This window comes from Vitis riparia, chromosome 16 (assembly GCF_004353265.1).
Source record: "Vitis riparia cultivar Riparia Gloire de Montpellier isolate 1030 chromosome 16, EGFV_Vit.rip_1.0, whole genome shotgun sequence".
NCBI classification, from domain to species: domain Eukaryota; kingdom Viridiplantae; phylum Streptophyta; class Magnoliopsida; order Vitales; family Vitaceae; genus Vitis; species Vitis riparia.
The window spans coordinates 2,991,978-3,126,183 of NC_048446.1; the positions used below are offsets into that span (position 1 = coordinate 2,991,978).

Genomic DNA, 134,206 nt, shown 5'->3' on the forward strand with positions numbered 1-134,206 from the left:
TAGGATGGACTTATTATGTTAATAATTATTCTTATTTGATAAAAAAAAATAAAAAATAAGAGAAGTGGGTTCACCTAAGTTAATAGTGATGATCAAGTTAATAATGATTTAAAGTTTCAATAAGTTAAGCCTAGTCAAGATTTCAAGGATACAAATTAAACACTAATATATCAATTCTGAAATGGTTATAGAGAATGACTTATGGTGATACCAAAAATAGGTACATGGGGCTGGATTACCCATGGAAGGACATAACTTATTTCAACCTTATACTGAGAAAGAAGGCATCCCTCATGATTGTCGGTATAACTGCATTAATAGAATCGTATTTCCTAATTTGAAAATTAGTCGAAAAGCCTGCAAACACCGTCATGACCGACCTGAAAAGTTAACACACACTATCACCGTATAAAAGGCAAGCAAGCCTATTGTAACGATCAAGATGAAAATGCAATTTTAATAAAAAAAATCGCTTCCAATTTATTACTTATAAAATTTGTCAAATTCATTATCTTGAATATATTCAAGAAAAATTTACATAATAAGGAATTTGTAAATGTTATTTGGTCAAAATATTTGATGAGTTTCAAATCTTACTTATAGAGTTGTGATAAGTAAACACATATAGAATAAATAGACCAAATAATTCACAGTAAATGAAAATTTCTATGAGATCCCTTAGTATTATACATAATAATTGTATAAAAAATATGAAATTTATAGAAGAAAAATTAAAATTATTATCAAGATACAAACAAATAAGAACTTATCGGTTTTGGTAATCCAAAAATCTAATGAAAGAATTAATAGTCATTTCTAATTTTATAAATATTGAGAACATGGACCCTCATTGCCATCGAGTGAGAGTTGCATGAAGCTCAATTTGAAGTAGAAAACAATTTTCTAATGAAAATTCCAGTGGAATAGGAAGAGGACAAATCTTCTTCACAACAATTAACAAGCGCCCCAAGTTTGTTCTTCCGGAATGTCCCTATCTCAAAAAGTAGTAGAAATCTGTGGGCGGTAAGTGTAACGTAAGCCCATGTAAGGACACAAACTGCATGGCTCCTTTACACCAACCCCCAAGCAATTTTCTCCCCCAAGTTCAACATGAGTTCCTCTACCTCTTCCCACACTCCATCTCTATCTCTCTCTGGTCTTCTCTCTCATTGATTTCCTCATTGTCTTGAAAGAAAAAGAAGGAAAATCTTACTCCTTTTCTCTCCAAATAAGTACCAGCTGAAGTTTCACATAAGTTCAATTCAGAAACAGGGAGAGAGAGAGAGAGAGAGAGAGAGAGAGAGAGAGAGAGAGAGAGAGAAAGCCATCTTCATCTTCATTATCTGGTTTTGTTTCCAGGTACTTCTTTACAGTTTTGAACCCAAACCCACCTCAGAGAGAGAGAGAGACCCCACTTCATTGCTCTCCAAAATTCCAGCTAAAAATCTGACCAAAACCCACCTCAGAGAGAGAGGGAGAGAGGGGGGAAGAGAGTCACAAATTCCACCACAGAGAAACCAGGGAGAGAGAGATTCACAGAAGGCCACCTCATCAGAGACTTCAGAGAGAGGGTGAGGGATGACAATATCCATGGTTTTCAGAGCTAATTCCATCAACCACACCCCTTCCTTCCCCAATCCAACAAAAACCCACTTCCTCTCTCCCCAAAACCTCCTACATTTCTACAAGAAAACCCCACTCAAAAACCACATTGGAGAGTTCTCAAGCTCATCACCAGGCCCAGTAGTGGTGGGGTTGGCAGCAGACTCCGGGTGTGGGAAGACCACCTTCATGAAGAGACTCACAAGTGTCTTTGGAGGAGCACCAAAAGCTGATCATAATCATCAAAACCCAGACTCCAACACTCTCATCACCGACACCACAACCGTGATCTGCTTGGATGATTACCATTTGCTTGACAGAAAGGAGAGGAAAGCGAAGGGTGTGACTGCACTTCACCCAAGAGCCAACAACTTTGATCTCATGTTTGAACAGATCGAAGCTCTCAAACATGGTTTCCCTATTGAGAAGCCCATCTACAACCATGCCACTGGCCTCTTAGATCCTCCTGAACTCATTCATCCTCCTAAGATCCTAGTACTTGAGGGATTGCACCCACTGTAAGTGTAGTTAATTCTACAAAATAATTTCGGTTTTTGTTCTTGATTTGATGAAAATTTGGGGAACTCGTAGGTACGATTCTCGAATGAGAGACCTTTTGGACTTCAGCATATACTTGGACATCAGCAATGAAGTCAAATTTTCCTGGAAAATTCAGGTAATAAATGTACCAGCTAGAAAAGTACTGTTTGATTTCTTCATCTGATCATATCAGCTGGCTCTTGTCCATTTTCTTTGCTTTCATAACCTTTGAAGAGTCACAGAGAGACATGGCAGAACGTGGGCACAGCCTAGAAAGTGTTAGAGCTAGTATTCAAGCCCGTAAATCCGATTTTGATGCTTACATTGGTAAGTTTGTATTGTCCTTAATTTGTGGGATATCATCCTTCGAGTTCAGTTCACCCATTGCAAAATTTACTTGGAAAACTAATGCATGTTTATCAACCGATTTTCAAAATAAAACGTAAGATTAACGGTTTTTAAGAATAATTTTTTTATTTTCTAGAAAAAAAATAGAAAACGGGTTTTTTATATTTTTAATAGCATAAAATAGTTTTTTGTTCTTAAAAATAAAAAATAAAAAATGATATTTTTATTGTTTTTACTTGTTTTGGTAGGCTATTTTAAAAAATAATTATATAAATATAAAAAAATGATTAAAAATAAAGTATTACATATAAAATTTATTTTTAAAAATATAAAAAATAAGTCAAAAATATTTTAGTGTTGTTTGGTAACCATTTTACACTTTTGAAAAACAATTTTTAAGAATTATTTTTTAAAACTGTTTTTTGATATTTTATAGAACAAAAATCTGTTTGAAAATCTAAAAATTTTTAATGTGTTTTTAATATTTTAAAATATTAATTTTTATGTTTAGTATTTTATTTTTAATCATTTTTCGTATTTATATAATTATTTTTAAAACAATCCTGGAAAGTAAGTGAAAAGAAAAAAAAAAATTAAAAGATATTTTATAAAAACACTCCATTTTCTATTCTTAAGAATTAAAAACAAAAAATATTTTTTAGTTATTAAATATATTTTTTTATTTTTTTATTTTTTGTAATGAAAAAATATTATCAAAAATAATTATCAAACATGTGATTCCGTTTTCAAATAAATTTTTATTCAATGAAATATCAATAATAGTTTTTAAAAACTATTTCTAAAAATTGTTTTTTAATAACTGTTTTTAACCATACTTTCATAGAATGTATTTTAATTATTTCAAGTGTTTGAATTGTTTCAAAAAATAATTATATAGATATGAATAATTATTAAAAATATAAATTACTGTAAATAAAAATTATTTTAAAAATATAATTATTCTACACCATCTTACTCGATTACTGTTTTCCATTGTTCTTGGTTCCATGAATGCAGAACCCCAAAAGCAATATGCATCGGTAGTCATGGAAGTCCTTCCCACGCAGCTCATTCCCGACGACACCGAGAGGAAGGTCTTGAGGGTTCGACTGATAATGAAAGAATCCGGGGTCAAGAACTTCCAACCAATCTACATTTTCGACGAGGGCTCGACCATTTCTTGGGTGCCATGCGGAAGAAAACTCACCTGCTCGTATCCTGGCATCAAGTTCTTCTGTGGCCCCGAAGCTTACTTTGAAAACGAGGTAATTTTAAGCCAATATCCCAAATTTTCTTTTCCTTTCCACTGGTTTTTTCTAGGTAACCAAACGGCTGGTTTTAATTAGGTGACGGTGTTGGAGATGGATGGGGAATTCGACAAGCTGGAGGAGCTGGTGTATGTTGAAGGGCATCTGTGCAACGTCTCGACAAAGTTCTATGGAGAAGTTACGCAACAGATGTTGAAGAACTGTGATTTTGAGGGAAGTAACAATGGCACTGGTTTCTTCCAGACGTTGATCGCCTTAAAGATTCGAGATCTTTACGAGCAGGTCGCCATGAGTAATGGTGTTGGCGATGGTGTTGGAGTTGGCTCACTGGCATCGACTAAGTAATGGAGTCTCTCAATCTACTGTGTATTCGAATAAGAGCATTCCATCATTATAATTGCCTGCTTCTGTGACTGTAATTCTAAGTAATAAAATCAATCGTAGCCTATGTTTGATCCTCGGGGGAAAATGGGAGAAATAGGAAAACCGCAGGAAAAGAAGATAGAAGAATGGTTCTAAGAGTGATTTTAAAAAATAATTATATGAAAAATAATTTAAAATAAAGTATTATATATAAAAGGTTTTTTTTTTAAATATATTTAAAAATATAACAAAAACACGATTAAAATGTTCTAAGTCTCAAACGGATTTTTATTCCAAAAAATTTTAGGCTCCCTTTAGTAATTGTTTTCGAAAACAATTATAAAAACAGTTTTTGAGAATAATTTTGAAAATTATTCTCTAATATTTTATAAAATAAAAGTTTATTTGAAAACCTGAAATGATTTTAACTTGTTTTTACTAATTTTTAAAAATAATATATATATATATATATATATATATATATATATATATATATATATATATATATATATATTTGTATAATTATTGTTTAATGCATCCCCTTAAAATAAGTACAAACAACTAAAAGATGTTATTTGAAAACACCTTGTTTTCTGATCGTCAAACATATATTTCAATTTTTTGTTATAGAAAATAAAAAATTATTCTCAAAAATAGTTTTGAAAATAAGTATTTGAAAACTATTTTATAATGTTTTGTAAAATAAAAGTCTATTTGAAAACTTAAAATATTTTTCACATGTTTTTAATAGTTTGAAATGTGTTTTAAAAACAATTTTTATATGTGGTGGACTAGTTTTAATTATTTTTCGTATTTATATAATTATTTTTTAAAATAGTTCTTAGAAAACAAGTGAAAAAAATTAAAAACAATTTAAAAACGTTCTCTTAAAATTAATGTTTTCAGAATTAGACCGGTCATTGAATCGAAAAAATTACCAATTCACGGTTCATTGGTCGGACCGACAGTCCCACAGCGATCGAATCGGTGACATCATAAATAATTAAATATATAATTTATAAATTATTAAAATTTAAAATAATTATAAAAATAAAAATAATAATTTATATATTATTTAAAAATTAAAATTTTATTTGAAAAATCAGAAAATTAGTTTCAAATTATAAATAAATCAAAATTATAATAAAAAAATAACACATTAAATATAAAACATATAAAAATATTCTCCTTCCAGTTGAAGAGGGAGCTGTCGGTCGCGGGGGGAGCTTCCAACCGGTGCCGCCGGGGGAAGTTGGTGTCACGACAGGGGAGGTCCACATTCGATGTCAAGGCAGGGGGGGGGGGGGGGGGTGGGGGGGTGTTGGGGGTGGGGGGGGAGGCCTTACATAGGGCGTGGTTGCGGCGGGAGGAGGGAGATTTGCAATTGTCGGTCGTGGGGGAACTTCCAGTTGGTGTCGTCGGGGGGAGCTGGTGTCGCGGTGAAGAAGGCTCACAGCCGGTGTCAGGGTGCAAAGGAGGCCTTACACAGGGGGTAGTTGCGGCGAGAGGAGGGGGATGGGGGGGGAGGCCTTACATAGGGCGTGGTTGCGGCGGGAGGAGGGAGATTTGCAATTGTCGGTCGTGGGGGAACTTCCAGTTGGTGTCGTCGGGGGGAGCTGGTGTCGCGGTGAAGAAGGCTCACAGCCGGTGTCAGGGTGCAAAGGAGGCCTTACACAGGGGGTAGTTGCGGCGAGAGGAGGGGGATGGGGGGGGAGGCCTTACATAGGGCGTGGTTGCGGCGGGAGGAGGGAGATTTGCAATTGTCGGTCGTGGGGGAACTTCCAGTTGGTGTCGTCGGGGGGAGCTGGTGTCGCGGTGAAGAAGGCTCACAGCCGGTGTCAGGGTGCAAAGGAGGCCTTACACAGGGGGTAGTTGCGGCGAGAGGAGGGGGATTTACAATTGCTGGCCTCGGGGAGCTTCCAATTAGTGTCGTCGGAGGGGGAGCTAGTGTTGCGGCGGGGAAGGCTCACAGCCAATGTCGGGGTGCGAGGGGGCGCGCCGACGACTTCACGCTATAAGGGGTGGGTTGAAGACTTCACGCTATAAGGGGTGGATTGAAGGTTGAAGATGGGAGAAGCATCAAAACGGTGTCGTTTTGACACTTAAATAATAATAATAATAAATAAATAATAAAAATAAAAATTAAACCATCCAATTCAGAGGGAACCATCTGGTTTGTGGATTGGACCGTAACCGGTCCGATTCCGATTCAACCAATTTTTGGGCTAATTGATCGAATCGGACCAAAACTATGACTGATCAGTCTAGTCCGGTTTTTAAGACAATTCTGAAAACATCATATTTTCTATTTTTATAAACAAAAATATAAAATAATTTTTTATTATCATTTTTTTGTTCTAAATAATATAAAACTGTTCTTGAAAATAATTGCTACAACAATAGCTAGAAAATCAAAAAAAAAAAAAAAATCAAATTGTGCTTTAAAAATAACATTAGAATGAGATGAAAATACATAAATTTATTGAAAAACCTCTAACATGTTTTCTCTTTCCCGATATCTAACCTTTTTCTCAACTAATTTCTCTAAACAATATAAAATAGGAGGAAAATTATATTTTTCCTCTAAAAAATAAGGACTTTGGAAACATGGAGAAGAAGAAGAAGAAGAATACACCTACTTCCCAAAAGAGTTTTTTATTTTATTTTTTTATTAAAAAACAAAAAATATTTTCAAACACACCAACCAAAGAAGCCTTTTTTATTTCTTTGAGCCTCCATATGGCATTATTTAGAAGTTAGAAAACCATATAAAATAAGTAACGAAAATTTCTTGGCAATATGAACATTCTTACAAGTTACAACTAGTCCAAGGGGAAATAATCAAAGAAATTAATGTTAAATTAATCAATAAACAATCCCTGGGGTTCTAGAAGAAGGTAGAATCAATCTTCACACCATTTTTCTCCGAAACTTCCCATGCCGTGTTCTCTTACCATTCTACAACCTCCGCCCTAAGAAAGCCCGGTAAAACGACGTCGTTTTCAGCTCTCGTGCCTTGACCAATGACCCTTTCTCTCTCTCTGTCTGTATGTATATGTAATTATATATACATGGAGAGAGAGAGAGAGAGAGAGAGAGAGAGAGAGAGATTAATAGAGAGAGAGACCATGAAGAAGAAGGAGAAGGAGATGGAGATGGAGATGGAACCGAAGAGGGGTACAGAAAAAGTAGAAGAGATGAAGGCAAAGGTAGCGCAAGTTCAAGGAGTGATGAGGGAGAACATAGAGATGGTTATGGATAGAGGGGAGAAGATAGATATTTTGGTGGACAAGGCTCAGGATTTGCAGAAGGAAGCTGGATATTACCGAGACAATGGGAGGGCGATTAAGAGGAAAATGTGGTGTAAGAACATGAAGATCAAGCTGATTGTTATTACGGTTTTGATATTGATTCTGGTTTTGATCATCTGGAGTTCTATCTGCGGTGGATTCAACTGCAGCAACTAGTCTTTTGTTACTGTTAATTCTGTCTTCCCTCCTTCCTCTCTCTCTCTCTGTTGTTTCCTTTGTTTTGTGTGATATATGGATTACCGAATGATACCGAATCTTTGTTTCCTTTTTTTTTTTTTTTTTTATTCAATTAAATTAAAAATAAATACTTCTGTGATTTATTAATTTTAATTATATTTTATTTTATTTTTCAGTTTTTAAAGTAAATTAAACCAGACAAGAAAATCAATGTGAAAGCAATTTATTCCATTAACATTTTTCTTCGAATAATAAAAATGTCTTTTGAAATTATACATAGAGACTTGGTCTCCATTGACTCGATCAAATTGAATCAAATTCAATTATATATTAATTAATTATTTAGACTTGCAATACTCAAAAATCTAATTTAAAGTGTGTTTGACCATGTTTATACTTATTTGTTTTTTGACTTTCAATACTCGAATATCTAATTTAAAGTGTGTTTGATGATGTTTATCCTTAATATGTTTTTTGACTTTCAATACTCAAATATCTAATTTAAAGTGTGTTTGATGATGTTTATACTCAAAATGTTTTTGTCACGTCCCAAAACTCACTTCAAGGACACGATGGTTATTTCATACCTTAAATCCAAAGGCTCAAAGCGAAAATAACACAAACATTCGTATTGTAACTGTCTCATGTTCAATTCCTTTTGGGAAAATAGATACTTCAAACTCTTATGATCTATAAATATCTCACAAGTTTCACCAAAAAGAAAATGTCTCCAAATCTTAAGTGCAAAAACCACAACAACTAACTCCAAATCATGAGTAGGGTAGTTCCTTTCATAAGGCTTCAACTGTCTAGAAGCATAAGCTACAACTCTCCCATGTTGCATAAAAACACAACCCAAACCCTGATGAGAGGCATCACTATACACCACAAATCCTCCTGAACCTGAAGGGATAGTCAAAATAGGAGCTGACACTAATCTATTCTTCAACTCTTGGAAGCTACATTCACAATCATCAGACTACTCAAACTTAACTCCCTTCTGTGTCAACTTAGTTAAAGGTAGGGCAATCTTAGAGAACCCTTCTATAAACCGCCTATAGTAACCAGCAAGTCCCAAGAAACTTCGAATCTCAGTCACAGAACTAGGTCTTCTCCAATTAGCTACAGCATCAACCTTTCCAGGGTCAACTGAGATGCCATCATTGCTTACCACATGCCCAATGAAAGAAATTCGATCTAACCAAAACTCACACTTCTTCAGTTTAGCATACAACTGCTTATCTCTGAGGGTCTGTAATACAATACTCAAATGGCCCGCATGCTCCTCTCTACTTCTTGAGTATACCAAGATGTCATCTATAAAAACCACCACAAATTGATCTAGATAGGGCTTGAATACCCTATTCATTAAGTCCATAAAAGCAGCAGGTGCATTAGTCAAACTAAAAGGCATAACTAAAAACTCATAATGCCCGTATCTAGTTCGAAAAGCAGTCTTGGGTACATCTTCACTTCTAACCCTTAACTGATGATAACCAGACCGAAGATCAATCTTAGAGAACACACAAGCACCTTGTAGCTGATCAAACAAATCATCAATCCGAAGAAGGGGATACTTGTTCCTCACTGTCACCTTATTCAACTCCCTATAGTCAATGCAAAGTCTCATTGAGCCATCTTTCTTTTTCACAAATAGAACAGGAGCTCCCCAAGGTGAAACACTGGGCCTGATAAAACCCTTGTCTAATAACTCCTGAAGCTGAACTTTCAACTCCTTAAGCTCCACAGGTGCCATCCTATATGGGGCCTTAGACATAGGACCTGTTCCTGGTACCAGATCGATGGTGAACTCCACCTCTCTCTCTGGTGGCAAGCCAGACAAATCCTCTGGAAAGACATCAGGATACTCCCTTACTATGGGTATGTTTTCCAACTTCAAATCACTTTCATTACTCATCACACTAGCCAAAAATCCTTGGCAACCCTTCTTGAGCAAGCTACTAGCTCGCAAAGCTGAGATCATACGCAGTGGTCTGTCCACATGCTTCCCTTCAAAGCTAAACTTAGGCTGACCAGGAATACTAAACGTCACCCTTTTCTCAAAACAGTCAACAAAGGCATGGTAGGAAGCTAACCAATCCATCCCCAAAATCACATCAAAATCCTGAAGGTCAAGGAGTACTAAGTCAACTGGCATTTCCCTATAACCAATCATCACAATACAATTTCTAAGCATTCTACTGGCCACAATAGAATCTCCCACAGGAGTAGCAACAATCAAATCAAAGTTCATGCTAGCAACAGGCATACCCAACAAATCAGTAAAAGATACTGAAACAAAATAGTGTGTTGATCCAGGATCAATCAAGACTCTAGCAAATAAGGTGTGGATTCGGAGAGTACCTGTCACCACATCAGAAGTGGCTTGAGCATCTCGATGAGTCATAGCAAACACCCGTCCTTGGGCTTTGGGTTTTTTTTTTTTCCTCCTTATTTTCCTCTTTAGGCTTCCCAGTGATAAACTTCCTATTCTCTGGACAATCCCGAACCATATGTCCCTATTTTCCACAACCAAAGCAAGCCTTTGTCTTTCTATAGCATGGCCTACCCCCATGCTTCTTACCACAAGTAGGACAAATCCTATCTAAATTTGTCACTAAGAAGCCAAATAAGCAAATCAGAATTATAAGGAATAAAATAATCGGACTAGATGAAGTTGAAACTTAAACTAATGCGTCACTCATCTATTCCCAAAGGTAAACTAAACAAGTTCCCATCAAGATCACAACCTAAAGCTCTGATACCATTTGTAACGACCCGCATCCAACCGTGTAGATATTGTCCGCTTTGGGCCCAATGGGGCCCTCACGGCTTTAAAACGCGTCTACTTGGTTAAGAGGAGTCTCTACATATATAGCGCTAGGAACTTGCTCCCCTATCCGATGTGGGACATCACAAATACCCCCCCATGCAGACACAACGTCCTCGTTGTGTCCCATGGGATTGCGGGGCCAAACAGACAAACACCCCTTACGGAGCCAAACAAACCCCCACACCGGGGTCGGGGATCGGCTCTGATACCATTTGTAACGACCCGCACCCAACCATGTAGATATTGTCCGCTTTGGGCCCAAGGGAGCCCTCACGGCTTTAAAACGCGTCTACAGGGTTAAGAGGAGTCTTTACATATATAGCGCCAGGAACATTCTCCCCTATCCGATTCACGCCCCAAGACCCACTCCAAGGGCGTGATGGTCATTTCACACTTCAAACCCGAAGGCTTACAGTGTAACCTGACCCAAACACTTATCTTGTAATCGGAAGTTACCAATTACCAAGTACCTGTTCAGAGTAGCGGAAACAATCTAAAATCCTCAAAATTCAATTTCCAAATAACTTCCAAATACCAAATTATCCAAATGAACATAACTAACAGTTAAAACAAAATCCAACATAAAATCCTAAGTCAAATCCTAATGATGACCATTCCTCAGCCTAGCCATCACTCCTCACCCGAACTAAGAGTACCTGAAAAATTTTCAACAATTGGGAATGAGCTCACAGCCCAATAAGGAATATTAATGCAATTCATGGATCAAATATTTTCATTTCAAATAGGAGATATCATTTTTTTTTTCTCATCAAATATCAGAGTTTCAACAATACTAATATATTCAAAATTCAACCAACCATTTTCATATCAAATTCAAACACTTTCACATAAGATTCAATCAAATCCATTCAATTTTCATTACTCTGGTTATCAAATATCAAATGCCCAGTTAGGTGGGACTTTTCGAATGGGTGGCTAGCCTCAAATTGTTCCTGGTGGACGGAACCAAACACTACTAGTACTAGTAACCTCTAACCAAACCCCTAGAGGCTGGGGTCCAAATCAATTACATTCCCACCATGAAATGTAAAGGTCAACTATTATATCCCGTTGACAAGGCCGAATAGTCAACTATTATATCCCGTTGACAAGGGCCAAATAAACTAGAGTGATGTTTTTGTTCAAGTATTCAAATTTACACAACATAATATCTCCATATTTTGTGTCATAAATAAAACAAAATATTCCAACATAATAATTAGTGCAAAATAGTTTGATCCATGCATGGTAACAAAATATCATTTTCTTTTCCACAATTCAAAATAACATATGAAATAATTTAATTTTATAAATATTGCATTAACTTCCCTTACCTCAAAATATACAAAGACCTTGAAGGAAAAATAACCCTGAAAAGTTTACTCCTCACCTTGAAATATCTATTTTCCCAATTATCGAAATCCTGTCTAAAGCAGTAGAATAAAAATTCTAAAATCCTTATATAACAATTTTTTTCACTTAATACATCAAACCAAGTGTTATTGTCCAAGTAACTCCAAACTAAAATAATTCTAATGGAAAAATAAATTTTAACATCTAAAACAATACTAAAAAAAAAAATAAAGAGAGTTTTGACAAATGTCCTAACAAACCAATTTCCCCTCCTAACCGTCACTCCTCGCCCGAACTGAGGGTACCTGGAAAGTTATCAACAAAGGGGATGAGCTCAAAGCTTAATAAGGAATATTAACACAGTTTCATGGATCAACTATTTTTAATTATACTTACAAATGGGAGATATAACATATACTCTATTTATAAAACTTTTGAATTTAGCATGCTAATACATTTAAACAGTTCAACATACATTTTCATATATATAAAAATAATTTCATATCTATTTCAAATCAAATGCATTTCAATTGTTTTAACTCTAGTTATTAAATAACAAATAATGCTCATTTAAGTGAGACTTTATAAATAAGTAACTAGCCTCAAATTAATGTTCCCTTTAAGGTGAATAGAACCAAACACTATTAGTACTAAACACTATTAGTACTAGTAACCTCTAACCAAACCCCTAGAGGGTGGGGTTCAAATCAATTACATTTCCTACCACGAAAATGTAAAGGTTAACTATTATATCCCGTTGATAAGGGCCAAAAAGTCAACTATTATATCTCGTTGACAAAGGTCAAATAAACCAGAGTTAAATTCTTTATTTTATTTATTTCAACTTACAAAAGCATAAAATCCCTAAGTGTTTTGATATAAACAATATAAATATTATAACATATTTTTCCATACAAAAATATATTTAATCCATACTTAAAAGCAAAATTAACAATTACACATTTCAAACAACATATATATATATATATATATATATATCCCTTACCTTGAAGAAGCGTTAAAAAACTTGAAGTATTTAGTTTGACAAATTTACTTCGTAAAAATATTTTATTTAGTATTAAGGATCCTACTTGATTTCACATGCTAATATTATTACTACCCAATATTATTTTCAACTTACCAAATAATAATAAATTAATTCAGTGAGTTTCCAAATTATTGTAAAATTCATTTTCTTTCATAATCTTACCCTCACTATTTATTTCTTTAAATACTTAAATTAAATTAAAACCTACACAAAAAACTATTATTATTATTATTATTGTTCCCATAATCCAACTGTCACTTAACCACAATTCCATCTCCACACCCTATTATATATTATTATTATTATTATTATTATTATTACTTTCAATGACCCTCCAACACTATTACTCGAAGCCACCAATTACATCCATTATTATTATTGTAATTATAACACCTTTTTTTTTTTTTCCCTTCTTCTTCTTTTGTTTCTTCCTTTCTTGGATGTCCACACGCATCCTTGGTTTTTTTTCTTTTTTTTTTAAACCCTCTACTATACGACACAGATCTACATTATTATTATTATTTTCTTTTCTTCACCATTCCAAAAAATCATGCAATTCTTATTTTATTTATTTATTATTATTATTTCTAGATCTAGTAATCACAATTGTCGATCTCCATTAATAAATCAAACTATGTTCATAAATTTTTAATCTTTTTTACTTATAAATTAATTAAACGAATTCTAATCAAAATTGAGATATTATGAAGAATATCTAAAATGTTTAAAACTAATTAATGAATATAAAATATTAATTTAAGGATTAAAAATCTTACTTGAAAAATTGATATTCAAACCCCAAAACTCCAAATCTTTAGTCCTATGCTTTTTGATATTTATGATCTCTGTGTAAAAGGGTTTTCTGAATAAAGGAGATAAGAAAAAATCTAATTTATATCCAAGTGTTTTAAATATGAAAAGATATTTTTACCCTTATTAAATTACTTTAATTAATTATTGATTTATAAATTACGATTTTACCCCTAAATTGGGTTTAGGGCATTACAATTTTTTTTTAAAGCATTTTTTTTAGAGAATCACATATTATACATTTTCGCACAAAACATAATAAAACGATTTTTCAATATTATAAATGATCTTTCACATTTTAAAAAAATATTTTCTAAATTTTTTAATACTATAAGTCAGTTTTCTTATTTCTTAAATAATAAGAACAAAATTGATATTTTAGGATTTGTTTGGTAATTGTTTTTAAAAAACAATTCTGAAAAATAATTTTTGAAAATTGTTTTATAATTTTTGTAAAATAAAAGTCTTTTTGAAGCCTAAAATGTTTTAAATATGTTTTTAATATTTTTAAATATGTTTAAAAAATAACTTTTATATCAAGTATTTTATTTTTAATCATTTTTCATATTTATATATTATTTTTTAAAACAACCCTCGGAAAATAAATAAATAATATAAAACAATTAAAAGATGTTCTCTAAAAACACTTTATTTATATTCTTAAGAATTAAAAAAAATAAAATTTATCTGTCAAACGTGTTTTCTGTGTTCTTGTTTTGTTTTTTTAGAATAGAAAATTGTTTTCAAAAACAATTTCCAAACAAGCCCTTAATATTTGTGTTTTTTTTATAATTAATAATTATTGAATGAGTTTTCTTCATTCATTACTATATCTATATTACATAGACTCTATTAAAATAATTAATTGTTATTAGGTTATATATGGTCAAATTAATTTTTAAATCTATCTATTATATTTTGAACTTCAATAATTGTCAATTTAAATTTAAATTTTTTATTATATATTAATAAATAAAATTATTAAACAAAAAGATTTAATATATCTATATTTTAAGTAATGTTCAATGTAATTAAATATTAAATTGAAAATTTGAAAATAAATAAATAATTTTTTTTATAAATAGAATAAATCGTTAGACATAAAAAATAAAACGAGTCAACACCTAATCATATAGATATGATGCAGATAAGTTTTATAAAAATTTTAGTTTAATAACGTGGATTTAAATAATACCTAAATTAATATTTTTTATTTATTAAAATGTCGTAAATTGACAAATAACCTATTTGAGTGATTTTAGGAAACACTTATAATATTTTTAATATTTAAAAATTTTTATCATTTAAGTGTTAAAAATATTATAAATATTTTCTAGAATCACCGTGAAATTCACTCTAAGTTTTGTTTAGATTTTGGTGAGTTTGGTAGTTATTAATGCATTCAAATCAATGACATCCATTTGATTAGAATCAACAAGTAAAAAGGGGAAAAAAACGCGAATTTATGACTTTAATTTTAGTGAGAATGTAAAGTTGAAAGCCCAACCAAACACACCCTTAAAGTGATGAACACGCTAAGAAGTCAGAGCAACTCTTATTGACAGCTGAAAGGAGCCGTCGATGGCTGGTGCTACCGGCGGCGCCGGTTCTTCCAATCCCTCACCGGCGCCTGCGCCGAAAATCCTTCTAGCGAAGCCCGGTTTGGTCACTACCGGTTCTGTCTCTAGTAAACTCATCCGCAGCGGCGCTGCCGGTGGCGGCGGTGGCGGCGCAGAGGACGAGTCGGTTTCGCTCCGATCGCGGCTTCCGCCGATTGGTTCTCTCAATCTCCTCTCCGATTCTTGGGAGTTTCACACTGATCGGTTTCTCCCTGTAATTTTTTCTGTATATATTCTCTTCTGTTTTTGTTGTTTTGGTCTGTTTGGATGCTGAGAAAATAGAGGAAAAAGAAATTTAAAGTTAGGAATGTTGAACTTTTCATTGCACAAAGCTCCAGTTTTTTGGGATAATGCTGGAGAAATCCTTTTGTTTGCTATAATTTTCTCAGCAACCAAACGTGGGTTTTAATTTGTAAATTATATATAGGTAATTGTTCAGGTTTTGAAGCTGAGTTTGATGTTATTTTTATGTAGAAGTTGGCCGAAATTTTCTTATTTTACATGCTCTTTAAAAGTTTCGTGAAAGCAAGAAGCTCCATTTTCCCTAGAAAATGTAGGAAGACTCCTTTTCTAGCATTCCTCATCAACCAAAGCTGTAAAATCATGTTCTCTTTGTTTAGGTTTCTGAAAATTGAAACAGAAAAAAAAAAAAAAAAAACAAACAAACATAGCTAGTTGTCTTGTTCTGCAATTCATAATGTAAGATATGAAGCTATAAGCTATTTTCTACATAAACATTCTCGGCAGCCAAACAGAGTGGAAATCAGAAAAGAAATGAAATGAATCCTGACACATATGGAACATCTTCTTTGCAGTTTTTGACTGATAATACAGATTTTACAGTCGTTGGGGTGATTGGTCCGCCGGGGGTGGGGAAATCAACCATTATGAACGAGCTTTATGGCTTTGATGGAAGCTCACCTGGTGAGTAATCCGAGTATGTTACTGTATTTTGTTTTCCTTGAGTGAAGAAAATGGAGATTGCCTGGATCATACCACCTCTCATATTTTCCATTGAAATTCATTTAAATGCAATAGAGAAGCACACTGACTCATAGTTTCTTTTGCTCTCATGGTACAATAAGAAATGTAGGGAAAGAAAAGAAACCTTGTGTTGTAGATTTTTTATTGTTTTACACCAACTAGAAAAAAAGGTTTCATTTGTCGTATAATGGAACATTTTAGCTTAATTTATTTGAGTTTTTTAGGATTTATAGGGTTTTTTTTTTGGCCTTTTATTTCCTCCATTTTCTAAGCAAACAAATGGAGGATCTAGCCTTTTCTTTTAGGGCACATATAATTTGGGATTAAATGGATATGGGAAAACTGTAATAGAATTTATGATTATCAACAGGCTGAGAAACTTGAGTGAAGTTTTAAGTTGGGATTCTCATGAAACGGCAGCATTGGTGCCTATTTGGATTTTTATTATTACACACACACACACAAATAGAAGACATGATATGATGATGTACTTCACAATATCTGATGCTCAAAAAATTTTACTTTGTTTTCTGGTCAAGGAGGCTGGAACCTAAACTTTTTGAGAGACTTTAATGATTGGGAGTTGGATATGGTTAGGGATTTGCTATATATCTTGAGGGGTCATAGGCCTTCTTTGGAGGAAGATTCAGTTATGTGGAGGCGAGGAAGAAATGGTCAGTTCAGGGTCAAGGAAGCTTATAGTTTGCTGGCCAATCCTAATGCTAGTTTTTCCTTCAAGGTGCATTTGGGTGGATAGGGTGCCAACTAAGATTGCTTTTTTTGCTTGGGAGGCGACGTGGGGGAAGGTGCTCACTCTGGACAGGCTCCAAATAAGAGGGGTGCAACTTCCTAATTGTTGCTTTTTGTGTGGTTGTGAAGAAGAAAATGTAAATCATATTCTTATACACTGTATAGTGGTTAGAGCTTTGTGGGATATTATTCTTGGGTTAGTAGATGTTAAATGGGTCTTTCCAGAAACTGTAAAGGAGGTCTTAACTACCTGGAGGGGCCCCTTTGTGGGGAAGAAAAGGAAAAAGGTTTGGAAATCCATACCATTGTGTATTTTTTGGACTGTTTGGAAGAAGAGGAATAGACTAGCTTTTAGGAGGTGTGTATTAAATATCCAGAAATTAAAGAATTTGTTTGTTTGTAATTTATGGAGATGAGCCAAATTGTATTTAGGAGATGAGTCTCTCTCCCTTATAGGCTTTTTGGAGTGGGTAGCATCCACTTAAGGGGAGGTGAATCTTTTCTGGTCTTGTTGCTCTTTTTTGAGGCCTTAGCCGCCTTGTATACCCCCTGTATGTTTTGTGGCTCTTAGCCTCTTTTTAATGCATATCTTGTTTACTTATCAAAAAAAAAAAAAAAAAAAATTACTTTGTTTTTAGACAGGTTTCTTGGTTGCTAAAGGAGGCTGTCGTTTTGTTCAGTTGTCTAAAATTTAAAATACACTAACAACCTTTATCTTTTAATATGCGGAAGATACAGAATATATGTAAGAATGGGCTGGAACATGTGAATGATTTACTCATGCAGTGATTTCTTATTGTATCTCAATTTTGGGTTTGGTTTTTGTTTAGATTTTCAAGAGTATTGATAATCATGTTATGCCCTCGTGTTGGTAGAATTCAAGTGGATGGATGCTATTGCTTACCATCCATTCCATTGTGTTAGAAAAACCCATGTAACTTATAGAAAAAAGGAATTTGAATAAAACCTGCCTTGATGGGATGTTACACAGAAAATAATAATAGAATACAGAAAAATTGATATTCTTTGTTTCCCCTTGAAACATTATCTCCTCATTTTATATCTACATACTCAAGACTGCTTCTCTTTATGCATTTGATCTACTCTTGGTTTATTTTCAAATTCTCTTAATTTTTTTTCTTTACACTTGTTCATTGATTTGTACACTCAATAGTCCCTTCAGAATTATGATGATTTGAATCATATTTCAGTTTGATGTCAATGGATGATCCAGCTGCCACCATTAACTGAACTCTCTCTCTCCCTCCCTCCCTCCCTCCCTCCTTTCCCGATAAGATATTATTAATAAAAATGGGTGAACCTCAGTGCACGAGGAGTATACAAGTCTTGAGTGAAGTTCCTTGACAATCAGCAAGTAAAAGAGCCCCAAATGGGCTTGAAAAGGACCTATCTCTAAGGGGCTTGGAAAGAGCCTCTCTCTCTGTCTCTCTCTCTCTCTTTGAGGGTAAACCTTCGTGCAAAAGGAGTATACAAGCCTTGAGCAAAGTTCCTTGGCAATCACCTAATCACCAAGTGAAAAAGAGCCCCTAAGGGGCTTAGACAAGACTTTGGATAGTGGTACCATCAACAATTTTGACGTATGCAACTCTTATTTGCCTTTCAAGGATTCCCCCTCTTCTTAACATAGACTCATCCTTTGCTTGGTGATTTTGGTAATTAATGAGATTCTGACTAATGGTGGTTGCTGAGTCATCAGTGGGCATCAAATAACTAGTTTTTTTATTTCAACATATTTACAAGGTTAGGGGCAAATCAAGGTTATAAATCAATCTAAAGCTAGTAATGAGTGGAATTAAGAGAATGTCGAAGTAAATCAAGAGAAGATCAAGTACATCGAGGAAAGCGTGCTAGAAAAGGAAATTAGAGAATATAGACAAGCAAGAGAGTCTCTTGCAGAAAAATCAATAGTTTCATTATTTTTATTTTATTTTCTTATTTGTTTATGTACTTTTATATTATCTTCTGCATAACTTATAAAGGCTAGTTGTGTTCAAATGATTATTGATAAGATTCAATCTTTGTATAGTTCATGTGTGTTTTTCTAGCACATGGAAAAATACAGGCAACCATGGTCCCATAATTTAAGTGGCAAGACATGGATTAATGGAACAATTGTGTGTTTGACTTTTGTTATTCATTTATGGGTCAATTAGCAAGATGTTTATTTTTCTTCCATCACATACCCCAATGAAAAAAAACATACATTAAAGTTGAACTCCTACTTTTGGCATATATATTGATAGGCAAATAAAGTGAGCATATAATATAAGAAGTGCCAAAAGAAATAGTGCACCAAGTGCATGGTACATATGCAACGGGTTTCAGAAGGCACAGCCAAAAAAAGGAGAGAACACAAAAAACTACTCCTTGCCTCAGTGAGAACCAAATCAATCAACAAAATAAATTAAAAACATTGAACTTTCATCTATGTACGACTGAACCCATAAGAAAAGATTACTAAGAAAAGTGCCTTTCAGCCTTTGGTCAAACTGCTCCTCATTTTCAAACAATCTTCTATTTTCATTCCTTTAAGTTGTCCAAAAGATGCACAAAGGAGTGTGGGTCTCTACACTTTCTTTCATACTTTTCCTTCAAAGGAGCCATGCCAACCTAACTCTTACTTTTGGAATATCCACTCATTCATAGTTGATGAATTTTAGAAAAACCTTTTACAATCTCCCACTTAAGTAATATTCAAGGTGAAAAAAAAACTTTGAAAATGAAAATATTTTCTGGATTGGATTGTCTTCAATAGTCAGAAAATATTAACATGGTATACATCTTAGTATCATGACCCTACTAAACAATACCACTAACAAAACCAGAGAGGCCAGTGAACATTGTTCATGCCATGAACGTTCTATGGTTAATGAGAATACTATAACTTTAATATGTTTTATCACCAGCGATCATAGAGTGTGTAGCATGGAAGTAACATACCAAATACTTATTTATGCTGTATCCAATATCAGTCCAACAACATTTCTTCTCAAAAACCTTATGCTTCAAACAAATGGAAAAATAACGTTCCCCAATTATTTTCATGGTCCTGTGGGGCCTGTCACCCCGTGTTCCAAAATCATTTTATCTTGATTTTGGTTCTGTTGTTGAAGAAACTTCAGACTTTGAAGATCGTCATTTTAAAGAGATTCCATGATTGCATACCAGAACACATGCAAGTTGGCCATAGAAGAAATGGCCTTAGAGCTGATGGTGAAAGGGAATTCACATGCCTGACCTGAAGTTGGGATGTAAGTTTTATGCAGAAAAATGCCAATGTATAAAAATAACCTTCTGGTTTCTTGAGTGTGATGTTTACCTTGGTTCCACCTTAGTAAAGTGGCCAGCCAGAACCATAAGGCTATGAGCCTGAGCAATTCAAAAGTGGCATAAATTTCTAACTGCCTGAATGAATTATCAGGTCGTTTGGCATCCAAACTAGTTTTAGGATTTCTGTTCATCAATGAGAAAGTTGGTACGACTTGATTGTATGTTGACTTATGCGTTGTAGCTGTTGTACTCATATCACCTGTACACTTGTATTTCATGAGCAAACTAATTAGGTGGAGATCTGCTATCATACGGTTTGCAATTGCTATCATTCTTGTTTAGTTGCCCTTTTCCCTCCTATACCCTAAATCCCTCAAGGTTTCTTTTTCTGATTATTTCCTTAATTTATGTTTTAAGCTATCTTTCCTTTCCAGTCAAAAATTGATACCACCCAAAGGATAACTTTAGCTGTACTAGCTTGCAGGAATGCTACCACCTTTTGCAATCCAGTCGGAGGATATTAGAGCAATGGCAAGGCACTGTACAGTTGGCATTGAACCAAGAATTTCTGCTGAACGGCTTATACTTCTTGATACCCAGGTCCAATAATTTTTTTTTTTCAAATTTATTCTTGATCTTTTTGCAGAGAAATTTTTTGCATTAGATCATGTTGTGTACTGCCATTTTCTGGTCAGACGTTCTTCTGAAATGATTGATTGTAAGATTTATTACTCAATAGTACTTATTGAATCTTCCAAAGTCCTAATAAGGTCAGGAAGCGAGAATTAGAGAGATCTTCTGAAGTTAATATACAGCCTGGAAACCAGAATTAGAGAGGAATAAAAAAGAGGTCTTGTAACAAAGTAACCATTAGAATGGAAAGGTACCAAGGCATGATTAGAAGGGACTCAAAATGTTTGATCCAAGGTTTTTCTTTGTGATTCACATAAGAATTCCATTCTCGTTATATTTTTTATATGAAACATCATTCATGACTGGGGAAACAGGCTTGTTTTTGAGTTTTCGTTCTGTAAAAAAGTTAAAAAACCTATCCCATGGTATTGCCTCAATGTATGTTTCACCTTAAGCATATCTTACATATATAGTTTTATATTACGTGAAATTTATCACCATATTTTTAGTTTAAGCAATTCTTTATGGGGTATATACTAAAGAAGATGTTTCCATGGGAATTTTTTATTTTTTTTAATGAATGGGCAAAAATAAAAGACAAACACCATAAAAGGAACCCTGATTTTTTAAAGGTTGAAAGAATAAATTATGGCAAGATTTTCAACATTGAACCAAGTATATGTAGAATTCTGCAAGAACAAGGTAACCTTTATGAACTTTACCAATCCTGAAACAACCACAATTGACCATGAGTGTTTCATTCAGGGGAAATTATTACCAGGTGGTTACATGATTGCAGACATTGCAAAATGACATCAAATGCAGAGAGAGTTATTGAAATTTATGATTTTTTTTTTTTTCTTCTCCCTTATAATTTTTTTTTTGTTTTTTAAATTTTTGTTAGGCCTTCTTTTGTTTTTTCTAAAGTTAAATATAAGTTTGTTAACTGAATAATACTCAGTACTAGGTGAGTATAGTTTGTGTCAGGGTCACTGTCCAAGATACCTAAAAAGAAAGATTTAAGCACAATTGCACACGCAAGATACCATATTATGGCCTTGCCTATAAAAAAAGATACTATATTGTGGCCTTCGCCTAATGAACTATTGTTACCCAATTGCCAACCTCAGAGAGGTAGCTCCAGCACCTAGGTTAGATGCACTTATCCAGAGTGGTGTGAGTTGATGACCTTTTTCTTTTCTTGTTCTTTTAGATAACCAAAATTTATTAAAGATGCGAAATAGGGTGCAACACAAGTACATTTTCCTTTTCTATTCTTTTCTTCTTTTTTTTTTTTCCCCTTTCATTGACTGGGTTTTTAGGTCCTGCTGGGGGTTAGTTCTTTTTTCTCAGTAATGTTGGCATCTGTTGTGGTGGAAAAATGGACCTGGATACTCTTAAATGTTAGGAACTGTATCAATTTTGTGTCAGGTCATAATGTGAAATTTAAGGTTGTTAATGTTTACATAATGTATCCTATAAAAAAAAAAAAATGTTTACATAATGCAGTACCTTTTTTTATGATGTTTCTAAAGTTATACCACCCCCCTGGTTTCCTAAAATTATTGATCTTAGCATTTGTTGTTGCTGAATTTGAAACTGAGAAAGGTTTTTAACAATATGCAATACAGCTTAAAGGTTAATGTAATTTTGAAAATATCAGGAAGGGTTCTCTGTGATTGTCAAAAAACCAGAGAGGAAGTAAGTGTAATCCCTCCTTCCCTTTTCAAGTATTAGTTTTTCTCAATTATGTCACCATTTTAAGTGTGTGTTCCCTCTCCCCTTCCTTGCATATAGAAGCCTTGATGCTGTTTGCATTTGCGATATATTTTAACAATTTTTATGTTGTCTTGCAGCCTGTGTTTAGTCCTTCTGTTTTAGCTGAGATGATGAGGCCTGATGGCTCATCTACAATTTCTGTTTTAGGCGGAGAATCTCTATCGTCCGAGTTGGCTCATGAACTTATGGGTATACAGGTAATTCAAAGATTAAGATGTGGGATAATTTCATTCTTGTCAAGAAAAATGCCAAAACTTTGAACAAGTTTTGCAGTTCTTGATGTTAGCCATTTATTGTGACATTTAACAACTTTATTTTGAATGGTTCTTCATAAAGCAGGGCATGCATATTAGGTTTATTTTCATTTTCTTCAATTGTCATTTTTTTTATGGGGTCTATTTTGGTCAATCAAATGTTTTACGACTGTCCAGGCTTTTTATAGTAGTATAGATTTTTATTTTCTGGGGTGCAGCAACCACAATCTCACAATTTCTTTTAAGTGGAACACCTAATGATTTATCCTTTCTGGGTTGCTGCAAGGAATTCTTCTAGCTTGGTGTTCTCCTAGCATCCATTTGCCATATTTTGCTGGTGATATCAGATGGAGTACATGATATTAACATGTGGCGCTTGATGTTGACGGTATTTCTTTCTTCTTGATTACTGCATATTGTTCATTCCTCATATAAGAACTTTATTGATTATGATGTAAGCTATGAGCTGTTATGGCTTTCAATCCTGTAACTTACAGCTTCTTTATTATAAACCACTACAGGATTTCAAAATTTTCATCCGTTTAAGGAGATTATCTACTTCTGCCTCTTAAAGTACATCTTGGGTTTGGGAAGTATGAGTTAAGTCCATGTCATTTGGGTTTAATTCATGGACTAGAAATACGTGTACAATATTATAGCTTAAAAATAGGGTTTTTTCATAGAGATATGTATTAAGTTGAAGGTGTTACAGAGACGATTGAAATCAGGCAATGGATGTAGAGTGGTGTATTAGAAAAATTCCTGATAGCCTATGATTCAATAGAGAATATGGCCCTGGATTCTTTTTCTTGTCTTGTGAGTTTTGAACTTTCTATACTTGGTCATAGTTTACTTTCATATATTTTGCCAGATGTTTTATACATCTAATGGAAGGTTGCTCTGCTGTGTTTGTTTTAGACCATTTGGAGGGTGGGAAGTAGGTGAGCTTTTGAAAATTGTGAAAATATGGACCAAGCAATTAAACATTTCTTCTTGTATATATTTTTAGATTGGGTTGAGTGTCTATAGGGGATTGTTCCTTATTTATGTTGGATATTGTGGATTGACTAGGCTCTAGCTAGGGCATGGTTGTTGGTTTTTGTGTTTTTGCACCTTTTTTTTGGTCTATTGGCTTCTTTGTATGCATCATGTAGACATTCCTGCTTTTTCTTTCGCAAATACAAATTTTACTTACCTATAAAAAAAAAAAAAGAATAGAGGAATGAAATTTAGCTAGAGATTTAGGGGTAAATACAAAAACAACCTTTGGACTTCAACTCATGGCTTAATTTCACCCCTAAACTTGTTTTTGAAGCAATGTCAACCCCAAACCATGTCCAAATTTCAAATAAGCTCTACTATTGAAATTTTCCATCAAAAGATGGATGAACAAGCCTTTGTGGCAAGCGCATAGACATTGACATGGGTTTTGTATGATATGTTTGAATATGTCCAATTTGTTCTTGTACTTATCATAGGGGTTTCTCCATCCATTTTTTATGGAAAATATTTTAATAAAAAAACTTATTTGACATTTGTGCATAGCATAGGATTGATATTACTTAAAAAAAAAAAAAGGTTTAGGGCTAAATTGAGATGTGGGGTAAAAGTATAAGGGTTATTTTGTAATTTACTTGATAGTTAGTGTATTTCTTCTTCTTCTATTTTTTAAAATTTGAGTAGTCAAGCTGAATCACTTTAAACTGTAAATCTTCCTGAGCAGCAAGAGCTCCTGTTTTGTCCATGTGGTGATCGATTTGGAAGGAAGAATGGCTTCTTATCCATCAGTTTTATTATGTTTCTTGACTGTGATTCAAGGTTGTAGGATAGTGTGCATTGGTATCATATACTGCTGGGTGAAATAATCTTTGTTATCCATGCCACTAAAAATGCTCTTTTTATTTCTGTTGGATTTTCTTCAAATTAAGGAAATCTTTTGGGGGACTTTATGGCTTTTGTCATGTGTTTACCCCTCTCTTCCTGTTTCTTGTTTCGGAATTCAAAATGTTGATGTATGTAAATAATTTTACAATGCCATCTTTATATTCCTGCAGGTTGACTTGTTAAAACATGGTATACCTGACCTATCATCATTAACTCCTTCCCATTCACAAAACTCTAATTTGGGGTCTGACAAAGAAGGCAAAGACAAAGTTCTGGAAGGTGGAGAAGAATACTTGGCAGCTCCCATTTTTGTCCATACAAAGTGAGTAATCTGATATCAATATTCCATTAGAAAAAAAACCATTGCTGTATAAATGGAAAAAACTAAAAATAATCATTGATAACTTCAGGAAATGAAGTATTAACAACAACATGAAAGACATGGCAAGAGGAAACAAAATGATCAATTGGTGATTTGTGCATATATCATAGAACTTATATTATTTCTATATGTATCATCAATTTACTCATTGTAACATTTTCAAAGTTATTTCATAAGTAAAGAAACTAAATTAAAAAGTACCAAAAGGGGGCAATCCATGTTCAATATAATTGGAGTAAGCAGGATACAGAAAAAAGACAAGAAAAGATTCCACTCCTTTATTTGGGGTAGGCAACCCAAACTACTATTGAAGAGGGAGCCTCCTTCCCTTGGGGTACCCATGCAATAAGTGCAGCAAAACTTCTTTGAGCTTTTACAAGAGTAGGCCCACTCCCCTCAAAGGTCCTCCTTCCAAAAGCACTAGACCGCACAAAAAGCTATAGTCCTGCACACTATTATCGTATGGTTCATGTTAGGTCAACCATGCTCATGAGCACCTTTTTTGAAGTCCAAGGAAGCACCTGTAAAAGAAAATACCAAAGACTACAACTTACAAGCAACTAGGCTGTGGATCAAGCGATGATTATCTATTTCCTTGTCCCTCCTACATAGACAGTACTGACTAACCTTGATCCACTCTCTCACCTTGAGATGGTCCAGAGTCAGTTTTCTTTGCCACACTGCCGCCTACAAAAGGAAAGTCATCTTGGCGGCATTGCTGACATCCATAATCCTCCAGCTGGGAAAGCTGTTCTTGCTTGATGTATTGAAATGTGGTAGTATGATTCCATTGGGAACTCCCCTTTTATTGCAGCCTCCCATAATAAGGCATCTCCCTCTTTAGTCTTGCCATCTGGAATGCACTCTGTTAATCGCTTCTAAGAACTTCACCAAATCTAGTCCCACTTCTTGACATCTCTCACCTCCAAAATGCACAACCCCCTGAAAACCCTGGTAATGAGTGATAGCAACTCTGCCCTTAACCCATAAGAAATTAGCTTTGGGAATCCCAAATGTAGCAATGACTCTACAGCATGTCCAAACCTCACCCACACTTCACATCATGCTAAAACCTCATTTTTTTACACATTACCCAAGAGAAGGAAATGAACTCAAAAACTCATCCCCTCCTGTTATACTTCCTCAAGCCTTCCGTATTGGTGCCCTTCTCTAACTCAGAACCCCATTGCCTCTTTCAGTCCTATATTTGTCTTCAACCACCCTCCTAAACAAACTATCACCCTCTTTAACACTCTCTACCTTTTGCCTAGAAGAACCTGATTTAAGATAGTAAGCTTTCTGACCCCCTATCCTTTTCTCTCCAAGCCACTTTCCTTTTGGGAGGCATGAAACACTCGTGGATCTATAGCATCAATGTAGGCAACAGCCCTAGTCTCATTAATGTTTTTCTCCTTGTTATAAAACTGTGTATATACATGCACACTAAAGATCTGTATTCTGTCTGATTTACCAACTGACCTCTTGGGGGTTTAGGTGTTAAAGATATTATATGGTTTATAACCTCAAATTCATAATTTGATATGCCTGGCTAATTTTCTGTCCTTATTTTGTAAGAGATAGTCTTTTGCATTGATAGTTTCCTTAAATTGTACGTAGTTACTGTCACTGCTTCTTTCTGAAAGTAGTGGATAAAGTGTGTTTCTAAGTTTGCTTACCGATGGCTCCCGTTGGGACACAATAGTCATTTTCACATCATTATCTTAATTAATGTACTCTTATCAACTTGCATAATTTTCATTTGCAATTCTAGTTACTATTACTGTCTACATGGTAATATTAGGAGCTTAGTGTTTCCTTGAAGTCCTCTGATAGGGAGGGGGAAGTTACCACTAGGTAACAAATGGCCAGTGGCAAATGGTTCTCTTGTAATATTTTAAATTCAACAGTTCATTGATTGGCTTGCCCAAGGCTTGATTCATAACCAGTTGAAGGATGGTTATTTTGTTGTCTAGATTGATTTGTTAGTATAAAAGTTTGTAGCCTCTTCACTTCTATTTTGTTATGCATCATAGCTGAACAAAGGCAACTCATCTACACATTGTTACTGATTGTAGACTGCGAGATCAAGATATCACTCCGCGTAATTTTGTTCATCTGAGGAAGGCACTCGCACAATTTTTCAGCTCCTCCACATTTGTGAAAGAAAAATGTGGAAACACAACCAAGGAGCATCTCGTTTCTTCTGTGCCCCCTAATATGCCAAGTACTGATTTGGATTCAACACTGCCAAATTTATTTTTAGTCCCATGTAAGAGTAAAGTCGATTCCCCAAGAGCTCAGTATGAAAGCTATACCTCTATGTTGTGGAAATTACGGGATCAGGTCTCTCTCTAATATCCATACATACATAAATACATAATACACACACACCACCTTTCAATCTTCTGTTACTCTTATTCGTGTTACCTCATCAGGTTCTGTCCATGAACTGCCCATCCTTTGCAAGGACCATATCAGAACGTGACTGGCTGAGGAACTCTGCCAAGATATGGGAACTAGTGAAGAACTCTCCGATCATTGCTGAGTACTGCAAAACACTTCAGAGTTCTGGTATGTTCAGAAGGTAAAAACCCTTGCTTCTTTCCCCATTTGCTTATGCCAAAAGGAAACAAAAGATGATCTCGACGACTGTTCTATCTATGATAAGTTAGCTTGATTCTGTAAATTATTCACATTAGTGTCATGTATCATTTCTTTCCTTTTAGTCTTTTTTATCGGGCTGATCCCTTTTTCTTATTGAAGAAAATGATTGTTGTAATATATGATTGATAATTAACTATTCTCTATTTCTATTTTGTTGTTGGAATGACACCTCATTAAGAGAGATGGTTTTTGTAATAATCTCAAATGTGCTGCCCTTCTTTTTCCAGAAACAAGAGAGAACTAGGAAGGAATGCAAGGAAGGCATGAATGTTTAAAAGATCCTCTTTTTTTCGTTTTTCGGGTTGGGAGGAAAAAAAGGGGTAAAGAAGAGGTTCATTTGAATTACTTGTTCGTCATCTTTGTTTCTTTTGGTATATCATTCACTGCTAGAACTTCAGATTTCAAGGCTGATAGGCTGATAAATATTTCTTGTATTTTTTTCGGATTTAGTTTTTTTCCCAGTGTAGGTGAATGATGATAGTAATGTCTTCTTGCATACATGTGCCTGAATGGCTGTGTTTTTTCATTCTTTGGTTTGTATGTGCAGGCTTCTTCTTCTTCTTCTTCTTCTCTCTTTCTCTCTCTCTCTCTCTCTCTCTCTCTCTCTCTCTCTCTCTCTATCTGGATTCTGAGTCCTACTAACTGTAGTTTCCTGGAGAATAAATCGACACAACTATTTTTCAAATGATTCTGTCTTCCAGAATAATTTTATTTTTTATTCTACTTTTCAAGGATGTTTTTTTTTTGGCCCTAAATGGTAAGGACTTAGGCTAGTCAACGGGCCGGTTTTGGGCTTGAGGGATTTTTTTATTTTACAAGCTTCAATGGTTCAAATTTAAAAATTAGATTGGGCTTTAGCCCGAAATTGTCAAGAGGAGTCGAGCAAGATTTTATATCAGACTAAGATAGAAGTGTGCAAAAAACTGATTGAATCAACAAAATCGATCTAGTCATGGTGAAATTGTCATTTTCTGGAGTTTTATTTATTTACTATTATTTATTTTTAATTTTTAACAATTTTGACTTTTTAAATGAAAAACCGATTTAGATTGGTTGGGCCCATGATTTACTATTAAAAAAATTGATGATAAATTAAGTTGAATTGAGAGTTGTGTACATACAAATCTATAATATACAATATTTTTTTTGTCACATTATTTAGTGTATATTTTTCCCATTTGAAGGCAATCTTAAACTACAAGTATTTTTGTTTTTTGGTGATATTCTTTATTTTTTTAGTACATTTTTCACATTTGAAGGAATATCTTAAACTGCAAGTCTACGCAGACTTGTACAAATTTTCTTTTTCAAGGATAAAACTTTTGTAAAGATTTGTTAACTCTCAAACCCATCTTCAACTCATCAAAATCTCAAAGCTAATAGCTTCTCACACAAAATAAATAAATAAATAATAATTCCTATTTGAACATTAAAAAGAAAAAATTGATGATTTTTTTTTATAATATGGTACATGACAAAAATACTAATAGGCCTTAAAATATAAATACCTATTAATTTAGTGTTTTTTATTTTTTATTTTTTATTTTAAAAATAAAAAATAGTAATAACCTCCCTCTCGGAAACTTACATTAAAAAGATAAATAAATTTAAAAACTGCTTAAAAAAATTTAAGTACTGAAAAAATTTCTTACTCAAATTTTAAAATTTTTTACAATGATTTCTAAAGACATGAAAAATTTAAGGGTATTTTTTTATATTCAATAACATAAATTGGTTTTTTTGGTTAGTCTATTAAAAATATGCAAAGATATAGCTGGACTCGACCAGTGGAATTCATTAACTTTCCCATAGATTGAAGGGTGCATCATCATTGAGAAGAGAGACAAAAGAAAAACATTACATTGGACAAGCAAAATGAGAATGGAGTATCTTTGAAGTGATTTCCTACTTACCTTACCTAGATCAAATTTTACAGAACAAAACACAGTCCATCTTCCAACCATTTACTCTATCATGGCGTCCTCCACTGGAACTTCAGCTGCAGCTTGTTTGGAAGGTTTGATTTTGTTCTTACCTGTAAATTGAGAAGCATGTATACACATTAATCTGACCCGGAAATTGCAGAAAAGAAGGTGAAGATAATAAGAAAAGGAAGAGCTTGGCATGGGTGGGGGAAGGTTGCAGCATCATATGAGAAGGAAGAACTTGCCTCTGCTGCCTTTGCGTTTCAAATGTTTGAGCTTCACACTCTTCTTCAAGTGAAATTTTGTTGAGTTTTTGTCGGTTTCTTCAGATGTTCCTACAAAACCAAGTTCGGTCTTCATGTTTACTCAAGTTTCCTCGTGCGTGGGGTGGGCATGAAATAAACTAAATTCTCAATTTCACCGATAAAATCAAAATCATTTAACCAACAAAACAATCATGGTAGCTTATTTGTGGGGAAGAATTCTAATTCTGAATCAATTCAAAAGAAGGGGTTTGCATTTACTGAGCAAGTATTATTTGTGTAAAGGAGACGAAGAGTTCACAAATCATACCCACCTTTACTGCCCCAAGGAACCATGGTTTGGCAGCTAATTTTTGTTATGTTTGTGGTCCAGTGGGTGATGCTACCTTCAGTCAATGATGTCCTTGTTAGTTGGCATGGAGCTTTTGTAGGAAAGAAAAGGAAGAAGACAAGGAGAGCAGCTTCTTTGTGCTTATTTTGGACCCTCATAGAAGTTGAGAAAGCGGAAAGCCTTTGAAATTTCCAAAATGGTGGACCAAGCAATTATACAGTCCTTTATGTACATGTTCTTGGAAAAGGTTAGTGTGCATTTAGGAATTACCTCGTTATTTATTTGATTGTATAGTTTGATTGGGTTCTAAGTGAGATGAAGGTGGTGTTTTTTGTGTATCTCTTTTCTTTTAAGGCTTTAGGTGCATTGTATACATCATGTATACTTTTGTGTGCCATTTGTTAGGTGCTTTTAATATAGCTGCTTTTACCTATTAAAAATAAGCAAAACAATCATGGTACTGGGGACTGATAAATATCAAGAAGTATTGAGCTTAACTATAAACGGGGAAAAAAGGACAACAGACCTAATACCAAAATGAGCAGCAGGGCTGGCCGCCTTCGATCTAATAGCTGTGATCATATTAGATTCCAATAACATGAATCATACAGCCCTTTGAAATTATTGGCCATGTAAGAATGCTACATTGCGTTTTACTGAATTTTGCCACCAAATGAGGCCACCATCTGATTCTACCGAAAGCCCAATCCAATCACTGAGAGAATGTCATGAATTTGCCACCCCCATCACCAAACTCTGAAACCTCCCAAAGAGTAACCTTGACCCAAGTTTAATTAATTGAAATAGGCTACATAGTTAACTTGTGTGCTAAAAAATTTAATGGAAGCCATTTCTTTTTGGCATATTTATGCTATGTTAGGTTCCAAGAAAGTACAAACAAATTTTCACAGAAATTCAAGCAATAAGGTAATCTTCTGAATTAGGGAAGCTGTTAGGTTCACAACTTGTCCATCTAAATGAACAGTTAACTTTTTAATGTTTCTTCACAGGGACTAATCCTGTTTCCTTAAGATTTCTAATTGTATTGAGATGTATCAGAGAGATTTCCTCCTGCTCTGGCTTCTGATAGAAGAAGAAAGAACATTATGTCTGTTATCTTGGGATTGGCAATATGATTGTTGCAAAGTGGCCCTGGAGACCACCAGAGATCTGAGTTTCCAGTGGCATGAATTGTTGGAGAAAATAAAATAGGCATCTTAATGGGTAGAACTCAACATGATCAGGAGAGAACAACAATTGCCTATGTGAGTTTGTCATCTAATTTTCTTTTCCTCATGTATATCCAGAGTGAGCCATTAGCTTGGATTCCATTGTCAAAATTAAATCCCACCACTTAAAATGAGGATTTTGTTTGGGAATCGTGTTATTTCCCCTATTCCTAGGATTTCATCATCTTCCTCAACCTACCCAGCAAAGGTACCCAGCAAAGGCAGGAGTTCTCTTCTAACTTCCACCTTCTAATTTCCTTGCCAATTGAGCCTTTGGGTTTTAATTTGAGGTGCAATCTCAAGAATCTTGACTCACTAAGAACCTATTTGGAAGAGATTCTAAGAAGTTAGAAGCATTCCTAATGCTTAAAAGCACTTATAAAAATCAAGGGTTTGACAGAATTTTAAAAATCATTTTTCAAAATTTAGAGAATCAATGTTCTTGGACTATCATTAGGTAGATGCTTTTTCCAAAAATTACTTTTTGGATATATAACATGTTATTAAAAACACTATCAAGAGCATTTTTTTGGTTTATATCCAAACACCAACTTTCTCCATAAAAGAATTTCTATTAGAAGTGCTACTAACAAATGCGCTACATGCTAAAAGTGCTTTTGCTATAATCACTCCCAATCAGACCCTAAATTTATTTCTCTCTCTAAGTTGGATGAAAGGGCATCCCAAAGGTATCATCTCTTGCAATTCTTTCTTCCTCCATAACAATCACACTAATTCAACCCCTCCTTTTTCCTTTTATATTTTCAATTGTTTCATAGAATTCTCTAAGAAAAACCAACTGAAAACACCTCAAATTTGTTCCAAAGAACCTGCTTTCAGAACAGATTCTCCAAACACCGTTTCAGCATGTTTTTAAAATTAGAGAACTGTTTTTTATCAACGGTTCCTAACTTCTTTTTCTTTTCAGGGAAAAAAAAAAAAAAAAAAAACCCTAGCATTACTCACAAAGAAAGCACCATAGATCAATTAACAAAAAGAAAAAGGAGAGAGAGGAACCTTGGGAAACAGCCATCTCCACATCCTCCATACTCACAATACCCTTCTCCAAAGCCTCCTTCTGCTCCTGCAATCATCACCAACCAAAAAGGGCCATTTCAAACACTAAAGATCCTACGATATCGAAAACCTTCTTTAATCCGAGCTCAATTTCATATATTAAAAAAAAAAAAAAAAAAACAAAACAAAAAAACTGAATTAAAGCGAGTACAGACTCGGCGCCATCTCTTGAAGAGCTTGCGCTTGCGCTTGCCGGAGAGGGAGAGCGGCTGCGGCTTGTTCTTGAGCTTGGCACTGACCGGATCGCCGTGAATCGCTCGCTTTCTCTGTGCCTTCTCGGCTCTCCTCCTCTTCTGTACCACGTTGAACTTCGCCATCTCTCTCTCACTATCTACCTCAAAACCCTAACCCTAGCTTTTGTTCAAAACCCTAGCTCTTGTTCAAAACCCTAGCTCTCTGATTTTTTTTATTTATTAACTTAATAAAATTTTGATTAAAAAAATCAACTATCATTTATTTTGCAGGTTTTAATTTGAATATTTTTTTAAAAATTTATATATTTATTAATGTGGAAAAGGTTCTATAAGTAATAATAATAATAATAATAATAATAATAATAACAACAACAACAACATTATAAAATATTTAAAAATAAATAATAATAATAATTATTATTATTATTATTATTATTATTTATAAAAAAAATATTCATTTTAATGAAAATAAATGAAAGGGATTGAAATATAATTTCATTTCAAAAAATGATAAATAAATAATATTTTTAATGTAACTTAAAATAATAAATCACCTATTAAATTTATAAACATTAAATTGATATTTTATTTGCCAAATCAACTCAAAATTAACGAAAACCAAACTATTTTTATTTTTATTTTTATAAAATATATTATAACTAATTGATATTTATTCATATTTAAAAAATTAATTTGGATTATTAATAGAATCAAAATAATTCTATTTTAGTATATTATTTTTTAATTATAAATTATTTTTTTAATGATTGTCATTTTCATTACCTTATATGTTTTATTTATGAACTTCAAGAAATGAGCATCAAATATGAAAATACTATCATTCAAGCCACAAAGTTACAAGATTTCCCCTTGGATGATTATATTGGTTAAAAAAATATGCAAAATTAAAACATTCCAAATAAAACCTAACAAGAATTTTTTAAAAAAAATAGTGAAAAAAGTTCAATATTTTACGAAATAATCTTAGATTGCTAAATCGTCTCTATAAAAACCTAACTAGTAAAATCCAATGGAATAAAATCTAGGCATAGGAAAATGGAATACAATAGAATGACGTTTCTTCACATCTCCCCATTATGATGGCATGATTATGCTTTCTTCACTTTTGTTGCATGAGAGATCTTTGATATGAACATTCCAATATTGTACATTAACTTCTTTTATGTAACAATAGTTAATGTTTTTGTGAAAAGATCAACAAGCTTATCACTTAATCGTATCTGCTAACATTGATTTCACCACTCCTTAAAAAACTTAAGAGAAATATACTTAGCTATATTGCCTTTAAGATATTCTCATTTGGTTTATAATATCGTTCATTTGTCTTTGTTTTACCCACATGATTCTTGGATATATGGAATCATTGGCCTCGACTATATGCATTTTCGACAACCATTTTTTTTTGCTTTGTTAATTGTCATGCTACTATAGTATGATAGCATGTGAACACATCTTGTTTGAAAATGAGCATTACGAGGATATGAAAGATAACCAACCTTTGTATATTCAAACAACAATGATATTGATCTTTTTAAATAAAACAAATCCACATTAGTTATCTTGTAAAGATAACATAATGCTTTGATTCCACTATAATGTTTTTGTGTTAGTATAAAACCATATCTTGCTAGCAGATTGACAAGAATAGTTGTTTTCGATCATATACAATTTGCAACCTATATTAAAGCACTAGTTGTACTAAGATATCCTCTGTGCAAACTAATTTATAATAATATCATTTAAACAGATACAAGTCTTTTTGTCACTTCAAGTAAATGTGCAACTATAGAAAATGTTCATATGAAAGCGTTTTAAGACTTTCTTTATATATGTTGATTGGTGAACTAATATTCCATTAAAAATTATTTTATCTCCAAATTGAGAAAGGGACAAAATTTCATTTCACCAAAAATTTTCATTTCAAACCCCTTCTTCAATTAAGTTATATCAAAGTCATTAAATCGATTTATCGAACACCCTAAAAGAACTTAATTTGAAAGTTAGAAAATTTTGTTTGTAAAAAAACTTTATTTTATTTGTATTTAATAAATTTTTTCACAATAATAATATCACCCTTTAAAGCATTCATGATAGGAGATCCAACATTCCTTGCTCCCATACCCCTAAAAATGGACCAAAAAAAGGAAAAAAAAAACTTGGATGCCTTGAATTCTTGGATTAACATATCCACTACATTCCATAAAAATGTAAAGTTCATGTCAAATCATATAGGATTTGGGAGAAGAAATAGATAGTCATTTGGAAGTAGGTTGAAAACAATTGGCAAAGGGATATTTGGGTGAACAGAAAAAACCACTATTAAAACTATTCTCTCCATTTTAATACCATCTTCCCTACTCAAAAGATATAATGCTAAAATCTTCTCCCTAAGGTGGGATATCACAATTACTATGAGATCACTCATTTTCGAAAAAGTTCCTAATATAGTGAATTTTTTTAATTGAGTAGATACATTTTTTTAAAGTTATGTGAACTTTTAGTTTAGAGCAAACAATATATACATGAGATGAAACGAGTTATTATAAATAGTATCAGAATCGATCCTCAAACCTGATGTGAGAGTATTCATGTCCTCATAAGAGTCGTGCTAAGGACATGCTTGTATGAACAAAGGTGATCATATAACCCAACATTATATCAATTAGTGGACTTCTTTTAACTGTGTAGATAATTTATAAAAACAGACAATATCAATATACATGAAGAAATAGTTTAGTACATTTTTTTTAATCTATTTTTTAACAAAATAAAAATAAAAATCCTAAAATATCATAAATTATTAGATATTAGAGAGTAAATTGAGACATGAGTAAAAGATCTAACAATGATTTTGATTATTAAAAAAAGAAAGAAAGAAAGAGGAGATTGGTAAAAGTCAAAACACACTATTCTACCACAATTCTGAAGTCCACCTTAGAACAATGAGATTAACCCAAATGAAGTATTCAAGAGTGTCCGTACAAATTATTCTTGAGCTGCCATTCATCTCATCTGCAACTATAAAATAAAAACAAGAAGAAGAAGAAGAGAATCCCAGAATCGTAATGGTAATCTGGACATCAACTCATTATTCATCCTAAGGACTCTTATCACACCTCTCCATCTGAAGATGCCATGCCACAGCTCTGACTCCACAGGAGCTGCATCTACCACTGCTTCAAACCATCGTCATACATTGATTACCCCAAATTTCTCTCATCAACTCAACATCCCAAAAACCCCAGAAAAAGAAAAAGATTTTTCCAGTTGGAGAAGAAGCATATACATTGATTACCCAGAAGGGAAACAATGATATCTATGGAGGCATGTGTGTTTCTACTATGTTGTGAATATAACCAAAACTACCAGTTCAACTCATGCTTATTTTTCTCCATTTGGTAGCCTACTACCTGAAAGATATAGATATGGATAAATAGAAAGCTAAATACACGATACCAAGTTCGCTGTCCTGCTAATTGGAAAAGGAGAAGTAGGTGAATATTGTTTTGGTATGGGAAATTGTTGGAGGGATGATACCTTAGAGGAGTTTGGCTTCAATTTCTTCAAGACTGAGTCCCTTTGTTTCAGGTATAAAGAAGAATATGAAAAGAAGAGACAACACAGCTATGACTCCAAATCCATAAAACAAAACTCCAGCTCCCAGCAGTGCCTGCAACCAAAAGTGAAAACATTGTAACTGAATCTATTTGGTAACTACCACGGGGATTTATCATTGTAATTGAAGTGTAATATACGGGTCATGAGTCATGACAGTTAAGTAATTGATACAAAAGAAAACCAGATGTTGAATCAACATATTCCGGAGAAAAATATCATAGTTGGATGTATTTATAAAGAAGTAAACTAACAGTACAATTCAACTAATCAAAGCCTTCACTCGCTACCTCATGTTGGCTACACTATGACATCGTTTTTTTCTATTTTTCTCTATCTGATTATTGAAGATGGTGAAGTAGATACTCCACAAAGAAGTGATTTGATTTGAGTTGAAGGTGTTTAAAGGATGACAAAAGGAACAAAAAGAACCTGATTGATGTAGTGAGAAACACAAGATAGTCTTCCGTTAACAAAGGACATAGCCATAGACAGAGCTGAAGGCATGTGGTCATTCATGGAGCCAATCATGAATGGTTGGAATTAGTTCCAAATGGGCCAACTAATAGATGATACATCAGGGGCACATCGAAACACAGTTTTCTTTCAATGGGAAGCATATGATTCTAAGTACTCTGGAATAAGGATACTATAAAAATTATCATAGGCATTGTCTCTCATGTCAGTCTCAATGTAATATAGGTATTCCTCTCTTGATATGTGAGAACAACCAGTTGCTACAATTACATGATATCCCTAATAAAACATGGAAAGGATGTGGACTAGAAACAAAATCATATTTGTTATCATATGCCGATTAGCCAAAAAAATCTCCAACCTAAATATAATCTCAACAACAATGCCACAAACAGAGTGATGATTACCTGTTCTGGGAAAGTTAAGTTACTGTCTTAGTGAACATAACATGTACATAACAGATGATAATAGCTCCACAGTTATAAAGAAAAGTTAATTGCAGAAAAAAAATGGTTGAAGTTAGGCACCTTCAGAGGGGAAAACGAAAATGTTACTATTGCATTTGCACCAAAGTTCACGAGCACTGCAATGCTTAGTCCTCGCCCTCTCACACGTAAGGGGAAAATTTCGGAAATCATCAACCAACCAATAGGACCGAAGGATAACTGTAAAACCATTCATGAATTTTATTGCCATGTAATACAAAAATAAGACATACATGAAGCACGACGTTGGGCCAATGAAGTTCATATACCCTGAAAAAATTTCTTAAGTCTAATTTTTCAAAATTCTTTAAACTAGTTATAATCATCCCAACCATATGCCTTTCTTGACCTTTTGGCTAAGATTTTATTAAAAGAAAATTGCCAATTGAATTTTTCAAAATTTCTAAGCTTCCTTTTATTTTTAGCTGCTATTGCTCAAGTATTGATTTAGGCGTTGATAAGTTTCCACGTATTTTTAGCATACTTGAATTTTTAGAGTCCACCAATACAGATTCGTCTATTTGAATCTAAGACAAAATCAGGAAAAAAAATTTCAAAGCTGCTTATCTTTGCACTCTACTTTTGTCAACTTGCAAAATTGAGATGAAAAATAAAAATAAATCTACACATTATCAAATTCAATGGAAGTGAAAAATATTATAAGATTTTCTATATTATTCTCATGCAGCAAATGCAGTGACTTAGGGGGGCTTTCCACTACTTTCTACAGGGTAGCATATGCAGTCCCTAATAATCAATAATATTTCTGACCCTTATCCTGCTGTAGAACTCAAACTCATAATGTAAGCAATGGTTCATATAAAAATCATCATTTCAAAGCATAAAATTCCAAGATGAGAATCTATATAACAATAAAACAAAATCCAAATACCTGATAGCACCCAACATACAACAGCAGAGCAATCACCGCCACAGCAGGCACATCACCTAAGTAAATATAATATGATCCCAGAAGGAATAATGAGATTACCTGTCAAACAAATAAAATATACAATGCTTAGAAACAGTTGAAGTCCTTTGATTCATATACTTGGAACTTAAATCCCTTATTCTTTGAGTAATCACAAGTTTTAGCAAGAAAACTAAATCAAGAATTAATTTTAAAGCATGGCCTGACAATTTCGATATTTTGTAAGTCTCAAGATTTCAGTGTTAAAACAGAAAGCAGATGCCCTTGAAAGAGGATGGAGACTTACGATGCCAGAAACACCTCCAAGTAGTAAAGGTCTTCTTCCAACTTTATCAACAACAAGGACGGCCACTGCAGTCATAATCAACTAAAAACCAAAAAAAGAAAAAAAAAATGAAAAAAGGGAAAAATAAAAGAAAAGGCAAAGGTCAGAGTCGTCAGACATTTTGGAAAAAAGGAGTCTTGAAGTGCAGCTTCTGTTATATTTGTGGGGAAAATCAGCTCACACATTCCCTTCACTGCTAGAACTTGTGTCATGTTCCAGTTATAGCACATTGTAGATAGTGACATGAGTGTGACAACAAATGGATGTAAGAAACAACTTCCACTAATTTCTAATCATTTATAGAGACCAAATATTAAGGTATAAAAAGTAACTTTATAAGATTTTCTTTTAAAAGCACCCAAGTGTTGAATTTGAGCAGCAAGGAAAAAATCTACCTTCAATAAACCAACTAATATCGATACACGTGTTGCATCAGATGCTCCTGAGAATCCTGCACTCTATCAGATTGTGTAGGGTTTAAATGGAAGCAAACTTTTGTCTTGATATATTCATTGATGATAACTAGAAATCTGGATCTAAATCTTCATGTACCTCAAGGATTGATGCCGCATAATATAGCACACTTGGTTGCCCTGTAATCTGCCATACAAATTGATGGTACATATATAAGTCAAATTGTTGGGAACTTATATCATCTTCTTTTTTTTTTTTTTTCATGTTATATAACCTCTACACATGAAAACAAACCTGCTGAAATAAGACTAATCCTCCACCAATGATAAGGGCTTTCAAGCATTTTCCATGGAACATTTCCCCAAGTGAAGCTTCTTTTGTTTCCTCGCTGGATGAAAGCTCATCTAGAATCCCATCTACTTGAGCAGGAGCTGAATCCCCAATAGCTGGACCCCTCAACCGACACAAGCAAAATATGGCATTCTCTTTTAAATCCTGCATATTGCCTTTTCCCTGTATAGCACGTAAAAGTAACCATCTAGGCGATGCTGGAAGCCACCACATTCCGATTCCCATAATCACTGATAAAGGACTACTAACTCCATACATATAGCGCCAACCGGAAACCATGTCAACTAAAAGGCTACCAACTGTATAGCCTACCTGCAAGAGAGAAAAGTAATCACTATAGGCAAGCCACGATAATGGATTATGGAGCACTATAGATATGAACAAAAAATAACCACCGATGAGCAGGTATCTGTGACCACAGAGTGTGTGTGTGTGTGTATTTGGTTCTTGTTGGTCCAAATTATATACTAAACACAGTAAAACAAAATCAAAGTCCTCAGAGCAAGATTGAAGCACTTACAACCATCCCCAAAACTATAAAAAACTCTTTGAGAGAGATTAGTCGACCTCGTATTTGAGTTGGAGCAGTCTCAGCAATGTACATCGGGGCCGCATGCATTGACTATAAAGCAAAGAACTGAAAATTATATGTCTTTCATGTAAATAAGGCACCTTTTTTTAAATGTCAAATTTTGCAGGCAAACAAAAAACCATGGATGGACAACTAAACGTTCATCCAAGAAAATTTTAAAATATCAGGATGGTTAAGTGAATTTGCATTTAGCATCTTTTACTTGAACTCTACATACTATTTTGGTTGCTTCCTGAATAAGAAAAACAAAAATGCATTTGGAAATGAGAAAAGGATAACAGATAAAAAGACAAAACAGACATGAAACATGAATCCTTTCAAAATCAAGTACATCATGAAAAAAAAAAATCCTATAACGGACATTTCATTTGTTCAAATGGACTTCTATATGTGATTCCGCACATGTGGGTTTGGATGTCTACCAATGTATGTACTTGGTGTCTGAATTTTATACAAAGATATGCATACCAATATCACATGGGTGAACACATGTTTACATGGACATAAAAATACATAAGAAAATTCAGGAAGAGCTCAAATGTCATATAAAAGTGAAAATAGCATAATTAGTTACCAGTCCAATTCCTATACCAAATACAAAACGCCCAATCACCATAATAACGAAGCTAGGTGCCACTGCTGTTACTAGAGCTCCAACAAGATACAGTAAAGCAGCAAGAATCAACTCCCTCCTTCTTCCTTTAATTCAAATACATGATTTAGACTTCATAGAGAAAATCATAATATTATTATTTCAACTTCAATGCCACATTTAGAAGAACTGACCAAAGAAGTCGGCAATATTAAAAGCCAAGACAGAGCCAATCAAGGCACCATATAATGAGCCACTAGTCTGCAAAAAGCAATATCCACTAAATGAGGGGAAAAAAAGCAAGTATATAAAATATAAAAGAAACAAATCTAAAAACATGATTAAGCAATCACAACAAGCAATTTATAATACTTACTGTGAGACCAATTTGCACAGAAGACAAGTCGTACCATGAGATTCCACTTAATGAAGATGACTGTAGAAAGAAACACGACAGTCAAAGTTAGTAGAGCCAAAGACCAAACGAACACCCATGAGACAAGAGTTAAAGTTAGATCATACTGCAAAGCAAGATATGTTTTATTTTGTTGATTTGCTAATAAGACCATTGGTGAATTTGAAAAATAAATTGGGAAGAGGGTTGTTTCAGTAAATAAACAAGTTCTTGAATCTCGTTATCAATTTACAAACAGATGCTCAAGAAACTTGAAGATATCAACAACATTTTTGTTAAGAGTGCATGACATACATTGTGGGCCCAAATCCTACAAGCGTAAGCTTTTAGGAAAATTAGTTGTTCAACATGGTATCATAGCCTTAATTGTTGGGAGGTCAAGAGTTTGAATCTCACCACCATATGTTTTATTTACCTACTTTATTAAGTTCATGTAAGCCCAAAAATGGATGCTACATGTGAGGGACGTTGTTAGAGTGTATGATATACATTATGGGCCCCAAATCCTACAAGGTTAAGCTTTTAAGAAAATTGGTTGTCCAACAATTTTGATAAATATTGACTTGGAAAAATAACTGAAATTAGTAGCACAATCTGGGAGAGGTTAATATAGACAGGAATTTTCAATTAAATTGAAAACATTATGAATTAAATGCATGCAGGATAAATAAATTGTATGTCAAGTGCAAAGAAGTAGATGCCATTCAGCATGTGTTTTTGTTACACTACCAAATATAATCTTCTAAGCATGATATCATGTTCAAATCCAACCTAATTACATAGTACAAGTTTAATACAATCAGAATAGTATATCATGGAATCCCTATGATCAAAATTATCATTGCAATATCCATCGACAGAACGACAAAATGAGACCTGTCGTTAAGAGAGATGTAGATGGAAACCTTAAAAACTTTTAGGAGGTTTAAAATGTTGCATATAGCCTATTGATGGATCATAAGAAATCCAATTGATCATAGTTGATTATCAATTGTCATCTTCATAGTGACGAAACAGAACTAAAAATCAACAGTGAAATAGAAAATACAAAGGATGAACATGGAGCTATACAATAGAAAATAGAATTAGCCTACTATAGTTCAGACTTCCAGTAAAAAGATACCTCTATAGAAATTAGAGCACAAGATGTGGCACCAATGTCATAGCCGTATAGTAGTCCTCCAAGGGCTGGGAATAGAAATCTGAAACCACCCAATAACACCTTACTCTATCAGTACAAATGCAAAACTGTGGGAAAATGTTTCTATTTTAATAACAGCTATTATGAATCTCTGATCATTTCATCACAAAAAACCCACAAGCAGCTTATAATATAGATGATTTCAACCATTTTTAGAATGTGGGAATCAAATGAAAAATCGAAATGACAAAAGGATAACAAAGAGACCCATAAGACAGAATTTTAGTTCATAAGACAGCAAAAAACTTAGAATCCAATCAAACTGTCTACTATCTACATCTTAAAAGACAATCCAAGCAGGCTTTAGGCAGGGGCACTAGGTTCTTCAATGTTTTTTTTTTTTTTTTTTTGACAGATAAACTAGGTTCTTCAATGTTAAATGCTTGAAAACCAAATTATCAGCATCTCCCTTATGTTAATATAAACTAGAAAGTGTAGTAACACATAGCTATAAAAGTTCTTTAAAGAGGCATTGCAATTATGATGAAATGCTTATATTGAAAGATCACCATGTTGCAAATAACACGACTTTTTTTTTTTCCTTTTTTGGGGGCCGTTCAATTTAATAAGTCCAATGAGTAATTTGATAAGCACTCAATTACAAAGATCACCTCTTATGGTCCAATCAAGATAACTAATTGTTAGAATATAGTCCTTAAAAGCTAACATGATGCAACAAGAAATGGTTTTTTATATTTATAATATAAGTTCAGTTTATCACTTATCTATTTTATTCATGCATTATATTTTCCGAGCATTCAGGCCTAACATTACTTGCATTTACATAACTTAGATGCATTAGAGTTGCATAGAAGATTCAAGTCATGAGTTACTACAAGTGAATGAGTTGTTCACAACTAGCTAATGGACTTAGGAAATTCATTTGAGGTTGTAGTATACTACCTCCAAATTGGAAGGATAACTTGCCTTTTTCATCTAGATGAGGTTCACATGGTAAGCGCACAAGTGTGTATGGTTACACATTAGATAAAACCAATAATAAGTTATGATATTGTTATTGGATAGTCATGATTTCACCAAACTATTATGTTGTATGGAGTATCGAGCTTGAGAGAATACTCAGCTAGTGCTAAGGTCTTCAAGGACTTTGACCTACAAGTGAAACCTTGAAGTTGTCATATATTTCCTATAGATCAGGTTACTATTGATTGAGGTAAGCAACGATAGGTATTATCAAGATAGGGATCATGATATCTCATGGGTTTGAGACAGTGTGTCCCCTTGGATGATCCTAAAGACTTATGATCAAGAAATCTATGGTTGTAGTAATTCCTTAAGTGGAATGACATATGCTCTTAGAGAGTTAAAGTATGTTAATTGATCACAAAATAGCAGATTTGAGACTCAAGGATTATAAAGATAATCCTTTTTTTTGGTTAGTTATTTACTTTATATATGTCATGTATGCCTTGTTTCTTATAAATAAAATCCTTATTTACCTATAAAAAAAAAGGATTATAAAGATAATCTTAAGAAATTGATAGCATTCATCTCGTTAAACTATAGACACCAATTTATGGGAAGCTTGCATACCATGAAGTAGGTCATGAACTCGAATTTGGTATATCATTTTAATATCATAAGATATTAAAATGCAAGTGACTCTCTATAATAAGATGTTGAGTCAACTTCATAATTGGATTGTAAGAAAGCCGATATTTTCCTATGGATCCTAGTGGTCCTTACTCAAGCTCATATTCCTTGGCAACACATTATTTGAAGGATATTTAGATTCTTCATTCATATGTATGTATAAGGGTGTTTTGATAAATATGCAAAGTTGTAGAAAGGACAGGAATACATTTAAAGGCGAGAGAGAATGGTAAGGACCTTGAAGGTCTCTGTGGAGAGGAAGACCTTCTGGGTTAGGTTCGAGGGTGAGGTAGGAGGAAAATGGTGTTCGATAACACAGCACAGTAAAGGGTCTGTTTTCGTCTTAGGCTTTGAGAAGGAGGAGGTTAGTTGGTTGATAAAACAGTTGACAAAGGCCATTGAGATGAAGATTTTTATGGGTTTCAACAGAAAATTTAGAGAAAAGACTAGAGTACATCTACTGGAGGTTTGCTTCAATGTTCATGGCAGGTTTATAAGATTATCAAAGTTCGGCTCCAATAGGAAGTCAACTTTTCTGGTAATACCTGAGGGAGAGAATGGCAGGGGATGGGAACTTTTAAAGTCTGCATTGTATTCAATGTCGGTGGTCCCCTCCTCGAGTTTTGATGAAAAGGGAAGGCAGAGAAGGAAATGAAGGATTTTGCACAAAAATGCAGGTCCCTTGCAACAGTCCTTTGCGAATGTAGTCAGAAACGAAGGTCTGAGGAAAGGCGGCCTTGTTCCAGTTGGGAGATGGGTGAGGGTTGTGCTATGCGAATGTCAAGATGGTGCTGTTAACTAGGCTGAGGTCGGCTGGGCCATGGCGAGAAGGCTAGGGCACAAAGGCGTGGTGACAATCGTCCCATTCGCTGAAGGAAAACGATTGTTTTTCGTAGAAACCTTAGAGGAAGCTTTATCACTACACGATTCAAGATTCATCAGGATTAAAGGCGGAATTACAGTTTTGTTGAGAAGATGGTCGCCAAAGGAAAATTCAAAAGTAGAGGGGAAATTCAAGGAAGGTTGGATAGATTTAAGGGGTTTACCATTTCATTTATGGTCTAAGGTTCACTTGAAGAAAATTATGGAGCAGTGGGGGACGGTGACAAAGATCAATTGGCGAACATTGAAACTTTTTTATCTAAGCAAAGCAAGGGTGAAAGTGGTAATGAAAGAACGATTAGTTCTCCCGGCTTTGATTGAGGTGTTAGATGGGGGTTGGGACTTCACAGTTTCAATCGCAGTGGCCGAGAAGGAAGATGGTAGGCGGGTTAGAGAGATGGGTGAGTCAACTCGGCAATTGGCTGAAGCTCACACAGGGACATTTGGCAGAAAGAAGAAAGAGGAAGATAGATCAACGGCTAGAAAGGGGTCTTCGATTGGGGCAGTTAGCAGAACAATGGAGTGGAGAGGTGGTCAAAAGGCGGAGAACACTCCTGGGAGGACACGTGAAAGAACAGGACGTAAGTGGGAAACAGCCGGTCCCAACCTCCACTGCATTCGAATTCAAAAAGGCAGAGAGCTGGATCTGCTGGGCAAAGCAAGCTGGAGGGGTCAAAGCCTAGTCAACTCTCCAGGATGGGTTTCGGGCCTCGAAATATATGACAAGAGCCCATCCTTTTAGTAAGCCCAGCCCACGGTCTGAAATTGTCACGGACTGGAAGAGGGAAGTCCATGGGAAAGGCCCGATTCAGTTGTTGGGCCAAGAGATGGGAGACAATCAAGACAGATATTCGAAGGGCCCTTTACACAGAGCTATTCTTTCTGCAAAGGGGAAGGCGAAGATAGGCCACGAGGATCCTGAAAATCAACAGATGGGCTCCGCGATGAAGTGCGGTTCAAGGAAGCTGTGGAATGCTCTGTTTCCATCAAGCTTTGTATGCCGACAAGGGGATCGAAGTCGAAGCGAGCCAATCACGATTGAGAGATCGATGCCAGTTAGTGATAATCTTCCATTAGAAGACGTCGCCGAAGCGGGAACACAGTTGGTTCAAGGGTGTTCCGAGGAAGGAACGACGTCAACGAAGGAAAATACGGAGCGAAGGAATCTTCTTAGGGCTCCTTTTCAGTCAAAAGGGAAGGAGAAATGCGCAATACTGCTAAAGGAGGAGACGGAGCAGGTTTTAAGGGTTTTGTGGTTGTTCTCATAGTGGATCTTCAGTCACGGATCATCTTTCTTATCTCACAACCAGAGAAAAAGGGCTCAACTTTGAGGGGTAATGTGGAATGACGGAAGTGGAAATTTTCGAGGTATCTTCTCATCATTTTTCTCAGCCTTCTCTGCCTTTTCATTCTCCTTTCTCTAGCGTGGCTCCTCCACACCCGAGTTCTGCTGCTATCAATCTCTCCATTCCAGCCTTTCAATCCCAGTTTCCTACGAAAAATTGAGTGTTATCTGAATTTTTTTCAAAAAAATATGACGTTGGGCCTGATTGTCTAGGGTTTGTTGGCATTCCTAACCGTGATGATGCGGTGCCCCAATTGGCTAGATTGAATCTTTTGTCTGAAAGCTTTAATTATGATAAGACCAAACCCAGCTTGCCTCATGGGGCCCCTATTCTGGGTACAGTTAGCCAGGGAGACACTGAGTTCTCCCAGATGTGTGGGTTCCAAATTGAAGGTCTTTCCCCTAGAAAAATGACTAAAGTTTGTGAGGTCTTAAGCTCCTTGGATATTAAGGTGTATTCAAGGCGAAAGAACAGAATCGCCACAGACATTTGAGTTCTGTTGGCGTTGGTTAGGAGGTGTAAGGTCAGTGAGGTGTTTTATGAAGATCATAAGTTGGAATATCAGGGGGTTGGGATCTAGGAAAAAGAGAAGGGTGGTTAAGGATTTTTTGCAACTTCAGAATCCGGATGTAGTGATGTTTCAAGAAACAAAAAGAGAGGTGTGCGACAGAAGGTTTGTAGGAAGTGTCTGGTCGGTTAGGAATAAGGAGTGGGCTGCTCTCCCGGCTTGCTGGGCTTCAGGAGGGATTTTAATCACTTGGGACTCAAAGAAAATGAGCAGCGAGGACGTGGTAATTGGATCTTTTTCTATCTCAGTCAAGTTCTTGTTGGATGGATGTGGACCTTTGTGGTTGTCCGCAGTTTATGGTCCAAACAACCCCTTAACTAGGAAGGATTTATGGGTGGAGCTGTTAGATTTTTTTTTGCCTTACTTTTCCTTCATGGTGTGTGGGAGGTGACTTCAATGTTATAAGGAGAAGATCAAAAAAACTGGGTGGCTCTAGATTCACTAGGGATTTTGATGGCTTTATAAAAGAATGTGAGTTACATGATCCCCCATTACGAAATGCCTCTTTTACTTGGTCAAATATGCAGGAGTCACCGGTGTGTAAGAGATTGGATTGGTTTCTCTATTCAAATGAGTGGGAGCTTTCCTTCCCTCAAAGCCTTCAAGAAGTTCTTCCTAGATGGACATCGGATCATTTGCCGATTATATTGGATACCAATCCTTTCAAGTGGGGTCCAACACCTTTTAGGTTTGAGAATATGTGGTTGCAACATCATAGTTTCAAAGAGTGCTTTAGCAATTGGTGGAGAGAATTTGAAGGAAATGGTTGGGAAGGTCACAAGTTCATGAGGAAGTTACAATTTGTTAAGGCAAAATTAAAAGATTGGAATAAGAATACTTTTGGAATGCTTAAGGAAAGGAAAAAAACCATCTTGGATGAAATAGCTAACATTGATGCCAATGAACAAGAAGGGGCTCTCTCTTTTGATCTCGCTGTTCAAAGAGCTGTAAGAAAAGGGGAGCTAGAGGAAATAATTATGAGGGAAGAAATTCATTGGAGACAAAAAGCTAAGGTAAAATGGGTTAAAGACGAGGATTGCAACTCAAAACTGTTTCACAAAGTGGCTAACGGGAGACGAAACAGGAATTTCACCAAATTCTTGGAGAATGAAAGTGGTTTGGTGTTGGACAATTCCGAGAGCATCACAGAGGAGATATTACTTTATTTTAAAAAGCTTTACACAAGTCCTCCTGGTGAGTCTTGGAGAGTAGAAGGTATTGATTGGTCCCCTATATCAGAAGAGAGTGCTTCTAGGCTGGATTCCCCTTTCTTCGAATTAGAGTGTATAATGCCATCTTTCAGTTAGATAGGGATAAGGCGCCGGGGCCTGATGGTTTCACAATAGCGGTGTTTCAAGATTGTTGGGATGTGATCAAGGATGACTTAGTGAGGGTGTTTGCAGAGTTTCACAATAGCGGGATTATTAATCAAAACACCAATGCTTCCTTCATAGTTCTGTTGCCCAAAAAGAGTCAGTCAAAGAAGATTTCGGATTTTAAACCTATCAGCCTTATCACTTGTCTCTACAAGGTAATAGCAAAAGTCTTATCAGGGCAACTAAGAGGAGTACTACAGGAGACCATCCATTCCACTCAAGGTGCTTTTGTTAAAGAGAGACAAATTCTGGATGCAATTCTTATAGCCAATGAGATTGTGGATGAGCAAAGGCGATCAGGGGAGGAAGGAGTTGTATTCAAGATAGACTTTGAAAAGGCTTATGACCATGTTAAATGGGATTTTTTGGATCATGTGTTGGAGAAGAAGGGATTTAGTTCTAAATGGAGGAAATGGATGAGAGGTTGTCTATCGTCGGTCTCTTATGCTATTCTAGTGAATGGTAATGCTAAAGGGTGGGTCAAGGCATCTAGAGGTTTAAGGCAAGGTGACCCTATATCCCCTTTCTTGTTCACTATTGTTGCAGATGTGTTGAGTAGAATGTTGTTGAAAGCTGAGGAAAGAAGTTTGCTGGAGGGCTTCAAGGTAGGTAGAAATAGGTGTAGGGTGTCCCATCTGCAATTCGCAAACGATACCATCCTCTTTGTTCGCTCTAGTGAGGAAGAACTACAAACTCTTAAGAGTTTATTGTTAGTGTTTGGTCAAGTTTTTGGGCTTAAGGTCAATCTTGACAAGAGTAATCTTTTTGGCATCAACCTTGATCAAAATCATCTCTCTAGGTTAGCCTTGTTGCTTGACTGCAAGGCTTCAGATTGGCCTATACTTTATCTGGGTCTTCCTTTGTGAGGGAATCCAATTGCTTGTGGATTATGGGATCCAGTGATTGAGAGAATCTCTAGGAGATTAGACGGGTGGCAAAAAGTTTACTTATCTTTCGGTGGTAGGATAACTCTCCTACACTCATGCCTATCCCATATCCCTAGCTACTTTCTTTCTCTGTTTAAGATTCCTGTTTCAGTGGTTGTAAAAATTGAGAGGATGCAAAGGGACTTTCTTTGGTCAAGGGTTGGGGAAGGTAAAAGAGACCATCTTGTTAGTTAGGATGCAATGTGTAAGCCGAGCGTAAAAGGGGGTTTGGGGATTGGGAAGATTCCTTTAAGGAATCGTACTCTTTTAAGGAAATGGTTGTGGAGGTTCCCTAAGGAGAGTACAGCTCTGTGGCATCAGGTCATTATTAACATCTACAGGACACACTCAAATGGTTGGGATGCCAACACTCTAGTCAGGTGGTCACATTGTTGTCCTTGGAAGGCCATTGAATAAGTCTTTCAGGATTTTTTCAAGTATACTCGGTTTGTCGTAGGAGATGGGAAAAGAATTTGCTTTTAGGAAGATTTGTGGCAGGGGGACCAAATCTTCAAAGACCAATATCCAAGACTATTCAGAGTAGTAACGGATAAAAATATTCCTATATCTTCAATTCTTGGTTCAACTCGCCCTTTCTCATGGAATTTTAATTTCCGTCGTAATCTAACCGATTCTGAGATAGAAGATCTAGAACGCCACATGCGCTCTCTTGATTGTATGAATCTATCCACTTCCGCTTCAGATGCGAGATCTTGGTCCTTATTGTCTTCAGGATTGTTTACAGTCAAGTCTTTCTTTACAGCCTTGTCCCAAATGCCTAATCCATCTCCTTTTTTCCCCACTAAGTTTGTATGAAAATCTAAGTCCCCTTCAAAGTTAAGGCCTTTGTCTGGCTTGTGGCACACAAGAAGGAAAATACCAATGACTTGCTACAATTGAGGAGACCCCACAAAGCTCTTAGCCCCGACATTTGTAAGTTGTGTATGGAGCAAGGAGAATCAACAGATCATCTCTTCCTTCATTGTTCTGTGACGTTGGGGTTGTGGCACAGACTATTTCAGCTAGCCAAGATGGATTGGGTTCATCCGAAAAGCATTTCAGACGTGATGTTCATCAATTATAAAGGTTTTGGCAAGTCCAAGAGACGGTTGGTTTTGTGGCAAAACGCGTGCATAGCTTTAATTTGGGTTGTGTGGCGGGAAAGAAATGCTAGGATATTTGAGGACAAAGCTAGGAATTCAGAGAATCTTTGGGACTCCATTCATTTCCTCGCTTCGTTTTGGGTTTTTTGCTCAACGGGTTTTAAGGGCATTCCCCTTAACGTTTTACAACCAGATTGGCTAGCAGTGTGTAGTTCCAATGGGACGATATAATGTCGTGTTATTTTTTTGTGTTGTTTAGTTTTACCTTTGGCGGGAGGATTTCTCATCCTCCTTATGTACTATTTTTTTCTATCAATATATTCATGTGTGGTTTCCTATCAAAAATAAATAAATATGCAAAGTTACATAAGAGTTTATGAACAATTTTTTTAGACTGAGCTAATTAATTAATTAAGACCTAGGAGGCTAATTAAGTGACTCAAGCCCAAGATAGGTTCAAGTCACTTAAACCCACAAGGAAGCCTGCATAAAACCCCTAAGGGTTTTAGAGCTTGACAGTTTTGTTATTCAGTCTTCCAGAAAGAGGAACCCTAACCTCCATCCCCTTCAAAGAGAAATCCACCTTCCTTGTGTGCAGTGTTTTAAAAGGCTATTAAGGCTTACACCTCGAGGCTCACCTTAAGGTGAGACTCTACAAATTAGCCTTGTGGTTATAGCCTTAAGGTAATGGAGGCCTAAGCCTCACCCTATTAAGGTTTATAGCTTTGACACTACAGCCTCAAGGCTGTTAAGGCCTAAGCCTCAAATACTCAAAGGGTTTTTGGCCTTTATAGGCTTTTGGTATATATTTTATAAGAGGCTTAAGTCTCAATTTTAAATTAGGTTTAATGGGTTCTATCATCTATGCTTTAGTGGGCTTTTGATATTAGATTTCATGAGTTTTGTATTGGGTCCCTACTTTGTTAAACCTTTTACAAAATAAGGGCTTAGTTGACTTCCAAATAACCTTTCAAATGGAGAGGAAAAAGAGAGATTAAGTGAATAAGAGTATTGATGATTCTCCTAGTGGTTGATCTCATCTATAATCTAATTATTGATAGATGGAAAATGATCCCACTACAATTTTTGAACAAAGAAGAAGGGGTGGATATTTACACCAATGGGGAGGATAATATAGCAATTGGATATGATTATATTCCTTTAAGGATCTTATTTGTGATGGTAACTGTAAGGTTGATAAATATTAGATAAAACCATGAGAGAGTTAAATATTATGAGGAAAAAAAAAAACTAAATTATAACCGTTAACAATGAAAAATAATTAATTTTTTCATTGTGAAGTTTGTCTTTTTTTTTTCTTTTTTTTTTTTATCAATAAACAAAAGAATTGTATTACAAAGAGGCGCTAAAATAGCGACCCAGAGAAGTACAGTATAGAGACACTCACCCCCTTATAGTTGGACTCAAAACAACAAGGAAAGACAAAAAACCTTCTCCCTCATCGCGAACCCACCCAATCTATAAAATCTATTAAGGTCGAAGAACCACCTTTTATCCACAATTTGGTCTCCGACCAAAGTAAATACACAAAAGAAGCTTTCAGCCTTTGGATGGACAATACTCTATCTTCAAAGGCAATTTTATTCCTTGCCTTCCAAATGACCCAAAACACGCATAACAATCCCACTTGCCACACTGCCTTCCTCTTTTTACCCACAAAAGAACCCCTCCACCCTAAAAGGGTTTCCTTTACCTAATAAGGAAACACCCAAGACACTCCAAATAAAGAAAGGAACAACATCCACACTTCCCTTGTTTTTTCATAATGAAGAAGGAGGTGATCAATCGACTCCTCAACTATTTGGCACAGAAAGCATCTATTAGCCAAAACCCATCCCCTCTTTTGCAAACGGTCCAAGGTTAGAACTCTTCCCCATGAAGCCTCCCACGCAAAGAAACTTAATTTAGGTTGCACACAAGAGTTCCATATAATCTTCGAAGGGAAAGAAACAAGAGAAACCGGCTGCAAGGCTTTATACAAAGACTTCACCGACAACACGCCATCCTTCGAATCCATCCACCTCACCCTATCCTCCTCACCCACATTAACCTTCTTCCTATCCAAGCAACAAAACAACCTTTCCACCTCTTCCATCTCCCAATCATTGAAAGGTCGAGTGAAACAAGGGCTCCAACTTCCCCCACTTTCCCCTGCAGTTGTCCAAACTCCATTTACGCAAGCCTCTTTGGAAGTTGCTAGCGCAAATAAACAAGGGAAAGACTCACACAAAGGGGTGGTTCCACACCACTTGTCTTTCCAAAACCTCACCTTCTTTCAATCACCCACCATAAAGTCAAAAGAATGGGTCACTAGGTGTCCCAACTTTCTTATTGTTTTCCACAACCCAACTCCATAGGCCTCCCAAGAGCTCCACCCTCCTCTTTCCTCCCCATAATTTCCTTCTAATCACTTGGTTCCAAAGGGCCTTTCTTTCAATTGCAAAGCGCCAAGTCCCAAGACTCTTAACCTCCAGCCCTCCTTTTTTTTTTTCTAAATAAACAATTGGCCACCTTACTAAATGAGGTTTTTGCTCAAGAGCCCCACCACCCCACAAAAAATCCCTTTGAATTTGCTCCAATCTCATTCTAACCACCCTAGGTAGCTGGAAAATAAACATGAAATAGATCGGCAGATTAGACAAAGTACTTCGAATTAAGGTAATCCTCCTCCCCTTAGAAATGTATTGACATTTCCACATAGCCAATCTTTTGAGGAATCTTTCTTCTATTCCATCCCAAGCAGTAGCAGATTTAAAAGGAGCACCCGACGGCATTCCTAAGTAAGTGGAAGGCAATCTTCCCACCTTATTATCGAACTCTTCAACTAGCTCTTCCACATTCTCAACTCTGCCAAACGGAATCAACTCACTTTTTTCCAAATTCACTCTTAACCCTGAAATTGCCTCAAACCACATTAACAGCCAACACAAACACGTCAACTACTCCTCTTTCGCCTCACAAAAAATCAAAGTATCGTCAGCAAACAGCAAGTGAAAGACCTAGACCCCTTCACCCCTTCTTCCCCGAACCGAGCAACACGATAAAAAGCCTCCATAAATTGCTCTCTTCAGCAGACAGCTGAATGCCTCCATCACAATTATGAACAAGTAGGGCAAAAGGGGTCTCTTTGCCTTAAACCCCTTGAGCTCTGAAAATATCCCGTAGGGGTTCCATTCACCAAAACAAAGAATCTAGCAGTGGATAAACACCACTTTATCCATCTACGCCGCTTTTCCCCAAACCCCATCTTCTCCAACACCACTAAAAGAAAAGACCAGTCCACATGATCATAGGCTTTCTCAATGTCCAATTTGCAGAGAATCACCCCTTTATTGCTTTTCAAAATCGAGTCTATTGCTTCATTAGCAATCAGCACTGCATCCATAATTTGCCACCCCTCCACAAACGCATTTTGAGACGTTGAGATGACCTTAGCTAACACCACCTTCAGCCTATTAGCCAGCACCTTGGTTAACCACTTGTACAGCTCTCCCACCAAGCTAATTGACCTAAAATCCTTCAAGTCCTCAGCCTCCCCTTTCTTAGGAATCAGCACTAGAAAGGTTGCATTCAGACTCCTTACAAAGCTCCCAGACTCATGGAACTATCTGAAGAAATTCATCACCTCCACCTTTACAAAGTCCCAAGAATACTACTAGAAAGCCATTGAGAAACCGTTAGGGCCTAGCGCTTTCTCCCCGCAAAAACTTGACAACACACCAAAGACCTCTTCCTCAAAGAAAGGCTTCTCCAACCCTTCCACATCTAGCCTCTCAAAATTCAAACCATCTATATTGGGCTTCCAACCACCGGGATCTGACAACAGACCCTGGAAAGCTCGGCTCACTTCCTCTTTAATTTCAATTTCCTCAGTAAACCACCTCCCATTGACTTTTACTTTAGTCAACTAATTCCTCATTCTATGAGCATTAGCCATCTAATGAAAGAACCTTGTATTTTTATCCTCCTCCTTCAGCCAAATTTCTCTAGACTTTTGTCTCCATGACTCTTCTTCTAAAAGGACCCACTTTTTATAAGTCTCTCTTGCCTCCTTCCTAGCTTCCTCTTCTTCCATGGTCAGTGAACGAGCACTTTCTTCCTTGTCCCAAAAATCCACCAAATTCCAAGCACTCTGCTTCTTAGTTTCAACCTTACCAAATACCTCTTTATTCCAACTTCTCAAAATCAGTTTCAAGGCCTTCATCTTTTCAGCCATAATGAAGTTGGCCGACCTGCTAACCCAAATCCCCTCCCACCACTTTCTCAACACCTCCTTAAAACCACATGTTTTCAAATCTAAATCGCGTGGGCCCTCTCCTCATCCCTCCCCCATCAAGAAGAATCGAAGAGTGATCAGAAACCACCCTAGCCAAAACAACTTGAATGGCCCCCTAAAAATGAACATCCCAATCTTCAGAAATGAGAAACTGATCAATTTTTTACCTTAATTGATCATTAGAGCCTCCACTTCAAGTGAACAGCCCCCCCTGAAGAGGCAAGTCCCTTAACTCTAAGTCCTCAATCACCTCTGAGAATCTCCTCATTGTCGAGGACAGACGGCCTCCTCTACTATGCTCAGAGGGGAATTTTATCATGTTAAAATCTCCTGCTACGCACCAAGGCTCACTCCATAATCCTCTAATGGCCCTCAACTCACTCAAAAAATCTTCTCTAGCCAACTTCAGAGTGGGTCCATACACTCCTGTGAACATCCAGCAAAAACCGTCCTCACAATTCTTGAAACAACAAGAGACTGAAATTTTGCCCACCTCCATCTCCACCAACTGTAGCACCCCCCTCCCTTGAATTCATAGCCCCCCACTCCAAACATCTTCCTACCCCTAGACTTCTCACAATCCCACTACTCATCTCCTAAATTTTTGTTTCTTGGAGGCACACTAAATCCACCTTCTAAGTTTTACTAACATCCTTTATCAATTTTCTCGTCTCTATCATTTGCCTCCCTTACATTCCACGAAAGGATTCGAAGCTTCATCTAACACACTCCGATTGACCTCGATCCCCTATTGACCCACCGTAATTTATCGAACATTCAAGTTTCTTTAGCTCTCGGTCAAATCTAGAGGATCTCTATCCTTTCCTCTTTTTTCCACTTACCCTCTCAAATCGTTCTCTTCTTTCCTTCATTCTATTAAGAACCTTCAGAATCTCTCCTTCAAATCCCTCAGTGGGCATTCCCAAACAATGACAAAATTTTGCTAAGCAATTGTACCTCCACGACTCCACATCCCCTCCCTCTTCCTCAGTCCCCCCATCCCTTATTGGGGAAAACCCGCCATCGCCCTTCTCAAAATCCTTTTCTTCCGCCAACAGCACCTTCAGAGGATTTACAGACAGCTCCCTTTCATTTTCCTTCAAATTGACAACTGCATCATGGCCCTCTTCTACCTCGATCAAAGCCCTCCACCCCAGAGAAAGGAAAATAAGAAAAGTCTTGTTCCCCCCCACCCCAACTACAAACAAAAGAAGGCGAAAAGATGGAGTACTTAGAAGCTTCCTCCATAAGGCAGTTAGCTAGAGAAACCCTACCTGGAGCCCCTTCTACCTCTTCAAAACCCTTTCCGCCGACCAAATCTTCTTCTGCAATCCACCCCTTAGAGAGCATTTGAAATCCTAGTGCCCTACCCCTTTTTAAAAGCTCGCCCAAGAAAACCTGATCTAGATCCGAATCCTGCTCCGCTACCTTACTGGACTACCCCGCCTCCCAAAACGACTTGGGCCCGCACCTCTCATCTTCCCTTAAAGCACAGCCCAGCCCAAAACTTAAAAGGTTTGCGGGGCCTTCAAATAACAAGCCTGCATTCCCTTGGGCCCGAGCATCCGAACAAACAAGCCTACATCCATTAAACGTTGCTGACCCCCCGTCTTCTCTTAAGCCCACCCCTACACCCCCCTTCTCTCCATTCCCCTTCCCAAAGCCTGAAAAGCCATCAACGATTTTTGCAGTCCCATCTCCATCACCTTTCTCTTCACCCCTGGCCTTTCTGACTGAACATGCCCCATCATCCCCTGTTGCACACCAAATATCCTTTCCCATACCCCGCTACTCCCCGCGTGTGAACCCACTTCCCTATCTTCCCTAACCTTTTCCCCCTCACTCCCTTTCAATTTATTCATCGACACCACTACAGAAACCCATGACGGTACCTCCCATCACAACTAGACTGCATAACAATAAGAATTCACCACAAAATGCATCGTCCCCGGAAAATCTTCCCCCCACCCCCGACCCCCAGCTTCACCAAAATTCTGGCCTATTGGAGCTAAGAAAACCTTTTTGTTTCTTCATCCACCTCAACGAAACCTCCACAGCAGTCACCAAATTTTTTGAACACCTCCCCACTCCAACAGTGAGGCAGGAGACCCACCACCCTCACCCACACTTCTTTTGTTGAACTTCATAAGTGCAAGCATCCCACCTCCTCACTCCATCTCTCCAAATGCAACAATTTATCCTTGTAGCAACGCACCCCCTTCTTTAACACTCTCTCTGCCTCCTCTTCATCTTCAAACTCCAACAGAAGGAAAGCCCCTCCCAGCTTCATAACTTTCACGCCTTTCTTAAGATTCCAAAAGCGTTCCCCCCATTTCCTAAACGAGGCCAGCTCCGACTCCACCACCGACCCATTACCCCACCTACCAACTAAGCAACGACCTAGCATGTCCTCCCTACCCCTCAACTCTCTACCTCCAAACTATATCCACGACGCATCTCCTATCCTTCCAGTCGGCTCCCTAGCAACATCCACGAACTCCTTCTTCTCACCCTCCACCGAATTTCCAAGGCTCTTCTCGACCTTGCCGACTTTTGTCACCATTTTCGTCTTTGTTTCAGATTAGGTAGCCACCGCTTAAGTCTTTGCTTCAGCTCTAGTAACCACCCCCATAGGCCGTAGTTTCTCAACGAGAATGGCCAAACCCCCTAGCATTCCCTTTCCTTCAGGGTAAACTAAGCAAAATCTCTTCGTCTCCAAATCGACGACAAAAATAAGACGAATCTCCCCACCCCGTTTACACACCTATCCAACCTGAACTTTCTCCTCTCTTCCTCCCAGACTTTTACCAACCTTCCTTCCTTCTCCTCCCTGCAACATTCTTCAAATCCTTCCAATAGGTTTCTTAAACTCAAATCTCCAAACCAAATCCAAGAGGAGAGACCTCTACTCCCTCCACAATAGTACCTTTTAACTTCCCTCAGACTTCCTCTACCGAAACTTCAAACGACTTCGACTCAATCACAAACCAACACTTTCCCCCTCTCATTGCAGTTCATGAACCTATGATAAACACCTGGTCAAAGAGCATCACTCTGTTAAGTTTATGTCTTTTTTATAATTTAATTTTCTCGTAACTCTATGAGTATTTTTGTTATTTTTTGATAACTTATTATTATTTATTTGTTTAAGTTGAGGCTTACGCCTCATTTTGCCTTCAAGCTTATGCCTCACTTCATTTAGGCAAAATGCCTAAAGACCACCTTTAGCCTTTTAAAACATTGTTACTTCAAAGGTTTGAAATTCTAGTCAAGGTTGCAAACAAGATCAAGCAACTTCAAAGGGACTATCAACAATTGTGTCGGGATGAGAGGAATAATCACCTGGTTGTGTAGTTGAATGTTTCAAGAAGCAAATAAAGAAAAGAAGGAAAAAAAAAAAAAAAAAAAAAAAAACACCTCAAGAATGGGCATTTGATTTTGAAGAACAAAGCTCCTACCGTGAAATGGATTTGGAGATTACCTCAAAAGCCAAATTGACATCAGTAACAAGATATCTTAAAGAAACATGTATACAATAAACAGTGGGACTTTAACACTTCTTAAATGAAACTCTTTACTCCACATGGGAATTGGCACATGCATACTTCCTCTTCTTTCCTCAACCACAATTAATATGTTGCCGATTCAAATTCTGTCAACAAATTTAGGAAATACATGCAGTAAGGGGGACGGGGTCAATTTTTTTCCTTGTTCCGGTTAGACATGCATCAGACTCCAGCACTCTGGTACTAATGGAATGGAATGTCTACAGATACTTCTCATTATCAGCACATCAACTAATTAAGAGTTATCACAAGAACCAAACTACATTGCCAATTACACCAAGACCATGACTAAATTACCAAATGCACATTAAGCATAGTTAAGTGTTTCCTCAATAATATAGATGGAGTTAATAAAGCGTAAAGTATCTAATCCAGCCTTTCTATAATTTAAATGCACCCTTAAGCTTTATTTGACTATTTCAAACTAACTGTGAGTCCTCATCACATTGAACACCTATGATCCAGCACTTCATACCAATTACCAGACTCAGGAACCCCTATCCATATGGTTTTGACTTCATATGTAAGAAGTTGGAGGACCTTTTACCCCATTCCCTTTCTAGTAAATCGAGCTCGGTGGCAGCTACTTGAACTGTCTATTACACTGAATAATTATAGTCCATTTCATTACTCATAGCATCCTTTTTGTCATGCCAATGTTTTATGCATAAAAAATGAGTTAACCCATCAAAAAATGCATTAAAAAATGAATTAAAACCCATGTTTAAGATACTTGTGAAAATATGGTAATTGTAGAATTCCACAGGATAAATGAAAGTATCATTCACTTAATTCTCCATTTGTTTGCTGAGAAAACAATGGAAAAGGACAAAAGAAAGCATAACTCCAGTCTCATGTTTTACTTTGTTTTCATTTCCAAGAATGGGAAAAATTGAACTCAACTAAGCCATATAGTTAGTTGTACTAGAGTAGGGGCTCAGTGACAGCTTTTGTATAATTTTAAGATTTGATCAATTTTTCTTTCTTTTCCCACATTTTCTCAGCACCCAAACGGCACATTTATCCAAGGATTTTATCCCAATATCCAGCACAAAGAAACATTAAGAAGCACCAAAAAAATGGTGAAACAGAAGCAATCTCAATAGAGAAACTAACGGAAGGATAGCAGCAGCAACAGAATAGTTCTCCGATGAGCCAACCCCATCGATGAGAGGCTCCTGCATTCCATCTATTTCCCCGGATGATTTTCCCACCTGTTCAATAAAAATAAAAAATAAATTAGTATTTCCACAAGGAAACTCAAAGCACTAACCACAAACGTTAATACTATGTTTGGCAGCCAAGAGAATTTCTTGCTCTGCTTAGGCTCATTTGAGTGGCAACTCTTGTTTTCTCACCTCAGAGATAATGAAAATCATCAGACCTTTCCTCAGTAAAACTAGACACTGGATCCCTGTTTGGTTGCTCAGAAAACAAACAAAATGGTAGAAGATAGAATATCCACCCCACCCCAGAGGCCCAACAACTTTATTATTCTCAGTTCTTTTTCTTTCACCCACAAAACAAACAATGACCTCTGTTTGGTTTCCAAGAAGACCAATGGAAAATGGTAGAAATTAGAAATTTCAGTCCATCCCAAAAGCCAAACAGTTGTCTTGTATCCATTACTGTTCTTTCGCTGAGCAAAACCAAAAAAAAATAGGTCTGTCTGATTGCTGAGAAACAGAGGTAATAGAAAATAGAAAGTCACATCCATACAGAAGCCAAACAGTCGTTTATCAGTTGATGCCCAGAAAAAGGAGGGAGATGAAAGGAAATAGAAAACCAAACCCACTCCAGAAGTCACATGGTTTTATTATTCTCAAGTGATTTTTTTCCCATCACCAACAAGAAACAATTCTGTGTTTGATTCTCGAGAAAATAAGCAAAAATTACAAAATAAGACCACAATATAACCACCCCAGAACCCAAAATACTTGTAGGATCCTCAACTATTCTCTCTTCCCCACCAACCCAACCCATACGCTCTGTTTGGTTCGCAAGAGACTAGACAGGAAAATCAACAAAACACGCAACTTCGAATCTTTGTCAAACATCTTTTTTTCTGTTCTTTTCTTTTTAAATGAAAACAAAAAAAAAACAAAAAAACACCCATACCCAGAACCTAACCTACACCCCTATTTGGTTCCCAATAAATCGGACAGGAAAATCAACCAAGCACATAACTTTGAAGTTTTTTCAAGCACCCAAAACAAAACGCAGAAAACCCCAACAGTTGCATTATCCTCAATCACTCATTCCTCTCCACAACCCCAGCCCATCCCCCGTTTGGTTTCCGAGAAACCACGGAGGAAAATCAACAAAACACACAACCCCGAACCTTTTCCAAACATCCAGTACTTCAATTCCAACCCCATGATCATTTACTTAAAAAGTTTCCACTCTAAAATCAAACTAGGCAGTAAACCCCAATAGCAAAATCAACAAAATACACAACTTCAAATTTTCCTCAAACTGTTCGGTTCCCGAGAAACCGGACAGGAAAACACCCAGCACTCCGGTTCATATTTAATCATCAAAGAAATCACAAGAAAACCTTTCCAAGAGAGGTGAGGCTGGGCTGCTCAAGATCTGCCATGTTCACGCCTCAAGCAGAGAGAAGCAAAAGAATTAAAGCCGTTGAAGCGTACATATGATTGTAGTGAAGTTTGAGGTAGGTGTCAGTTCACATTCAATATTTTAAGTAGAAAAAGGTTGAAGGGAGGGTGAGGATTTTGAATGACGATTGCGTGTATGTATAGTGATAGGGATTGGGACCCGGAAAATCTATCTGGAAAAATTGTCTCAGGCTCTGATTTTTTCATACAGGAGAGGTGAGTAAAAAAGATAAGACAGAAACTTGGGACCTATAAATTGCAGTGATTTTTACCATCATATTATCATCTCTTCATTTTTTGAATTTTCTTTTTTTTTTTCCTATCCTTTTCCCTTTTGGGGGTTTGTTGTACTGATGGAGGTTGATCATTTGCAGCTATATGTCAGAAAATTGCTCTACCAAATGAGGAAATGGATCCGGATTTGGATATCAAAATGGTTTCTGAATTGGTTCAGTAGTTAGAATTGACAATTGAGGAATCAGAATGATTTCTAAAGTCCTTCATGAAATTTAGACTAAAGTATGAACCTGTGCCACCATATTGGTATTACCTTTTTCAAATTTTATGGAAAAAAAAATACATTTGGATGGTACTGGATCCTACTTTTGACAATATGATGGTTTAAAAAATATTTTTAAATCTTTATTTGTTTTTTTAGGGTGAATAGAAAAAGTTAATATAGTTATTTAGTTAAAAGTAAATAATTTTTTTGACTTTTTTGGTTTAGTTAAAAATAATTTATTATATCAACCATTATAATTAAAATAAATTTGTTATCAATAAGTTTAGTTTATTTATATCGGATTAATATCAACAGATATTTTAATTTTTTCTATTTAATCAAAAAACAAATACCACTTAAATTTTAAATATTGAAATTGTTTACAAAAAAAAATGACTTTAAAGTAAATTTAAAATTGTTTTCTCCAAACACAATTTCAAAATTCAATTATTAAATTAAAGTTATCTTTTCAAAAGATAAATTTCTATTAATATGAGATAGGTTTAGAAATAGTTTAAAAATATTTTTCGGAAGTGTCATATTTTTTATTTTATTTTAATCAAAACCCTGCAAAAAGACAAGCAAACCTACAAACCCAAAAATATCACATCAATTTCAATTCAATTTATGGATTATGTACATATTTAAGAAGTAATGAATAGATGGTTATAAGATTAAACATTTGGATTTTTTTAGAGAAATGCATAGTTACAAGCCTAACTTTGTCATAAATCAAATCAATCAATTGAATGGATGTTTCCAATTTAATTAAAATGAAAACGGACTTAAATCCAACTATGTCCAACCTTATATCGATTTTTGTTTTCATTATTATGATAATTTTAGATGAAATAACTATGAGTTCGTTTTACGATGATTTTTAGAAAATACTTTTAACTCATAAAGTGTTTTTAAAAAGGAAAATCACTTGTAATGTTTTTTTTTTTTTTTTTTTAAGAAACACGGTATAACACTCAAATTAATTTTGGAGGTAAAGTAGTAAAAAAAAAATTAAATTTCTTTGGATAAGGGTAGAAATGTCATTTTATAATTAATAAGTTATAGAAAAATAATTGAGGGAATCTTGGTTTGTTGGAATGAGAGAAAGGATAATATATATATAATGGAAAATTCTAGAGTGCCTCCGGATATATAACATGAAGTAGTTGTTGGGATTCCATAATGATAATGACAGATGTTAAGTTAATAATTAATATATATCTATATATATATATATATATATATAAACAAATAGAAAAAAAAAAAGAGTTTTTATATACATAAGGAATTTATTAATTTTATTTAAATAAGGAACTTACTAATTAAATTAGTTAAGATAATTAGAGATATTTTTTTAATGTTATATTAGGTGAAAAGTTGATTCTTCATTATTATTTTTGTTTAAGGTTTTCAAAAACCTCTTTTGAGATAAAGGAAAATTAATATTAACTTTATAAAATAAAATAATTTTTTATATATATATTATTTGAAAAGTGTAAATGTTATTTTTGTTTTTACACATGAATCAAATATATTTTTGTATGAAAAATAGATTAGAACTTTTATTTTGTTTAGAACAGAACATATAGGAAGATTATACTTTTGTAAGTTTGAATAAATAAATAAGAATTTGATTCTGATTTATTTGGCTATTGTCAGCGGGATATAATAGTTGACCTTTTAGTCCTTGTTACTAGGATATAATAATTAACCTTAACATATTTGTGATAGGGAATGTAATTGATTTAGATTCCAACCTCTAAGGGTTTGGTTAGAGGTTACTACTTACTAATATTAATAGTTTTTGGTTTCGTCCACCTTAAAAAGAATAAATTTAATGTTAGCTACTCATTTGTAAAGTCCCACTTAATTGGATATCATTTGTTATTTAATAAATATAGTGAAAATATTTTAAATGTATTTGATTTGAATTTGATGTGAAATGGTTTTGATATATATGAAAATGTTTGGTTGAACAGACTAAAATGTATTAACATATTTGAACTCAAACGTTTTTTATGAAAATGATTATACAATATATCTCATATTTGCAAGCATGATTGAGACTATTTGATCCACATAAAACTGTATTAGTGTTCCTTATTGCACTTTAAGTTCATCCCTTTTATTGATAATTTTTCAGATACTCTCAGTTCAGACAATGAGTGATGATTAAAATGAAAATTTGACTTTCTTAGGATATTTGTTTAAACTCTATTTTTGGGACTTTGTTTAAATATTAGAATTTGATTATTGTTAGCTATTGTTTAAGTTTAAAATCGTTTGGACAATAATACTTCAATTGATATGTAGGTTTAAACGTTGAAATTTGAATATTTTAAAATTTTTATTCTACTACTTCGAACAAAAATTTGGTAATTAGAAATCTCGGGTTCTCAAGAGCCTCCATTTCTATGGTTATTGCTTCTTTTTATTCTAGAATTTTAATAGCTTGATAGAAAATTTCGGGTTCCACTTTAGAGTCAATAGATACATGAAACTTATAACTATTAGATAAGTGATTATTAGAAATGACATTCGACAAAGGATGGAGTGGACTTGTACCATGAGAAGAGAAGACATTGGAGGCAAGCAAGTTGTAATGGTAGCTTAAAAAAAAATAGGACTTTGAAAACTAATATGGTGTTTTTGAAAAAATAAATAAAAACATAGAAAATAAATCAAAAATATTGTAATGTGATAACTACTTGAAAAATGATATTATGATATATATATATATATATATATATATATATATATATATATATATATATATATATATATATATATAAAAGAGTATGATCATAATATAAAAAAATATATAAAAATGAAAAGTCACATATAATTAAAATTATTTAATTTTTATGTAAAATATTTAAATATATGAAAAAAGTATAAAGTAATATATAAAAATAATTTATTGACTTTAAATCTATTTTTTATTTTATTTTATTTTATTTTTGTTATTTTTTCTCAAATTTGTCAAAAACCAAATATAGCGCGTGTGTATATGTTAAAAAAATAAAAATAAAATTCAATCATTCCCAATGTTAAAAAAATAAAAATAAAAATAAAAATAAAATTCAATCATTCCCAATGTAGGTATGGTTGCAATTCAACCAACAATGTCCACTTCACATGTGGTTGTACACAGTACTAAAGGTCTATTCTATAATAATTGTTGAATAAGAATCCTTCAATGACTTGTATGTTGTGTCTAACTCATGTGAAATAGTGGCACCACATGGGGGTTGTCATTTGTTACTTACCATTCTACCAGTACCCAATCTCCATCATGTTGTTTGGTTCCCAAGAAAATCACAAAAGAAGAAAGAGAAAAAAAAAAAAAAAACCAACCTACAAAATTTGACCCAACTAGGATTCTTTAATATGTCTTAAGAGTTTAGATTAGTGGGCCCTTATGTTGAATTTAATTAAGATAAATTTGTTGACCTAAAAGTTAAGAGCAATCTTAAAATTAAAACTTGACCTAATTAGGGTTTGTTGAGCCAAAAACTTCAGGTAATTGCTAAAGTGGTTGAATCATCTTCTTTTATAACATGGTTAAAAATAAGTAAATAAATATCCTATTTGGATATTCATTTTTCAAGTAAAGAAAATATTTTTATATCATCTGTTTAAAAATATTTTAAAATATATATACTTTTTCATAAATTATAAGTTAAAACAATTATTTTCTAAAATAACCCTTACTTGTCAGGTTAATAACATCAATTGATAATTTTTTTTTTAGGGTGAGAATTAATTTGAGATCAATAAAATAATAAATATTACAAAATTAAAAATACAATTAAAACTAAGAAAACTTGAAGGCTAAAAATATAAAAATAAAATATTAACTTTCACTTCATTAAAGCACATTAGTAGAAAATGGGAAAGAGTTGGAAATATAATGAGAGTCAATATTTTATTTTTCTAAAATTTTTAAGTTTTTTTTTTTAATTTTTAAGTATTTTATTTTTAATTGTATTTTTATTGTTTAAAATTTCTTATTTTATTGTTAATGTCAACAATCAAAAATTTTATTTAATTTTATACTTTATATATGAGAAGACTGGATATAAAATCACTATTAATTGAGGAATTAGAAAGATTTTATTTATTACTTGTGGATCTCGAAGAAGTTTTCTAAAATATTTTGTATCTCATATTATATAATAAAAAAATTTATAATATATTTATAATTCTATTTAATATTATCAAGTGAAAATGGTATTTCACGAAATAATTATTTGACTTATGAAAAAATTGGCATATGTTAAAATATTTTTAAATGGATAAAGATAAAATCGATTTATCTATATGTGCTTTCAAATTTATTTATTTTTTCAAAATAAAAATAAAAAGACAAATATATGATAGATTGGGGTTATTTTGAGAAGATAATTTATTTTTTAATGAAAAAAAAAATAACAAAAATGTATGGGTGGAGACATTGTGATTTGAAAAATTATGGAAGTATGTGATTTTATTTATGATTTCACCTTTTTACTTCACTTTGTTTCAACCTCTGCTGATCCTGTCACCTGTCGGTAGGTCATAGGACCAAACAAATTGGATAATTGAATGACAGAAAAGTGCTTTTCAGAAGTTGGAAGCACTACTTTTGGCTTTTGGCTTTTGGCTTATCGATTAAGTGGTCCCATTTCCTGCCATTATTTTTTTTTTTTTTTTAAGTTTAAACCATTCAATTTACGTATTCCTTAACTTGTAAAAATTAATTGGTTTATTGATCACCCTTTCCTGCTCAAAATCACACTTTTAAGCGCTTTTCTTATAAATAAAAAAGGAAAAAATATTAAGGGTAAATTTGTTAACTGTTTTCAAAAATAATTTTTTAAAATTCATTCTCTAACATTTTTTAGAACATATTTTGTTTAAACATATGAAATATTTTTTATTAAATTATGAAACCTAAATCAATTTTATGGTCGTAATTAAGAAGAGTTTTTTTAAAACTTTATCATTACAATCATTATTTTCTTTTGATTACTGCATTATTAATTATTAATGTATTTTATGAACGTAGGAATCATATTGATCGTTAAACCATATTAAAATTTTTGTATTTTTCTTTATTTTTTGCTTGTGTGCAATGGTTTAGATAACATTTTTAATATGTTTTTAATGGTTTGAAATATGTTTTAACAATATTTTTTATATGTGATGTTTTATTTTTAATTATTCTCTATGTTTATATAATTATTTTTTAAAATAACTTTTAGAAAACAATTGAAAATAATTAAAAGACGAAAAAAATCATGCCCTATTTAGTAACTGTTTTCGAAAACAGTTTTGAAATCTAATGTTTTATAGAACAAAAATCTATTTGAGAATTTAAAATGTTTTCTAACCTAATTTTAGTGTCTCTCTTTTTTAAAATATATTGTAAATAGTTTTTATATTTATGCTTTATTTTTAATCATTTTATGTGTTGGTATAATTATTTTTTAAAATCATCCTAAGAAAAATAAGTGAAAACAATTAAAGACAATTAAAAGGTGTGTTCTAAAAATACTTTATTTTTTATTCTTAATAATAGAAAATAAAAAATAGTCAAATATATTCTATTGTTTTCTTTGTTATGAAGAACAAAGAACAATTGCTAAATAGATCCCATGTTTCCTATTTTTAAGAATAAAAAATGAAAAACAGTTGTTCGATTGTCAAATATATATATATATATTCTTTTTTTTAGAACATAAAACTATTTTTGAAAACAGTTTCAAAACATGGATTTATATATAAGAAAAATTTTCAAAAAATTAGTTGAACTAGTAGTCCATAAATGATTTTTTCTAAGCATCACTTCTGTTTTTTAAAAAACTATGTATCTTATTATAAAAATACTTTCAAAGCACCTTTTTAATTTAAAGCTTATTTGCATGGTTTTGATAGAATTGTATTTAGTATTACTATTTTTGTCAATAACACTTTCATTACAAATATTTTTGAAAAGATTATTAAGCCATGTTTGGTTCCTAAAAAATTTAAGGAAAATTGTAAAAATAAAAAAATAAAAAGAAAAACAAAATAAATAAAAAATAAATTTAAAGTCTTATATATTATTCAAAGTGTATTCAAACAGATATAAAAGGTGAAAAATAAAACCTACATAGTCAATGTTTTTTTAGTATAATAGCAAAAGGTTGTTTTGTTATGTCTTCTTTTAATGACTATTTTTGTTTTTTTTTTTGTTTTGGCTTTTGTTACATTTTGTTTGTTTTTCCTACTTTGAAATTAAATTGGTATGAATGTAGTAAAAATATTAAAGAAAATATACCCTAAGTGATTTTACGTTACTTGGCTTTTAAATAAATTTAGAGACGTGATAAAAGAGTATGAAATATACACAATTATTAAATTTTTTGCTCTATAAAGAAACCACCCATTTATTTTATCATGTTTTTCTTTTTATAAAAATTATTTAAGAATTATATTATGAACATGAAAATTAACTGGAAAATAAGCTTTTAAGAAAAAAAAAATACAACAAAATTTTTAGAAAATTGCTTTGAAGTATAGCTTACAACTAGAAATTTAGGGATGGTTAGGTGTTGTACTATATGGTAAGTCTTCTCATAAGGAAAGATTCAACATTGTCCTCAATTATTGCTATGTGATATTGATAGGTCCCAGTCAAAGAATCGTGTACTACAACAATTGATTATAAGTATTCTCTTCGGGTGGGAACATACCTCACAAAGAAATTGGGTTAAAAAAATGTCATATCCTTTATTGAGGTCCATGAGCAAGTATGATAAATACCAACATATTAAATCCAAATTGTAAAGTATTATTTTATACGAGCTATATTTGATTCTCGAAAAGTTTAAAGGAAAATATAAGAAAAAGAAAATAGAAATAAATAAAAAATAAATTTTAATTCCATAAATTATTTAAATTATATAACTTCAAATTTATTTACCTTTTTTTATATAAAGATTAACTAATTTTAAAATGTAAATTTTTTTAAATTATTTTAATTATATTTAATTTTCTTTCTTATTTTTCATAACAAAACTAAATATAAGAAAATCATTTTTCTTAATATTTTTTTTTATTTCCCTAGTACTTTCTAGGGATCAATCAAACACAACCATAATATAAAATTTATATTATCATTGTATCAATAAAAGTATATTCTTTAGGAGTAGGTTTATAATGGAAAAAGTGTGTTTGCATGCATTCCCGTAAAAATAATTACAAAAGGAGAAAAACTCTAAAAAACAATTCAAATTTCATGTACTCATCAATCAAATATAATACTTAAGATGGTTAAAGATAGTATTACTATTAAAATGTAGTACTTGAATTATCAAATATAATACTTGACTTAAAAATGCATGAAATACTAATTGTTTTTAAATAATTGTTTAAAATTTTATATTTTATAAACTTTGATTCCTATTTTATCTCCATGAGTGTACCGTAATAAGGAAAGGAAAAAAAATGTTTAAAAAAAATGATTTTTTAATGTTTAGTTGTCCTATAAAAAATCCCAAAAAAAATTAAATATAATTAAAATTAGTTAAAATATTTTTAAATTATTTAATCTTTAGACTAATGAGCTGAAATAAATAAAATAAGTTTCTAATAATAAATAAAAATAATTTATCGAATTTAATTCTATTTTTTATTTTTCTTCACTTTTTCTTTTCTTCTAATTTTTCTCTCTATTTTCTTTCTCTTACATTTTTCCTCAAATTTTTCGAATATAGCCTAAATGAATTGAGAACCACTTACATTATCTTCATGAATAATAAGTCAAAAGACCATTTTTCACATTTGGATTTCCCCGACATAATTTTGTTTCTAAGAACAATTTAAAACTGTTTTCAAACACTATTATCAGAAACTCCTTTTTGATAACTGTTTTTAAAAAATGTTGCCAAACAAGCCCTTAAATATGTAGAGAGGCTTGAACTCAAACAAGACAAATGAAAGAGAACAAAAAACATGAAGCACAAATATTTCTGAGTTTCCCAAAAAAGGTTCCATTGATCAGAATACAAGGTTGATGGTTCATTGTTTTCCAGAGTGAACATATGCAAAGACCAGACAAGGTTCAAGCTGAATGCAAGACAATTTATTCAAGCAAAAGGACAACAATATCCAAATGACATGCAAGTTTTTTGGCGAGTTTGTGTTTTAAGGAAAAAAATTAGGTCTTGGTGGTGGGTTGCCAGGGTTGGTACCTGGTCCAGTCTCTCTGCCCGCGATTGAGAGCGTGTCCCTTGGAATGATAGATTAAATCTTCACCTTCACCAGAGAAATTTTCCCGGTGTTCGACACCATATCTCTTCGGCTTCAGCATCAGAAGCTGGCAATAGATACATTTTCCACTTTTTCAACTCAACATTTCTCATCAAATTATAGCTTTTGCATAAATTGGGGAAAATGGATTCTCACCTCATCTCCTGTGTGATCGGTTATGAAATGGAGCCAACCATGCCATTCTGCTGGCACCTGGGAAGCGTTGTAGCGGCTCTTTTGTGCATATTCAACCCACCTATGTCTTCCTACAAAATCCCACAAGAAGACATTACCTGTGTAACTACGTGATGCAATAGAATCAAAATTCAAGTTTGAAACTCATGTAATTAACCTCTTTTGGTTAACCCAAGAAAGTAAATGGATATGTCTATGAGAAATCTCATTCGATTAGATATGGTAGATTAAAAGGGGACACCAAAATAATTGACTGCTGAGCCGTATGAGCTAGGGAACTCTCAAGTACAGATATAAGGGAAGCAACCACCTATTCTGACTGGGGAGTGGCCATTCACCAGGGAGATTCTGAAATTTTGGAAACTTTACTCGATCAAGCTGCTGAGTATTGTAAACAAGCCATTCACAATCCTTGCAATTAATCTAAGCAACTAGAATTTCCTTACCATTGATTCTATTTACATTTTAGGTCTTAAAGATTGCAACAACTCTTCCTAGGAGTGTGAACATAAGCAGATATGGCAGAAAACCAATGTTAGAGTTGGAAATTGAATGGGTAAGGATATGATGGATGGTTGTATTGTTTCAACCAACTGAAGCAATGGTTTTCATTTGCGTTGTCTCACACACACAAAAAGGAACAAAAGAAGTGTACCTGAACACTATGGTAGCTTGGTAAGGTGCAAATTATCATAAGGTTGTTATGGAAAGAAAATATAATTAAGTGGTGAATAATATGAAACCCCTACCTGTCAAGACAAAAGATTAATGTATAACTCATTCTCTAATGCGAGAAATTAGTGATTTTCTTGAATCAATTTAATTCAGAAGCATCAATTACTTCAATTTGCTTGTGATCCTAAAATCAGAGCAACGGAATTCCCTAGATCGGTATCTTTTGCCTATGTTATTGAAATAACAAGCCCACCAAGTTAGGTTAACTTGCATTTTCAGAATCTAAATGCTCTTCCTAGAAAAGAATACCAACCCACATGCCCCTCCCTTCACACCAGAGAAGTGATGGTGGCTTCCACAAAAATTAAGCATGCACTTCATTTCTTCAGACAAAGATAGAGTTAGGGCATTTGGACAGCCAATAAAAATGAAATAATCCATTGTGTTCCTCGTAGCTATTAAACTCAGTTAAACTGTCTATTTGGTCACATGCATCAAAAGTCAATTCCAGGATACTGTCATATCATGTCATGCATTATTCAAGAGTATGAATTAGTGTTTTCATATACTACAGAAAAATAGGATGGAAGAATTCCATATTCATAACACAACCAAATGCACCATAATAAATTGTCAGATCATAAAAAGAGATTTTCTTCTTAAATTCATTAAAATATTCAAGAAAAGGGTGACTGGAAACAAAAGTTCCTGAATAAAGATTTGGAGGCAAGAAAATGAAAATATTTCACATACGAAGCAACAACCCAATAGATATGGTTGGCCATCAAAAAGATTAGCATCCAATAAAGCAGTTCCATATGGCTAGATGAAGAAAAGAGAGGAAATTGTAAGTCATTAGAGGAACATCCTAGTTTTTGCCATTTCCATTTGATATTGATAGTACATAAGATGAAAAGAGAGATAAAAACTAACCATTTTGAGTGTCTCCGAGTTTCTGATAATATTTGTTACCAAATTTATCTACACCCACCAATGTAGCTCCTATATTATGGATTTTGGTTTGCCTGAACCATGAAAGATACTCAGAGATGCAAAGATAACCATTCATGTCAAATTAGAAAAAAAAAAATGCTTTGAAATAGAGCACAAAAAGGAAGAAAAACACAACCATGTAAAGAAACTAAGACAGACTTATAAATTCCCTTCACATTCTTCATATCGAGGCTCATTCTTCATATGAAAAGAGAGAGAGAGGACATGCAAAACATGGTGACATATGCATCAAAACACCAATTTGGACACTAAAACATTTGTCACGTTTAATGCATTGTATGAATAATAAGACCCCTACTTTCCAGCTCAGACAGCAATCATATGGTGTATGTATGTCTTCTTTTTCATACAAATAGTGAGAAGAGAGCAGAGCCAGCCCTGCATACATATGAAGATGGAACATTCAACCCAGAACTGATGCATCAATTTCCTCTGTTGGGCATGCTTAACTTGCAGGCACCAGCTTGCTTTCCTTTGCTAGTTTATCTAAGTTTAAGTGATTGTATTTAGCCATATATTTAATTACAGGTGTCTCAAATTACTTTTATCCCTATGTACTGATGGGAAGAGCTTGGTAATGTAGATGACTACACAGTTTATTAAGTAATACCCTTAAACGGTATCCTCCATCATTACCTGAGCTCCACCTTTATGTGGAGCATTCTGGATTTTCATTCTAACCAGCCTAACTTTGTCGAGCATGTGAAAAGGAAGAATGAGAATAAGAAAACAAATGAAAGCTTCTTCTCAAACAATGCAAAGAAAACAAAGAAGATCTCAAATGCATCAACAAATTCAGGGATTATGAAAAGCTCAGACAGCCTACTATTATGTGTTGAAGAAAGCAGGCACCATGACAAGCCAGAAATGCCAAATGAGAGTTCTTCTGGTCCCTCTTGGGGCTGGAAAGAACACGGCTCTGTAGTATTCACGATGCTTTAGTGCATTGTCCCTTTTAGTTCATTAAATACAAATTGGAAACTATAACTGTAGGTTTCCACTTTAGGAGAGAACCAACTATTTGGAGAGTCTCTAGTGTGTCCCAGGACATTCAGTAGCATATATAGTCATACGTCCTTTTCCTGGTTATTTGATAAATTGCTTGCTTGCAATCATGTTACAACTTTTTTGTTAATAGAGATATAATTTCTAGAAGAATGTTTGCTTTCTCCAATTTCTGAATGAAGGAAATATAAACATTCTTTTCATATTTCTTTAATGGGTAATTTAGTGAGTTCAGGATTTTATTAAAGTAATTAAACTTAATTAGTGGCATTTAATGGAAATCCAAATTGAGAGTCAAATGCACTTCACCATCTCCTAGCCCTTTAATTCAGGTTCTCATCTCAGTTGGCGTAGCACAGCCTAAATGGTAAACTTAAAGCTTATCTTATTAAGCCAAGCCCGATCCCTCATCTACAAAAGCCTAACTGCCCATAGGCTCTTCAACCCAAATCAAAACCAAACCAAAAAGGCCCAAATACAAATTATACCTAAAAATTGTCACATCTGAATCAACAAATCAATAAAACTATCGACTCCAACAATCCAGTGATAGTAGAGGCTTCTGCAGTCTCTATGATTCTGGTAGCAACTTTTTGCATTTTTCCATTTTTCTGTGATATACAGATTTGCACTTTATTGCCAATATACTTACTCTATTAGATTAGAGTCCTTTTGTGCCTCAAGGAAATTGTGTATTCCATTGGGCATCAGGTATCACTTGAAATGAATCTAATGAGATCAAAAGAGGAGGGAGGACCACATAAATCCACCATTGACAAAGCTCCTTCACTAATCTCAGCATAATCAAACAAACCCAGAAAGGGAAAAGTTAAAACTCCAACAACAAAAGTACAGGTGCTACATGGAACTGATATCACCCAATTCTTATATATTGTCATAACCGTTTTCCTTCTCTCCAGAAACAGAAAATCTAATAACAAAAATATGTCTTTTTTGTATCATAGGCCCTAACAGAAATCAAAATATGAATAAAGCCAAAGAATAAGGCATCCTTCATGAATGGAGACAGAAAAAGCATTCCAAAACCCTAAGGGAAACATAAATAAATAAATAACAGTCCCGAACCCCCACAGCTTTTAGAAACAGCCTCAAAAAAATTTTCCCCACAGCTTCCGAACAAAATTAGTACCTTTGAAGGATCAAAACAACACAACATTCTTCACCATAAATTGTATTCAACTTTAGATGACATACAGCTGAAAGAAGGGCTCACCTAGAAAAATAAACCAGTTGGCCTTTCTTCAACATTATTGCATCCCCGTCATTATTGTCAACTCCCAGTCGTTAGAAGTCAAAATAAATGTGGGATTTCAGAACATGACCTCTCTAACCAACTATATAAACCCAGATCCCAGCCCCTTGATTACCATAATATCAAAGAACTCTAGATATTCTACTGTAAGAGGGATGCTCCTGAACGAAGCATCCTACCAAAAATCAGCCTTGCATCCCACACTAAAAAACCAATCCTTTTTGAAAGCTTGGCTCTTAAATAATAGCCATCCATAGTACAACACCATAACTACCCCAAACCTCATTGAACCACCAATATACTCCTCAGCCACCAACTCTTTCAGCAAACCATCTCCATTTGTTGAAAAGCTTCAACACCATTTACTCACAATGGCCTGATTGGTAAATCATAAGAGCAAGGTCCAGAGACACTCAACTTCTTTGTGAGAACAAATATAGCTCCTAAACTCGTAATAATAAAAATGATGCTTTTCAGCTTCCTAGTCCCTGCCTAGAGAAACGGCAGTTGTAGGTCCAAACTCTAAAGCAACAAAAGCTGGTATTTTAAAACAAATGTCAAAAAAAAAAAAAAAAGTGAAGAAAAAGAAGAAGAAGAAGAAGTTGGAAAATTATCCAGGGTACTTCAAATCAATGTCAACCTTTTCAAGTCACTTAACATCCTCTCCATCTTCCAGAGTCCTGAATCCCAATCCATCCTCACCTTAAAGAAGAAACCAGCAGCAATCCAGGATACCAATTTTACATCACAAAGTTAGAAACCATGTTGATTGGAGTTTTGTCCTTCTCAGTTGGAGAAAATGGGATATGGATCCAAGTATATTAATTGGATTAAATGGTGTATCTCTACAACACGCTTCTCAGTCTTGGTAAATGGATCCCCATCAGGTTTCTTCCAAAGCTCCAAGGGGTTAAGACAAGGAGACTCTCTCTCGCATTATGCTCAAGGCAAAAGAAGGGAGTTTTATTAATGGCTTTTTAGAAAGGGGTAGAAATGGTTTGGGGGTAGAGGTCTCCCACTTGTTATTTGCAGATAACACACTCATTCTTTGTGATGCTAGCAAGGAGGATTTAGAGTACATGAGCTGGATCTTTACGTGGTTTGAAGTGATATCAGGGCTAAAGATCAACCTAGAGAAAAGTGAGTTGATCCTTGTTGAAGATGTCTCTAACTTAGAGGAGCTTGCTGAGATTTTAGGTTGTGAGGTGGGTTCTCTTCCTACCACCTATTTAGGCCTGCTTTTGGGAGCCCCTCACAAGTCCTATAGGGTTAGGGAAGGAGTGGAAGAACATTTTCAGAAAAGGCTTGCTTTGTGGAAGAGACAAAATCTTTCAAAAAATGGAAGACAGACTTTGATAAAGAACACTTTATCTAGTTTACCAATTTATTTTATGTTCTTTCTTTCCAATCCCAAAGAGGGTAGTTGTGAGACCAAAAAAGATTCAGAGGGATTTTCTTTGGGGAGGGAAGGCTTTCACTTACAAGCTTCATTTGCTGAACTGCTCTATTTGTTGCATGGAAAAACAAAAAAAGGGTTTGGGCATCAAAAACTTACCATCCTTAATAAGACTCTATTTGGGAAAATGGTCCTGGATTTGTGAGTGAAAGGAACCCCCTTTAGAAACAGGTAACTGTAGGAAAGTACAGGCAGGTGAAAAAGGTGTGGTGCACTAAAAAAGTGACAAAGGGGTATGGTGTGAATGTATGGAAAATAATCAAAGGTGGATGGGAGGCGCTCAAGGATAGAATAGGGTTTAGGGTTGGATCCTACAATAGGGTAAAATTCTGGATAGATAAGTGGTGCAGGGACACACCTTTGAGGGAATCATTTTCGGATCTCTATTCTATATCATCTTTAAAAGATGCGTGGGTGATTGAAGTCTAGGATGGTGGTAGCTAAGGCCCTATGTTTGTTAGACAGTTACATGACTCGGAGCTTGAGGAGAAGGATGTATTTCTTGAGAGATTGTATGACCACTGCATTAAGGCGGGCTCTAAGTATACTATGGTGTGGTTGGGGTCAAAGAATGGTAATTTCTCAATTAAGTCTTTCTACTCCTATTTGGCTAGTATGAGAGTGGAGTCTTTCCCTCATGATATAGTTTTGAAATTCTTTGGTCCCAATGAGAGTTTTTTTGCTTGGGAAGCTACACAGGCTAGGATTTTAACTCTAAAGCAGCTCAAAAGGAAGGATTGGAGGATTTCTAATAGATGTTGCATGTGTAAAGAAGATGAATAAACAAGTGATCATTTTCTCCTTCACTGCACGAAAGCATGCAATTGTGGCAGTTGGTTTTTCTTTGTTTGGTGTACAGTGGGTGATGCATTCTTCAGTTAGGGGATATCTCTTAAGCTGGGGTGGTTCTTCTGTTAGGAAAAAAAAGGCTTGGAATGTTGTTCCATTATGTGTGTTTTGGACCATATGGAGGGAGAGAAATAGGAATCTTCGATAATTGTGAAAGCTTAGATCAAACAATTAAAAATTCTTTTTTGAACCTTTCTTGGGAATTGGGATTGGGTTAAATTGTATATCAGGGACGGTTTTTTGTCAATGTTAGATTTTGTGAATTGGTTAGACTCTATATAGGACGCGTATGCTGGGTTTTTATGTCTCCACGCTACTTTTTTTGGGTCTTTTGATTGCTTTGTATACATTGTATATACTTTCTTTTATCATTAATACATTTTTATGCCCCATACAGGGCACATATGCTCGTTTTTGTGTCTCCGGCTACCTTTTTGGGCCTTTTGGTTGCTCTGCATACATCATACATACCTTCTTTTATCATTAATACATTTTCTTTATCTATCCAAAAAAAAATGAACTGCCAACCTTCAACCAAAATCATCAGCATTGGCCATATTTAACTTTTGTTCCTGGTATTGCCTCAAAGCAAAGAAGAACACCAATGGAGTTTCTCCCTTCCCACCCAATAGAAGATAATTTATAACGACAGATAATAATTGCAAAAAATACTGGTGACAAGAAACAGCATTATCATACATAATCGTATCTCACAAACACAAGATTAAGGTTATCTCATACAAGTTGCATGGCAAGAGAGACCCAACCTTTTGTGTAATATAATTCCCAAATACTCCCAGCCCATATGGTGAAAAAGTCCCATTGTGACCATACTCAAGGATGCATGATACCATGTTTCTCATTCACTAAGAGGGTCTTTCTAATTGACTACAAGTCTATCTTCTTTAATTTCTTTCAAAAAGCACACCAAACCACTATTTTATTAACAAAAACACACCAAATCAGTAGTTTCTTTACATATGATGTATCTTGGCTTAAAGATTAATTAACAAAAACCATTTCTGAGTATGAGTAAAGAATTTACTTACAGAAGGTTTCCATCTGCAAGGCACCTCCTGTAACATTAAAAGCAAAACAATCAAATAAACAATATGTACAATCCAAATGTTAGAAAAGATGACAAAAAACTACAATTCAAATGCAAACTCTCTGGGATCTGAGGAAACATGGGAAAACAAAATTTTGCACCTCAGATTTTACATGATTTGGGATTTTAAATAATAATAATAATAATAATAATAATAATAATAATAATAATTATTATTATTATTATTATTATTATTATTATTATTATTATTATTATTTAAAAAAGGAGGCCTCCATCCAACCTAATCTAATACAACCTCTAGTTTAGCTCATATGAGGCAAATATTCTCTTTTTCCATTTTTCCCCCAGTCTTTTCAGTAGCCAAAGAGAAGGAAGACCAAAAACAGACAGAAAAACATGATAGCTACCCATAACACAAAAATCAAAAGAGGTTACAGTTCATCCTAGCATAGTCAGACTCAGATACAATAACCATGCTGACATTTCATGAGCTACTTTGGACGCTAAGAAAAAGTGGAAAACATAATTTTTTAATGTCAAGCGCATATAACAAATTCGCAGAGCGTTGCATTCAAGAACCAGAAACCACGTGAAACAGAAGATCCAAACAGGAAAAATAATAACAATAAATTTTCTCCTATTCTGGGTTTCCTCAGCAACCAAGCAGAGAGCAATAGGAAAAAAATGAGAGAACCTGCTGAGACAAAATACAAGATCCAAATTCTTCATTCATCCTTGTGCATTTTCCATGCTTTTCTGAACTAACAAACACTATATAACAAAAACTACAAAAAAACTAAAATTGGAATCTCAACTGCGCCACAAAAAAACTTGACTGAGTTCTCCATTTTCAAGAAACCAAATTATCATAAAACTAGAGATTCAAAAAACAATTCCTTTTCCTCAGCAATCAAACGGAAACTAATACAAAAATTGAGAGAAAATATGAAAATAAAACATGATATTCAAAATCTATTTCATTCCTTTTTGTGTTTTCCCTTATTCAAAATCAGAATGTCATCCGCGAATAATAATCTTACTAGAGTTCTCCATTTTCAATAAACCAAAACTTTATTAAACCTAAGATCCAAAACCTGATAAAAAAAATAAATAGGGTGATGCTTCAGATTTCCTCGGTTTTCCCAGGAACCAAACGGAGAGCTACAGAAAAAACGAGAGAACCTACGAAAATAAACATGAGATCCAAATTTTTCAGATTTCATTTGTTGAATTTCCCATGGTCTTCTCCGAAAATGAACACTACTTCCACGTTCTGCCTTGTTTGGTTACCAAGAAAATGGGAGAAAATAACAAAATTTTCTGAATGTAAACCGAACATATAACAGTTTTTATTTAAATATCTCATCCATAAGAACCCCTAAACCATAGAAAGCAAAACATCCAAAAATTAAAGTAATTTTCTCAGCTTTTCCGTGATTTTCTTGTTAAGCAAACACAGGGCTTCGAGGAATTACAAGTAGCCTTCCTCCTGGAGCATTCTACGGAAGCCTCCGAGGCCTCTCTCTCTGATCACCTGCAACGCGCTCTTCAGCACCGACGCCATTCCCCTCTCTTCTTCTCTGTCTCGGGGGTTTCTGGACCTTCTCCTTTAAACTGACGTTTGAAACGGTGTCGTTTCTTGTGATGTGTCGAAACTGGAAACGACGCCGTTTTTCTGGATAAATACGATTACCATTTTTTTTATTGTTTTATTTTTATTATATTTTGCATTTTCTAAGATATAAAAAATAAATAAATAAATTATTTAGGCATATCTTACACAATAGTTTTTAAGAACACTAGTTAAAAATATTTCACAATTATTTTCTATGAAGAAATTCTATTGGGAACTCAAATAGAAAAAAAAAAAAAAGTTTTTTTCACATATTTTCAAAGGAGGAAATGTAAATTTATATGGAAGGTTAAGATTCCATATTTTTAATTATTTCTTAAAATATTTTACAAACAAAATTAAAATTTTTCCAATTTGTTCTTAAAAACAACTATTTTTGAACCAAATTTATTTTTAATTAAAAATTTGGCAAATATATTTTTTAAGGTAGCAATTTATTTTCTATTCTAAGAAAATTCATTTTTAATAATACTTTTTAAACAAAGTTTTACACTACGTTTAGTAATTGTTTTTTAAAATAATTCCAAAAAATAATTTTTAATAATGGTTTTTAAAAAATTATTTTATAATATTTTATAAAACAAAAGTCTATTTGAAAACTTGTTTTTGATATTTTTAAATATATTTTAAGAATAAATTTTATATTTAAAGTTTTATTTTTAATCATTATACATGGTTGCACAGTTATTTTTTTAAAATAATTTTTAAAAAATAAGTGAAAACAATTAAAAGATATTATCTAAAAGCATTTTATTTTTTGTCCTAAAAAAACAGTTTTATGATGGTCAAACGTATTTTCCAAAATTTTTATTTTGAAAAAAAAAATCTATTTTCAAAAACATTGACAAACAGACCCTTAGGTTATGTTTGATTAAGGAAATAAAAAAAATGTTAAGAAAATTTATTTTCTCATGTTCGGTTCTCCTATAAAATATTTCAAATAAAATTAAATATAATTCAAATTAGTTATAAACTTATACATTTTAAAATTATTTAATATTTATATTGATGGGTTAAAATAAATAAAATGGGTTTGAAGTAGCAAATAAAAATAATTTATCATATTTAACTCTATTTTTTATTTTCCTTCACTTTTTCTTTTCTTTTACTTTTCCTCGCTATTTTATTTCCTTTACATTTTCCTTCAATTTTTTCGAGAACCAAACATAGCTTTAATATTTGTTGGCCTGACAGTTTTCTTAATCAAGTTTTAATAATTACAAAATATTTATAAATAAAAAAAATAAAAAAATAAAAACCAAACACATGCACATAAATTTTTTATTATTAGGGTCTTCTTGATTAGAATATTAACCGGATGTTTCTTGAGTTATTAATATTTGTTCATCGTCTTCTCATTCAAAATATTTTGTTGCATTTTTTTTTATTTGCTATTAATCATTAAACCATTCATTTTTTCTTTTACTTTGTCACTTATTTCTATAATTAATTTATTTTTATTTTTAATTAACAATTTTTTTAATAATGCCCTACTTTTCCGCATTTATAATACATTACTATTTTCTTCTATGGATTTGGTTTGCATGAAGGTTTGGTTTTTTATTTTGTGCATTTTTCTTTGGATTTTTTGTTTCATTTATTGGTTTATAATTTTCTTTTTATTAAATTTGTTTATAGTTTTTTTTTCTTTTCTTTTTGGGAGGGCTACTAGTGGATCATATCCTTAATATGAACAACATTTTTCTAATTTTTTTTTTTTTTTACTATATTGCCATATGTTTTCGGTTGACTTCTAAGTTTAAAATATATGCATAAGGCTAATTCTTATTATTGATAAAGGTAAAAGTAACTAATTCTCCGTATGTTAATAAATTATAAGAACCCTTAGACTATGTATATTTCTAATTCTTTGTTTAACATTTTTCTAAAAGTAATGCTAGGAATCTCAATAATTTGATCTTCTCACTACTTTGACTAAAATCCTACCTTTATAATCTTGAGGATTTGGACACTAAGGTTATTTAGGTTGTGTTTAGCAATTGTTTTCGAAAACAGATTTCTATTATTTAAAACAAAATAACATTAAAACACGTTTTTTATTTTTTGTTTGGTTTTTTTTTTTTTGTTTTTAAATATGGTGTTTTCATATAATATATTTTAATTGTTTTCAGTTGTTTTCACTTTTTTTAAGGGTTACTTTTAAAAATTAATTATACAAACATGTAGCGTGATTAAAAATAAAGTACTATAAATAAAAATTATTTTTAAAACATATTTTAAAATATTTCAAGTTTTCAAACAAACTTTTGTTCTATAAAACATGAGAAACATAATTTTCAAAAATTGTTTTTAATTTTTTTTTAAAATAGTTACCAAATAGGATCTTAATATTTTTTAAGTTATTTCCTAAAAATATACCAAATATCCTATAAAAATATTTGGTTATTATAAATATTAAAGTATTGACATCATCTTCTTCCAAAGTTTGAGTAGTCATTTCCTTATTTGATCACTACTTTTCCTTATTCTTTGGGTAATTATTAATCATGCTATTAATTATTGTGGTAGGAGTCATTTTGAATTGGTTTTCTAATTCGGCTATTTTTGTATCATCTTTTGTTATGGTCGTTTAGACTAAGTTTATCTAATTTAAGTTATATTTCTTGTAACATCATCAATGTTGTTTTGAAAGTTGTACTTTTATTTTTAGTGGCATTTATAGGGATAAAAAGAGGTTCACCTATTAATTTAGATATTGATGTAGATGGAATTGATGACCAAAAAAATTAATTGACCATAAAAATTATAAGTAACTGTAGACCCCTTTTATGGGGGCGGGGACGGGGGCGGGAAGAGAGTTTATTAGCTCTTCTTTGCATTTTCTTTTTTTGAAAGAAATGGGCCCCCTTTTCTCCGGAAGAACGGGCTGCATGGGCATGGCAGAGGCCATGCTGGTGGTGAGAAAAACCATACTTGCTGATGCATGAATAGGAAGGTGGGTGATGGTTGGCTGGGGGAGAAAAACAGAGAAGGAAGATAGAAAGGGGAGAGGTTTTTTTTTCTAAGAGGACTATGACCGAAAATTCTCTATTGTACCAAAATACTTTGCCTTTTTACGTAGTAACTCTGGTCAAGAAAAACTAGAGAAAGAGTCACTACGGCTTTTGTAGTATTCCGGGTATCGTTCTCAAGGACTGGCTTATGAAAATTGTCAATACTAGAATAAATGAATTGTTTTTGTTTAAATCCTTAAGTGAAAAACAATAAGTGAATAATGTGAAACCAAGTAAAAGAAATTCAATTAATAAGAGAAAATGAATATTGATTTTAAATTCAATTGATTCAAGTTTGGGGTTTTCCACAATCCAACCTAGGGTATAGAAATTATAGAAAACAAGGGTATTTTAAGTAATATGATCTTAGGTTTTTGGGATCCTTGGCCACTCGCGATCAAGTTGGGTTCTATAACTCAAAATTGCATCCGAAACCTAATTTTTCCTTTTTAAAACAGATTCCTAAAACCATCAAATAATGAGATTGATTATCAATTTAAGATTTGGCTTTTTAATCCTTCCTACTCCTTATAGCTTTGTTTAGGGGCAAATAATGGCTGGTAAGACGAGGAAAACAAATGATCAAGAATTACCAAGAATCACTAGTATCGAGTAATAACCTACCGTATTATTCCCTAAACGAACTCACAAGGATAGGATAAAAATAATAATAAATTGTCATCCAACCAATAATTAATCTCATTGTTATAGAAATTTACCCATTGTCCCTATAGATTTCCTAGCCCTTAGGTTTTCATGCTTCAAGCCCCAAGTTGGCTCTTAGCCTCTCATGGGGGTGATGTCACATTCACAATCCATAATAGGGTAAAAATCCATAATTTGAATCAAAAGAAACTAAAAACAATATATTCAATAGAGAAGAAAAAGAAAACAAACCAAAGTTCTCGTCTTCTTCCACCTTCAATGTCAAACTCTCCAGAAAAAATCCAAGATCCCTAAAACCTAGAATTGAGAGAGTTTATATAATATCCTTAATTACCTAACATGTGGCACACTCTCATTGGCCACTTATTACAAAATAAATTCCTAAAAATGATTAAAAAATAATAAAATGGTGATTCCTAGTCGTGTGGGGTCCACCTAGGGCGGATGGAGTGCTTTAGATGCAATTCCCGAGGTAGAGGAGGCGGAACATCAAAGTGGCAGTGGGTGAATTCGAAATTGGTGTCATTTCGAAGTGGAGGAGGTGGAACATCAAAGTGGCAGTGGGTGAATTCGAAATTGGTGTCATTTCGAAGTGGATTTCGAATTCACAAGTTGAATTTCGAAATCATAAGTTGAATTTCGAAATCATTTCGAAATGACCCTCAGCTTGGTGTAGTTGTCTTCAAATGGCCATAACTTCTTCATTTCAGCTCCGATTTGCAAACCGTTTGAAGCATTGGACTCTTGACTTCCCGAGCTTCGAAACGATATATAGTATGTATATAATGGACTCCAGAAAGTGCTCCAAATTTGTCCTCAAAGTCAGAGTATATAATGTCATCAGATTTTTGAGTTCTAAATTTCCATGCAGCTCAATCTTGCTTTATGCCTCATTTCCCATGCTTTCTTGCCTTCTTTCTTACTCCATAATGCTCATTTATCATCCTCCAACCTCATGATATCATTGTTTTGCCTTTCCTTACGTTCAATGAGTCTTGACTCACTTATTTCCTCATTTAGCCCTTCTTGATCTTTCAAAATCTAAAGTCATTCAATTTGCACAATTTTCTTCCCTTGAACCTGAGATAAATCTCCAAAGTATAGATTAAACTCATGGCTAGGGCCTTAGCATTGATTTAGGTCAAGTTGGGTGATTTGAATGTCCTTTGGTGCACAAATCATATCGAATATGTGCCATTAAAGCACATATTTTGGCTCCAATCATCCCCCTCAACCTAAACTTTGCTAGTCCCTAGCAAATGAAAAGAATAAAGAAGAATGAAAAATATGTAATGAGATTCATGAAACCATATTAACTCAACATAACATGTTTCACACACAAGATACCCAAATAGACAAATTTCCTAGAATTGAGCAAGATATGCAATTTCTTAGTTTTCCCACCTTATCTTCGTATACATAAATGTGCATCCATGTTTAGCATTCCTCTTAGTGTCTCTTGATTTTCCCTTGATTGGTTCTTTCCACCTAAACCTCATGTGCTTAATTTTGGTGTCCCCTCATAGTATTTTTCTTAAGACTTTTTCTTAAACTCAAATTTCATCATTCTTTAAGTTAAAGAGGAGGAAAATTATTTTGATTTTTCTTTCTTAGTTTAGGAAATCTCCTTCTATATGGCTTAATAGGGATCCACCGGCAACTCCCGAGTTTTCACCCAAGGTACCAGGTATTGAGGACCTTTATAGGCCACTTACCCCTCAGGTATCACCCTAGCTCAAGGTAGAACAAGGTCGAATTTCCCAAACATTTTTTTTTTTCATTTTTCATTTATTTTTTTTTTTTTTTTTTTTTTTTTTTTTTTTTTTTTTTTTTTAAACTGAGTTTAGCTTATGTAACGAGCAAGATACCGATGACTCCTAACCAGTTGGTTTTGGGCACCAGGGCTTGAAGACACAAGGCCATTACCCCCTCAGATAATTGCTCAAGCTTAAATCAGTCATTTTCAATTTTTTTTTTTTTTTTCATTTCCTCATTTTATTGCTTAAGAACAATTCTTTTTAAGCTAAAGAAATTATCTTAATCAAGATACCATAAGGGTACACGTGCTTTGTGTGTGCTTTGAGTCTTAAATAGAAAATAACCATCAAAGAAAAATTGAAGGTATTCCAAGAATTCAACCTAACTATTTTTGCACTTAAAGGTATATAAAGATAAGGTAAGTGAACTAATACTCTTGCTCTAACTGCATTTTTTTTCTCAAATTCTAAAGAAATAATACTACTTAAAGCATTCTCATGCCAAATAAACCATGAGTTACCAAGGCAAATCAAGAATCTCATTAGCTAACCAAAGATGACATGCAAACTTTTGAAAAAAATTAGGGCTAATAGGCTAATGAGCCTTTCCCCCTCAACCTAAATTACACATTGTCCCCAATGTGTAGGATAATGGGTCAAAAGAAAGGAAAATGAATATGTTACCTCAAGATCATCAAGTGAGAAGTTTGTTATGTGGACTTCATATAAACTGTAGGAGCTTTGTCACCTTGAACACATGTGAGGCTTACCTTTTCACTCCCTTGAAGTTCGCATTTACCTATATCACTCGGATGTTTGCAAGCTAAGTTGCTACAACTCATAAACTCATTAGTAAGTTAAAAACACTAAAATAAAATAAAATAAAATAAAAAATGCTAACCATATTGCTAATGACTAATTGAAAATGCAAAACTAAATAAAGGAAAATAAATAAATAAAATAAAACAAAATAAAAGTTTTACCTACTGGATTTTCAGAAAATGCTTCAACCCTTTTGAACATCCCCATCAAGAAAATGGAGATTCTCCTCTTGTGTCTCAAATCTTTCAATGAAATGCTTTAGGCGCTGACCATTAACTTTGAATTCATTACCTGTCCTCGGATTTTGAATGGTCACGGTGCCATAAGGGAAGACTTCCTTTACCACATAAGGGCCATTCCACCTTGACTTAAGCTTTCCTGGAAAAATGTGAAGCTTGGAGTCGTACAACAACACATTTTCACCTTGCTTGAACTCCCTTCGTAAAATAAGCTTGTCATGGTAGAATTTGTGTTTTTCCCTTGCATTACGTAAGCATTCATAGCTCTCATTTCGATATGCCTCAAGTTCATTCAAATCATATTTCCTTTTAGCTCCAGCTTGATCCGAATCAAAGTTCATCTTCTTTACAGCCCAATATGCACGATGTTCGAGTTCTACAGGCAAATGACATGCTTTACCATAAACAATTCGGTACGGTGACATGCCAAGGACAGTCTTATAGGCTGTCCTATATGCCCAAAGTGCATCACTCAACTTGGTAGACCAATCTTTTCTTGTAGTATTGACTACTTTGGTGAGGATCTCTTAATTTCCCGATTTGCTAGCTCAGCTTGCCCATTCGTTTGAGGGTGATATGGGGTGGACACTTTATGCCTCACTCCATATTTCTGCAAAAGAGTGGAAAAGGGTTTATTACAAAAGTGTGAACCTCCATCACTAATGATTGCTCTCGGAATGCCAAACCTAGAGAAAATATTCTCCTTTAAAAATTTGAGCACCACTTTGTGATCATTGCTCTTGCATGCCACTGCTTCTACCCATTTAGAGACATAATCCACTCCACCAAAATATAGAGATTGCCAAAAGAAGGGGGAATGGTCCCATAAAGTCCAGGCCCCAACAATCAAAGACCTCAACAACACAAATATGATTTTGAGGCATTTGATACCTTGTGTTGATTTTCCCCAGTTGTTGACATTGTGGACAACTTTTGCAATGAGTGTTACAATCCTTGAACATAGTTGGCCAATAGAATCCACTCTGTAGAATTTTTGCTGAAGTCTTCCTTGAAGCAAAATGACCTCCACAAGCTCCTTCATGGCACATTCGCAATATGTCTTGTTGTTCATTCTCTGGAACACATCTCCGCATAATTTGATCTGGGCAAAATTATACAAATATGGATCATCCCAAGCATAGTGTTTTGCCCGCGAAAGAAAATACTTCTTTGTTTCCATGTTCCATTCTGATGGAAGTTCTCCGGTTGCCAAGTAATTGACTATATTTGCGAACCAAGGCAACTTCTCCACTGCACAAAGTGCATCATCAGGAAACTCATCATTAATTTGTGCTTCCTCAAATGTGACTCTACTTTAACTCGGGAAAGATGATCAGCAACCACATTCTCTACCCCTTGCTTATCCTTGATTTGAATGTTAAATTCTTGAAGGAGAAGGATCCATCTGATAAGTCTTGCTTTGGCATCCTTTTTGTTGAGTAGATATTTCAAGGCCGAATGATCAGTAAAAATTACTATTGAAGTTCCCAAAAGGTAGTTCCTGAATTTATCAAGTGCGAACACCACTGCAAGGAGCTCCTTTTCAGTAGTTGTGTAGTTCTTCTGAGCATCATTGAGGGTTTTACTAGCATAGTACACCACATATGGTTTTCCATCCTCCCTTTGACCTAGTACGGCTCCCACTGCATAGTCACTAGCATCACACATCAACTCAAATGGGAGAGACCAATTTGGAGATCTCACAATTGGTGCAGTAGTGAGAAGTGACTTTAGCCTCTTGAAAGCTTCTTGGCATGCTTTAGTCCATACGAATTCTGCATCCTTAAGTAGTAAAGCACAAAGAGGTTGAGCGATTTTTGAGAAGTCTTGTATGAACCTTCTATAAAAACCTGCATGTCCCAAAAATTGTCTCACCTCTTTAACAGTAGTAGGCGAAGGTAGCTTTGAGATGAGCTCAATTTTTGCTGGATCTACCTGAATGCCCTCTTTAGAGATGATATGACCAAGTACTACCCCTGAGGTTGCCATGAAGTGACACTTCTCCCAATTTAGGACCAAATCCTTCTCAATGCACCTTTTCAAAACTTTCTTCAAATTTAAAAGACAATCATCAAAGGTCTTCCCATAAACAGTCAGATCATCCATGAAAACTTCCATGATTCTTTCTATCATGTCACTGAAAATACTAAGCATACACCTTTGAAATGTGGCCGGTGCATTACAAAGACCAAAAGGCATGCGCCTATAGGCATAGGTACCAAATGGGCATGTGAATGTGGTTTTCTCCTGATCCTCCAATGCAATGGCAATTTGAAAATAGCCTGAATAGCCATCCAAGAAACAATAATAGTCATGACCAGCTACCCTCTCCAAAACCTGATCTAAGAAAGGTAATGGAAAATGATCTTTCTTGGTGACTGCATTCAACTTCCTAAAATCAATGCATACTCGCCAACCTGTAGTCAACCTTGTAGGAATGAGCTCTCCTTCATCATTCTTCATCACAGTTATCCCGCTTTTCTTAGGTACTACTTGAGTGGGGCTCACCCAACTACTGTCAGAGATAGGATAAATAATACCTGCATCTAAAAGCTTCAATACCTCATTTCTGACTACATCTTGCATAAGGGGATTTAGCCTTCTTTGTGGCTGCCTTACTGGTTTTGCATTCTCTTCCAAATAAATATGATGTGTGCAAATCAAGGGATTTATCCCTTTCAAATCTGAAATGGACCAACCAATCGCTCCTTTATTCTCTTTAAGCACCTTCAAAAGTTTAATTTCTTGCTCTTCAGTTAATGTAGCTGAAATTACCACAGGTTTTTCTTCATTTGCCTCTAAATAACATACTTTAAACCATGTGGTAGGGGCTTTAACTCTGGTTTGCTGATCTCCACTCTTCCTTTTTGCTTTCTTCATCATCTCAACACTGTTAAAGATTGAATCGTATATTTTTCTTTCCATTCTGTAGCAACTTGAACACATTCTTCCTTAACGATTGTAGAGAAAAATTCATCTATATTTTCTTCCATTAACTTTTCTGTGTGTTCTTGCACCAAGGCCTCTATAAGGCATGCTTCCTCATTTTCCACATCATCATGGTCCATTGGTTGCTTGCATAAATTGAAGACATTCATTTCCACTGTCATGTTCCCAAAAGATAATTGCATCAATCCATTTCGACAGTTAATGAGAGCATTGGCTGTAGCAAGGAAAGGTCTCCAAGAATAATTGGAACAGAATTCATACCCTTTTTCAATGGTTCTGTATCTAACACCACAAAGTCCACTGGGTAGTAGAACTTTTCAACTTGCACCAAAACATCTTCGACTACTCCTCTGGGTACTTTAATCGAACGGTCTGCTAAAGAGAGTGTAATGGTAGTAGCCTTAAGCTCTCCCAATCCCAATTGCTTATAGATTGAATATGGAAGCAAATTCACACTAGCTCCCAAATCTAACAAAGCCTTTTCCACGAATGAATCTCCAATCTGGACTGAGATGGTAGGACAACCTGGATCTTTGTACTTTACCATTGCCTTATTCTCAATGATGGCACTGACTTGCTCGGTGAGGAATGCTTTCTTGCTTAATTTAATCCTTCTCTTCACAGTGCATAAGTCTTTGAGGAACTTTGCATAAGCAGGAACTTGCTTGATCATATCAAGGAGTGGAATGTTGATCTTCACTTGCTTCAAAACTTCCAAAATCTCTAAAGTCTTATCCCCCACTTTGTGTCTCTGCATAGCTGAAGGGAAAGGCAAATGATTGGAAACACTCATTTTATTTTTGCTCACAATGACTTCCTCATTTTCAGACGCTTTCTCATTTCTAACATTTTTCTCCACAGTTGGTTCATCTCTAGCAGGAATATCTTCACTTATAGGTAACTTGGGCCCTTCATATTCTTTCCCATTTCTGAGTGTGATAACTGCATTGCAATCTTCCTTTTGCACTTCAGAAACTTCATTTACTCCTCTCGGATTTTTCTGTGGTTGAGCTGGGAATTTTCCTTTCTCTTGAGATAAACTTACAGCAAGTTGGCTCAAAGTGGTTCGAATATCTACTAGTTCTTGAGATGTTTGAGCATTTATCCTACTTTGATCTTCATTACGCTTGTCTTGCTTCTGTATAAACTCTCTCATCATGTCTTCCAGGCTTGAGTTAGATGATGAGGTTTGATGTTGCTGTTGAAAATTCTGAGATGGCATACCTTGTGGTTGAAAACCTTGCTGCCCATTAGTCTGATTACCCTGAAATCGGTTTTCTTGCTGTTGAAACTGGCCATTGTTACCTCCCCTCCATGATAGATTTGGATGATTCCTCCAACCCGGATTATAAGTGTTGGAATATGGAGAATTGCTAGAATATTGCTTATATGTCCCTAAGGCATTGGCTTGCTCCGTAAACATATCTTGCACTGCAGGTAGAGTAGGACAAGATTGCACACCATGTTCCGTAGACTTACATATCAAGCACAGTTGAGTTACCCCCTCATTGACTATTTGTACCTCTTGAACTCCCTTGGATTCCAAATCATCCAACCTTCTCATAACGGTTGCTAACTTTGCTTGGACATCTAAACCCTCTGGTAAGGTATACACTCCACTAGCTCTTGCTCTGTTCATTGTTCTATCTCTAGATGGTTCCTTGACGATTGGTTCATCCCAACTTCTAGATACCTCAGCAACATAATCAAGGAATTGAAATGCTTCATCGGGGTTTTTATTCATGAAATCTCCTCCACACATAGTCTCGAGAAGTTGTTTCATTGGTGGTGCCATGCCTTCATAGAAATACGAAACTAGCATCCAATTGTCAAATCCGTGATGGGGGCATGCTGCAACAATCTCCCTGAATCTTTCCCAACATGCAAAAAATTTCTCATCCTCCACAGCCTTGAAATTCGAGATCTCCTTTTTCAATGCACTGGTTCTATGTGTTGGAAAGAATTTCTGCAAAAACACTGATTGTAGATCACCCCAATTTCTGATACTATAGGGTCTAAGACTATTTAACCAAGTCTTAGCTTTATCCTTCAATGACAAGGGGAATAACTTCATGCGAAAGATCTCCAAAGGAGTGTTGGCTTCTCGGAAAATTGAAACGATGTCCTCAAATTCCTTGATGTGAGAGTATGGATTTTCATTTTCTGTCCCCCTAAAAATGGGTAGTTGAGACACCACTTGAGGCCGAATGGTAACATGATCATGATTTTGAGGTAGCATAAAACATGATGGTGTGCTCAACCTAGGAGGATTTAGAAGCTCTCTCATAGTTCTTTGGCCCTGCACAGGTGGTCGTGGCCTGTTGTTATTACTGTTGAATTCTTCAGTGTCCTCCATATTTGGTCGAGATTCCTCAATCGTTCTTTGAAGTCTACCTGAAAGATCTCTTTCCCAACCAAGCATAAAATAGAAGAAAAATATGTATAAAGATAAAAAAAATAAAAGAACTAAAACAAAGTAATTCACTATATCCTAGTTATGACGATTGCCAGTCCCCGGCAACGGCGCCATTTTCTTGACCGAAAATTCTCTATTGTACCAAAATACTTTGCCTTTTTACGTAGTAACTCTGGTCAAGAAAAACTAGAGAAAGAGTCACTACGGCTTTTGTAGTATTCCGGGTATCGTTCTCAAGGACTGGCTTATGAAAATTGTCAATACTAGAATAAATGAATTGTTTTTGTTTAAATCCTTAAGTGAAAAACAATAAGTGAATAATGTGAAACCAAGTAAAAGAAATTCAATTAATAAGAGAAAATGAATATTGATTTTAAATTCAATTGATTCAAGTTTGGGGTTTTCCACAATCCAACCTAGGGTATAGAAATTATAGAAAACAAGGGTATTTTAAGTAATATGATCTTAGGTTTTTGGGATCCTTGGCCACTCGCGATCAAGTTGGGTTCTATAACTCAAAATTGCATCCGAAACCTAATTTTTCCTTTTTAAAACAGATTCCTAAAACCATCAAATAATGAGATTGATTATCAATTTAAGATTTGGCTTTTTAATCCTTCCTACTCCTTATAGCTTTGTTTAGGGGCAAATAACGGTTGGTAAGACGAGGATAACAAATGATCAAGAATTACCAAGAATCACTAGTATCGAGTAATAACCTACCGTATTATTCCCTAAACGAACTCACAAGGATAGGATAAAAATAATAATAAATTGTCATCCAACCAATAATTAATCTCATTGTTATAGAAATTTACCCATTGTCCCTATAGATTTCCTAGCCCTTAGGTTTTCATGCTTCAAGCCCCAAGTTGGCTCTTAGCCTCTCATGGGGGTGATGTCACATTCACAATCCATAATAGGGTAAAAATCCATAATTTGAATCAAAAGAAACTAAAAACAATATATTCAATAGAGAAGAAAAAGAAAACAAACCAAAGTTCTCGTCTTCTTCCACCTTCAATGTCAAACTCTCCAGAAAAAATCCAAGATCCCTAAAACCTAGAATTGAGAGAGTTTATATAATATCCTTAATTACCTAACATGTGGCACACTCTCATTGGCCACTTATTACAAAATAAATTCCTAAAAATGATTAAAAAATAATAAAATGGTGATTCCTAGTCGTGTGGGGTCCACCTAGGGCGGATGGAGTGCTTTAGATGCAATTCCCGAGGTAGAGGAGGCGGAACATCAAAGTGGCAGTGGGTGAATTCGAAATTGGTGTCATTTCGAAGTGGAGGAGGTGGAACATCAAAGTGGCAGTGGGTGAATTCGAAATTGGTGTCATTTCGAAGTGGATTTCGAATTCACAAGTTGAATTTCGAAATCATAAGTTGAATTTCGAAATCATTTCGAAATGACCCTCTAGCTTGGTGTAGTTGTCTTCAAATGGCCATAACTTCTTCATTTCAGCTCCGATTTGCAAACCGTTTGAAGCATTGGACTCTTGACTTCCCGAGCTTCGAAACGATATATAGTATGTATATAATGGACTCCAGAAAGTGCTCCAAATTTGTCCTCAAAGTCAGAGTATATAATGTCATCAGATTTTTGAGTTCTAAATTTCCATGCAGCTCAATCTTGCTTTATGCCTCATTTCCCATGCTTTCTTGCCTTCTTTCTTACTCCATAATGCTCATTTATCATCCTCCAACCTCATGATATCATTGTTTTGCCTTTCCTTACGTTCAATGAGTCTTGACTCACTTATTTCCTCATTTAGCCCTTCTTGATCTTTCAAAATCTAAAGTCATTCAATTTGCACAATTTTCTTCCCTTGAACCTGAGATAAATCTCCAAAGTATAGATTAAACTCATGGCTAGGGCCTTAGCATTGATTTAGGTCAAGTTGGGTGATTTGAATGTCCTTTGGTGCACAAATCATATCGAATATGTGCCATTAAAGCACATATTTTGGCTCCAATCAGACTACGAGTTACAGAGGAGGAGGACAGCAGGAGAGAAACGAGGTGAAGAGGGGGGATTTTTTTTTTTTTTTTCAGCTAGCTAGAGGAGACCTTGAAAGCTATTGGAGGAAAAACACAGGTATCATTTCTACAAGCTATGGATTTTCTTGTGTTCAGGGTACCTTATGATGTCTTATGGGTATTATGAGATGCTATTTTTAATGCTTGAATGTGCTTCTTTTTTTTTAGGGGATTCTCACGTATTTTTTATGGAATCTAAGCCTGCTTATACTCACTCGAAGCTTGATTTCCAACCTGTTCATGGTCTCTGTTTTGGTGGTTTATATGAGATGTTGGGCATTCACGTATTGATTTCTCTTTAGGAACTTAAAATGGAACAATAGATGACATGGATGTTTCAGCCAATGTAGTTGTTATAAGTTTCTCCATGCATGCCACCACCCTTCCAGCTCTCCACTCTTCCCCCCCCCCTCACCCCCATACCCGCGTCATGCCTATCCCCATTAAGACCCCGAAGTCACTCGCCTACATGCGTAGGAATCGTGCATGCGTGGAGCCATGGACGGCAGTAGCAAGCTGCCACCAGCTTGCTGTGGCGGTGGAGGCGGCACGTGGTGCCGCGTGATGGTGTGCAACTCCAGAAGGTGTCGCGGAGTGAAGGAAATGGTGTGGACGAAGTTGTGGCAACAAGGGAGCAGTCGGCTGTAGCAGGCTGCGAGGGTGTCCGCATGAAAAAAAGATGTGGAACGAACGAGAAAGAAAGGGGGAAGTGGCTACCAAGAAGCTGGCTGGTGAAGATGATGATGCCCAGGTGGAAATGGCTTTAGGCTTAAGTTTGGGAGCCCAGCCCAAGCTTGTTGATGGGGGTAGCATCTTCTCGAGTAATTGGGCTTGCCCTTGGTGGAAATTGCTTTGGGCTTAAGTTGAAGCACCCAGCCCAAGTTGATGCTGAGGATGGGGCCTTGGGCTTGCCCATGGCACGGGTTTGGGCTTAAGTTTGGAGCCCAGCCTAAGCTTGTTGATGGGGGGGCCTCATGGCTCCTTAAGCTAGCCACCCTCTGGCCCAAGCCCATGTTGAGCTAGCCCATTTGGTTACCTCAATTCCAAAAAGAAAATAAATCTCTCTATACCTCAAATCTTTCAAAAATCTCATGGCTTAATTTAATTTTTCAATAATTAGTTCAAATATCATTTTCATCCATTAGAATTATTTATCCCATATTATCTAGCTATTTAAAATCTAAATCTTTCAAAGGAATCATATGCCTTAATTTAATTCTTCAATAATTAGTTCACATCTCATTTTCATTCATTAGAATTATTTATCTCATATGCTCTTCTAGTTATTTAAAGTCTAACCCTCTCAAAAATCCCATGTCTTAATTTAATTTCTCCATAATTCGTTTAAATCTTATTTACGTCAATTAGAATTATTATCACATACTTATCTAGTTATTTAAAGTCCGATCTATCAAAAAAATCCCATGTCCTAATTTAATTTTTCAATCCTAGAAATTCCATTATTCGTCTAAATTTTATTTTTGTTAATTAGAATTCTTATTCCATATCTATTTATTTATATAAGGCCCAATTCTTCAAAAATCCAACTTCTGAATTAAATTTTCACTCCCAAAAATTCTACTATTCATCTTTATTCGCCTAAATATTATTCTCGTTAATTAGTGTTATAATCTCATACTTACCTATCTATTTAAAGTCTAATCCTTCAAAAATCCGACGTCCCAATTTAATCTTCAAACTCGAAAATCCTACTACACATTTTTATTTATTAAAACATCATTTTTGCTAATCGCTATTTCCACGTTTATTTGCTTCTTTCTTCTAAAAATTCTAATAATTAAAGTTCAATTATTCAAAAATCCGACTTTCAAACTTAATTTTCAAAATCCCACTACTCACTTTCATCCATCCAAATATCGTTTTTGATTAATTAGTAATATTATTCTATATTTATCCATTTGTTTCTTTTAAAAATCCCAATCTTTCAAACTTAATTTTCAATCTCAAATCTCACTATTCACTTTCATCCGTCCAAATGCCGTTTTTGATTAATTAGTAGCATTATTCTATATTTATCTGTTTGTTTCTTTTAAAAATCTCAATATTTCAAATTTAATTTTTAATCTCACAGATCTCACTATTCACTTTCATCCGTCCAAAATATCGTTTTTGATTAATTAGTAACATTATTCCATATTTATTTATTTGTTTCATTTAAAAATCTCAATATTTCAAATTTAATTTTTAATCTCACAGATCTCACTATTCACTTTCATCCGTTTCAATATCGTTTTGATTAATTAGCAGCATTATTCCATACTTATCTATTTACTTCTTTTAAAAATCTCAATCTATCTAGTCTAATCCTTCAAAATTTCCAAGTTTTAATTTAATTATTCAAATACTTGTTTAAATCTTATTTACATAAACTGAATCATTATCCCGTATTTATTAGTTATTTCAAAGTGTAATCCATCAAAAAATCTCATGTCTTAATTTAATTCTTCAAATATTCATTTAAATCTTATTTTCATCACTTAGAATTTCAACCCCATATTTATTTAGTTATTTAAAGTCCAATCTTTCAAAAATCTCAATTTAACTTCCAACCTTAGAAATTCTATTATTCACCTAAATGTTATGTTCGTTAACTAGAATTCTTATCCCCTATCTTTTTATTCATTTAAGGTCCAACTCTTAAAAAATTCAACGTCCTAACTTAATTTTCAATCTTAAAATTCCACTGCTCCTTTTTTATTCGTTTAAAATATTGTTTCTGTTAAGTAGCATTATTATTCCATATTATCTGTTTATTCTAATCGTTAAAGTTTAATTCATTAGAATCCGACTTCCAAATCTAATTTCCAATCTCAAAAACTCCACCGTCCATATATCGCCGTTTAATGATTATTCTCATTATTAATGTTATCCCATCCACTTACTTATTCAGTTATTCATATACCAAAGATCTTATCTCTAAATAAATTCTTATGTTTTCAATCTCTAAATTCACATCTTCAAATCCCTAAAATTCCATCTTTCGTAATTATTTACCTAAACTTTATTATTTCACCATCGTTATTTCATTCCTTTATTTATTCACTCATCCATTTATCCCCTCGTTTAAAATCCCGAACTCTCAAATCATTTTCAAGTTTCCAACCTCGTTCAAATTTAATTTCTAAAAATTCTCATTCTCACATTTAATTCCTGAAAGTCCGATCCTCAAATAAACTCTAAAATCCCAATTTTCTTTAAATAACCATCGAGACTCCAATTTTTCAAATGAATTTCAAAAATCCGATTTACTCTCAAATAGCTTTAATTTCATTATGGTCTTCAAACAATCTTCTGCTCCTCTTGATTTTAATAAGCATGAACGAATTTTCCGTAATTCCGAATAATGGAATTTATGGGATTAATTCATGTAAAATAAACGGGCTTTGGTGGGGGCCCCACATATGTGACTGATAGATCGATTTGATTATGATACATGATTGATTTATCCTGCTCTCTGACATGCATGCTAGGAATTATTCCTAAATTGTGCACTAACCCCTCTATTGATAGCGCATGGTGGCTCGTTGCCCAGGTATGTACCCATTTTCCCTCTAATCGTTGTCTATGCATGTCTCGTTTCTTATATGTGCATGATCATTCAGGATATTCATTGATTTACTCATCAATTGTCACGTTAGCTTCATTTATTAGTAGAGACCCGACCTTAGGGACTTAGAGGGGTGCTATGATCTTTACCGTACCTTCCCGATAAGTAACCTGACCCCCGAGTCCGATCCGGTTTTTCGTAAATCACATTTTTCCAAAATAAGGAGTCGCACTTAGGGTTTTCTTTCTTATTTTGTTTACCCTTTTAAAAACAAAACAAAAAAAAAATGGCGACTCCAGGTCATTTTCTTAATCAATAAAAATCATTTTTCAAATTAAAATTGAGTTCGCCATCGAGTGGGAAACGTATGAGCCGAAATGCGGGGTCCACAGTAACATAGAGTGAATAATTCTTAGATGATTTATCAAACTTGTTTGGTAACTGTTTTAAAAAACAATTATGAAAAATAGTTTTTGAAAACTATTATCTAATTTTTGTGGAATAAAAATCTGTTTAAAAACCTAAAATGTTTTTAGTCTGTTTTTAATTTTTTAAAACTTGTTTTAAAAATCATTTTTATGTCTAGTACTTTATTTTTAATCACTTTATATATTTTTATAATTATTTATTAAAACAGTCATAAAAAACATGTGAAAATAATATAAAACAACTAAAAATTGTTCTCTTAAAACATCTTGTTTTCTGTTTTTTAAAAACAAAAAATAAAAAACAGTTTTTGGTTGTCAAACACGTTTTTTGTATTTTTTATTTTTGAGAACAAAAAGTTAGATATAAAAAACAATCCCCACACAGGTTGTAAAATCTATAACAGATGTTTTATAACTCATCTTTATAATTAAATTAAAACTTTAAATTGACTAAATCATATTTTATTTTCTTAAAAGACATAATTTAGATGAATAATTTTAATGTGATTTTTATCAAAGATGATTCAAATATGTTTATTTTTCTCCTTCAAAATTAACCATCTTTTGTGCATATTCTTTGTTCCCTCCTACACATGATAACAATGCATTTTAAAAATTTATATAGAAAACAAAAATAAAGATGAAAAAAGCTATCCTTATAAAAGTAAATAAAAATTATATCATTTATTTAAATTTGTGAAACCTAAAATTAATTAAAACCTAATTAAATTGATTGTGAATTGAAAATCTTCAAAGTGAGATTAATTGGAACTTGAGTTAAAACTAAAAAGATGGATATTTTATCAATTAATTATAAAATTAATATATTAATGAATATAAGTTATATAAATTTAATTTATCAAAATGAAATCCCAATTAAATTAATAATTGACTAGTTAAATTTTATTTCAACTAAACTATAAGAATGTGTTTAATAATATTTCTTTTCGAAATGCTTTTAGGTGAATTTTTTTTAAACTATTTTTTGGAGAATCATCTTTCAGGTGTCTTTTCATAAATCCCGTGACTTTTTTTTTTCAACTTTTTAAAAGTATTTTATAAATTTTATCAAAATATAATTTAAAAAAAAGAGGCTAAAGTATTTTCTAAAAACATTATCAAATAAACTACAAGTAATTTTTTAACTTTTTAAAAATATTTTTTAAAATTTATCAAATGCATAATTAAAAAAAAACATTTTTTAAAGTACTTCTAACCTAAAAACTAAAACGCGCTTATGACCTAAAAAACTATTTTAAAAAAAAATATGTCTCGATAAAATTTAGAAAACACTTTAAAAAAATTGAAAAATCACGTAGTTCTCATAAAGTTAGAGAGAAAATATAGAGGAAATAAAATAAGAAGGAAAAGTATAACAAAATAAGAATTAAAGGAAAATAACAAATATATTTAAAATCAATAAATTATTTTCACATTCTACATGAAAATCATTTAACTTATTTAACTTTTCTATTCTAAGATTAAATAATTTAAATATATATAAGTTTCTTATAATTTCCTTTCACATATGAACAAATAATTTTTCTAAACATTTTTTTTCTTTTTCTTAATACTTTTCAATAAATAAGCATAATTGTTGGTGCACGAGCAACAATGAAATATCCGACTAGCCTCCATTCGACGTAGAGGGTGATCGCACCTGCACAAAAGAATGTCTGGATAGATTTTACAGGCACACCCCTCTAAGCTTAAGTTAGGAAATGAAGGCTTGAGTAAGAGATCATGGAAAAAATGGTGATGTATCTTCCTTTTGGCCAATAATTATTATTTATCCCTACTAAAAAATAACATGTTCTCGATGCTTTTATTATGCCTTTGATTACATTTTTACTGTTTTTAACATCAATGATTGCCGACTTGTAACGCCTTTTGAGCTTTGATGAAGCTTGAAGTTTAACATTTCATGTTTAGTAACGGTTGTGACATCCAATATACTTAATATTTATCATATTTAATACTTGATAGGCTGGAATGCATAATGCCCCGATAGTTTGTATCTGTCTGTACTCTAGGGTGGATGGATAATAATACGTGATAAGTATTACACTAGACGATGATAAGTATCCCATAATAACCCAAATATTTATTGAAGAAATATTTTATTTAAAAAAAATTGATAATTTTTATTATTAAAAGGACATTTTGGTCAGTTTATTAAACAACAATAATTTGGGTGAATTATTTAAAAATCATATTTCCAATTAATTTATTTGAAAATAATTTTTTCTAACAATTTTATTAAAAAAAAAAGTTCTACCTTGTTTTATAAAAAATTAATTATTTGGACAATTTTAAAAAAAAAATATTCTCTAGACTTCTATTAAAATAATTTTTTGGATTTTTTTATTAAATTTTTTTTTTATTAAGATAGTTTTCCCTTGGTGATACTCCTAAAAATGCTTCTAACGAATATATATATATATAATAAAAATACTATTAAACGCCCTTCAAAATGACGTAATACTTTTCTTAATTATGTATCAAATTTGTAAAATCGAAACCGAATTAAACCCGATTAAATTTTGGAAAAAAAAAAATGATTTATCAAATTTGTGAAATCCGAAACCGGTTTAAACCGGAGGCTAGGCCGGGCCCGGGCCCAGCTTATCATCGTTCATCACTTTACTGAACATTGGCTGTACACTGGTTTAGGGTTTTGCTTGCAGGCTGCAGCACAAATCTGATTAATAAATAGCATTCAATCCTTTCTTCTCCTAACGCTGCATTTCGATCTATATTTGAGTTCAAGGTACTGCTCTAATCTCCATTCATTCCCAATTCAATCAATCAATCAATCAATCGACTTATCGGTTAGACACAATTGTTTGGATGCTGAGAAAATAGTGGAAAACTAAAAGAAAATTTTGAATTGTATTTTTCCATCCAGGGCTCGAGAATAGGGAAATTTGTACTTTAACTAAACCTCATATGACTCTTTGGCTTAGTTGATCGGATTTGTTCTTTTAATTTTTTAAAATTTTTATTTGTTTGATTTGGATTTTTGGCAGAAAGGAGAGTGACTGAGATAAGATTGGAATTAAAATGTGGTTATTTATTTATTTATTTTTCTTCATTTTCTCGGTGACCAAACAGAGGGTTGGATTTCACCGAGAACGCTTTGTAACTTGGGAATGCTATTGCTGGAAGTTTTGAATTCCCGGTTTCTGTTTGAAATGGAATTATTGCCCGGTTTGGATTATTGCTCACAATGAAAATTTTGTCAGATGCAGAGAAGATATGAGACAGGATTTTAAAATTTTGAATTGTAAAATTTCCAGGGAATATGGAAAAACGCCATTTCACTTAGAAATCACTCCGACTGTTAGGCTTAGTTGACCTGAGGTTTTTCGAACTTTTAGGGAAAGCTAAAGATGAGAGATGACATAGGAATGAAAATGTTGTTTTCTTTTATTACTTTATTTTCTTGGAAATGGGCTAGGATTTCTCTTAACTTATCAATGCTATAGCTGAAAATTTTGAATTGTAGGATTTTACTTTAGACCACAACTGAAGCTATAATTTTTATAAAATTAACTATCTGAGAACATCATCTTGTTCAGTTATATATTAAAAAGATTTGGCTTGAATTAATTTGACCATGGAAACATAACTGGTACCTGCAATCTTGCCAATGAAAGTAAAAGGAAGAACTTTAAAGTGCAAAATAAGTAAATGGATTTAATTTTATCAATTATAACCAATAAATAAATAAAAAAAAGTGAATTCATTATGATCTTTAAGGTAAATTTATTATGATTGTTACAGTTAAATAATAGAGATGTAGAATATGAGGGAAAAACCCCAAATGGGTTTTTCTCGAATACTACATTTTTTCCCCTAGTATGAGCAAGTAAACCCTTGTTCCGTACCACTTATCTAATTGGGTTTGTTCTGTATATCATAATTTGTGCCTAGAATGTTGCATAGATTCTGGGTATTTAGTTTGAATGATTTTGTTCATGCTCCAATTTTAGTGGTGGTCTATTCCACATCTTAAGTTCAGTAAGAAATCTATGAATGGAAAATATGCTTTATTCACAAAAAAATCATTGAATTTGCAATTTGATGCGGTATTGTAAAAATGAGAAAATTCGTGATTATTCAGGTTTGAAATGAAAGAGGAGACCGACGTTCTTTTCATTCATTTTTGGGAATGGTGTGCTTGGTATTTGGTTTTAGCTTCAATGATGCAAGTTTTAAGAAGAAAAAAGCTAAGAATTTGAGGTGCTCTTGCAGCTTCCTTCTCTGTGTTTTTGATGGTTTATGTAGTTTATTTACCTATTTCTGATATTTTTGGTTTTGTTATTCATTTTGCAGGATCAGGACTTTTCTTTGTAATTCACTTGATTAATATACAGAATGGTTTGTAGATTTTCAACTAAGTTGTTAAATATATGCATAGCTTCTCTTTGTAAAGTTGGGCAATTGGAGAAAGCAGAAGCAGTTGTAATTGATGGTATAAGGTTAGGATTGCTACCAGATGTGGTGACTTATAATACATTGCTTTCTGCATATAGTCGGTTTGTTGGCATTGATGCCGCTTATTCTGTTATTCATAGAATGAAAGAAGCTGGAATAAGTCCGGACGTGATTACTTATAATTCTTTGATAGCTGCTGCCACCAAGCGTTGCCTACTATCACGATCCCTGGATCTGTTTGAAGAAATGCTTCGAACGGGTATCCGGCCAGATGTGTGGAGTTACAATTCTTTGATGCATTGTTTCTTTAAATTAGGAAAACCAGATGAAGCCAATAGAGTTTTTCAAGACATTATCTTGACCAACCTTTTACCTTCTTCAAGCACATTTAACATCATGATTAATGGCCTATGCAACAATGGCTACACTGGTTATGCCCTTAGTTTATACAGATATTTACAGCGTCAGGGATTTGTTCCTGAATTAGTAACATATAACATTCTTATTAATGGGCTTTGCAAGTCTCGTAAGTTGAATGCAGCAAGAAGGATCCTCAGGGAGCTTGGGGAATCAGGGAATGTGCCAGATGCCATTACCTACACTACAGTTATGAAATGCTGCTTTAGATCTAGGCAGTTTGAACAAGGGTTTGAGATCTTCTCAGAGATGAAGAGTAAAGGGTATGCTTTTGATGCCTTTTCATACTGTGCAGTCATTGCAGCATTAACTAAGACGGGTAGGTTAGAAGAGGCAAATGACATCATGGAGCAGATGGCGAGGAGTGACATTGATCTTGATATAGTGTCATACAACACTGTTATGAACCTGTATTGTAGGAATGGTAAGTTGGAAGCCACTTATAAATTACTGGATGAGATAGAGGAACATGGGTTGGAATGTGATGAGTATACACACACAATTCTGATTGATGGGTTGTGCAAGGCAGGTAATGTCGAAGGGGCTCTGCGTCATCTGAAGAATATGACCAAAATGGGCTTTGATTCAACCTTGGTTGCTCAGAACTGTGTGATTGATGGATTGTGTAAAGTTGGTCAGCTTGATCACGCAATCAAGATGTTTGCATCAATGGAGGTAAAGGATTCTTTTACCTACTCCTCCATGGTGCATAATCTTTGCAAGGCAAGAAGATACCGCCATGCATCCAGGCTCCTACTCGCTTGTTTAAGAGGTGGCATGAAAATACTAAGGGCTAACCAACGATCTGTTATTGATGGTCTGTGTTATTCAGGATATACAAGCGAAGCGAGGAGGCTCAAGTCAAAAATCCGATTGGCTAGGATATTACATTATTGATACGGTTTTTGTGCTTTCACTAGGTGCTGGAAGCGGAAATAGCTTAATGTTGAAATCAACTCATCTTTTATGGGCATTCTTTGGATTCAGTCTTGTTGAACACTTGTAAGTTTCACAATTGTTGTAAACATCGGTTGTTATGTGCTAATATCTCTCTTTGTACAATGATAAAAATTTAGAAATCTTGGATATGGGTTAGTGGAAAGGAACTGCTACTTTATATTGATGGGTGATTTAAATAATTGAGTGCACTGGTGCATATTCTTGGAAGACTGCACATATTGGACAAACTTTTGGGCATATTTATGGAAAATTCAACGGATTTGATAAGCTTTTATGGAGGTTAGATGTTGCAACCTTCCATGATGCCACTTACTTTAAGCTTGATTGACTAAAAAGTGGGTCTTTGCCCTTATCAAATCATAGTCTATTTAGTTCTTATGAATTGTCATATGAATAGAGCTCTTGTAAAACTCACATGATGGCACATGTGTCTTCACCTGACCACTGTTTGTTTGCATGTATTTATCTCATTGTTGAACAGATGTATCTTTTTCTATGATTATTCAATTTGATACTTGAAGCCTTTGTTTCCACATTTGGCAGGTCACTTGGTTGATATTCTTGAAACCAGCTCAGATGTCATCTCGGGGTTCCTCTCTGCTTCTCAGATGGAAATTTTCTAAATAAGAACATATCTTCATGTGAGTACTGCTTTGAATGATAAATTTTAAGTTAGTGAAAAATATTATCTTACTTAGAAAAAACTGATCAGAATTTGCATTCATTGCTGATAGCAGTATTAACTGAAAGCCCAGAGGCTTGGAAGAAAGATTCAAGATACATCATCAAGGATCTCACAGAATCCAAACATCCACTTCTAGGCAGCAAGAATCCATAAATAGAGCTAAGGTGAGTGATGTCAAGTTATATAATATTTTGGGTAGTGTTTATAAATAAAACTGTAGCCAACTTTGTTGAGGAACCTTCACATGCATTTCTTAACAGCCCTTAACAGCCAGAAGAAAAAATCAGCCTCCAACTCCCATTGACAACTTTGATTACTTTGTAGTTGACACACAAAGCACACATCTTACAAGTTTACTAGAAACCCCAAGCAGAGCATCATTTTTCTTAGAAATCCTCAACTTATCGAGTCATTACCCTTTGGGGTTCGTCTTTGTAAGACATCTATGGTTAGTCCTCTTGTGGTAGTTCCTCATGAGCTTTTGTGCTGGTAGGATATAATGTAATATCTTCCTCCTGAAAAGGAGTGGATTTGCTTTGGCCGCAAACTCATAAATCAGTATTTCAATCTTTTGGCTAAGATCTTGGAAATGCATCTTTAAAGCATATTAAACATTAGATTGATAAATAATTATATAATGAAGATGAGTGAAGGCCCTTTTGGACAAGGTATATAGCCATAGATTTCATCTTTATTAGGATCTTAGACGTTCTAAAGAAGTCAAAAATTGCTTCTACAACATAATTTCCCACAATCTCCCAATCCCTTTTGAATTCTAAAGAGGTATAACCATCAGGACCTGGGGATTTATCATCTCTCATTGAAAGCGTTGCTGATTTGGTTTCTCCATGAGAAACCATCTTTACATTCCAGCTTTATTTTCTTCCTATTAGCCAAGTTAAAAAAAATAGTGAAATCCTTTTACCTGTGGCTAAATCCTAGTATTCTTTGAAAATAATTCTCTCTTTTGATCCTTCTTCTTTGAAATCTTTTCTCTAGACATAAACCAAGGGCTTTGTTTCTAGCTCATCTTGCTTTTATTGCACAATACAAAATAATCCCACTTTTTCTGATTAAGTAACCTTTCTTTGCCCTGAAAAGATCTATCAGGCTGGTAATTTTCGTTCTCTTTTCTAGCCAAGACCAGATTCTAAGGATCTACCATCAGGAGTTTCTGAGTGTTCTCCAGATTCTTCTTGGCCTTATCCTTTCTCTTTCTGAAATCAGAGAAAGCATTGAGGTTCAGCTTCTCTAATTCCTTTTTAATTCTTCCAAGTTTGGACTCAAAGCAGAACATAAGATCGACTGCAACTTTTGCACCAGGTAAGCTTCTCCTCATAACAGAACATGGTGAGTTGACATCTTTTCTATTTCAGCTCATTGAAGTCGTAAAGTACCACCCAGGGTACTATCCTGGAAGTATCTTCTCTTTGGCTAATTAGTTGAGGCATGCCAAGAAGAAACATCAAAACAAATGAGAAGATCTCATACTTGGTTACTTGCCATTAGGTCGTGATATGATTATGGGAAACAAATAGATCTAACTAGATGTGTATAACAGTATAGTTCCGATTTGCTTAATTTGAATTTATGTTGTTTCTGATAAAGAAAGAAAAAGTGTTCTGTTATAGATGTGATTGTTAGTGTTATGAAATGCAAATAAATATGAGAATATTTAGTATATCAAACTATAAATTGATAAAATTTATCATATAATCCAGACCTTGCCCTATATTTTGAATTGGAAAAAAAAAAAAAGAAAGCAAAAAAAGCAAAGGAAATTATTATTAAAATTTTGAAATTAACATTAAAAAATATGATCAATTTATGGAATTTTAGATAAATTAGGCATTCATCCGATTACTGCTGTCCCTCTTTCCCTCCAAAAGGGACTTTGTCCTATGGCAATATTACACCATAGCTTCTTTTATTAGGTTTGACTTGCAGTGGGGTGATTGGGCTGGGGTTTTCCTCTGAGGAATTTGAGTTAATTCAGCCATTGTGGTCAGTCCTTGCTTCTATTCAAGGTTCCCTTTTTGTTGGGGGGGGTGGACCTGCTGTTGCTTTCGTCTCAATTTTTCTTTGCTTGGGCTATAGGTCATGGAAGACCTGGAGGGCCTCAAAGTCTCCTCCCTCCTTTTCCTTAGGGTCATGCTCAACCTCTAGGTTCAATCTTCTGTTGTTAGAATGTTGTTGTCACCAGTTCGTTTTCTAGACAAAATTCAATTACTTCAATTAGGGTGTTGAAGCAATTGGATGAAAAATAAAGGATGATGCTGACAACATCGTTCCTTAGAAAAGGCTCGGTTGCTTTGCTCACAGGAGGCTGCATCTGAGGCAAAATTGCTGTGCTGTCTAAATGGGAGAGTTATATTTTTTGGGTTAGAAATGGTATGCTTTAATGCTATGTTTGGTTCTTGGAAATTTTGTGGGAAAATGTGATAAAAAGAAAATAGAAGGTAAATGAAAAATATAATTAAATTTAATAAATTATTTTTTCATACTTCTTCAAACTTAATTTCCTTATTTTCTTCTTCTATATAAAGATTAAATAATTTGAAAATGTATGAGGCTATATTTGGTTCTCGTAAAATTTGAGGGAAAGAAAATATGGAAGAGAAGTAGAAGGAAAAAAAATGAGAAGAAAATAAAAAATGGATTTAAAGTTCATAAATTATTTTGATGTACTACTTCAAACTCATTTCACTTATTTTGACTATGAATTTTTCAACTGTTTTAGGATTATTTGACCATGAATTTTTGAAAATACGCTCCCTTCTGGATGGACTAAACGAAGATGGATCATGGAGCACGCTGATATCGGTTGTCTGTTCGCCATAGGTAACAACAACTCGACTTGTATTTCCCATCAATCTCATTCTTTCTTACCTTGTCTATTAATTTCAGGTTTAGGTTTGCAGCAGAAGGAGAATAAGCATTGCAGATTATTATACAGTTGGAGGTTTATGAGCAGTAGTGAGTTCCTCTCAGAATTAAAGCTTTGCATGTATTGAACCCAGGGAAGGTGACTGTTTATTTTAGAAAACTGAAATATTAACAGAAGAAAGTGAGTTTTTGCTCATCAACTAATTTTCCCAGCAACCAAACGGATGCATATTTGGAACATGTCTCTGTGAGTTGTTGAAGTAATCTTTGCATGTATTGAATCTAGGGAAGATGACCGTTTATTGTAGAGAAAAACAAAGGTGAGCTTTTGCTCATCAACAAATTTTCCCAGCAGCCAAACAGAATGTGGCTGCTTATATCTGATAGACTTGGAACATGTATGGATTTTCAGCTTATTTTCTTATTCAACTCCTTTTTGGGAGCAATTTTCCATAAATTCATCCAAATAACTTGATCTATATTTGGTTGTATTTTTGTTTTTAATTTTTGTTTTACCATTAAGAATTTGAAAATAATGTTTCATAATTTGTTTTTAAAATTTAATAGTAAATTTAAAAAATAATCATATAATTTCTTTAAAAAAAAATAAAAATTGAAGGATTTCTCTAGAAGAATGAACATATATAAACGTTAAATTAGATATATAATATATCAAGTGATACTTTTTATTGAGGTTATTAATGGGTTTAATAATTTTTAAAAATAATTTAGAATTCAAAAAAATAGATTTAATCATTAAAAAAAAAGATAATCCATCAAAATAGATATATCATGAGTCATGACATTAATGTTTCTTCTAATACACAAATATATTTTTTGAATTTAAGTAAATAAATTATAAATTAAATAAGACATAATTAATTATTTAAATTCTTTAATAAATTTAAAAATTTTTAAGAATAATTTTGAATTCAAAAAATCTATCTAATTAATTGCATATTAAATCAAAACATTCTAAAATACTATGTTGGTAATTTAGTACTAAAATGTGTATATAAAATGAAAAACTTGACTCATTTATATGTTAAAAATTATTATTATTTATTTTTAACAAAAAAAAAGAGAAGAAAATGTTGATATCCTTTTGTATATAAATTTATGATTTTGTTATAATATTATCATTCATGTTTTACTAAAAACTATTTATTTTTTTAATTTATTTGTAATTATAAATCTATTTTCATTTTTAATAAGATTTGAATTAAATTTAATTTATATTATACAAATTGAATTTTCAATGATTTTACAAAACTAAAATAAAAAATTATTTTTAAAAATAATTTATCTAAACAAGTTTTTTGTTTTTTTTTTTTAACTGTTTTTAAAAACAACTTATCAAACACTTTTATTTTTATTAAATACTAAAAAATTATTATTTGTTTTTTAATTTTTTTTAAAAAAAGTTTTTAAAAACAAGTTTAAAAAAATATAACTAAACATATCCTATTTTCTTTTTTCATTTTCCTTGGTTTTTTAAATAAATAAAAGTTTTTTTTTAAAGCAAGGGGTGGTAATTGTTTACAAAGAAAAGAAAATGAGGGAGAGTATAAAAATAAATCAAAATCTTAAATATTCAAGAAAAATAAAAACAATACCACCTCATCCACATATAAAATATGGATTAAATAAAATTGTTTTATAAAACAAGTACATCAATTTTATCCCAAAAATTACTTTTTTAGTTTATTAAATTTCTTTATATCAAACAAATTAAAGAAATTTAAGGTTCATTGATCTATATTTTTTGAAACTTGTTTTTAAAATTTATTTTTTATTTTTTAAGTTAAAAATAGATTTTTAAAAAATATGATTAAACGGGCCTATATTTTTCTTTTATTTTTAAAAATCGTGAAAATAACTCTTAATTGTTCTCTGAAAATTATTTTATATTTCACTTTATTTTTAAAAATTATTTTAAGATAATAATGACCAAACAATGTTAAAAAGAGTTTAAAATAATTTTTTGTTTTTAAAAACAAAAAAGGGCCAAACAACTCTTAATAAATTTAAAATATAAACTTGATCCCTCTTTGTTTTTATTTTTATTTAATGATAAATATATGTGAAATATTTTTGATAAATAAGTTAGGAGAGATGTATTTTAGAGGCCACGTGGCAATTTATGATTGGCCCAAATGACGCACCATATAAATATTGGAACAAAAGGAGAAGCCTTTGGAACTCAAAATCTCTGCAACAGAACGCGGAAAAAAGGTATGAATTTTCTCTCAAATTTTCCGGAAAAAGAAAATGGGTTCTTAGGTTCCCAACAGGAAAAGGGTTCGAGGGTTCTGGGTTTTTCTTGTTTTTTTTTTTGGTTGATCCATTTTGGAGTTGTTTGAAGTCGAATTTGGTGGGTGGTGGGTGTTGTTGCGATCATGTGGGTCTAGATTTGCAGTGTGTTTTGTCGGAAATTCGGGCTTTGTTAAGGTTTTGGAGGGATTTAATTTATGTGACTTGTTTTTATGAATGTTATGCCTTTGTTGTGTTGCTGAGAAACGGAAGGAAAGTGAAGGAAATGAGAGGAAAGACAGTTTTAGGTCTTGGAGAAAAATTAAGCAAAAAACTTGGCAGAATTTTGTTTTCTTGGGCTTGAATTATGGTTTGAAATTGTATGATATTTTATATTTTCTTTGAATTTCTCAGCAACTAAACAAAATCTAATCGAGTTTGTGAATGTTATGGCTTGTTTGGTGAAAACCCGAGGGAAAAGGAAGGTAAGGCGAAGCACTTTTGGGTTTTGGAGAAAAAATGTAGTAGCGAACGAGGCCGAATTTGTTTTTTTGGGGTTTGAATTATGGTTTGAAATGGTATTATATTTTATATATTTTCCTGGATTTTCTAGCAAACCATAAGAAGTGCAATGAAACTTGAATGGGAAAATTTGAATTTTATGGTACACAGAATTAGAGCATTTTTTAGGGTCTTGGAGGGCTGATTTGTATAATCTATTTTCATGAATGTTATGCCTTAATTTGGCTGCTGCGAAAAGAAGGGAAAAGAAAGGAAAGAAGAGAAAGATTTTGGGTTTCAGGGAACAATTAAACTCGCTGAACCAATTAGTTTGTGCTTAATTGAGTGCACTTTTTTGGTTCCTTGGTTGTTTAATTATGGTTTGGAATTTCTCTTCAGTTTTCTCAGTGACTAAATGTAGTTTCATCAAACTGGACTCCAGAATTTGTATTTTACAGTGTACCTAACATAGGCTATTTTTTAAGGGTTTTGGAATGGTTGATTTGTGTGACCCGTTTTTATGAATGCTGAACCTTTGTGTTTTTTTCTGAGAAATGGAGGGAGCTCAAAGGAAAGGAGAGACAATTTTGGATTTGAGGAAAAATTGAACTCAAGTAATCCAATTGGCCTTGTCAGCTCAATTGACTGAAAGATGTTTGTTTCTCTGTATTTCTATCAAAAGTCTAAATGGGTCTGAATTTATCTAAATTCTGAATAGAACTCCATAAAGTGTTATTCGGACTTAAGATTCTGGATAAAAGTTAAAAAAATTATTACTTTCTGTATTCAACCAAAATATCTAAAAAAAATGTATATGACTTAAGAAATAGAAATTATTGAAACATCTAAAATCTGTTTAGACTTAAGAGGAAAAAACGAAAGGGTCTTTTGTTTTATTGATTGCTTAATTATGTTTTGGCATTGTGTATTTTTTCTATTACCTTCTTTCAGTTTTCTCAGCAACGAAATATGTTATAATTAAACTTGACCTGTGAATTTGTGATTTATGGTATCATAAACTTTGGGCTATTGTTTAGGGTTTTGGAGCGGTTGGTTTGTGTGACCTGTTTTTCTGAATGTAATACCTTTGGATGGTTGTTCAGAAATAGAGGGAAAGGAAAGGAAAGAAAAGACAATTTTGGGTTTTGGGAAAAAAATGAAGTGGAGTAAGCAGAATTTGTTTCTTTCAGTTTGAAATTAGGATTTAGAATTGTGTAATAACATGATCAAACTAGACTTAAAATATTGGAATTATATAGGAGCATTAATTACTTTTTTTTTCATTGTTCTCTCATTTTGAAAGCTGGAATTTTGCTACTTTGTATCGTATTCTGAGAAAACTGGGGAAGAGTAAAGAGTATGAATTCAATATTCTGTGTGTGCACTCTATTGGTTTTTAAGCAGTGAAATTCTCACCTGAAGTAAGCCAAGTAGTTGTAAATTTGTGACAATTTTAAGTCAGGGGAGGCTTTTGTTTTTTGATGTCTCAAATAAATGAAGAAAACAATAAATATAGTTCACAACTCTACTTTCTTCACTATTTTCCTACTTTTTCCTCAATAATCAAACTATTATTTGTATTTTTTGGTTCCTGTTTATGAAATCACAAATAGAAAACAAAGAAGATTAACAAATTTGAGAACTCAAGCTGATTAGGATTTGGTGTTTTCTGGTGCATAATAGCAAGCTGAGGAAAATGATTAAGCTGCAAACATATGCGGGGCTTAGTTTAGTTGCTACTCTGGCTGTTATCTATCATGCGTTTAACAGTAGAGGCCAGTTCTACCCAGCTACAGTTTATCTATCAACGTCCAAAATCAGTTTGGTGCTCCTCCTCAACATGGGTCTAGTCATCATGTGCATTCTGTGGCAACTAACTAAGCGTGTTTTTCTTGGGACCCTACGAGAAGCTGAGGTTGAGAGACTGAATGAGCAATCATGGCGGGAAGTCATGGAAATACTTTTTGCAATAACTATTTTCCGACAGGACTTTTCAGTTACTTTTCTTGCTATGGTTACTGCTCTTCTGTTAATCAAAGCTTTACATTGGTTGGCCCAGAAGAGAGTTGAGTACATTGAGACAACCCCTTCGGTTCCTATGTTGTCTCATATCCGTATTGTATCATTTATGGGCTTCCTTCTTATCCTAGATAGTCTCTTTCTGTACAGTTCTTTAAAGTATTTGATACAAACACGGCAGGCTTCAGTTTCCCTCCTCTTTTCTTTTGAGTAAGTTATTTATGCTTATCCCTTTTCTAATTGAATCTTTTCAGTTGGGTTGATGATATGCTACATTACTGCTCACAACTGTATTTATATTATTACCTCATTGTGTGTGGTTCTTATCTTTGGGGTGCTTATATATGCAAATTGGTATAACATTTTCAGTAGAATGGAAAGGCATAGAGGATTCATCTGAATTGTGAACTGAACATTTTTATTTTCTTATGATAGGTATGGAGAGAGAAAAGTTCCTTCCTTTTTATGGTTATGACTCAAGAAATTATAGTAATAATACTCATTTCTTGTATCATAAAGTGGTTGTGAGGATAACATGTTGGGTTGAATCAAAAGAAAGAAAATAATAAATGGAGTAGAAAAAGCAGAAGAACAAAAGTTTAGAGTGAGGAGAGAAACCTTATAGGTTTGGTATAATTTGGAGATCTGCTAGACAAAAGAATTATTAAGGATTTGTTCTTGCAGGAAAATTAGTCTCCAGTGCCTCAATGTGATGACAATTAGTTTTAATTCCCCATTGAATATGCCTCTATAAGCCATCTAAAGGGCTAAACCATGTGTATGTAGCAGAAAAATCCAGGTTAGAATAGGCTTGAAAAGGATGCCCCTACGGTTATTAATAGCCACCCCTCCCCCCACCTCCTGTCTGCCTCCACTCAATGCTCATCTAACCTAGGTTACCTAGGGGATGTTTATCAAAATTTATACTGAGGCTTTAGAGGAGGGTTGTGCCAAAGAATAAGCTTCACTTTTCTCCAACTGCTTGGAAAATTGGGTTCTCAACTATTATGACAGTCCAAAACAGAATGTCAGTAATCAAAGCCATAGAGGAGTCAAAAAGCGGTCTCTGCCCCACATGTGATAGGAGCCCCTGCCCCCTGGTTGTTCTATCAAATTCATCAAAGGAAATTACCAGCATATCAAAAATCTACTTTGGAGCAAACCCATGCTGCCTAATTTTTTAGTAGTTTCTGCCGCAAATGATAGACGAGGGGGATGAAGTAACAAGTGATCTTCCATCTATCCACTTTCCCTGCACAGCATGGCTAAGGACATTGTGAAATCTCCTGCTTTGGAGAAAATTATTGATTTTAACCCTCTTATGAGCCACAAAGAGTACAAAGACTTTAATTTTAATGATAACTTAATGCTTCATTTTCTAAATAGTATTAAGTACTGAAGGTTGTAGATAATCACCCCCTTGATTCTCACTTCTCAAATGCCTATAGCATTGTGATACTACTGCAGTTTGACCATGGATGTTTTACTGTTCAGTGAAAAAGACAAAAATGTCTTTATTTTGATGCATGCATTAGCAAAGTTACATATTTCTCTCCTATTTTTATGTTACACCAAAGGTATAGCTTGACGTAGTTTCTCTAGTCATGCAGGGTGTTTCATTTTGCAATAATTTTTACAATTTTGTATCTCAGGTACATGATACTCGCAACAACAACTGTGTCAACATTCGTAAAATATGTTTTCTATGTCAGTGACATGCTTATGGAAGGACAATGGGAGAAAAAAGCTGTCTACACCTTTTACTTGGAACTTATACGAGACTTGCTTCACTTGTCTTTGTATCTGTGCTTCTTTCTTGTGATTTTCATGTAAGTAATTTATTCACCTCAGTTTTCTACTGGAGATGTGTCATGCACATTCACATGCATAGATATGGATGTTAAGAAATGCACATGGCATGTGCTTTGTTATATTTGCAGATATGTTTCTGTGTCTATATGCATGTAAGTGTCTATGTCTATATATATGTGTGTGTGTGTGTGTGTGTATGTATGTATGGATGTATTTATGTATATATGTATGTATGTCTAACGTGCTCTCTAACACATACGCATGTGTATATTTATAATGAACTAATGTATTATCTATTTCCAGTTATATGATCTGGATCTGGATCTTCTGAGGTCTGAGAATAAGTTTAAACAGGTACTAGTTATATGGTATGGGTCTTCTAAGGTCTGAAAATAAGTTTAAACAGGTACTTCAGCAACTAAATACGCTGAACTGCTAACGTATACATCTACTCAGTATTCAGATCCAATAATGTTTCCTGATTGCTTAAGCATGTGTAATCCTTAATATTCAAACAAGCTACACCCTGGAGCCAAACTAGAATATCCCAATCTAATTTGGAGTTAGTGGATGCTTGTATGGCTCTTTCATGAGCAACTGAGAGGTTGATGGGAAGCACAAAAGTAAAAGTACAAAATATGGTGTTTATATGAAGTTTTGATTGGATGAAATTTGATTTTTATTTCTTTCATGGTGCCTACCAATTATCTGCTGGCTGATGGTCCATACCATAGTCATTTTGCATTCCATAAAATGATACTATTTATCACAATGAGGATGGAAGATGAGTCTGGGTTGGTAACCTTTTGTGTTGTTCCTGGTAGCTAAATACCACCTTCTTGTTTATTTAAAAAAGGATCACTTTCTTCTATATAGTGAGGATTTTGACATGATTGCCACTCTTGATCATGACTAAAAGGTGTTCTTAAAATTCCAGTGTGTGTTTTAACTCTTAGTGCTGATTTAGTGTTCATGCTGTATGTGTCTATATGGAAAAGGTTAAAATAGATTCTATGTGGCAGGGAAAGCTTATTGCTTTCCATTCTTGTGCTTTTCATTGTCTTGGAGTTGATTGGTGATTTTTTTCTGTTCTGAGAATGAATTGTTGTCCTGTTTTCTATCATTAGTCACTTCTACTGATTCTTGTTGTCTTATATCATTTCATTTGCCAATTTTTTTGGTTTAACATTATTATCTTATATCAACTTTTGTTTGGTATCCTTAGGAATTATGGTGTGCCTTTGCACTTGATTCGGGAGCTCTATGAAACATTCCGTAACTTCAGGGTCCGTATTGCTGATTACATTCGTTATAGGAAGATGACTTCAAATATGAATGATCGTTTTCCAGATGCAACGCCTGAAGAACTTGATGCGTGAGTACTTGATCCATCTGTTGCTATGTTGTTTTATTTCTAAATATTTGGTTGTAATGTCATGTTTAATTGTTTCTGTTTGGTGTGCAGAAGTGATGCAACCTGCATCATTTGTCGTGAGGAGATGGTTACAGCCAAGAAACTAATTTGTGGACATCTTTTTCATATGCATTGTCTCCGTTCATGGTTAGAGCGACAGCATACTTGTCCTACTTGCAGAGCCCTAGTTGTACCCCCTGAAAATGGGACAACTACTGCTGGAGGGCAACATGGGCCACGGTCTGATTTTCATCAACAAGGTAATGGTGATCCTTTATTTTCCATTATGATAGCTAGCTGTTCTTGGTGTTTGTTATTTGTATTGGATTTCAGATCATTGTTGAAAACTGTGGGCTTTGGTATTTAGTCTTGAGATTATATTTCAAATATATTTACTTCCTCCAATTTGAAATTTAAACATCAGTCTCTTCTGCATATTATCTATTGTGAATTACTTGTAAGTGTGAAGTTCAGAAGCAATAAAATTGTAACATGCCAGGGCAGTTTCATACTCCCCTTTTAATAGACAAAGGAAACCACAAAAGGCCCCAAGAGGGATTGGCTTTGTTCCCTGAAGTAGTAACTTTCACTAAAATATTGATGCACCTTATATATCATTTTGGTGAGCATTCAAACTCATGGTTATTCATTTTTTCTACCAGTTGTGGAGTGCCAAAATGTTAACCTGTTAGTAGGACACCTGCATTAGACATAATATCAGTTATTTACCTTTGAATCATATGTGCATGTGTTTTTGGAAATTGAGTTGATAGAAATCTTTTTCTTTGCTTCCATCTGAATTTAATAACAGAAGATCGTGTGAAGTTATGCTGAGTTTAGGACTCAGGAAATTAGTTTTAGGAAATGAGTTTCTCGTTTTTCTTACGCTAATATGAAGAGATTCCTAATTTGACATGAATGAGGATGTATATTCAACTTGTTTCTAACAGAATTTCTTTTTTTAAAAATACAATTAAACAAAAGGTGAGAATTTGCATTTCTAGGTTGACTTGATACACTTAATAATATTGGCTAACCATTTTGATTGGCCACATGGACTTGCACAGCAAGTACATCCACACAGGGTTCGACTGGTGATGTAGCAGATGATAATTTGAATTGGCATCGGGCCAGACTCCAAGCTGCTGCTTCAGCTGCCGCAATATATGAAAAATCTCTTGTGTACCCTTCTCCAAATACACTAGTGTGGTATGCACTTTTTTTTGGCAGTTCAAATATATATTTCTCTGTTAATAGCATGGTCATGTTGTCTATTCAATTAGTTAGCATTATAACTTTAGTTAAAGGTGAGATTTGATCAGTGCAGGCCTAGTTCTGAGTGTGTAGATATTTGCCTTTTTTGGCAAGGGTGGTGACTTGCAAATATCTTTGTTTGCCACTTGGGGGTGCCCCCTTTTCACGTTGTTAGTTGAATTGCCTACTCATAGAAAAGAATATCTTTGTGTCCCACTGGCACATTGTTAGTTCGATTGCCTTCTTATGCTAAATCATCTACCCATATTTAGATAACCTCTTGGATAAATGCCGGCAGGAATGCTGGTGGTTTAGAGAGATGAACTGAGCAAAGTGGCAATTGAAAGAAATTTGAAATGCCATGTAAATACGACTTTGACAGTGTCTCTGACATGCAATAGTGTTGAACTGTCAATACTGTGAGTCATTGTATAAGATTGCAATAAAGCAAGAGTTTAACAAAGTATTCCTCTTATTTGCAGGTCCCCTGGATATGTATCACTCCCCCAGGTATATATGTACCTTTTGCTGTATTTATAATACAAATTCTAGGGGGAACGAGCTTCTAGTGGACTACCACAATATCAACAATTTTCATTTCCTTGTTATCTATCAAAAAAAAGAATAATTTTCATTTCCTTGTGAGCTTGCTTTGCCTTTTTCTTCAGCTTCAGCACTGTGCTTTTGTCCCTTTTCAGGCATCTGGTGCCACCATGAACTATGGAGATAGACTCAGTGGTGATCTAAACATACCGGGCTCTCAGATGGAAGCTCAGAAGAAATTTCTTGAATACCATATTGAGGTATAAGGATTTCATGTGCCACCATCTGGTATTATTGATTTATTTTCAAACCATAAGTACCATTACTTTTCTGATAAACAAATAAATAAATAAATAAAAGTACCGTTACTTTTATTACTATCATCATCACTCTGCATTGTAGAACATTATGAATGTACTTGCATGATCCCACCATTATTAATATTTATTAGGTCAGTATGTAGTTATTATGTACTCACTCACATGTGCAGATGTGTATTACTCTGTACTGCTACATATATCGTAGATTGGATACTTTTTTAGCTCTGCATTCTTTACAATATTCTTTGCACACACTATTTCTCCTGTCTTAGATACAATTCCCTCATGTTGCTCCCATGTCTTGAGTTTTGGAAAGCAGGTTCAGAAATATGTATGGATGTGAGAAATGATCTATAATTTCTGGTAGTTAAGTTATGTGAATTGCTGTGGAAAAGCTTCTAGGTCAGTTAGTTGAAAGGAAGAAACTGAAAAATAAATAAATAAAATCAACTGTCAAGTCACAAAGCACTCTACTGTAAGGAGATTACTTGGAATTTTGTTTTCCAATTTTTATTTGCTCTTTCTATTTTTGCGGGAGAGTAGGTGGTTATGGTTGATCAAGGCCAATTTAGTCATTGCTCTGAGGACAGTGTTGGGTATTGTTCAAATGCTCTTTCTTTAGGTGTGTGTGTGAGTTTTTGATACGTTTTTAGATAAGATGAATGATTTTTCGTTGTGTATGTCGTGTTTGCTTGCGGCTTTGTTGAAGACTCAGTCTACTGGTTAGTCTTTGTATTAAATGTGGATTCTGGGTTAGATTCTTGGGCTGATATTTATTTCCATTGGAAATGAAAATGTTGAAATATCTGCATTCAAGCAACCATCGCACTGCCTTGGATTTGAAACATGATTGAATATGCTTACCATGATACATATTTGGTTATTTATGTTTTTCTAACAATGTGAACCACCATTTTCAAAAATAAAAAATAAAAAAGTCCAAACATTGATGCTTTAGAGAAGAGGATTTCGTTCTTTGGTTCTAGATTATTATTTTCCGTTAAATTTATTCAACAGGTCCTGCAAAACCAGCTCCAACTTCTACAGAAACTATCGAAACCAGAGGAAGGCATGGGCATGGCCCCCACTGCATCATCAGCTGGCAAGGGAAAGGACGTTGCTTCTTCATCTTCTTCTGTTCCAGACTCGGGTCATCATGGAGAAATTGAAGAAACTGATACATAGGCCTCAACTCTCATTTAGAGATGTGTATCGCAAGGAGACTAGAGGCGGTGGATATAGAAGAAACACCGAAACAGGCATAGTGTTTTTCTCTGAAAGCTGTGTTAGTCACCCTTATACTTGAGGTCTGGTAATCTCTCTCAAGAGGCATTGTATGAATCAACTTTCCCTTATCGAGTCTTGCAAAGAACATTGCCCCAAGTACAATACCAGCTTGTGTCAAATTTTCTAGCTGACAGGGCTCAGTGTAAGATGTTCATATGCAGCGCTGGCCCATACATTATGTTTTTCTTTGATCTTTTCTTTCCTTTCACTTTCCCCAACCTTCCTTAAGGTTCTTTAGTTTTGTTAGTTGACAGGATTGAATTCTGCCAAATTTGTGCATTGTTTCTCCAGTTTATATTCTGGTTGGATTGTGAGAAAGTGGGGTTTCCCATTGGCATGGCAAGCCACTCTATGAATGGCTTTAGGGTTCTGAATATTAATTGTCTAATCTACACACCCCTGCATTTTGGCTTGAGGGTTCTTGAAACTTGTGCCTTGTTGCTCACTCTGCCTGGTTTGCCATGACCAAAGCTTTTGAGCATACGGTAGCAGTTGAGAGCTTATTAGCTTAGCCCTAGGGCACGAAACGATGCAGTCCATGCATCCAAATCCAGACTAGATTTTGTATCCAGGTCTTGTCAACAAAAAACTAACGATTTTGGTAGAATTCCAATTGATAATGCTGGATTTGGCAAAGATCAATCCAAAGCAAGCCCTATACATTTGGCATCAGTTTGATCCTAGGTCCAAACCCATTATCAGTTTGAGCAAAGATTACAACCTTGATAGGCATCCAAGCACAACTTTTCAAATATCTGGGTTCTTCACATGTTAAAACAGCAAGAACACGCATAGCCGCCCCAAACCCTGAAGATCAGTATTATCATTTCACCATTTTTATCCAAGATAGCATTGTCTAATCGTAATGCCATAAGGGTATGTAAGGATTTCAACTACAGCAAATATAACTGTTGGAGAGATGAACAGTAGAAAACAATGGCCATCCCTCACACATTCTGGTAACAAAAAGAAAATTTGGTATCTATGAAATCCAATGACATGTGGGTGCAGTAACCTCTGTCCTTTCGTTAGTGAAAATTTAAATGAAGAATGTCCAGTTTCAAGCAGGGAGCTGAAGCTTCTCCCGATTCTTCCAGCTGAGACAAAATCAAAAGTAATGTTAGCGAATATGCAAATATTCAGAATGTTGGCTCCCAGAAAAGAGATCCATGGAACAATTGGTTGCCTCTAAACAATCTAACTGTTGATATATAACATGGAAAATGTACCTCTTGAAGTAGTAGTAGAAAAAATCAGCATATAGAGCAGTCTGAACCAGGCCCGAAATCCAGGCTGTGTTTGGCATTTGATAGTAACATGTTAATGATGTTTTCATGCAAGATATAAAATTTAAAAATTGAGAATAAGATGAAATCAATGTGAAGCAAGACCCAGAACTTACGTATCCAATGATAATGGTGATTATCCTCCACAAGGAAACGATAAGCCCAGTTGAGGATATATAAAGCACGGTATGCCCTATATGGGAAACCATGAAAAGATGTTACAGCACAAACAATTGAATAGAATATAACTAACCACATAAAAAAGAATTGTTCAAGAGGCAAGTATACATCAGTGAAAATTGAATCGGTAAAGACCATCTTGCTTGACATGTTAGGTTCTAATAAGAATTCGGAAGGATCTAGGACTAGAAGAAACACAAGAGGCTCTCATCAGAGGTAAGAGTTAAAGGTTCAGATGTTGAGTCCTTATCTCCCCCATCCAGTAATGCTACAGAATGTAAACTATATTTCCAACCAATATCAAAAAGAGAAATCTTATCACAAGTTGACCCAAATGCCTTTTGTATTCGAGGGGAAGGTTCAGTGAGTCAGCATTAATCCTTTTGACCAATAGAATCCTGTGCAGAAACCCTCTCACAAGAATATAGCAATATGCTTTAACTTCAGATATTCAGTTCTTGCAGTTTCAAATATTTTGACAAAACCATTTTCATTTTTGATACCAAATAGAACAAGAACTGTCAACCTGAAAGACCATCATGCTGATCACTCTCCCCTTTCTAGATGTGGTAAAGTGGGAGGCCGTTGCAAACAATATCTACTATCTAAAGGACTGCCTCGCAGTTAATTTCTTATTTGGGGTCAAGTAAAGCCCGATACAAACTGCCAATGGCTTATATAATGTGAGAAGAAAATGCACACTAAAGATCAAGAGAGAACATTATATGCAAATACATCAAATAGAAGATATTCCAGAGGGAAAAGTAACTTGGTATACCCAAAAGCAATAAAACCAACCAGGTTAAGCATGACATACCCAAGGAGAAAAACATAGTTCCCGGTTAAGTTGTCAATAATTCTTGACCTTTGCAGTAACACCAATTGAGGGACGATAGCTACAGCTTCAAGATATATCGAAAATGTCCACAGAATCTAACACAAGAGGTAAAGTTTCCAGTAGAATCAGATCAAATTATTGAGAGAAAGGAAATGTACACTTCAAATATAATTCTATTGTCAGACATCAATAAATGGAAGCACAAGCAAACAAAGGAAATATTGTTAGCAATTGGTGAGGATGTGGAAAGTGCTTGAGAAGATTTTGCTTGGGTTGACTGCCAATCAAATTGACTTGCATATTTCTTAGCATAAAGGAACTTTCCTTTGAGACATTAAAACCATCTTCTAGAAAGGTCTAGAGTTTCTTTCCTTACAAGGTCATATCCAAAGGTCTATACCCCAAAAGTGTCCCTAGTTCATGGAGCTTAATGGCCCTAGGCCCTCTCAATGTAATTGACTACCCAAATTCATGATGGTATCAGGGATTTTAATCCAATTTCATCAACTGACAAAATACCTTCTCTGTTTTCATGATCATAGTCATGCTTTTGCTTTTTGCAAGGAAAATAAAGAGCAAGAGAAATAAAAGAGGAAGTGCTTCTTTTTGATAAATTCAGCCCCACAAGGTCTCACCTCTTTTCTTATCTATCCATACAGGAATTAACCCCGTGGTCAAAGAATATTTGTTGTGTGCTTAATTTTACTATATGTATTCAAAATTCTCAATTCCATTATGTAAATGAGAGGAAAAAAGAGCCATGCAAAGAGAGGATCAAAGACCCTTCAAAGAAAAAAAAAAGGAAAAAAGGAGAGAAAGAAACTGCATCAAAAGAAAAAAAAAAGGATGAGACACCAAGCAGACCCATAATAATTCCCTATAAGAACTTGTAGAAAAGAAAATGCCTCTATGCAAGCCCATCAACTTCCTGATTAGCTGATTCCGGTCTCCAACTCAAAGATGCATCCATGCTACCAAATATCCCAAATCTCTCTCCTCCAATGATAAGCAAGGCCAAGGGTGTCTGCTCAAAGCTGCTCAATTTAAAATGACCAAGTCATGATCAAAGAGACTGGTAAAATGCCTCAACATGGGCTTTCCTAAAGCCTCCCAGTACAATAAAATCTCCACTTCAACTGATCTTAAAAGGACTGGATTCACTTCTATGGGTTTGCAGTTGCCAGTAGTTCATCTTTGACCCATCAGACCCAGGATGTTCAGTGGGCGGATATTGAAGTCAAGATTAATGCAGACAAAGGAAGTTGACCAACATGAAAAATAGCTTTCTAATGTAATGGAGTAACTATATTAGTATTTCATCCATATCTCACAACTTGTGCTTATTTTTATCACATAATAACAGAATAGGTTCTGCTCCCTCAAGAATCTCCATAACCATTTATCAATAAGGGTTTTATTCATCAAGGCTCATACGACCCAAACTCAACTCCCCAGACCAACAAACTACATCCATCTAATTAAATGGTTTCTGACAGATTCTCCATACCCATAGAAAAGAAAATATATTTAGATTTTCACAAAAAGCAGCTGCATTGACTGGATTTCAGAAAGGGACATGAAGTAGGTGGGAATATTGGTAAGACAAGACTAGATCCAAGTAATTCCAACTGCCTGGTAACAGAAAGCTTTCTTGACCATCAAGCCACTTGGCCACCTTCACAACAACTGGATTCCAAAAGTTTAGAGCTCAATGATAACCCCCAAGAAGAAGACCAAGATATTAGAGTGGCAACTCATTAGTTTCATAACCTACTCCCACAGCTACCTAGAAGGTTCTTCATATTGCACATTGATCCTTATCAAGGAACTATTACAGGTGTTAATTTTGTGGCCTGAAACCATTCTGAAAGCCTGAAAAATAAGCTTAATATTGAACACCTTATTTTCTTCAGTAGAGTAAATTATTTTGTCATAAGAAAAATGGTGTGACAAATTTGAACGAGCTTCCCTTGCTTCGAAATCTTCCTTACACAAGACCTTTTTCCCTTTTCTTTTCTTTTCTTTTCTTTTCTGTGTGTGTGAGAGAGAGAGAGAGAGTGATAAACTTTTTTAGATAAAAACCTCCCATGACTCCACCCTAATCCCCTACCACTTGAGTTAGGCCTCAAGGATTCCTTCCACAAGGCTTAATTCCATTATGATTCTACCTTCATTTATACTGATTATAGTCTCTAGCTTCCAAAGTCCAACGCAGATTGGAAAAATTCAATACAAATTTAATCTCGGAAAGCCCACAGTATTCTTAATTATGAAAAGGAACAAAACTAAAAAAAAATGATCTTTTCAGCAGTTCTCCACAAGAACTGCCACACAATGAGTGCATGGATTATGAAATCAAGGATCTCTGCACATATATCACAGTTCATATTTGTTCAAGCTGGAGCATATACGTCATATGCACCAAGCTTGTTACAAATATATTTAATCCTAGGACCTCTGAGAGATTTAGTGAAGATGTCAGCTAGTTGATCATTTGAATTAACAAAACTTGTAGCAACACATCCTGATGCGATCTTCTCTCTAATGAAATGACAGTCAACTTCAATATGTTTGGTCCTTTCATGAAAGACTGGATTGGATGCAATATGTAATGCGGCCTGGTTATCACATATGAGTTTCATCTGTTCATCCTTTCCAAATCTCAACTCTCGAAGAAGATGTCTCAACCATATGAGTTCACATGTTGCCAAAGCCATAGCTCAATACTCGGCTTCAGCGCTAGATCTGGCCACTACATCTTGTTTCTTACTCTTCCAAGATATTAGATTACCTCCAATAAAAACACAGTACCCTGAAGTGGAACGTCTATCTGTGGGTGAGCCAGCCCAATCTGCATCTATGTAACCAACAACCTGAGTATGACCTCTGTTCTCGTACAACACACCTTGGCCTGGTGTACTTTTGATATATCGAAAAATGCGGATTACAGCATTCCAATGGCTATCACATGGTGACTGTAGGAATTGACTAACAACACTCACAGGAAAAGAAATGTCTGGACGAGTAATGGTGAGATAGTTCAATTTACCTACGAGCCGTCGATATCTCCCGGGGTTTCCTAAAGGCTCCCCCTGTCCTGGTACAAGTTTGACATTCGGATCCATAGGTGTGTCTACCGGTTTACAGTCTAACATACCGGTTTCTTCCAGGATGTCTAAAGCATACTTCCTTTGGGAAAGGACCACAGCAGAACTGGATTGAGCTATCTCAATTCCCAAGAAATACTTGAGTTTCCCCAAGTCTTTGGTCTGAAAGTGGGTAAAAAGGTGTTGCTTTAGTTTCTGAATACCATCCTGATCACTGCCTGTAATGACGATGTCGTCCACATAAACAACCAGATAAATACACTGCCCCAAAGAGTTATGATGATAGAAAACTGAATGGTCTGCTGTACTGCGAAGCATGCCAAACTCTTGAACAACAGAACTAAAACGGCCAAACCATGCTCGAGGAGATTGTTTCAAGCCATATAGAGAACGGCGTAACCTGCATACTAAACCAGACTCCCCCTGAGCAACAAAACCAGGAGGTTGCTCCATATAAACTTCCTCGGCAAGATCACCATAAAGGAAGGCATTTTTAATATCCAATTGATAAAGAGGCCAAGAACACATGGCAGCCATGGAGAGAAGCAGACGGACAGAAGCAATCTTGGCAACCGGAGAGAATGTGTCACCATAATCAGAACCATAAACCTGAGTATAGCCTTTAGCAACTAAGCGGGCCTTAAGGCGATCAACCTGACCATCAGGACCAACCTTAACTGCGTAGACCCAAAGACAGCCAACGGTAGATTTACCCGAGGGTAAAACAACAAGATCCCAAGTGCCATTAGAGTGCAGAGCAGCCATTTCATCCACCATTGCCTGTCGCCAGCCTGGATGGGAAAGAGCTTCATGGGTGCTCTTTGGAAGAGAAACAGAGGATATAGCAGAAACAAAAGCAGAATAGGGTGAAGATAATCGATGATAACTCAAAAAATTGTAAATAGGATGAGGATTACGAGTAGAGCGAGTACCTTTCCGAACAGCAATGGGTAAGTCATTAAGAGAAGGCAGAGCCGGGGTAGGTGAAGCCGAAGGGATAGGAAGTGAGTCAGCAGGTGCCTCAGCAAAAGGGAGAGGAGCAACGACACGAGGGCGACGATGATAAACCTGAAGTGGTCGAGGAGGCATAGGATCAGGTGGGGAGACAATGAGAATAGGCAAGACTTCAGAAACAGGAAGAGACTCAAAAGTGGTGGAAAAGAATGGTGAGTCCTCAAAGAAGGTGACATCAGCGGAGATAAAGTATCGATGAGTCTCAAGGGAATAACAACGATAACCCTTCTGAAGTCTGGAGTATCCCAAGAAGAGACACTTCATGGCTTTGGCGGAAAGCTTGTCCTGTCCAGGAGTGAGAATATGAACAAAGCAAGTACAACCAAAGACACGAGGAGGAAGGAAATAAAGTGGTTGGTCAGGGAAGAGAAGGGAGTGAGGAATCTGATCATGTAAGACAGAGGAGGGCATACGATTAATCAAATAACAAGCGGTAAGAACAGCGTCCCCCCAAAAACGAAAAGGAACATTACTATGGAGGAGGAGAGTACGAGCTGTCTCAACAAGATGTCGATTCTTGCGTTCAGCTACCCCATTTTGTTGAGGAGTATGAGGACAAGAAGACTGATGAAGAATCCCATGATGAGACATAAACGAAGTAAATGGGGCTGAAAAATATTCCCTGGCATTGTCACTGCGTAACACACGAATAGAAATATTGAACTGGGTTTGGATTTCAGCATAAAATTTCTGGAAAATAGAGAATAACTCAGCTCGATTTTTCATTAAAAATAACCAAGTACATCGAGAATAATCATCAATGAAAGTGACAAAATACTGAAATCCTAAAGTAGACGCAGTCCGACAAGGACCCCAAACATCAGTGTGGACAAGCTCAAAAGGAGACTTTGCCCGATTATTCAAACGCTTTGGGAACGAGACACGAGTATGTTTCCCAAGCTGACATGACTCACACGGAAGCGACGATAAAGTGGAAAAACGAGGGACCATCTTCTGGAACTTGGAGAGACTAGGGTGGCCCAGACGATTGTGAATGAGGAGAGGAGCATCAGTGGAAATGCAAACTGCAGGAGATGAATCCGAGGTGAGGTGATAGAGGCCTTGAGACTCACGTCCTATGCCAATCGTCTTCCCCGTACTCCGGTCCTGCAAGGTCACAAATTTATCAGAAAAGGTAATAGAGCAATTAAGAGTACGAGTGATTTTGCTGATGGAAATAAGATTAAAAGGACATTCAGGAGTATAAAGGACAGAAGTGAGAGGTAGAGAAGGCAGAGGAAGGGCCAAACCAATACCTTTAGCCACAGTTTGAGAACCATTAGCTAAGGTAACAGTAGGTAAAGCAGAGGTAGTAGTAATAGAGGAGAAAATATCCTTATTACCAGATAAGTGATCAGAAGTTCCAGAATCTAGAATCCAGGGTCCAAGAGAAGATGTGTGGGTAAGGCAGGCAGAGGCATTACCAGGCTGGGTAACAGAGGCAACAGAAGCCTGAGATGCGGAAGAGCTCGGAGGCTGAGGTAGCGGAGAATCAGAGGACTGGGCCACATGGGCAGTGCGAGGAGGTCGTCCATATAACTGATAGCAACGATCGCGAGTGTGGCCAAGTTTATTGCAATAGGTGCAATGAGGACGTTGACCTCTACCTCGGGTACCACTGCGGCCTCCTCGAGAGTTAGTTTGAGAAACTAACACAGAAGAATCTGAAGTGCTATCAAATGGCAAAGTCTGAGTGGAGGAGATACGGAGGAGGCGAGCAAACACATCATCCAAGGACGGAACTGATGAACTACCAAGAATCTGATCGCGGACAGGCTCAAGATCCGGACGGAGGCCAATAAGAGTAAGAACCATGAAGAACTTGTCAAGCTGTGTTTGTTGAGCCCCAACATCAGGAGTAAGCAAGGAAGAAAATATCGCCGAAATTAGGCGATATTTCGGCGAAATATCGGTGTGTCGGTGGGTGCCGACACGATATACAGCACAGATATATCGCCGGTCAACGCTCGGTCAACACAGGCGGTCAACGGTCAAAATGGAGCTTTTTTCTTCCTTCTGCTGTTGGGGGGATTCGAACCCCCAACAAAAGGTTTACACTCCAAGCCTAGCTCCACCAGGGCAGACATGCCCTTTGATAAATATTACACACTAAACAAATATATATCAAAACTTAGGATATAAATAAAATATTAAAAAAACACTTTAAATAACAAATTAATTATAACTATTTTATAATTAAATGAAAATTTTTCATTTAATTGATTAGTAAAAAATATCATAATTTTATTCATAGTGTTTTTAATATTATTAATATATTAATATTTTATATATTTATCATCATTTATTTTATAATATATCATAATTTTAATATTAAATAGATTTAAAAATTAAACATATTATAATCACAATATTATCATCAAATAATATTTTATATAATTCAATAATCAATATACACTTATCAAATTTTTATATATATATATATATATATATCAATTTATTCGAAAAAAATAACTTTAAAATGTCTATTATGTTTTTAATTTCATTTTTTTTTTATATTTTTATAAGTTTTAATCAATTTTAGGTTTACGGATATTTTGTGTTAAAATATCCATCGAAATATATTATAATCAAATATCACAATATAATGATCAAATAATATTTAATATAATTTAATAATCAATATACACTTATCAAATTTATATTTTTTATTGACACGTACAATATTATATATACATTAATTTATTTAATAAAATAACTTTAAAATATCTATTATACTTTAATTTCACTTCTAAAAATTTTATTTTATATTTTTATAAGTTTTGGTCAATTTTAGGACCAATATTTTATGTCAAAATATCCACCGATATATCTCCGATATATCCGATATATCCGTAAAATCGAAATACCGATATATCCGTAATTACCGATATTTTCATCCTTGGGAGTAAGAGGCATCACCGTCAAGAACTCCTCCTTAAGAGAGGCAATCTGGCCAATATAAGTAGATAGATCCAAGTCCTGCTGGCTGAGATGGACAATAGCAGAAGCCACCTTATAAAGACGCTGGATATCATTCGTATATAATCCTTTGGCCTGAATCCAAAATTTAAAACAAGTTTTGTAGGCCCGAAGATGAAGAAGAATCTTGGGATCAACCGATTGCCATAATACACTACATAACTGTGCATCTATCTTCCTCCACTGTACGCGGTCAACCTCAGGGATATCTGCCTCCTGTGTAGTCAAGTGATCCTCATATCCTTGACCCATAAACCAAAGTTCAACAGAAGCAGACCAGGAAAGATAATTGTCACTGCCAACCAATTTCTCCGAAGTAATCATAGGAGATCCAGATATAACAGTGGAAAAAATGGAATTTTTAGTAGTCATATCTACTTATCTGGAGAATGAAGTATGTTTGGATCGAAGAGAGCCCTAATACGGCTTCAGATTGCGGCGTGGCACCACCGAAAAAGGGAGACGGCCTCAGATCGCGGCGTGGTACCACCAGAAAGGTAGAAAAACACTTCCCAAGGCACGTGTAGGGATTGGAGTGGAGAAAAAGTAGTCGGAGCTTCGCCGGAAAGACTGTTTGGAGGGCAGACGGAGACAAAAATCCCCAAAAGAGGTACGTGCAAGGCTCGGATGGGAGAACCAGGGAGGTAGGGAGGCTGGTCGGCGTCAGGCGAAGCTGGAGGAGGAGGCGCATCGCCGGAAAAGGCCTCACGCGCCAGCGCGTGAGATTCAGCCGTCGGCCGGAAATTTGCGCGTGGGAGGCACGTGGATGAGATTTTGGTGCCGGTGTCTTCACAAAAGTTGTAGATCTCCTCCAGGCGCTCCTTCTGGTATGGTCGGTGTCGGAAAAATACGTCGTCGGAAAGTTCGCCAGAAAAGTTCGCCGGCAGTGAGTGGTTTCTGTCGACGATCCGACTGACCGGAAAGTATTGGGAGATGGGGAAGGTGACCGGAATGAAACACAGTCACCGGAAGGTTTTCCGGAGTTGATGACACGGGAAACAGGAAAGAATTAAGTTTTCTTCCTTGGCTCTGATACCATGTTGAGAGAGAGAGAAAGAAGAAAGACCTTAATTCTCATTAATGTAATGATCTACTTACAATTGAGAAATATATATATATACAAGGCTAGGAGTCCTAACTACCATACATGTATCCTATATTAACAAGGAAAGGTTATACACTATAAATACATTATATTCAACAATATTCTTTATATATACAAGATTTTATTCAGAAAACAAGAAACAACAATAAAAAAGGGGCAACCAATCCCCCCAACCATGACAGCATAAAAGGCAGGATCTAGAACATTCCAAAAAAGAATCAAACCAAGACCTCAATTAGTAAGACACAAATCAAATGCTTCTTCCTAGTAACAGTTTTCATTTCTCCCCTTCCATATTCCCCAAACCAGAGCAAAAGGAGTGAGCTGTCAAGTTATAAGGACTCTTTAGTCTTTTAAGGCCAAAAGGTGCAAACCCCGAAAAATATCACCCAACATACCTCAGAATGCTTAACAGACTCCAAACTGCAAGTGAATGGGACCAGGACGAAGCTGTTAACTGACAGCAGATTAGAAGTTAGAAAATTATTTCTTCTAAGCAAAGACAAAATGGATCAGGGAGACTGAAATCTCTTCTATTAAGCTAATCCAGTGGAAGAATCATATCCAACGTGGCTGTCCAAACAACCCAAACAATTTTGAAGGGTGCCTGAGGGAACGATATCCACCTGGGAGGAATATCTGCAGAATGATGAAAGAGAGGAACTATTTAATAGAACACATCCAATCAAGTGGCGGTTGTCGCCTCCAAAGTAGTTTTGGGTGAAAGGCAGTTTGGGATAAGATCCACATGAGTAGTTTGCACTTGGTTAATTTTGTGTAACTTGTGTGAAGAGAAGTAAGGAACAATCAGATCCTTGTCCATTGTCCAACAGCTAGAAAGCTTTGGTCTTTAATTTTTGTACTCTATGAGTGGTGTGGTCCTATCCATGTCGATCAAGGAAGCTGTTGCTAGTTGGCATAGAAGTTTGTGAAAAATAACAAGAGGAAAGAGTGGGGAGCAGCCCTTGCACTTCTTTTGGTGCCTGTGGAAGAACCACAATAAAAGAGTCTTTGAGGAGGGTTTTGAAATGAACAATGTCCTGATTAAATCCTGGCTCCTCTGACCTTAACCTCATTGGGAGTCCAAACATGCCTTTATGGATTTTATTGTTGGCTTGTGCTATGAAGAGACAGATTAGGCTAGTTTTTTTTCTGTCTTCTCCCTGATCTTCAGCGGCTACTCATTCCTTTCCTTGGTTTTCTTTTCTTTTACTACCCTTCGGGTTTCCTTGTATGCTTCTGTTGTATTAGGTTTCCCCTCAGTTGGTGCTTCTGATATGTTTTGGTTATCAAAAGAAAACATAATTATCAACCTAATGGAGTCCAAAAACCACCAATCTCTACCCACCTCCCTCTCCAGAAGGTAGAAAAAAGAGAGCCAATCCAGAAGATCAGAAACATTCACAATTTCTAAATTCTGAGATCTCTTTTGAATCTGTGGGACTAAGGTATAGAAGTCACCTCCATGTTGTATGCAATAGAAATGAATGGTTACTAGGAGCCAGATCACCAACCAATCCAACAGCACAGATAACAGCTATCAAATTCTTAAAGTCTCTCCACAAAGCGAACTCACAGCACAAAGAGGATCCCCCTCCAAGTCTCTGGCCATAAGAATGGAGTACCTCATTAACACTCCAGCACCAAAACTCTCATACTTAGCAAGGATGCATTGTTGAGTGCAAAATTCCCAATGCCACTCTGACAGACCATCACATAAATCTCCTCAAGAAAACACTAAGAATGCATCTAATTATGTGATCTACAAGTTTCCACACTAAATGTTATCTAGATTGGATTTTCTTGAAAAAGGAAGAACCAGATTGAACTTTGTTATGTGATAGCAACCTTTTAATTCTTTTACTGGTTGGGACTCTTTCAAGAAAATAGTCCATTATAAATCATAAGCCAGTTATCTTTTCAGTTTATTACACTATAAAGCATAAACAATTTGGGTAGGTCCTGATGCAGATCAGCCATATGCCTCCAAGAGATGCCCAACTGAAGCAACATGTCCAAACTACTAACAAACAATCTAAGTGTCAAGGTACTTCTAGTATTTATAGTTTTGTAGAATTTTGAGAGCACCTGCAAATTTCAATGTATATGTAATCTTTTCTGCTTCAAGTGTGGGTCAGTGACACATGAAAAAGCAAATTATATTTTACTTGGAACAAGGTCAACAAACACATCAAGTGTTGAAAATATGAAACTTCTGCTGATCCACCAATATGTATTAACACACAGTTGGTCAGCACTCAAACAAAATTCATTAAGGGCCTCAATTTTCAGTCAGCAGGACACTACTCCACACAACATACTGGGATAAAATTTTCTGCTTGAAAGACATTTTTAACCAGCAGGTTCAAGAAAAATCATAATTTAGTAATGAAAATCATTAATATTGAAGTTGCAGCAGTAAAATATTGAAGAGGTTTAAGGAGGTAACAAGTCAGTAGGCAATTTTTTACTTGATGATTCACGTTAAACATGGAAAAATATATTCATTGTTCAGAAATAAATCAGCAGACACCTTCTTCAGCCATATTTTCAGTGAATATGGAATCTCAGTGATTACTGGAACATGTTGTCACGCATGACACAATTTTGATCTTTGACCAAATTGGTTGCTTTCTGTCCAACTTTTTAACTGTATAATCATTGTAAAATGTGGTCAACTTTATAATTCTACAAATACTGAATAAAAGTTATAAAGTAACACTCTTGCAGACTCAGAAGTATTATCTTTTCACGGGAAGTTTTCTCTCTACATTCCTACTTCAGTTCATGTGTTTCTTTGAGCATTTCTTCATGTGATGTTACTGTTTTTTGCATTCCCAAAAATACAAGCACTTTAAAAATAGAAAGAAATCTCAAAACAAGCATGTATGTTGTCTTGGTTTTTTTAAATCAAAAACATTTTAGGAGAACAATTTTTTATTTTTGTTGTTACTATATGCCCAATTCTTCTCATGAATACAAGTGGTTCTAAATTTGTTTTATCTCCAAACAAGTAACACACTTTAACTGCAAATAGCAAAGTTTACACAGAAGGAAAACTGAACAGAAAGATATTAACTGATACCATTACAGGACTAAAGAATTCTGAACCCATCAAACATAGATAGGTTAGGATTATCTTGAACATGAAAAATGCTGTTAAAATGATAAAAGAAGGGAAGGAATACTCCATACCTCAGTTACACTGGAACTGCGGTGAATCAGGAGAGCCAACACAAAGCAGGGGAGAACCAAAAAGTAATGGCGGAAAGTATCTTCCTGTTTACTGTAAGTTTGCTTCACTACTTTATGGTATCTCATGTACCATACTATAGCAATTGAAGTTCCAAGAAACACCAGCTTCATTACAGAGTTGTAGAGGGAGATGTACCTTGTGAATAGATCAAGGTATCGAGTAACAAACACTATAACATACAGTTCTTGGGTTTTGAGTGAGATTCCTGGGGCAAGTAAAGGGAAATTTAAAACCTAAGAAAAGGAAGAATAGTCACAAAAATAGGGTGGAGATGTTGCACCCTATCATAACTGAAAATTAATCCAAAAAAGAAAAAGGAAAAATAATTATTCTCAACAAGGTTCTGATAGAAATCCTAGGTCTTATGGAACATAATTAATATTTTTTATGTGAATCCCCTGATTGTGAGCTATTTTGAAATATTCAAGTTGTGAGTACAAGGAAAATTCCAAGTCACATTTTGCAGGAAAAGGAAGTTCCAAGACTTGTTTGTAAAACATATCTCGCTCTGATTTCACATTTGCAGAAAATCTATGTTGGGAGGCCTATTAGGAATCTGACCATTTTTGGGCACAACTGAACCAGGTTATTCACTTCCCAAGCACTACCAAACAATGGAATCAAAGATTTGCAGAACACCAATTTTTCTTGGTTCATGAGCAAGAAATATTTACTATTGGAATGAAAAGAGATGGCTAAATCACCAAAACTTTCTAAGGATGATGATTGTTTAAACATTTCAGGGAAATGGGCTTCCAATCAAACTTTCCAATTATGAATCTTCCATATATTGTTCTGGTTTCAACCACAACTTCTTGGGCAGTTAGCCCAATGAAATAGTGGCTATTAAAAGATCTTTGCAACATGGGTTTTCAATAAAATTTTCCAAATTTAAATCTTCCAAACAAACAAATTTTGGGAAAAAATGAGTTTGCGAAGTTCCAAAAGTACTAGCAATTATTTCATTCTTCTAGCAAGCACTCACTAATTCTTCAATACCCACAAGAAAGAGCAAACAACAAAGGTAAAACAACAAAAGAAATGACCAAACAAAAGAGCATTGGCCACTTTTTTCATGAGTAATTAGGATTTTTGAAAATAGGTTTTCAATGAAAGTTCCAAAAGTACTCATCTTCCTAACTGATGACCAATTCCATTCTTTTAAGGCAAAATCCAAAAAGGAAAAAACAACAACAATAGAATTAACCATAAAATCTACAAAAAATACCAAAAAGAAGAAGAAAGAAAAACAGAAAGGAACACTAATACCCAAAAAATATTAGAGAAGAAATGGAAAATGAAAGAGAAACAGCCACTTTTAAAAGGGTGTCTGATTTTGAGATAATGGGTTTTCAACCAAAGACCCAAAACTAGTAAAGATTATTTCCCTATGCGCTAATTCTTCAATACCTGATAGCAATAAAAAAGGAAAACAACAAACAGAAAAACAACAAAATTTTGCCCACAAAAAGAGGTGGCGATTGAAATAACTAAAACTGAACACCCAGAAGAAAAATGAAATGAAATTAAAGCAGCAATAATATAAACAAAGAGAAGTGGCCATTTCTTGAGAATGTTGTTACAGATTTTGAGAAAATAGGCTCTCTTTTCAAAGTTCCAGAAGAACATGAAATCCCTTCCATTCTTCAATGAAGCACCAATTCTTAGATACATGCAAAAAGAGGCAAACAACAACAGCAAAGGTTACACACCCAAAAGAACCAGAAGGAAAACAAAATCAAATCAACAAAGATCTAGGGAAAGAAAATGTTCATGTTTTCAAAGGGTATTTGCAGATTTTGAGATATGGTTTCGGATTTCCAACCAGACTAACTTCAATTCTTCAACCAAGAATTAATTAACCAACACCAAACAACAAAAGTAAGGCTCTACAAATACAAGCAAAAAAAAAAAGTACCCAAAACAAAAGGACAAAATCTAAGCAATAATTGTAAAAGAAGAGGAACAATTTTTTGAAAGAACTTTCATTCTTCAAAGAAGCATTAATTCTTAAACACCCAATAGAAAAAAGCAAATTGCAATAACAATAAAACAACAAAATCAGTAAAAGAAAAAACAACAGCAATCACTTCCATTTTATAAAGGGTATTTGCCGATATTTTGGATATGGATTTTCAATCAAACAACTAACAATCACTTCCATTCTTCACCCAAACACTAGTTCTTGAATACCCACAACAAAAAACAAACAACAAAAATAGCAAAACAGCAAAATCCACAACTACAACCAAAGAGGAAATTGCAAAAGGAAAAAAAGAAAGAACCATTTGTCAAAAGGGTGTTTACAGATTCAAAGAAATGGGATTTCAACCACTTACATTCTTCAAACACCAACTCTTAAACACCCACAAAAGAAACAAACAAACAGCAATCACTCCCCCTTTTTAAAAGGGCATTTACAGATTTTGAGATATGGTTTTTCAACCAAACCCCCAAAAGTACCAACAATCACTTCTATTCCTCAACCAAACACCAATTCTTAAATACCCACCCAACCAAAATACAAAAACATTAAATGCCCAAAAACCAAAACACAAAAATGAAAGCTACAAATGGAACTAAACAAATAGGAAAAGCAGAGACGGAAAATGATGATATAAAAACTGAAATTGAATATACCAGCACAAGATTTCATGGTGCGAATCTTGAGGAGGAGCACAACTATGCTGAGGAGGTGGGTCATGTCCCCAGCCAATCTGAAGATATTCATGATTGCTCCAACCTTGGATTAGATTCTCTTCTTTCTATTACAACACCCCCTTCTTTTGTAGGGAAGAATCACTGCAGTTTTGCTTTCTCTTCGTATACACATTATATACACTGAGATTTGGGTTTGGGACCGAGGGTTCTTCACTCTCCTTGTTGGCGCGTGAGAGTTGACTCCCTGACCCGTCTGAGACTCTCACCCTCGTCTCTTCTTGCTTCTTTCCTTGCTTTCCATAATTTGCCTTCGTTTTCTACGACCTTGTTTTCAAAAAAATGTTTTTTATTTCTTGTGTTTTATACGCTTCATATTTATTTACATTAAAAAAAAATGTATTTTATATAAAATATATAAATTTAGTTTTTTTTTAAATTATTTTGAAAATTTAAAAATTTTAGATAGTAAAAGTTTCCCCATGAATCAATTTTTTTTAATGCAAG

General features: G+C 34.5%; 9 protein-coding genes, 1 long non-coding RNA gene and 1 pseudogene across 13 annotated transcripts; 6 read left to right on the forward strand and 5 right to left on the reverse strand.

Moving 5' to 3' along the window:
- The first annotated feature begins 1,590 nt into the window (after positions 1-1,590).
- LOC117933960 (phosphoribulokinase, chloroplastic-like) lies at positions 1,591-5,805 on the forward strand. The gene is made up of 6 exons (XM_034855545.1): positions 1,591-2,120; positions 2,194-2,278; positions 2,385-2,469; positions 3,508-3,755; positions 3,837-4,099; positions 5,472-5,805. Exons 1-6 carry the CDS (start codon positions 1,591-1,593, stop codon positions 5,803-5,805), a joined length of 1,545 nt encoding a protein of 514 aa, XP_034711436.1.
- Positions 5,806-7,227: 1,422 nt separating this feature from the next.
- Positions 7,228-7,697, forward strand: LOC117934003 (vesicle-associated membrane protein 722-like). The gene has a single exon (XM_034855590.1). The coding sequence runs from the start codon at positions 7,250-7,252 to the stop codon at positions 7,586-7,588; it is 339 nt and encodes a 112-aa protein (XP_034711481.1). The 5' UTR covers positions 7,228-7,249; the 3' UTR covers positions 7,589-7,697.
- A 7,485-nt stretch (positions 7,698-15,182) lies between these two features.
- LOC117933841 (protein SMG9-like) lies at positions 15,183-28,454 on the forward strand. Of its 3 annotated transcripts, XM_034855396.1 has the most exons (9): positions 15,184-15,486; positions 16,088-16,196; positions 20,782-20,897; positions 22,787-22,906; positions 23,262-23,351; positions 25,018-25,169; positions 27,305-27,572; positions 27,665-27,813; positions 28,121-28,454. In XM_034855396.1, exons 1-9 carry the CDS (start codon positions 15,235-15,237, stop codon positions 28,158-28,160), a joined length of 1,296 nt encoding a protein of 431 aa, XP_034711287.1. In that variant the 5' UTR covers positions 15,184-15,234; the 3' UTR covers positions 28,161-28,454. The 3 variants fall into 3 exon arrangements, with proteins under 3 accessions (XP_034711289.1, XP_034711287.1, XP_034711288.1); XM_034855398.1 differs by lacking the exon at positions 16,088-16,196 and having other exon boundaries at positions 15,183-15,486; positions 20,775-20,897; XM_034855397.1 differs by lacking the exon at positions 28,121-28,454 and having other exon boundaries at positions 15,185-15,486; positions 27,665-28,119.
- Positions 28,455-29,664: 1,210 nt separating this feature from the next.
- On the reverse strand, positions 29,665-33,075 carry LOC117933003. Its single transcript, XM_034854350.1, has 4 exons — positions 32,874-33,075; positions 32,659-32,725; positions 30,064-30,153; positions 29,665-29,928 (listed from the first exon to the last, which is right to left on the reverse strand). Exons 1-4 carry the CDS (start codon positions 33,033-33,035, stop codon positions 29,858-29,860), a joined length of 390 nt encoding a protein of 129 aa, XP_034710241.1. The 5' UTR covers positions 33,036-33,075; the 3' UTR covers positions 29,665-29,857.
- A 2,689-nt stretch (positions 33,076-35,764) lies between these two features.
- Positions 35,765-60,883, reverse strand: LOC117933562 (D-xylose-proton symporter-like 2). Of its 2 annotated transcripts, none has more exons than XM_034854981.1 (15): positions 60,567-60,883; positions 59,126-59,223; positions 42,254-42,332; positions 41,092-41,151; positions 40,910-40,976; positions 40,698-40,822; positions 40,052-40,153; positions 39,475-39,843; positions 39,319-39,366; positions 39,162-39,224; positions 38,728-38,808; positions 38,403-38,501; positions 37,553-37,690; positions 36,471-36,603; positions 35,765-36,343 (listed from the first exon to the last, which is right to left on the reverse strand). In XM_034854981.1, the coding sequence occupies exons 1-14, from the start codon at positions 60,606-60,608 to the stop codon at positions 36,472-36,474; spliced, it is 1,503 nt and encodes a 500-aa protein (XP_034710872.1). In that variant the 5' UTR covers positions 60,609-60,883; the 3' UTR covers positions 35,765-36,343; position 36,471. The 2 variants fall into 2 exon arrangements, with proteins under 2 accessions (XP_034710872.1, XP_034710873.1); XM_034854982.1 differs by lacking the exon at positions 60,567-60,883 and adding an exon at positions 59,368-60,526.
- Positions 60,884-69,098: 8,215 nt separating this feature from the next.
- Positions 69,099-78,527, reverse strand: LOC117933827 (probable NADH dehydrogenase [ubiquinone] 1 alpha subcomplex subunit 12). Its single transcript, XM_034855373.1, has 5 exons — positions 78,418-78,527; positions 76,923-76,949; positions 71,210-71,301; positions 69,563-69,672; positions 69,099-69,473 (listed from the first exon to the last, which is right to left on the reverse strand). The coding sequence occupies exons 1-5, from the start codon at positions 78,504-78,506 to the stop codon at positions 69,315-69,317; spliced, it is 477 nt and encodes a 158-aa protein (XP_034711264.1). The 5' UTR covers positions 78,507-78,527; the 3' UTR covers positions 69,099-69,314.
- A 6,491-nt stretch (positions 78,528-85,018) lies between these two features.
- On the reverse strand, positions 85,019-90,378 carry LOC117933962 (annotated as a pseudogene).
- Positions 90,379-99,134: 8,756 nt separating this feature from the next.
- On the forward strand, positions 99,135-102,348 carry LOC117933964 (pentatricopeptide repeat-containing protein At5g46680-like). The gene is made up of 4 exons (XM_034855549.1): positions 99,135-99,255; positions 100,612-100,730; positions 100,824-102,017; positions 102,175-102,348. The coding sequence occupies exons 3-4, from the start codon at positions 100,866-100,868 to the stop codon at positions 102,346-102,348; spliced, it is 1,326 nt and encodes a 441-aa protein (XP_034711440.1). The 5' UTR covers positions 99,135-99,255; positions 100,612-100,730; positions 100,824-100,865.
- A 2-nt stretch (positions 102,349-102,350) lies between these two features.
- On the forward strand, positions 102,351-106,297 carry LOC117932923. Its single transcript, XR_004654261.1, has 5 exons — positions 102,351-102,581; positions 102,846-102,943; positions 103,040-103,151; positions 105,728-105,828; positions 105,895-106,297. It is a non-coding gene; the product is annotated as an uncharacterized LOC117932923 (long non-coding RNA).
- A 1,755-nt stretch (positions 106,298-108,052) lies between these two features.
- On the forward strand, positions 108,053-117,573 carry LOC117933115 (ERAD-associated E3 ubiquitin-protein ligase HRD1B-like). Its single transcript, XM_034854502.1, has 9 exons — positions 108,053-108,108; positions 110,311-110,856; positions 112,299-112,475; positions 113,684-113,833; positions 113,924-114,132; positions 114,940-115,081; positions 115,609-115,636; positions 115,825-115,929; positions 117,007-117,573. Exons 2-9 carry the CDS (start codon positions 110,324-110,326, stop codon positions 117,172-117,174), a joined length of 1,512 nt encoding a protein of 503 aa, XP_034710393.1. The 5' UTR covers positions 108,053-108,108; positions 110,311-110,323; the 3' UTR covers positions 117,175-117,573.
- Positions 117,574-118,073: 500 nt separating this feature from the next.
- Positions 118,074-133,953, reverse strand: LOC117933116 (ER lumen protein-retaining receptor B-like). Its single transcript, XM_034854503.1, has 6 exons — positions 133,682-133,953; positions 130,981-131,246; positions 119,560-119,675; positions 118,679-118,755; positions 118,506-118,569; positions 118,074-118,373 (listed from the first exon to the last, which is right to left on the reverse strand). Exons 1-6 carry the CDS (start codon positions 133,770-133,772, stop codon positions 118,337-118,339), a joined length of 651 nt encoding a protein of 216 aa, XP_034710394.1. The 5' UTR covers positions 133,773-133,953; the 3' UTR covers positions 118,074-118,336.
- Between the last annotated feature and the right edge of the window lie 253 nt (positions 133,954-134,206).

Excerpts from the sequence above, each read along its gene's own strand:
- LOC117933960 (XM_034855545.1), top strand. The coding sequence starts at position 1,591 with ATGGTTTTCAGAGCTAATTCCATCAACCACACCCCTTCCTTCCCCAAT. Across the intron at positions 3,756-3,836 it reads AAGCTTACTTTGAAAACGAG|GTGACGGTGTTGGAGATGGA; the intron begins GTAATTTTAAGC and ends GGTTTTAATTAG. Across the intron at positions 4,100-5,471 it reads GGCTCACTGGCATCGACTAA|GGCGTGGTTGCGGCGGGAGG; the intron begins GTAATGGAGTCT and ends GGCCTTACATAG.
- LOC117934003 (XM_034855590.1), top strand. The coding sequence starts at position 7,250 with ATGAAGAAGAAGGAGAAGGAGATGGAGATGGAGATGGAACCGAAGAGG.
- LOC117933841 (XM_034855396.1), top strand. The coding sequence starts at position 15,235 with ATGGCTGGTGCTACCGGCGGCGCCGGTTCTTCCAATCCCTCACCGGCG. Across the intron at positions 20,898-22,786 it reads TTATACTTCTTGATACCCAG|CCTGTGTTTAGTCCTTCTGT; the intron begins GTCCAATAATTT and ends GTTGTCTTGCAG. Across the intron at positions 27,573-27,664 it reads TGTGGAAATTACGGGATCAG|GTTCTGTCCATGAACTGCCC; the intron begins GTCTCTCTCTAA and ends TTACCTCATCAG.
- LOC117933003 (XM_034854350.1), bottom strand. The coding sequence starts at position 33,035 with ATGGCGAAGTTCAACGTGGTACAGAAGAGGAGGAGAGCCGAGAAGGCA. Across the intron at positions 30,154-32,658 it reads GGAGATGGCTGTTTCCCAAG|GAACATCTGAAGAAACCGAC; the intron begins GTTCCTCTCTCT and ends TTGGTTTTGTAG. Across the intron at positions 29,929-30,063 it reads GAAACGCAAAGGCAGCAGAG|GTAAGAACAAAATCAAACCT; the intron begins GCAAGTTCTTCC and ends CTCAATTTACAG.
- LOC117933562 (XM_034854981.1), bottom strand. The coding sequence starts at position 60,608 with ATGGCAGATCTTGAGCAGCCCAGCCTCACCTCTCTTGGAAAG. Across the intron at positions 39,844-40,051 it reads TTATAGTTTTGGGGATGGTT|GTAGGCTATACAGTTGGTAG; the intron begins GTAAGTGCTTCA and ends TCTCTCTTGCAG. Across the intron at positions 38,502-38,727 it reads TTGGAGGTGTTTCTGGCATC|GTAATCTCATTATTCCTTCT; the intron begins GTAAGTCTCCAT and ends TTTGTTTGACAG.
- LOC117933827 (XM_034855373.1), bottom strand. The coding sequence starts at position 78,506 with ATGGCGTCGGTGCTGAAGAGCGCGTTGCAGGTGATCAGAGAGAGAGGC. Across the intron at positions 69,673-71,209 it reads ACTCGGAGACACTCAAAATG|GAAGACATAGGTGGGTTGAA; the intron begins GTTAGTTTTTAT and ends GGGATTTTGTAG. Across the intron at positions 69,474-69,562 it reads CCGATCACACAGGAGATGAG|CTTCTGATGCTGAAGCCGAA; the intron begins GTGAGAATCCAT and ends ATCTATTGCCAG.
- LOC117933964 (XM_034855549.1), top strand. The coding sequence starts at position 100,866 with ATGGTTTGTAGATTTTCAACTAAGTTGTTAAATATATGCATAGCTTCT. Across the intron at positions 102,018-102,174 it reads AGATGTTTGCATCAATGGAG|GATATACAAGCGAAGCGAGG; the intron begins GTAAAGGATTCT and ends TGTGTTATTCAG.
- LOC117933115 (XM_034854502.1), top strand. The coding sequence starts at position 110,324 with ATGATTAAGCTGCAAACATATGCGGGGCTTAGTTTAGTTGCTACTCTG. Across the intron at positions 112,476-113,683 it reads TTCTTTCTTGTGATTTTCAT|GAATTATGGTGTGCCTTTGC; the intron begins GTAAGTAATTTA and ends TGGTATCCTTAG. Across the intron at positions 115,637-115,824 it reads GATATGTATCACTCCCCCAG|GCATCTGGTGCCACCATGAA; the intron begins GTATATATGTAC and ends GTCCCTTTTCAG.
- LOC117933116 (XM_034854503.1), bottom strand. The coding sequence starts at position 133,772 with ATGAATATCTTCAGATTGGCTGGGGACATGACCCACCTCCTCAGCATA. Across the intron at positions 119,676-130,980 it reads GCAGTTCCAGTGTAACTGAG|ATTCTGTGGACATTTTCGAT; the intron begins GTATGGAGTATT and ends CTCTTGTGTTAG. Across the intron at positions 118,374-118,505 it reads TTCTACTACTACTTCAAGAG|CTGGAAGAATCGGGAGAAGC; the intron begins GTACATTTTCCA and ends ATTTTGTCTCAG.